Below are 133,460 nucleotides of genomic sequence, written 5' to 3' on the forward strand. Positions count from 1 at the left end.
TATCAGCGCCCTACAGCCCACCCTGCTCTACGACCTGTTTTATTCAACTACACAACAAGCATCTTGCCATACTGAAGATTGTAAACTAGTGGTTGAGAGCATAGAAAGTATAAAGGTTCCCTGAGCTATTAAGTGGAGTGAAGCCTTTTGATACCGTCAGAGTCGCCCTCTGCTGGCTATGAGAGAGAATGCTGGTTTTAGGGTTTCAGAAGAACTGAAAGGAGTTCATGTTTCAGACCAGCTATGAATTGATTGGCCCCTGAGTGACCCCGCTTGACTCCTTCAATCCATCATAACATGAAATCCTGAAAACCAGCTCACTGATTCATGTGCTTGAATGACGCCATCATAACTTTGCAGTGTTTTCATCTTTTTTCCTCAGCAAAGTAGAGCCTCATTAGAAGGTGTGTGTGTGTGTGTGTGTGTGTGTGTGTGTGTGTGTGTGTGTGTGTGTTTTTTCTTCCAGGAGGATTCTCATGCCATCCCACAGACCGGGTCCTTGAAGACATCACTGGCTACATGCAGCAGGAAAAGTGAGCATATTCCTTTCATGCATTCCCGTAGTTTCTTTAAATAAAAAAAGTCTCCAAATAGGAGCCCCGATTTGACTTAAAGTTGAAGTGTGACATAAACAGCAGCAGGAGCTGCAGCAGCTGGCTCAAAATGTCAATACCTCCAATTCCATTCCAGCTCCTGAAAGAAACTTTTTCAATACCGCTTGAAACCTATTTTTTTTAAATGAATATGATGTCAGGTTAAATGCTGGCTACGATTGGCAGCTGCTTGACATTTTACTACAGTTTCATAACATGGAAGTACCAAAATGTGGTTTAATTAAGATTTTTTTATTTCTTTAGTTTGATGTACAGACCAATTTTCCATTTAAAGCAGTTTTACAACATAAAAAATTAAGATTTAAGTTTAAGGATTTAGGAGATTTAATCCTCAGATATGGAAATGTACTCGTGAATAAAGAGATGTCTCGGAGAATCGACGTTCGATACCAAGCTCAATCACTGCTGGTGGTCTCTACTAAAAAGTCATGGCCACTTTCCCATGAACCCCTCTGTCTGAATGAACACACACACACACACACACACACACACACACACACACACACACACACACACACACACACACACACACCAAAGTAAGTCACTTTTGAGGTATTTACATTGACCTACATTTATATGTCAAACATAAACACAAAGTCAACAAAAAATTCCCTAAAAGTCTGGTTTGTGTTCTGTCTGTCTCTCTCTCTCTCTCTCTTTCTCGCTCTTTTTCTCTCTTTCTCTCTCTCTCTAGTTTGTCTTGAGGACCAGTTCAAAGTTCAGAAATAGCAAGAAAACCTCAAAACATGGGTTCTTAAACTTTTCTCTACTTTAAGTGTTCTCAGGAAAAAACATCCCTCTGGGACCGTCACTCACTGAAGAGGAAATCCTCCTAAACTCTTAAGGTCGCTCTCCCACACACACACACACACACACACACACACACACACACACACACACATATACATGCACACACAGAGTTACAGCCCAGGAGACAGGTGATGCTGATCGGACACAAATAGTACAAAACCCTTGAGGTAAAACCAGGGTGGTAAAACCTTTCAGCAGGCCCGAGAAAAGCATGCCGAGGCCAGAGAGTACACCTGCACTCAGAGGAGACAAACAAACCCGCTCAGCAGCTGCTTAAACACACACACACACACACACACACACACACACGCGCACGCAAAAAGTCTGACCTCTTATTTATAACCTCAGCCACACAGCGGAGAAGACACAGCCGCACAGACGGACAGTAACAGCTGGTTACCGGAGTGAAGATTTCAGGTCACACAGGAGGAGGAGGAGGAGGAGGAGGACCATTAACAAACCTGATGGGCTGATCATCACTTCTATCAAGTGAAGTCACAGGCATTGATGTACAGCTGGATAGACACATGGTGGTTTAACTGCAGGTTTTCTAGAGTTCGTCTCTATCTAAACCATCATCTCCAGCTAAGCTGTAAAACAAGGTGACAGGAAGGACTGAGTTCACTCGTGATCTCAGTCCACAAGACGCAACCAGTTCATACTGAAATGGTGTCAAATGCGATAAACGACCCAGTATTCACACGGTCGGAGGGTTGGAACACTGGCAAAAATCTCTGCTTGCAAGGAAATGAAGTGGAAACAAACGATATCAAATATCTCGCCTGCATCTCACTGAACAGATGATCTTCAGTCTGGCTCATGTTTACTCAGAAGGTTGAGAATCAGGCCCAGTCGTTGTGCTACATACGGCTAGCCTAGCGTGCCACGACATCGCTGTTAAATTTTATGTAGATTAACAGAATATCTGCATGGATTTATGTACATGAATGTGCTCATGCGATGTTTAAACCTGACAAAAGATTTGCCAAGATTATGATCCCCTCAGACTGGTGGGGGCGGGGCTAATCCAGTTTGGGGCCCAACATCGTTTTTTTTTTTTTTACCACAGGCCCCGAAATCCCTGGCTACACTCCTGAGTGTGATGTCTCTCATGTGACGTGAAATAAATGAAACACTACAGCACTGCTTGGTACTTCAGACTAGAAGAGGAATCTACCAGCAGTGCTGATTTCATTTTGGTCTATTAGCAGATATCATGTCCTTCCACTGGTGAACTGAACGTCTCTGGATGATTGCGCTGTTTAAATTGAGCACGAGTGGCGAAATAAACACCGAAATGTGCGAATTCGTACCGGTCATCGAATCATCAAGTTCTTCCGAACTGTCTGAAGTCAGCACGTGACATTATCCAAACTTTAAACTGAAGTTAAGTTGAAATCCCGAGCAAACCGAGTTGCCCCACTTTGTCACCATCCTGCGACAAGTCAATCAAACACAGCTGTGCCAACTTTCAACACACACTTCAACGCCGCTCCAACATTTACTCTGACATTCAGTCCATCATTCGGTACCGGACTCGAGGACCGGGTTCTCTACCTTGTGCGCGGCTCCTCATGTCCGGGAACATGCCGGAGACGCCGAGCTCGGACTGTCGGTCCATTTGGGGGCGAAGGCTTGAGGATCTCCTCTCCTGTGGGGTCCTGCTGTGCGTGTCAGCCGTGTAGCATCCTGCTGGTGCCGCTGAGTCTCCTGTCTGATCCATGGGGCAGCGGGAACGCGCAGCGCGCGCGCGCGCACGCTGACTGAGCAAGGAGAACCAAAGCAGAACGTCCATATTTGATTATTAGATACAAACAGTGGTGTTAAGGAACTTTAACCGTGTGTTGAACCGAAGTTAAATGGCGTCTGCTGGCTACTTGAGTATTTTCATTTAAGGTAACTTTGTGCTTTTATTCTGCCACATTTCTGAGAATTATTGTTCTTTTTATTACACTACATTTGTCTTGACTTCAACGAATATTAGATATCAGTAAAATACCAATGAAACAAACAAACAAAAAATCTTTCGAAAAAATTGTCAGTCTGTTTTTTCTCATTATACTGAAATACTGAGTCTGTTTTAATGTGTTGGTACTTTCATCACTTCTGACACACACACACACACACACACACACACACACACACACACACTGGTACCAGTTTCCTATGGCTTCTTATATGAACATCCCACACCCACACTACGGTACAGATGATGCTTCACATGACTCTGCTGCTGACATCACCACTTCCTTTCTCATGGGAACCAGGAAGTGCTGCTTTTTCTAAAAGAAAAGGGTACAGAGGAATTTTCCTTCTCCAATAACGGGGTTCTGTCACTTGACTAGAATGTCAGAATGATATGTGAAACATTCATGCACAGAAATGTAAGTAAGACAATGGATGTTTGTGTTTAATGGAACAGGAGTGATTTTGGAGATGCATCAGTCACCTTCATTGCTCTCAACACGTCGTCCTCTCACATGACAACAATCTCTGCACCGTTTACTGACCTCTGCAGCAAATCAATGTTTCTCTTGCACTCATCTCCAAAAAAATGACAGAGAGAGGAAGCCATGTTTTAAATTGAGTGATTAAACACGCACACGCACACACACACACACGTGACATCACTGTGATGTGTGTGTTTGCAGCGTGGGTGACTCAGTGGGAGTCATTTTGTTCTCTATTGCATTTCTGCTCTACAGAATCATCAGATCGCCGCCCTTTGAGCTGCCCTCATCATTTCTGGCAACGTTCCCTTTCTTTACAGTTTGAGAATTCATTTCCTGTTCGGGTCAGAGTTTGTAAAAGCAACCAGGCGAGCTCAGCATGAATGCAGCTCCCCGTCAGACGCTGGTCAAACCACAGTTAGGAGACTCACATGGGAGCAATGATAATAGAATAGAGATGTTCATGCAAATAGTCATGAACAAATTACCTCACTCGTTATGGAGATATTGTGGGATAAAATACATCTTTTTCAGGTCACATTTGTGCTGAGGAAATTGTGTTTACCAAAAAAAAGTATTGTGTTATAGGGAAGGAACAACTTAAAGAAGACTTGAAAAAGGGTCAATGTGAAAGATTTTACTGTCTGTAAATGACCTTTAATGGAAGGTTTCTTGTATATGTATGATTTTAGTTAATTATTTGTCTTTTCTTGAGATAAAATGAGACTCAGAAGGGCTTTGACGCTGTTACTTGCGTTTGCTCTGAAATCTACAGTGTTTAATGTTTATCCATCCATCCATCCATTTTCTTCCACTTATTCCTGTTAAGGGTCATGGGGGGGGGGGCTGGAGCCTATCCCAGCAGCTTTCAGGTGAGAGGCGGGGTCCACCCTGGACAGGTCGCCAGTCCATCACAGGACCAACACATAGAGACAGACAACCATTCACACTCACAGTCACACCTACGGTCAATTTAGAGTATCAATCAGCCTCGTCCCCTCTTGATGTCTTTGGACTGTGGGAGGAAGCTGGAGTACCAGAGAGAACCCACACAGGAACAGGGAGAACATGGAGACTCCACAGGGGTGGGCAATCATGTGCCATGGAGAGCTGTGTGTATGCAGGTTTTCCTTCCAACCAAACACTTTAACAGGTGATTCCACTGACACAACTTCAGCCACAGAAGAGTGTTCACCCCTGCTCCACACAGAAAGATCCTGTGCTCGAGCTGGGACTCGAACCCGGTACCTTCCTGCTGTGAAGCGACATTGCTGACCACTGCACCACCGTGCCGCCCAGTTAGTAGATCGTTATGTTAATATTTTACTTTCTCTAAATGAATGTGTACATTGTACCCATTTCCTCTCTTTCAGGTAAGTTTTTATATCAGCCCGTATTGGGTATCAACCTCTCCTGCACAATGATTTATTTCTATTAATTTCTTTCTGTACATCTATTTCTTTTGCCCTGTTTTTTGTTTTTTGTTTTTTTTTAGTACTGCAAATCAGTACAACTCAACTATTAAACTCAACTTCCCATCAATCATCATTCATAACATCCAAATAAGATCCAAGGACAAACTTCTTTCAACAAGTTTATTGGACTTCTTACTACAACACAATGATTCACATTCAGTACAGCATAGTGATGAGTCTATTTATACAGGGTTTCTGCACGGTGATCCACATAATCATGTCGACGCTACAGTATAGGCATACATAAATAAATAAAACAAATATCTTAGATGTCTCTCAGCAGAGTTAGCATGTACCTTTCCTTTGCATTTTACTATGTTGTGGTACACTCTTTTACTTACAAGATTAACAATAAATAGCACATTATTTAGGATATGTTGAAATCAGACAGTGGGATAGCGGATGACAATATAGTACACTTGTCCCCTCCTTCTAACTGATTAAATGGGATTTTTTTTTTTTGGGTGGGGGGGGGGGGGGTCTGCTTGGACATAAACTGTAAGGAGCAGCTGAGGGGTAATCCTTAGACTGACCTGGTTGATTATCATTTTATGAGGAAGACTATGATACCCACGATGACTGTGACAGTGAAGGTGAAGCCCTGAGATGTTGTTGATGCCGAGACCGAGCGGTGCTGTCATGGTCGAGGAGGATAAAACCTCTCCATCTAAATTATAGATGGAGCAAGTCTAGTCTGGTGAATTAATACACTGAATGAAAGACCTACGCCTCATTGAAGTACAAATCTAGAATATGAAGAGAGACTAAACCGCTTTTGTTTGATAAATATTTCATTTTCTTTGGAGGACAAACCTTTTTAACAACCAAATTGATGCAACATTGTTCTGCATGGTTCCTTTAAGAGCTCTTCACCCTCTCATCTCTCGCCTCAGACGTGCAGATGTCTTCTCTCCTGATTGGACGGTCAGGAGTTCTAGGAGAAGAACAACAGCGCGGCCTGACAAAAAGAAAACAGTTCCTTACAAACCTCCCAGTCTGCTGGCTGATCAGCTGAGACTCTCTCACTATTGCCACCAAATGCCATGTCGTTTTGTAAATAATGGACAAACGGGCAAAGATAAGTCATCTGACATAGAAAAAAAAAGCTTCTTTTTTTTATGTCACGTCTCCATCTGTTCCAGAGGTGGAGATATAAAGGTTACGGTGGACAGTGACAATTGTTAGATTATTTACAATAATGCAAAAGGATTTTCCAGGATTCTTTTTTTTTGGGGGGGGGGGGGGTTAAATCAGTTAAATGCTTAATCACCAAACATCTGTACACTCTCAAAAGGTTCTGCGATTCTTGCAGAGGTCAACAGTGTTTAACGCTGCTCTGATCCAAATGTATGAGGAGCTAAACCTGTATGAATGGACGTCGAGAGAAACGTGCTCACATCGCTGATAGTCTCAACCTTCTCTAACATCAGCTCTTATTTAGCATTTGAAGGGTTAATATTTCATGATAGCTCTATAATAAGTAGTTTGAGAGGTAGTGGTTACAAATATATGCACATCTGCTCTTTTTTTTAAGGCTCGGACTCACGATGTGGGTGCGGGGGCGGGGCCACACTGAATGGTTGTGGGCAGCAACACCTGAAACCAACAATGGCATCACACTGCTGCAACGTCACTCGACCAAAAATGCTTTCCCTAATTGACTTCCCTGACATTTTTTTTTTTTTTTTTGCATCCTCTTCTATATTGAAACTAGACTCGGTACGTAGTTTATGCCACTTTAAAAACAGCAACTCAGACTTGACATCTACTTAAAGACAGAAAGCACTGATACCAGAAGCAAGATGGAGGGAAACCAGCTCTCTTTGACATCTGTCAAAGTCGATCAGACAGTTCACTCGCAGCATACCACTTTCTGACTGGCATCATGACACATGCAAAAGATTTGAAAGCTAACCCGCTAAGTGACATGCATGCAGAGTGAGGGTCTTCTGTTACAAGCTGGTGTTACACACTTATACTCTTATTTATGACAGAGAAAAAGGTCATGTCTGCCTACAGTATGTCATCCACATGATGCCCTTAAGAAGATGTGAACAGGGGAAAGGTGGAGGCTGTGCATTCACACAAACAGTTGCTGGTCAGAACCTCTACTAGAGTATACAGCACTATTATTTACAACGGGTGTTTGTATGTGTGTGTGTGTGTGTGTGTGCGCACGCACGCGCGCTAAGGAATCAAGAATGGAGGCAGTCCTGTTTCAATCCAATCACCTCAGAAGCAAAAATCTGCTGATAATCTGATGACAAATTGATTGGCTGAGGGATCAATGAATTGATTAATTGACGTCCTATTTTACAAAAATGAATTCTGATTTAAGTTGTTTCCTGCAAGTGACTGAATCGAAGGACGCTGCACCCCAAACCTGAAGGGGTCACTGTCTGAGAGGGAGGGGCTTTTATCTAGTTCGCGGACTACAGGGCTACAGATCTTCATCTTCATCAAAGCAGTGGAGGGAGGGACAGACAGGCTGCATGCAGTTGGGGGGGGGGGGTGTCCTCAGACAGGTACAGTGTTTGGTCATCTCCTGCCATGAGACACAGACATGATAAAAGGAAGTCATTATTTGGAGAAAGTAAGTTTCATTATTTCTTTTGACATGCTATCATGTATAACCAAAAAAGCTCATATCAACCAAGTAAAAAAAAACATTATTTAGAGTGTAACAGTGTTTATTTGTTGCCTTTGATCTACAAATGCTAAACTATTAACTGGGTTTAAAAGTAATGTGTGATAAATCCACCAGAGGGTGTTTATGAAGGTGCAATACCAGCAGGGGGCGATAAAACAAACACTGAGATGCTAAAACATGTGGCCGCCTGGGCTTGTGTCCCAGTGCTTGCACCTCTACACTATATGGCTGCATGTGAAGGTCCAAAAATATCCATCTAAGGGTTTGTGTGTTGAATTCAAAGAACAAAATTATCTTAAGGTGGTTTTGCTAAGAGATGCTACTGAGGACATAAGTGTTGGTTACCGTGGTATTAACTTGCAGCCGTCTCCTGCTGAACGATGTAGTGCCTGTTTGAATCGTCCACCTCGCTGCCACAGTGAACATCACTCCTGGTAACGCAGACGGACAAACCTCACGCTCAGCACGATACATACTGACGTTCAAGTCCAATCAGTTCTATCAATAGAGCGTCGAACTACAGCAAAACGTTTCTGCACACTCTTTAATTTGACTTAGTTAAGATCTAAGCTCCATCTGCCTTGACCACCAGGGGTGAAACGACCACCGGCGTCTCAACATGGTATGCAGTTCAACTGTAAGAGACATCCTCACCTGTTGTCATTGATGTCTCTTGTGTCACTGATGCTGTTACCTGTTGGAGAGCAAACGAGGGGGAACAATAATGCTTCTCTAATATCGTGGCCATCATGATCATGTCCTGATATCCCAAATATGTAAATATCTAAAGGTCAAGATCAAGCGCTTCAGCTCACCGTTGTCAATGTTGAGTGGGTAGGACTCCAGTATGTCTCCGTTATACCTGCCTGCTCTGTAGCCCAATGCTGTGGACACTCTGAATAAAAAAAAAAAACACCAGCACAGAATTAGACTACAAAAATCTACTATCTTCTCTAAATATCTGACTCAACTGAAGGATTTCAACACACGTGTTGCTCTGGACAGAATTGGGGTTGCAGTTGACGCTGGCCGAGTTCTGTTGTGTCACGTTGCTCTGGAAAAGGGCGTTGCTGTAGGTGTTGGCCTGTTCGGTGGCCCGGATGTAGGCGTAGAATGGGTTGGTGGGGGAGCAGACGGACAGCTGCTTCGGCCTCACCGGCTTGGCTGTTGGGGTGATGAAACAGGGTGCAACTGTACTTCAACTGCACATGAAAGTGATTTGGTATTCTCCACTAACCGTACGAGCTCTAAAGCAGTACCAATCTGTGCAGCATGAGGACGTCTCATGGCGTTCTTTGCCCTCATGGCATCTTTGATGCGATCGACCTCCTGCTGGTAGCGACGGCGGTCCATCATGGCACCCTCTTTGGCATCTCTCAGTGCAGTCTCCAGGGCCTTAACTCTCTCAGCAGTAGACCGAAGACGTTTCTCCAGCTTTGGAAGCTCACAACGCAGATCTGCATTGTCACGAACCAGCTAGAGGAAGACAGAGAGATGAAACACTGGGTTACTGAAATACATAAAACACATAATACTACTTGAACCAAAACTTGCTATTCGCCTCCAGAAATTTACTGTAAATGTACAGTACTGCACAATTCACGTGATTATTCATGGATTTTAAAAACACCATATTATCTTTTCTGTTGTTAAAGTTGTAAATCGATCTTGTTTCTCACATGCACCCACTGAGCTGCTGGTCCTGACGGCTGATCCGTCCCGAGTCTTCCTCACCTGTTTGTGAACCTTTGTAAGTTGGTCCAGGTTATTCTCAAGAAAGGAAATCTTCTGCTTCTGGGTGCAAGACCCCCCGCTATCATCAGGTTCCATTTCGGAACTCTGTAGAAGAGATGAAGGGGAAGAATACAGAGATCAGACGACTGTAATCAACATCTGGCTTTCAAACAATCCACATGATACCGACTAAATCTCTCAGATCAGATTCTTCTGCCTTTATAAATCCATAAAGAACTATTTTCTTACTTTTTTAACCCGCGACGTGAGGTCTTGAACGAACAGCTTGCGCAGGTTGTGGAGGGTCTGGAGTTCGCGGGCCTGGGAGGGGGGACGGACAGATAAAGAGGTGAGGAAGACAACCTTGGATACAATATCATACACCATTTACACGAGAGACTGCGTGAGGAGAAAGAGGTACTCACGACGGTCTCCTCCAGACCCTTCAGGTCCTGTTTGGTCTGTTCATGGCGCTCATGCAGGAATCTGACACAAACGACAAAAACATCATCATAAATAACGTGGAATAGTCTGTTCCAAGGGTCTCAAACTGATCCAGTAAAGGGCCGTGTGGCTGCAGGTTTTCATTCCAACCCAGCAAAAGCGACACCTGATCCAACAAATGAGCTGTGAGGACACAGCTTAATTGATTTAAGTAGAATCAGGTGTTGCTTTTGCTGGGTTGGAATGAAAACCTGCAGCCACACGGCCCTTTACTGGATCAGTTTGAGACCCCTGGTCTATTCATTATGGTTTGATGCTGGCTGGTAGGTTTTGAGCGCCCTCTGCTGGGTACTGAACTGCATTAAGTCTATCTACACATTGAAATAATCATTAAAATCATCAATAGCGTCTAAGATGCAGTTCAGTACATGGAAAACACTTACGAGAGCTCCTCCAGGCGCTCACTCTTGGTGCTGTCTTGACTCTTCAGACGCTCAAAGTCAGACCGAATCTGAGCCAGCTCCAGCTCCAGCTTGGAGTTGTGACTGGGAACATTCAGGAGAAAAAGATACTTGTTAAATGCATTCATGTAAAGGAATCACAAGAACCCCGCTGTCTACGAGGTAGATGAAGAAATAACTGAAGACATCAGAGTTACGGACTCAGTGAGTTCGTCAATGATCCTCTGCTTCTCGTTAATCTCATCCCGCAGGCGGGCCAGCTGCTTGTGATGGAGGCCGCGGTGAGACTCCCCCTGCTGGCGAGGAACCTTCTCGATGGAAAAACAACACATCTGGTTTCTGCTCTGAGATGGGGTTTTTTTCCCCTGTATTTTTCAGCCAATAAACGAACTCCAAAAGATTAGAAAATGATCACTCTGAGGTTTCTCACCTTGACGTTCCCATCCTCAATCTCACCCTTCTCTGCATCCTTCTCCTCAAGCAGAGAGTTTTCTAGTGGAAAGAGCAAAGAGGGATTACACATCAGTAATAATCAAACTTGATTTCACCCATAAAATCTCTTAATTCAACGATCATACGCACACGTGTGTGTGTGGTGTGTGTTACCTTGGTCTTGCAGCTTAGCCAGTTCCTCGCTCAAAGAGTCGTGACTTTCCTCCAGCAGCCTCTTCTTCTGCTCCACACTCTGCATGTACTCAGTCAGAGAACGAATCTTGGCCTCGTGCTGCACATTCGTAAAAGCAAAGCCACGTGAAGGTTTTTTTTTGTAATGATTTAAAACACCAATGTGAGGGATTAAAGACTCCTCCCTTCCACCCTCACCTGAGAGATGAGGAGCTGGCAGGAGGAGAGCTCCCTCCCGGTCTCCTCCATCTTACGGTGGCACTCCAGCTGCATGTTCTCCAGCTGGCGGCAGCGCTTCACCATGCTCTTCACCTCCGACTTGATCTTACTGATGTAGAGGCGAGCCACAGTGAACTCCTCCTCGATGGCCCCACTGATCTCCACTGGCTGATGAATGGAGGGAAAGAAAAACATTTCAACAGAGCAGCACAGGCAGGAAATCTGTTCTATCATCTAAGATTCTCTCTCCTCACACTTCGGTGGAACTCACCAGCTTGATTTCTCCGTTGCCCACAATGGTGCTGAACTCGCTGAGGTCCCTCATCAGCCCATTGAGGACGTCAGCGATACGCTTCCTCTGCTGACCGCTCACTTCCTGCATACGAGAGAGCTCCGCCTCCAGCTCCATCAGACTTGCCTGGTACAGAGAAAAAGAGAGGGAGGGTAAGGCATAAAGGAGCACAGATGAAGGGTTATTGGTGCCACCAAAATGTGACGGTCCATCCGTGTTGGCTGGTTGCTTAGAAATACAGAACAAGAAAGGACATACAAAGGAATTTCACAACAAACACACATACAGGGACAGAAAGGAGCTTAAGCTTAGTTTGAAATCAAGAGGCTTCAGCACCCGTGTCTTCATTCTGATGTAGCAGGTGCTTGTCTCTGTCCCAGCACCTTCACAGTTCTCACCATTACTAACTCACCATTTTCTGAGCCAGCTGGTCAGCCAGGAGCTGGTTCTGCAGGCCTTTCTCCTCCACCTCCTGGCTCTTTTGGTCATAGTTGATAGCCAACTCCTCCAGAGCCTGTAGCACCTCCTTCACTTCAGCTTTGGCACAGTCGCTCTCCACCTGCAACCTGCCGAGTTCAGCCTGGACTTTGTCCCCGTCACCGCGGGACGAGGCCAGGAGCTGGAGGAAGGTGAATGAAATCTTCAATTCAACAGTCTTCTGGGTCAGTCCTCTCTGAGTGTCTGAAGGTCTACTGAGATACAGCAGAATGTGTAGGAGTCGTGTGTGTTCACCTCATCCTGGTCCAACATCTGCTGCTTCAGCTTCTCCACCAGCTGGCACTGCAGATTGATCTCATCATCCTGCATGATCGAGAATAACGTCAACAAACGGATCTAAACTAAACAGTTTCTATTAAATCACTAATTCAGCCTGTAAAAAGTGTGCAACACTCGTGAGACACTGAAACTAACTAAAATATTTTTACTCCGCGCCATAGAGGAGGCGTTGGAAGTCACCTTGTCGTCCAGCTGCTTGTACAGTTTGCGGATCTCTTCCTCATACTTCTGACGCTCCTCCTCAGAAATGCGGACCACAATGGAGGAGGTGTCATTGTCCAAGATGGGGCGCTCCTCTATGGACTCGAATCGGGTCACATTCTCCGGCTGGGTCCTCTCTGTCTCCGGCACGTTCTCGCCTGCGATGACAGGACAAAAAAATTCCAGGACAACATTGTTTATGATGTCAGCAGCACAGAAAGCATTGTAGTTGGTTTTGGAGGTGTCGAGTTGCAGGATAAAAAGGTTCTAATGTGTCACCGTTTCTCCAGCGGTTGAGCTCAGCCTCCAGCTTCTGGATGGTGTCCTTCAGGGTCTTGTTCTTCTCCTTTTCCTTCTCGTACTTCCTCTTCCACTGTTCCGCCGTCAGCTCCAGGTTGATGGAAGCCGTGTTTCTGATAGTCTTGGCACTGCGGCAGACATAGCGAAGAGATTAAACAATTTAAAAGAGCTTAATTTAAATTTCTCCTGAGAAGTTTGCTTATTTTTGGACAAAATCATATGTAAAGAAATTGTTTTTGGAGTCAAAGAGAGAGATGAATTCCTTCCTGGTATAAGAATATCACATCCAATATAAATATGTAATAAGAGCAATAAAGTCACGCGTTAGTTAGCATCTGCATCTGCTTTGCATGTATTTTAATAGGCCACCCCCAAAAATAGATGATTGCCCTGCTTTTGAGAGGTAAATATATTCAGAAAAGGCTGTTAACACTTCAACTGCTACTGAACGGCTACCGTTGTCCAAACATCAGAGTCGACTTGGTCTCGGCATCGTTGTAGCTGGAGGGAGAGCAGCAGATAAACATGGTGGTCCGACAGTTCCCGCCCAGAGAGTCCTGCAAGATGCGGGTCATTTTGCTGTCACGATACGGCACGTGGCTTTTCTGAGAGAAGACGGAAGAGGGGATGAGAGGGAGGTGAGTCAGAAAGGGAACAGTTAGAGGGAAGAAGAGAGAAGAAAAATTAAAAGGGAGGTGAGGAAAGGATGAAAAGTTGAGCCAAAGTAAAGTTCTTCCACATGAGGTTTTCAGACCAGCTGAAAATCCCAAATTCCCCAGTGTTTCTCTGAGTGTAAAAGTGGAAAAAATACACTACATATCAGCCTCTTGTACACCAAATAACAAGTTTTGACTGCAAAAGTATAAACTAAAGTTGACTTCAAACATTCTGCATGAGAGTCAAAAAAGATCTATCATTTTCGAGGGAGAGTTGAGCGAAAATGGCTCACCGTGCCCTCGGCTAAGGCGGAGATAACGTTTCCCAGAGCGGAAAGAGACTTGTTGATGTTTTTAGCCTCATCCAGGACGGCACCTGCAGCTCCAGTTTTGCTGACCTAAAACACACAGGTGAGTAATGATGAGTTGAAACAAAAACTCCCGTACCAAGTCATCGCTCAGGTGCGTCTCCCACCTTCTCGCTACCAGCCAGATCCACCAAGTAGAGTTTTCCACACAGCTTCTGCTCGGTCTCCACGTGCTCCTGCTTGATGTTGATCAGGAAGATGCTGTGGCTGCGGGAGCTGTGCTCATTCATGTCTGCACAGAGGCACAAACACACCAGATTTTATTGGGTTTATTACTACGGGAGCCAGAATGAAAAGAACATGGAGAAACCCCGTGATGCAAACATGAGCGTAAACTTGCATCTACAGGACTTAAGGTGATGTCACATGAATGCATGGGAACAGATTCTTCTTTTTTTTTTTTGAATTCACCAAGAATTGTGGCCAAGTGATTTCCTGATAACAAAAGGCTTTTATCTAAATGTCTCTTGCAGAAAGTTCAGGTTTCCCTGGGATGTTATCTGAGGGCTCAGCTCGGCGCTCCATTAGTGAGCTATCAGCACGCCGTTCTGCTGCACGGTGAGTCAGCAGGCATCGACCAGGAAAGGAAAGAGAACAACGCACAGCCCTGAGAACAGCTTTCAGCAGATCTCATCCGCCGCTGCTTCAATTATCTTGATTTACACAACTGGAACGTTTAGCACTTTAATTGTTGCACTCTATTACTGCTGAAAAGCCTTGTAATATCTCTCCTCTAACAACCACACCGTCTTTTATTATAAGCGATTCTTTTTTGTCATATTTATCTCGTTTGTTTTCCAATTAAGATGAAACACCCTCCACTAATGCATAATCTATAAAAACCAAAGACCGCACAGTCCTGGTTGTTTCCCAGCCGCGCCAGCAGAAATGAACATCTATCAGAATTTAACATTCAACAGAGGAACCGGCTCGTCTGCCAAAGATCCTCCGCCGGAATCGGTGGGTGCAGGCGGTGTTTTGATCAGACTGCTCAGAAATGAATCACACCCAACATGGGTGTTTTTTTTTATATAGCATTCATATTTACAGACATGATGCAGAATCCTCATCGCAATAACTGGCGTCAGCCCCTCTGTCCTGGTGCAGTCTCTGCTCACCAAATACACCTTATTTGTTAGAAACCTTTTGATTTTTTTTGTCTTAGCACACGTAAAGCTTTTCTCTAGAATTCATTTGAAGGACTGTTAGCCAGCGATCAGCTCGCTAGACCTACTGTACATCATCTGTTTGGGGAAATCAGCTCCTCATCATTAAACGCCACTGAAACAAACAAATTATGCAAACGTTTTGTAATTTGGAGGTTCTGCTGGTTGGCGTCTTCGTTTATCTGTCTCATGGAATAATGATGAATTCCTAATATATATATATATATATATATATATATATATATATATATATATATATATATATGTTCATTTGCGGTGGATATTTTAGGTGTTTGTAATTGTTTATGTAGCATCCTTTTCTTTTTTTGCTCAGGTCACTATTGCCCTCAAAAAAACATACAAAACGGATGAATTATTACCCTCCTATTTCAAAAGAGCAGTGATTTGGTAATAATGGGTCTTATTTAAAGGGTATTTCTCAAACTCAGAGGGCCGAGGAGGTCTTTTTTTAATTTCATTCTTCCACCATTTTAACATATTCTAGCCCCTCCAGTTGATTCGTTTCAATTCTCTTGACAGCGTCAGTCAAATGAATGTTCTTGAAATCTCTCCTGCAGCACACAAGATTATAAAGTCAATCACAGAGTAGAAAAGGGTGAAAACTGAGGAACGAGGACGAGCCAAAAACACTGACGCACTAAAAGAACTGACTCTACACTGTTGAGAGTGATAATTTATCACATTGAAGCGGTCTTAGCGGGGTTTTTTCTTTTTTTTTTTCAACACCGATCCCGAAGCTCATCTTACTTCAGCACCGTGAGTCAGCACAGGACTCACAGTACGTGGATATGCAGCACCGCTGAGCCCTCGCAGGACTTTTACTTGCACGCTTGCCCTCTCGAGTCTAGAAACTGCAGTGTTGGAGCTCATAGTGAGGTATTATTACTTAATCACAGAGAAACAAAGAGAAGAGCAGAAGGTAAAGGTTAGCTGGGTTTTATTTCCAGGTTTTTAGATGTTTTTAACTTCGATTCATGTTCGAGAGACTGTTGCCAACTTGAAACCAGGTTCTTGTACGAGGGAGGATGAATAGAGGAGCTGTTTCTGTTTGTAGCGCTGACTTCTAGAGATAGTGGCTCCAGGCAGAGACAAGGTTCTTGCTCTCTCTGAACCCACTGAACTCCATCTAACAATATCTTGTTTATTTTTCCTGAGACTGAATGAAGCTTGAAACTTACAGTGGACTTTAACACGAAGACTACATAAGAAGACACAATCATAAGCTGATATGAGCTCAGCCGTCAATTCAAGCGTCAGTAAAGGAGTCGTGAGGAGAAAAGGGGGCTCTTCAGAGTTCGATATGGAGGGACAGCAGAGAGACCACTGAATATGTTCGTTAACTCCTCAAATTATAACTATTCTGTTACGAAGACTCACTGGTGACAGCAACATGGCGGTTAGCTTTGCCCTCGTCTATCACATCCATGACCTCATCGGGGCTGGAGACAAAACGCTCAGTGCATCCCTGAGGTGAGGAGAGAGAGAGAGAGAGAGAGAGAGAGAGAGAGAGAGAGAGAGAGAGAGAGAGAGAGAGAGAGAGAGAGAGATTTAACATCACAGGTCTGGTGGCACACAGATTATGAACAATTATCTATTAGAAAAAAGAACAAACCTTTACATATGGCACCCTGTTCTTGTCCTCATGGACCGACAGGTTGGTCTTTGTCACTAAAAATGGAGAGTAAATGCAAGTAAATACTAAGAAAGCAGCTGAAGTTGAACTTATTTTTGTTTTTTTGGTCTTTACAGTCCGGAAAAAAACAGTTTCATCCAAATCACTAACACTGACCGTCTAGCAGGTCACGGATTTTGTCCATGTAGATTTCAAAGTATGACACCTTTTGGAGAGGAAGGAACCAAGGTTAGAAAACCAAACCAACATCACATCAATAAATCCTGAACTCGCTCAACTCAGCAGACACCTTGATGTGGAATTCCAGGTTTTCATCCATGGCAAAGATGTGGTTGAAGATGTCCTCGGCGATGCGAGGGATGATGCCCATCTGGTGAGGGTCATGCAGCTTACCCTGAAACAGCCAGGTCGTCCTGTTTAACACCTACTTTTGCGTCAACGAGTTCCTCGAAAATGCATTAAAATTAACATCAAATCAAATCAACAAATGGAACAATGTGAGTTAGGAGCACAGTTTTTGTCGAATTGGAAAATAATACAATTTAAGATTAAAAAAGGGTCATTAGAGGAAACTTGGAAGATTGAAAGTACAGAAGACACGAGAGAGGAAGAAGTGGTGAAACTGCGGGGTGCGATTGTCTTCTTCATGTATCTATTCTGCACTCTGCAATATGACAAAGCATTCACATCAATCAGGAAATGCAAAATGCACCTAAACATTATTTGATTACTGGTTTGTAAAAAACACTTTCTCTTCACACTCTTACAGGTGAGTCGAGTGTGTGTCGTACACGAGGCAGCTGCTACTGATACTGTACCTCCATGGTGTGCGTCTTGCCGGAGGAGGTTTGTCCGTACGCGAAGATCGTGCCATTGTATCCACACAGCACATCTGAGAGGCAAACAGAGCACCGACTGAGACAACAGCACCTTCATGTCACTCACGTCAGCTTGGTTCATTCGTACCTTTGACTATCTGCTTGGCGCAGGTGTTGTACACCTGCTCCTGGGTGGTGTTGGTGGGAAACACTCGATCAAACACGTAGGACTTCCCCTGTGCGGGACCAGAAACAAACACCGGTCAGCAACAGAGACGACTCACCTCATTCTACAGAACCTGTATATCACCGCGACCCCGCCACAGGCGGGTGACGTCATGGCTGTGAGGCGAAACGGTGATGCAATGACTCATCCTGCACAACATGAAACAATAAGATTGTCTCACACTCGTCGGTGTTGAACGTTGACACGTCAACTCGTCCAAGAAACACGCACTTACGTCGCGGCTGTGAGGCGCGTCTGTCGGTTTCACATGGAAACAGGCAACCATTGTTAACAGCAACGCAAGATTTCTGTATTTTGAGATTCTGCAGCCGAGCGCAAACTAATTGACAAACTTCTCTGAGACACGCGTTGATGAATGAACGAACACATTCAAATCTTCCGAGATCCATACAAAAAACTGACATCAAATCATAAAAAACCAGTAAACATGATTTAATATTCAAAAGCGTTTCATCAACGCTCCAGCACCGCAGGGACCGGCACTAACGAGAACCAGACCAGCTTTTTACCACGACCGTATAGTGAGTGGATGATGTCATCAATAGATTCACTGACTCCCTTTCTGAAGCCTTGGATTTGGGTCATTGCCATCTCATTGTAGTTGTTTTGAGACTGTAAAAGACCATAATTGGAGGAGACGATGGAGCACCTCTATCCCGACTTATACGACTTCACCAGCCCGACTCCCCTGAAGAAGCTCCATCGTCTATTTTACTCGAAATGGGAGAATTATTTACAACGTCAACATCACGCTGTACTGAAAACGGCTTTAAATTCGCTATCGAGACCAAGAAGTCATTCGGAAAATATTCCCAAACTGACTTCTTGTGCCCCCTGGTGGCCATTAAGAGCAACGATCACAGGAGCCGTCTGCGGGGAACAAGAAGCACTCGGGTTTTGGTTTGTCGTTGCGGGTCACACCGACCAATCGAGTCTGAGTGAGTGGGAGAGGCAGAATGCTGAGAATGAGTCTCCAGATCCATCTGCTATCACCTGGCCACCATTTCATTAGGATTCGACTCCAGTTCTGTTCTTACGTCTCACGTTACCAGTCAGAGGCTGCATCACCATCAAACTGCACCAAAAGCCCCCAAAATTTTGGTTGCGCAACCGCTCCTGCATGGTCATTAATCTCGTCATGCAACTTTCTGAAAGACAAGCACATTTCATTACTTTCAAAATGGTCAAGATGCATCACCCAGCACTATGAACAGAAAACTGTAGCGTCTGTGAAAGCTCTGTCTTTCTCTTCTATGTTTCTAAGCAACATCATCACAAATATCTGCAGCCATTTTACTGCAGGCTGGAATTTGGTTTTGGTCCATTTCTCATTAGGAGCGGGACACTAAAAGCCCAGGTATGTAAAGAAGATGTGTCTTTTCAAAATAAACCTCGAAAAATATCAAATCTTGTGACACGGCGATGAGCTACTCAGCCCCTGACGAGCCCCCTGAATGTCACCATACCAGCCAGCACAGAGGCCACACAACCAGGAGAGCTGCCAGAACACCAGCCGGACTAAGTGACTAAACCTTATTACCAAATGGACTCATCAGCAGCTTGCTACCCTCATGTCAGAGAGAGAGAGAGAGAGAGAGAGAGAGAGAGAGAGAGAGAGAGAGAGAGAGAGAGAGAGAGAGAGAGAGAGAGAGAGAGAGGATGCACATAAAAATGGAGATATGGGCTGGGAGAAGAGAAACAATAAAGCATAAATAGAGAAACGTTTGAGGGAGACAGGTGGAGCCAGAGGGAGGAGAAAGCGGGTCAGTCAGTGACGCACTGGCAGGATGATTATTGATCATCTTTGGAGACAAATAGAAAGATTGTTATACTGTCCAGCTCAACACGGGGCGTGTGTGTGTGTGTGTGTGTGTGTGTGTGTGTGTGTGTGTGTGTGTGTGTGTGTGTATGGGGGGGGGGGTCCGTTATGGCTGGAGGAAGGTTTAATGATTCCTCCCCTCTTTAATCTGGGTCAGTTGATGAGAAGAGAACCAAAAACTGACAAGTCCTCTTCTTGAAGCGATACGTAAACATAAGATGCTAATCGAACGAAACAAGAGCAGCTGTTTGAACTGATTTTAAACTCTTTTTTTTTTGCAGCAGCAAATTAACAGTTCAATCAAACCTTGTTTATATCTGACATGTAGTGTCCATATGTGGACATGAAATGTCCATATATGGACATATATGCGACCGCAAATCGTTATATAAAGGATCGAGTGACAAATGTGTCATGTATTTTAATATTTTCACAACTTTAAAGAAGATTATTCCAGGAATCAGCATCTGTTTTGCTTCAAAACCAATTAATTCGACCGTCTACCCAGGATAAATGAATGAGTCCATGAGACTGGAAGGAAAAAAAAACAACAACCCATTGGTTTCTTTTTAGCGCTGAAGTTTGTTATGTGTGTGAATCAGAATTCTTCCTGACTGTGGAACACGGGCCTTCACGTACAGCACCATTACTGATGATGGTGCTGAAGGCCTAACATGAACAGACCTCCATCAGCTGATGCAGGGGGGCCTCCCTGCGCATCCCACCACACTGTCATGTACATTAGAGCAAATGCATATTACTTGAGGGGAAATGAGAGACATGGCCTCCCTGCAAACCCAAACAGATGGGTCCAGCTGATGATTAATGGATGAAGGGGCCTGCACACACAACAAAGCGTCTCCCTTCACTCACCCCCACGGCGACGGTATCATCTCCTTGGAATTTAGGGAGAAACAGGTCCCCGCGTAAGATCTCGGACTGGTTGAGAGGACGAAAGCGACACAGCACTTTAATGTTGCACTCCGCTGGGACATCGGCCATTGCGCAGACTGGAGGAAGGATGCTGCTTTCTGCGGGGAGGAGAGATGCTGCTGAAGCGGCTGGATGCTGATCCGGGACTGAACCGACCGTCAGAATCAACGAGGAGGAATGCGGTGAAGCTTCGTCCTTCTTCGAGGGAGGACTGCGGAGATGCTGGCCGGATTTATTTGGACGATATCAGAGATGATGCGCAGCTGGATGGTGTTTCTGTGTCGCAGTGAGGCGGGCGGCTGTATTAGATGTCAAATCGTAAAACGATCCCCTACATCATTAAAACAACCGACTCAGATGTTGCTCTGGTAGATTTTCTCGACGGCGTCGATCTCTTTTTCTCGCTATGTTCAGGGCTGGTTGAAGGTGAGATGCTTGCTGGAAGGGCAGTGAGGTAAAGTCGCTGCTTATCGGCCTGCTTCGTTCTCCACAGCGTCCTCTATCGGCGGGTTGACGAAGGGCGTGGTCTGCATTCTCTTTTTAAGTGGTACCCACCTCAGCATCCTCCTCACCGGTAGTCCAGCCTCATCCAGCGGCGTCACATCCAACCAAAAGCGGCGGAGGATCTCTAGACGGTTGTCCCCGTGAAGAAGCTGCCAAACCGCTGACGCAGTGACTAATCACCCCCCTCCCACAATGCATGACTAGGGTTCTGGTAAAGAAGAGCATTATGGGAAGGCGGAGGGAGGGTGTGTGTGTGTGTGTGGGGGGAGATTATTGATTCAAGGAAGATTTCAAACCTCACCTTGAACACCAAAGCAGGAATGATACAGCAGAACTTTTAACACCTTAAAAGGTGCATTTCTTTTCTAGCAAGTTCTCTTTGATTACTTGAACGTTGTATCAGACATTTTTAATCTGAGAAACTAGATCACATGGGAAGTAAAGGTTAAAGATCACCAACTCTTCACTCATTGCATTTATTCAACTGTGCTCTCCTAGGAAGCTTTTGCAGTTGTAAAATAATCTTTTTAAGTGTTTTGTCAACAATGTAATTCTCTTGTTCATTACTATCTTGTGTGAGTACTGAATATATATTAATGGCATCTTATTCAGAACAGAAATGAACACAAGGTACATTTTCTGTAAATAGTTTAATATTAAATAAAAAAGACTCCCATATAAAAAAGAAAGCTACAGTCCACAATTTAATCGTCTTGGTTTTTTTTAACATAAGTATTGAAAGCAAGGGGTAGAATGAGAAAAATACTCAATTACAATTCCCAGAAAAAATTCACAATTCATCGTTTTCTCTCGTCTCTTTCTCTAACCATATAAAATCAAAATAAAACACATTAGCTGTACATATGTACAAATCTCCACGTGTAGAAATTGCATAATCTGCTTTCTTTTTCACTTTTCTTTATTATTTTTTTATCATTTTTATTTATTTTTTATTTTTTTAAATACAGCTAGAGATGCCAGTACTCTTGGGGTGGGGCAGTGTGTGGAGGAGAGCTCAAACAGTGATGTGAGGAGATGGGGGGCGGGGGGGGGGGGGGCGACATTACTCCACAGCAACATACAGACTCAACAGATCCACTTAAGACATTGTTGCTCTCTGCGTTTAAAGTTTTCTTGTCACTCGCTCAACCAAACAAAGGACGTACTGCCTGAGAACTTAGGGTTTTTGCGAATGGGTGGGGTGGGGGTGGGGGTGGGGTGGAGTGGAGTGGAGGGGGGGGGGGGTTATAAAATTGGGGTGGGTGTTATGTCAACAAATAACAAAAATAGTCTCCATTACACCACAGCTACAAATAAAGCATGTGAAATTATGTGGGCTGCAACATATTAAAAGATGCGTGACATCATTGTTGGTTGCAAACATCAAAAACAGATTTTCAATTTATTCATTTGAATTTTCCTGACCTGTCAGGACTCCATCCCCACTTCTGACATGAATCAAAAGAACTTATTTTCAAATAAAAGATTTCACAGTTCTTGAAGTTATTAGTGATGTACTAACTATCTAACAGGAGGTGGAATCATGACGGTCTTTGTCCTTAAAATGTGGTCAGAGGTTGATGCAAAGTGGCTTAAGGAGTCTCAGAAACCTGCAAATTATTTTCATGTGTTAAATTAAGGTTCTTTGATACTATGAAAGAAACAAAACCCCTGATCTGCTCGTATTCTCTCGGCACCTTCTGAAAACATCAGGGGTGATTTACAACCGCCGGGTCTCTGCAAAGACTGCTTTTTCTTCCTAACAGACAGGGTCTCATTCATGAATATACAATAAATTCAGCTACACCACAGTCAAACAGTGAGGGGCTCAGCAATAGCACTGTTGTCCTACACACACTCAAACATAATAAAAAGACACACATACCCACGCGCACACACACGTTCCACAGAGAGCATCGTTCAAGTAGATGGGCTTTATCCTGACTCACAGTAACACACTGATGAGAAGAAAACAGTACTCGTATTTTTTGAGTTTTCTCATGATATAAATCTAACACCGACCATAATGAACAGATCTCCGATCACATCAACTAGACCTAAGAGAAAACCTCCGAGCAGAAGTTTCTCTTCCATTTTTTTTTCAATTTTTTTTTTTTATAAATTAATTTCTCAGACTAGATCTCTCCTATTTATTGTCATAGTGGTTGCCATAACAATGGTTGACATGACAACAGCATAATATTAGTGCAGTTGAATTTGAAAAAAACAAATTGGTTTTGACAGAGGTGATGGTGGTGGAGAATTGGGGCGGGGGAAGAGAGGCCTTCAATTGGTGAACAGCTCTGACTGACAGCTCCCTCAACCAATCACTGCCTCTGAGACCTCGCACCTCGTCTCCTCCTGCCACGGACTGACCTCTCAGGCTTCAGCAGAGCTGTCTGGAACAAGAGAGGGAGACAGAGAGAAATTACAGTCTAATCAGCTGCATCTCCTTCCTAACAGCCCATAGATAGCGGAACTGCACAATCACTCCCAGATGAACTACACAGCGTTTGCTGTTCCAAATTTTCCAGAGTTGAACTAAAACTCGCTGCTTCTTGGATTCAAAGTTCATTATGGACCTTAGAAGTGACACGTGAGAAGACAATTGCATCACAAGATTTAGATTTGATACGGAATTATCCAATCAGCTGACGTTTACACAGTCAAGAATAATATGAAAAGCTGCCACTTAGTAAACCAATGAAAACATGATGACCAATAGTTCCCAACCAACATAATGATGTTGTACAGTTGAACGCTGCATTTAAGGTCATGAATAAGACATCAGCATCTGCTGTATTCCTCCGCACTAGTGAATATGTTTACGTCATGTTAGGAAAAGTTGATTTATTGTGTTGGTCTGACTAAAACTGTGCTTATGGAAACACATAATAACACAAAACTTCAGACTGAAATCATCAATTCAGGATTGATTCATCCTGGTTTAGGCCTCAGCATGTTCCATCACTGATTGGGTCTTACCGTAGCCTTGGTTTCCTCAAGTGCGGTAGCATCCATGTCTCTGAAATCTTCCAACACATTCTGTAGCCTAAATTTAAAAAAAAAAGGAAAACAAGCAGCAGATAGTAAATAATACATCTAAAAGCAACCAACGAGATTGCAGTGTAAATGGATTTGTGCAGATAGACAATGCCTTGTTTAATCAGGTCTGAGAAATGAACTAGCTCACGTTTGTTTCCTCTTCCTTCCTCGTCTGGCTCCGCCCACTGGTCCTGCTTGATCCTTGGGAGTTACAATCAGAAAGCACAGTGAAGAAGGATGCCAACCAAAATGCTTTATCCCTTCATTCATGCTCAGCTGAACGTGGGGCAGAAATTTAAGAAACAAAAATTCATCAAACTATTCAACATCTAAGCACAGAATACATGTCTCACAATATATCCCATTACTATCATAATTATTGTTACATATTAACTATTCATTATATGATAAATGTGTTCACGTCTCAGGAAGATGGGTAACTCATACTCTGTCAATCAAACTTAGTAGCAGTTATTCATCACACAGGACATCCAGACACTCACCCTTCCCTGTTCGCTATGCAGCACTGTCCCAGAGGTCTCCTCACTGGGCCTTCCACTGCAACCATCCCTGGGACTGAGATAACCTGCCTGTGGAAGAAGTCCCTGCCTCTGCACCCCAGCCTCCACATAGGGGCAAACAGCTGCAGCCTGCCCAGTACAGTCAGTCTTAGCCTCCTCCAAGTATATGGGTGGCAGAGGAGGCTCCGGATGAGTATGTCCTTCTACCATGACTGGTTTTCTTTGTAGAGGTGATGTAGCCCCATCCTCGGTGGGTTTGGGCGTCCCCTGGGCTGGGGAATGGGCTGCTGCTTCCAGGCTGAGTCGTGATAAATCGGGGTTGCGCAGGGAACAGGCCCGCCTTGGACTGAGGGAAACCGGGGAACTTGCCTGGGGCAGAGTTGAGGCTGGGGTGGACAGAGAATGGTGCTCCACAGGGAAAGAAACCGGTGGTAAGGCACAGAAGGGTGAAGTCGGGTCAGATGGCCCTGAGTGGGCCCCATCTTCCTGCTCTTTAGCACTGATTTGAAGAAAGGAGGTATAAATTGTGTCCATGAAAGAAGTGTAGGGATCGATAACAGCTCTGCCATCTGATCCTCGCTGTGGGGGTGGGGTGGGTTCTTGAGCAGGAGCTGGAGCAGGACTGGGGACCCCTTCAGGAGAGATCTGATTGGCTGGAATGTCTTCCTGGTGGGTGGGGCTTCTTGTTTCCTGCAATGAGACTGGTTTCTCTTCTTCAGGGGACGGTGAAAGGTTTAGCTTGAGGGGAAAAAATTAAAAGAGTTGAGGTAATCAATCCAACAAAAAGCAAATTATTAAAATGTTGTAGTTTATAAATAGATTCCCTTTACTTCAAAACACCAAAACAACATACTCACATACGTATAAAACAACAACTTGAGCTGTGATCTAAATAAAACTATCCACTATGATAGTAGTAAGTTATCTACCTGTATGTTATTGATCAAATTGATGGCTCCATCAGGACCCTGGAGAAGTGGCATGCCCAAAGTTGAGGTCTGGACTGGGGGTAGGAGGATGGAACCTGCCCCAATACCTACCATGTTATGGAGGCCTGTGATGCCAGAAAGATCTCCTATAAAGAAACATTTGGCATATGGATTTTAATATTGGCTTGTTGAAATATGCACTTAAATGATTGTAGGAAGAATGTTTAACATCATGTAAAACACTTAACTCAGCTGTAAGTTACTGAGGCTGAGCACAACTCACCTAATACCGCAGGGTTAAGCAAGGTAGGAAGTAAGTGTTGGAGGATTGGGTTGTCTTTGCCTTGGAGAGAAAGGGGGATGAGGGTGTCGACGCCAGCATCAGTAGGTACCTGTGGAGTATTATATTAGTAAAAATGTGGAATTAGAAAGTAACTGGGTGCAGGGCTTGTCTTGTATTTTGTATTCACACATAAGGCAGACTGTAACAACTCAATGAAATCATGAAGATTGGGTGACTCTTATTTGGAATTAATTGTGGGAAAAAACGGTTTCAGTAGTGAAGGAAAGTTGTGCATTTTTATGGAATTCAGCAACTACTGGAGAGGGAAACTACAGAGATGGAAATCAGCTCATAGGTGTTTCTAGGAAAACTATGAGCTCACAAGAAAGAGATAAAGGAGTAGGGGAGCCTACCTGAGCTTGGTTATGTTGGGATTGGTGTGTAGGAGCTAATTGGGTGTGGGGAGGTGGGTGGAGCTCAGCTGAATTCAGAGCAGCCGTGAGCAGGGCAGGGCTGAGGGGCAAGAAGGTTGCAGGGTGAGGAGGAAGAGCAGCAGGAAGGAGAAGGGACTGCAGTGCTTGAATAGAGCCCTCAGCACCCGGATGGAGGGGGAGTAGGCCTTGGGAGACCTCCAAGAGCCCTGGGCCATGTAGGGTTGCTGGATCCAAGAGGCCAGAGGTCTTATCCAGGGTTAGACCCTCCAAGGTGGTGGGGATCTGCTGTGTTTGCTGGAGAGGAACTTCTAAGCTGACTTGGTTCAATTGACTCAGCCCAGGAAGGGGTAACAAAGGTGCCTGCTGTTGCCCGAGCAACAAGGAGGCCAAAAGAAGAGTCTGAAGGTTAGGTTTTTCTGTGAGCCCCAAATCAGCTTCCTGTCCAGTAGTCGAGGTTGAGACTGGAGGTGGAATTGGGTTCAGAAGGCCCAGAAGGTTCAGAGGTAACTCCCCTTGCACACCACTCAACAAGGGCAACAGGGGAAAGAGAGGGTTGTTCATTTGATGTTGCTTCTGATGCTGATCCTGGTTTTGCTGTTGTGTCTCTTGTTGTATCAGTAACTGCTGTGGTTCTGACTGCTGCTGATCTGCAGGATTCTGTGGTGGTGGCTGTGGTGTAACATTGGCAGGAGGTATCTGTGCATGTTGCCCACCCAACCACAGCCCTCCTAAGTGTAATGAAGCCAGGACTGTAGGGTCCAGGAGGGATGGTAGACCTCCTGTAGATGAAAGCAGCTGAAGGAGCTGCTCTTGGTTCATGAAGGGGAAGGCCTCTGCCAGAGGTAAGGGAGCGGTTGAGTCAGTCACAGATGATGGTGTAGGAGGACTCTGATTATCCCCAAGATGAGAGGAGACAGCGGGCTCAGGGCTGGTGGCTACTACAGGTTTTGTCACAGTGGAGAACTTCATGTCCATACACCCAGGCTCCTCTGGCCCTGTCAAGAAAGGGATACATGAATCCTTGACCCCGAGTTCATTTCAACTTCCAAAATCAGTACAACTATACAAATTGTATTACTGAAGTTATAAAATGATACAGAGTGATATATCGTTACACCCTTGGTTAATATGCATTCAAAAACATTAGTTTCATCTGTAAGGCTAAAAGTACTACCCTTCCAAACAAACATTGATGAAAATATTCTCACCTGCAGTGGGATTTCCTTGGGAAGACATCCCAACATCAGCTGTATGGTCAGAGGAGCTGCCCTCCTCCTGGGGCACAGTGGAGGATGCGGCAAGTAGGGCCAAAACATGGTTGCTAAGATCAAGAGGCTTTGGAGAGGTGGATACCGCCATTGAAATACCGCCTTGAGAATGACTCAAGTCTCCTGATGTACACAAGCTGTTACTGCCAATCTCTGTTGCCACAGTGTCCTGTGGGGAAGCTTCCCGTAAAGGTGCCGGGGAAACGGAGTTGACTGCAGGAATGTGGTTCTCACTTGGTTGATGCTTGTCTAACAGAGTTGGGGACCCACACTGAGTTGCGCTGCTGCTATTGTGTAAAGCTAAATTTGTGTTGGGCAGCACAGAGGAAGCAGGAGAATGTCTCTGTAGAGGACTTGATTTAGCAGACTGAGACTGCACTGATTTAACTTGAGAGGAGGAAGAGGAGGGAAGAGAAAGCGTCTGTGGTACCAAAGGAAGAGGATTAGTGTTATTGGTTCGGCACGGTGACAGAGTCTGTGGGTGGTTGACATTAGAGTGAGGGCTAGGAGATGAGGGCGAGAGTCTTGGGCTTTGTTTATTAGTGTGTCCACTTCCTTCGACAGACAAAGATCCAGGCTGAGGTGAAGCTGAGTTGGAGGCAGAGGCTGTTGCCTGAGCATTCTGTACACTGAGCAAATGTAACAGAGCAGACAGAGGCTGGGTTGGCGGATCCAAACCAAGCGGTGTAGGTGTCAGACCTGTAGTGACATCCAGACCCTCGCCTTGTCGAGGAGGTCTGGAAAGATGTGCTGTCTGTCGTGGGATAGGGAGCCTGGGCATTTGCCCCGGGAGCAGATGATGATGGTTTTCTAACATTACAGCATTCTGGTTCTGCACATCTGAGGTAGAGGAGGAGTGTGGGGAGGAGAGGAAGGCAGAGGAGGATAGGTTGATAACAGTAGCAGAAACAGCATCTCCTGGTGGGGTCTTCCTTGGCCCATTAGCCAGCTGCTGTGTGTCTCTTATCATGCTGAGCACTGTGGGAGATCGCCGTTGCCTCTTCCTGTGTGATGCATTGCGCTCTGCTGTGGGGGGCAGGTGGGGCAGGGTGGAAGCCAGGGACTGGGCAAGAGAGTGGGATGAAGGAAAGAGGACAGAGGAGGCTGCTGCAAGGGAGGGGTGGTGAGGCCTAGTGGAAGCAATGGAGGAGGGAAGGTGGCTGTTAAGTAAAGTGCTGTTCGTTACCTTTGTTGACTGTTTTTGCTGTGCCTCTGTCATGACCTCCACAGATGAGGCCAAGCACACTTGGTTGCTGGCCACATTTGAGCTCTGGCCCTGGGTTACCTGGTTTGCCAACTGAGCCTTTGCAGCCGCAGAAAGTAGACTGCTTGCAGGAAAAGAAGCTGGGTGTGGCAGCTTGCCCTGGTGGCTGTGGTGGTTCAGAAATGGCCCCAGAGGCACACTAGAGGGCCCTGCCGAGTTCAGTCCAAAACCTGGTGGTCCTGTGCTGGGAGTTGGACTCAATGTACTTTTTGAGGGTTTATGGGAGAGAGTATGAGGGTTGCTACTGCTTTGGTTGGTCAGTAAGGAGGGGTTTGTAGGAATTAGGAGGTGGTGGTTATTAGTGCTGTTGTTGCCGGAGTTCTTAAACTGCTCCAAGATGTCTTCCAGCTTATATTTGGGGAAGTGGGGGCTAGGGTTAGGGGAGCCACCAGGGAGAGGGGAGTGTGGAGAGGAAGAGGAGGACTTCCTCCTCTGAGGCAATTTACTTCCCATCAGTCCTTCTAAAGCTGCTGATGCAGTTGAGCCACCTCCCTGCTCAGAGAGAGGGGAGGGAGAAGCTGAAGGGGGGCGGGACCGCTGATGAGGAGACACACAGTTAATGTTATGGAAAGAAGGAGAGAGAGAAGGAGAGAGAGAGAGAGGAGAGCCTCCAACAATGACACTATGAGGATGATGAGTGTGAGTCTGTACTCTTCCTCCTCCTCCTCCTCCTCCTCCCATGATCATGGGTGAGGGAGGAGGTGAAGAAAGGGGCCTTAGCCTTGGGGAACCAGGAGTCTCTGGGGTTTTGGGTGTTCTTTGACCTTGACTGACACTCTGAGTTGTGGGGGTGCGAGGTGACCTCTGGGCAACGCTGTAAGTTGGGAATGAGGAGCAGGATGAAGAGGTGGAGGACATGGGGAGAGGAGGGGAAGGATGGTGAAGCCTTCTCAAAGCATCTAGGGGATGATGAGAGGTTGTTCCCGTGTGTAGACCCGGGGAAGATCCATTGTAAGGGTAAATAAACTGGTGGGGGGATTTGGGGCTGGGGCAGGGGTTTGGGTGGATGTTGTGAGGTCGAGCTGGAACTGGATGGAGTTTGGGGTGGTAAACGCCACGGTCCTCCTCTTCCCGCTCAACAAGTGCCCTCTTTGGATTGCGGCTGTCCACTCCACTGCTCACCTCTGGAAATAGACACAAATACATTTATTAAATTGTTACTTCCATGTGAGTAAATACAGGCTAGGGTGGACAACAACTAATCTTAACCAAAATAATAAAGACAGAACAGGGAGGGCTAATGAGCCAAATATATTTTGGGACTGAGGTTTACTGGAGGTCTAACCTTAACAGCCTCTCAAACTTGAATGCATGAGATTTGATCATGTAAGTTTGAGAAAATTTCTGTTTTTTATCTGTGGGACTTGTGAGATAGAGGACTGCACTGGGAGCAAAAAACAAGGCAAATCTCAAGGAAGTGGTTGGTTATATTTTTGTTGTATTTGGGTGGGAGTGGGCTGACAAAACACATGTGGGTCTCACAAAGGGGCATATGGGGATGGAGTCACCAATTGAAGTTGAAAAGAAGATAAAAGTAGGCATTTACAGAGCCTAAGGAAGGCAGGACACATTGGACTATGTATTATTCAAGTTAAAAACTAACTGTCATACATCCGGTTTAGGGCTGCTGTGCTGAGGAGCAGGCATGTTATAGTTTGTTTGTTTGTTTTTTTCCTCAAATCAAAGTGTTTGTGGATTACTGATCATACAGCTGGATAAAGAAGACATGGATTATACCAGACAACGCGCTGGTAAACTGGATGCAGTTTGTGAATGGATAATTTTGAACAATTTTCTGACGTCTGGCGTCACAAAGAGATAATGCAGGAGAGTAAAACATCTCTATGAGCTCAAGACACCTATTTGTGAGTACTTGAAAGGCAAAATATAGTTTTTGATTGTGGTATAACTTTAACACACACACACACACACACAAATTATGCATCTACCCTGGTCAGAAAAATGATACAATATCAATGGAGTGCTATTACTGTGTGGATGTGAACATTGTTTTTCACAGGTGCAGGCAGAGAGTAACAGTCAGAAATTCACTGGGAGCAGATGTGAGCTCTATCAATAAAATCAGTCCAGTCGTTCTCTGCACATGGTTACTACCGGGTTCACAGTTCAGTGACTGTTTTAGAGGTAAAAAAAACAAAACACAAATTTTGTTACAATCTAACAGACAGAATGTGGACACACCATTCATGTCAAGAGTTATGTCAGACGTTCCAGCATATGCTGATCAATATGTTAAAAAAAATATAGAATATAGAATTTGGTAAAGAGAGACCAGTATGTCTACAGTAGTTTCTCAGTATTTCAGCTTTTACCTGGGTGATGAAGGTGGGCAAAGGGCAGCTGGGAGGCCTGCATACTTCGACACAGAGCAGCCATTGCCACCACTTTCCTCCGATGGTTACACAGTTTGGTCATGTCCTGCTCTGCCTTGCCTAGAGGCTGGTTGTGCTGTTCCACCTTCACTCCCACAGTGAAGTTGAAAACCTGCAGAAAAATAGAATTAGACAGAGCCCAGAGGAAACTCGATGAAGCACAGGTCTTCACTCAAATAACTATAGCTGGTCCAACTTCTGCCATTTTTCCATTCCTTTGCAGCAGCTTGACTTGACTTGGCTTTGGTATCAGAGTGTCTTTTTCCACTGCAATTTCAGTACCAACTTGGTGTGGCTGTTCATCATAGAAACAGCACACTCCTGTTTCTCAGTATATCACTCTACCTGGAAATATGTGTATGTGAAATCAGCCACACATCCTGCCTCTGATGCGCCCTCATTCAATCAGAGGGACTGCTTAACACTTGACGTTTTAAAAAGGAAGTTTGATGGGTGAACAGAATTCATTTCTTATACAAGCTTCATCAAGATCGAGTCATTGTTTCTCTCTGTGTGAAAGCTCATGTTCACTGCAATGATTTAACAAAGCAAAACTACAGGACAACTAAAATGATAAGTACTAATAAACCTAAAAACAGATGATTGTGATTTCTTAATGTGATGGTGAATGTTTATAATAATGTAAATCTTGAGTGAGAGGCATGATAATAAAATCTGACATCACTTTGTTAACACACAATCTGCATCCCCCGTTTCCCCCAAATTTTCACGTCGGTTCTGGTTGGTTGGTGTTTGGTACCAAACACTTTCCTGTTAAGCTGGGTTTTTATAAATCTCAAAGTTTGCTTTGCTAAAGTCGGCCTTCTTCTGAGCATATGCCACTTCTCAAAAAGATCTGCAGATGTGGAGTTTGGAGTCCAATAAAACATCACTTTTAAGTTTCGGTAATTAAAACATTACACACAATCGTCAAAAAATCTCATCATGAACAGATTAGCACAATTCTCTTGCAGACTTCTCTGTGACATGATGAGGACAGGGGCTGCAGTTTTGGTCATGATACTGCCTGCATAAAAACAGCAGGATATACTGAGTTTGAAAGAAATTTGACGTGAAACAGCTGGCCAGTCAATTACATCATCCAAAACTGGATGTCACCCCATATCAACAGTCATTCTGGCATTATCCCTACCCACTCTGAAACTCAAAGACAGGAGAAGCACTCAACAATGTGTTGTCCCTTTCATTCAGCTTAGGCACAATGAAAAAAGGTTTTTAAAAAAATCAATTATTTCTTTTTCTGTGCCAATGCATTAATCAATCATTTGGGGTCATCGTGTTTCTCCAAACTGAATCGGTCAACTACACTATGACCGATTAATGGTAGTGGCAAACAGGATGCATTTTCAGATTGACAGGTTTTACCTTGTGAATGACGAGTGGACACTCCAGACCACATTTGCAGGTGCCATCAGTCAACAGATAGGTCTTGACCTCGTCCAGAGAGGATAGGGCAGCGCCGTTAGGACTGCAGGGACAAAACAGCAACAAAAACATGAATAACTTAAAAGCTAACTGGGTAGGACCAAAACAAAAATACACTGAAAGCAGAGAGACATTCTTAAGTTGCACCTTAAAACACTCTATATTCTAAATATTAAGATTTGAGGATTTGAATCACTATATTTTCATATGGTGGTATACTAACAGTCCTTCTTGCAGAGATTGTTAAAAAAAAAAAAAAAAAATTCCAGCCAAGGCATTTTTAACAGAAACATGTCGAATACCTATGAACAAAAACAACTTGAAAATAAATAAATAAATCTCTTAGATGAGGGAAATCAGGGAGATCTTAATTGAAAACAGGTTCATTTTGTAACACATTCCCCAAGCCTTCAGCATCAGAACGGATCCTGCTGCCAATACGATCAGGACTATTTTCATGGGTAAAAGTTACAGTTGGTGCCAGATAAAAGTGGGAGCTCCTATTCTAAAGCATTGCGTGCGTACTGAATCTCTTCACACCATTTAAACAGATTTCCAGTCAGAACTTAGCAAGTCTGTTAAATTGGAAACCAAACCATCAGATATCAGAGTCACTTGCCCAAGTGTGCACATATACTTTCCTTTCTTACTCACTTTCCAAACCCATTTACAATGAAATGCTACACTGCAGGCTGTTGGACATGAAACAGTCCTAATTCTTGCATGTAAAGATTGAAACACAGACAATGTGTTTAAAAACATCTTGTGACATAACGTGGATGTGTGTCTAGATTTGGACTCCCTAGCTTTCATTTCTCATTGTCTAATTCAGCAAACGCATGTTTTGCCTGCAGCAAAGAGCCGACACACAATTAAAGAAATGAAACAAAACTTAGTTAGTGATTAAAACTATTAGCAGGCGTTTTTTTTTCTAACTCAAACTGAATTTGAGATGTTCAGGGGCTACTGCTACTCAAGTATGCTGGTCAGTACATTAGAAAAGTAAATTGTACAGAACAGAGTTTAAAGCGAGGAACACTTCTGTGACTGAATGTGATCAGAGGTACAGAAAAATAATGGAGCGAACCAATGGGGGTTCATAAAAGATAAATTAGCTCAATTTCCATTTGAAAATACTCAAAATATGCTCATATACAGCTATGGTGATCAAGAGGATCATGACTGCACCATAACTTTGTTCAAAATTTGACATGGGTGTAGTGAGGGGTCATGTGGAACGGTCTGATCTGAAGTCCTTACCCATCGGCAATGCACAGCGACAAATGCAAATCCAAGCAAGGAGTGAATTTCACTAACGTCAACTCCCTTGACCGCAGTCACACACCCTGACAAGTTTTAGAGAGATAAGGCCTACAAATCTGTTTATTAATTAATAAGTGTCCTCACATTGACTTGAAGGAGACCAATGGCTGAAAAAAAAGCATCAACTCTTTTGTTGAAAACCATTGTCTAGTAATTACATAAAAATAAATGTAAACAATGACGAACATAGTGAGCTTTCAGATTGTCTTACAAATGTCCAGTCATTTCATATGTGGAATAATGTGCTTAATGTTGTAAAGGCTTTGCAAAATTAGTAAGAAAGATCATTCATCTCAAACAACCCAGGAAGGGAATTGTTACAGTGCTGCAAAACTTTGAGCCACGCGATGGGAATACCGCTTCAGTTTTGGTAAGAGTAACAGTACTGTCTGAAATATCCATGCCTACTTGTACCACACAGTTATACACAGAATGCTGAGCTATTTCTTATTTAAATGGCATACTTTCGTAGAATTGCTCCTGACTTTTAGCTACTTGCAAAAAATGGTTGTCCAAAAGAAAAGCAACTTTCAGTGAGTCATGTCTTCTGTTCTGAGATTACCAAAGAAAACAAGGCAAAAAATATATTTATGACATAATAATTCATTTCTGTGGTCAATTAAATACCCTTTTTCAACAATTCCCTTTCAATCGCTGATTAATGTCCATAAGCTTTATGTTCAGCCGAATCACCGTACCTGACATAAATCACCTGCCCACCATCCACTCTCCTCTGCCAGCCGATGGGGACGTGTATTGCAGTGGTGTGGACCCCATCCTTGTCCCCACTGACAGTCTCACTGCCTCCCATCATTTTGTAGCTGCAGCCTGCCAGCACCTTAAAAAATACAGGATGCAGTGAAGTATAAAGACATGTGTTCTTCAAATAATAATTCAAGATAGCAAGGGTTTCCTTTAACTATTTTAAATGATCCTTTTGGTTCAATTCAACATTTTTCAGTATCTGAATACTGTATTTGATTGTCAAAAGATTTAAAAAGATACATTAAATATGAATGTTATTTTAGAATGAATCTACAAGGTTTCACACCATACATGCTTACCAGAAATACAAAGTACTTCAGAGTAATTCAATGTATTTCATTGCCCAAAGTCAGCACATGCTCCCAACTCAACTTGTTCTGCATCAAGTATGTACAGATGCATGTATCAGTGTAGCTTTGTTGTACCCGAGTCACTAAATAAGTAAATACACACATGCATAAATGGATGAACTAATGTCTCTGCAGTGAGGTCTTAAGGATATCAATGTTCTAATTAAAGCAACTCACATGCCAAATGTGAGGCTCACATTTATCTGATACCTAAACACACAATTTCAATGTCAAAAATAAAATACAACATAATTTAATGGAGAATGCATAGAAAGTGTGCTGTTTATTACATGCTTTGCATCCCCCCATGTCGGTTCATTGACACTTTACTATCCAGTCGTCCTCCACTCACTGTAAAATACTCTTTGTCATTAAGATGCACTGCTTTTTAAAATTCAAGCCTCTGCAGAATGACTTTGAAATATCCTAATGCATAACAACAATGTTTAGGCTCACTGTAAAGTAATTAAATCATAATAAGTGAAGCATCCTAAGCATACCTTGTCATCTTTGGGAAGCCAGGATCTATTTTGGCTAAAGTATCCACTGTCCAATGTACATGCTGGTGGGTTAGAAGCACACAGACTGCCAGTAAAAACTGACTTGATGTCCAAACACCTGGACTGTCCCAGCCACAAGGCCTCAACTCAGAGGATGATTCCTGCAGATTTATGTGTTCAGTTCACATCAGAGTAGTGAAGATGGAGAGCCTGCGAAGAAATGTGGAGGCGGATTATGTAATGTGACATGGGAAAACTGGAACACAGAACTCACGAAATAGAACGTTTGTCGCCGACGAGGTGGCTCAAAACGCATTTCGAACACATGTTCAGGTGCATTCTTCAAAGAAAGAAAAAATAAAACTTCACTTCAGCACAAGCTGCGGCTACTTTGAGGTGGGAGGGTGTGTTTGAACAGGCCCGTGGTTTAACGTTCCTGGATGTTCAGCTTCAAGACAAGCGGACTTTACAACTTACGAGCAGCAGAGCTGGCACTGCTAAAGGGCCTTGGAAAAAAAACGATTAAATTCACCGTTGAGATTAAATACGACCTTTATGTGCAAGCGTGCAGCCATGGCACAAAATCTTACAAACTACACGACATTCACGGCACGCTAACAGCTAAGCTAGTAGCTAAGCTAGCAACCTATCCTACTTTGTACTATGTTGTCGTGACAGCTGTCAGGCACACAATACACTCCGATGCACAACTCTTATATTAGCTACGACAACATGAAACGAGACACGCACAGTATTATTTCTCAAAATAAAATGTATGAATTGGGTCGCCAGCTCACACTTGCTTGTTGACAGGCATTAGCTAACGTCAACGTTAGCAGCAGAACGCATCAACCTTTCTTTGCGTCCAGCTCCCTGTGTTGGCGAAGTTTTGGAGTCTTTTCTGGCTCGCGGGAGAATCAAGAGTTAGCTGTCTAGCTAACGGACGAACCAGAGAATGTTTTGAACGGTTGAAACTGACGATACATTAACAATAAAAACAAGAAATAAATCACCCGAACGTTCATACATTAGAACGACCAGTTCTCAGCGTCTACACTATGTCTGCCAGCTCGATTTAAAAACAAAGGGTAATAACGCTTCATTTTACTGCGCCTTAGATCTCAGTGGCTAGCGCTACCAGCTATGCTAACAGGGCTAACTGACTGCAATTTACTTGATTCTGGAGTGTCCCAACAAGAGTGGAGGATGTCCCGCTCCCGGGGCACAGTTATCCAGTCGTTGCTTTGGTCCCTGTTATGCTAAATCTTCTTGCGTTCAAATATATTCCGACAACCATAACGCCCCATGTAATCCCAAATACACAGTTGTCCTGTATTTTTTTTTCTTACAGATTCCGAGCAAAAAAAAATAATGGAGTTTTGTATCGCGCGTGCGCACTCGGTGGTCAGGGAGTATTGTACCCGACATGCAACGGGACCTTTGTAGTGTTTCAGACACACATCAGTGCGGAGTACCAGGGTAGAGGACATGACTCTAACACAATTAGAACATGTATGCAGCAAATGATGACGTAGCGCATTGATAAGGGACAGCTCAGATAACACAATGTCACAACAACAGTAAAGCATCTCCAGCTATTTGGACATGTTTTTAGATATGTTTTTACATTGTGTATAAAATATTTGAATTGTGTAAATGAAAGGGTAAGTGCGTGTTTGGAATGATACATGCCAAGGAACAATCAGTCATTTTCATTGAACCAGGCAACTTCGCAAAGTAGATAACTGCTCTAGAGGCCCGGACCCTCAAGGGCAGAACTTAAGTGCAATATAAACTTAAATAAACAAGGGCTAGTTCCCAAAAACATTTGTGGGACACCTTTATACTCATCACACCAGACGATAGAACATCTGCACAGTCCAGTGTCAGCAATTATCTACTCTTGTTTCAGGTTATAAAACAGACATGTTGATATCGACAGTACTTACCTTATAATGCAAAGCCCTCTGTATATTCTCTCAAATATAAATTTCTAATCACCAAAACAGGAAACGCGTCACATTTTCTTATCAGTTCTGTGAAAATCTTTTTTGTTGTTCAGTCAAAAATCTTAGAAAACCAACATGTCTAATAAACTTATACCTGTAGTATGTTAACTCATGCTTAGATCATTAATATTTGGAGCCTTGGATTTCTCCCTGTTTTACAGATGCAGAAGAATTCACTTCTTGATGGTGAATATTCGACTAATGTCATGTCTTCGACCATGATTTTCTTCTGAAAATATGATCGTGCCACAAAGCCAAAAGAAACAGTAAGATTGGGGTTTGAATTCTTGCCTTTTTTAAATTTTTTTTTTAAATTATGGGTCACAGAAATATTAATCAAAGTATAGCTTTTTCGGCTATTGATCACAGGAAAGTCCTTAAAGTCCCCCAAATAACAAGATGTGGCGTGAAGTGGCGCTCCTGAAATGTAAAGGATTGCCAGTTTCTGCTTGGTCTCCAAGGGATAAAGGGACAATGTCTTTGAATAAGATGGATCAAGGGGAAAGAAGTGTGTGATGAAGACACAGGGAGAGCTAGTATCTGATTTCTCCTCGTCATCTGTCCTCAGTCCGGGTCCCCAGCTGTCCCAAACTGTCAGCTTGACACATGAGTGCTCAGCTTGGCATGCACATGAACACTTACACAAACATAGTTCATGAATATAGACATACACTCACACTCTGAGCCTGAAATCAATTTGGAAATCACCTGAATGGACGATAGGGGAATAGATAAAGAGGCCGGAGCATTTTTACACGATCCAGAGAGTCTGAGGTGAAGAGGCAGGCTGGTCAACTGGTTAGTTGGGAGTCTGATCCAGCCAGTCTGACCTTCCAGCGCTCCAGTCACAACCAGCAGGTGAAGGACTCATTCACAGCCAGATTTACCACCAGATCTCCTCAGCGATCTGTGGGGGATTGTGACAACAGGTATGTTCCAGTCTTAAGTTTGCAATTTGGTTTGTTTTTCTTGTCAAATGTGGCTGCACGACATGTCGAAAAGTCTTGAAGTAGGTTAGTTTGTAAATTTAACTTCAGTGGGTTTGTTTCATGAACTTTTGTAAACACATGATGAATAAATTCCATTCTGAGAATGTTTGAAAGGGTTTAGATGAACTCACAATTTTCCATAATATTGCTCCTCAATTCCTGCATCCACATTTAGATGCGATGAGATTTGGTTTCACCAACCTAGAATAGTTTGGGTCAAGCACACAAGTGCACTGCTTGAAAATTCTAGATCATGTTTGTATATTGTGAATCGCATCAGAGTTCTACTGAAGGTGCAACATTGATATGTTTTCCTGTTATTATTTCTCTATATTTTGATCATTATTGTTATATATATATATATATATATATATATATATATATATATATATATATATACACACACACACACACACACACAATTTTTTTTTTCAAATCTATGTTGGCTACTAAAAAAAAAATCAACTTGTCTCTATTGTAACTGCATGAGATGTAGCGCTAAATATCACCTCATTTGCCAGCTTGTTCAACTTCACTGGCTTGTGTTACCAACATCAAACCTAAGAGAAGTTCAGTTGTTTTAAATTCCCCACATATCACCTAAATATGTATTTTTTCTGAACCATGTGAATTCCTAAGCTCATGAGACACAATCTCATGATTATAAATGTATCCCTGCACTATGAACATGCATTGATGGTTGCAAAAGTCTATATAATTATCTTCATCTGAAAATTAATACAACAAAATATCTTTGTAGGTGGGGCAGTGCTTTTATTGTCCACCTTAGACCATGGAACTGTGAGTATAACTTCTGGAATCTGGAACCTCTGATGTCTACATAAATATTTGACATTTTATTAAGTCAAGCTTTTACAGAGAGGGAAATGCAGATTATAGCAAGAAAATCAAACCATAAAAAAATAAATAGCGCTACCGTTAGTCCTTGAATGTACCTCTTCATCATCATTGAAAGTCTAAAATCAAACTGTCTGCAGTATCTTTACATGTGCAGTCATGATCAAGTAGTCTGTTGCAGGTTAGAGTTGTAAATAATCATCTCTAAAATATAGTGTGCAGAAGTGCAATTTGATACCTGTAGAGGTTGACAATCACACAATTCCAAATAACTTCACCTTTGTGTGTGTGTGTGTGTGTATCAGGGAGGATGACAAAGACTCTGTGGATATCCATGACAACCCTCCGGCCCCTGACAATGTAGTGAGGGAGGACGGAGATACTGTGAGTGACAGGAGCATGTCAACCCCCCCACTGTTAGCAGGGCCAGTCCCGAGCAGTTTAAAATAGCCACCAGCTGGGACAGGAACGCAGCGCAGCGTCGATTGGAAAAATATGAACCCTGACTGAAGTGTTTGTCTTTAATACAATGATTGATGATGAAAAAACACTGGTTAATTACTGTAGGCTTGATTAAAAGAAGTTGCACAAGCAAATGTAAGTACAACATCATATATTCTCAATAACTCTGAAGCTAAAATACACTCCATATACATATATCACATTTATTTACCAGGTACTATTCAAGTTAACATAAATGAGAAAAAAGCAAAGTATATAGGTTACATACATTAAAAAAAAATCAATAAATATTAATTTAAATTCAAAGTTACACGGATGGGGTTTTCATCAATAACTTTCAATGAAAATGACTGACCTGATCATTGTTCTGTTGTAACAATATTTAATAGAACAAATTCTAAATATGAAAACACACTAAGAAATTTGTGTCTTGAAAGAGGGGCTGGTGAAACTGTACTCAGTACTTCTGTACAAATCGGTGCATTTGGTATATAAACTGTGTAATAATTCATATTCATATAAATTATATGCCCAGATTTGAAATGTTTTGGCAAATCATGAGCATGAATTTGTTAACAGTGTCCATATCCATTAATGTCTACATTTAAACTACCATGGATACTTTTCTTTGGACAAGGATGGTGACTGAATCTGTTAAATTCAATTTTAGGGTAGATTTTAAGTGTAATTGCGTTGTTGTGTTCAGTATTTTATGTTTCACAATTCATTTAAAGATAGCAAATGGTCATGGATTAAACTAACCCAGTACTTGTAGCTGGGTTAGGGTCAGGGTTAGGGTCATATGCAGGGATTTGGACATGGACTTCATGCAAAATTACATGATTGATTACAAATAGTTAAAAAAGGAATTAAGAATTTTTACTTGTCCTGTCCTTCCTGATGACTATGTCACAGACTGGTATTTTAAATTATTTAATACGTTTTTTTCCCTTATTCACTCAAATTCACATGGATCAAATTTACATGATGAAATCCTTCCATTAACTCCTCATTAGGAAACACTGCTCCTTGTGGTTAATGAATGACTGAGGTGTCATCCATGTCCACAGGTCTATTTCATATATGAGGAGGAGGTGGAGGTAGAGGAGAAGGAAGAACCTCCCCCGGAGCCGGTCATCCTAGTCAATGACAAACCCCACAAGTTCAAGGACCATTACTGCAAGAAACCCAAGTTCTGTGACGTCTGCGCTCGCATGATCGTCTGTGTGTATCGGAAATTATGTCACACATCAAGAACAATCCACTGCTGTGCTCTATAAATATAGAACCAATATTCTTCTGTCTTTCTGTCTGAGGGCGCCCCCTGCTGTTTGTTTTCTGATGTTTCAGTGAATAACAAGTTTGCTCTACGGTGTAAAAACTGCAAGACCAACATCCACCATTCATGTCAGTCCTATGTTGAGTTCCAGAGATGCTTTGGCAAAATTGTGAGTCCTGCTCTTTTCGTTATAAAGCACTGCCAATGGAGGTTATCTCTTAAGAATCAACAATATAAACATAGTTCAGCAGGCCACTATGCAGTCAACACATTACTATACTTCTGATCTTTATTTTTTACTGTAACTACTGGTTTCCTGTAGCCGCCTGGCTTCAGAAGGGCCTACAGCTCCCCTCTGTACGGCAGCGACCAACCTGATCCAAGTAAGTCCAAGGACTGACAAATGATATCCATCTCAAACTTTGTTGTCTGTATAAAGACTAAAAGTTCATGACTTATTTATCTGATCATGAACCAGACAACCCAAACCGGAATGACCCTGTGTTTGACACTCTGCGGGTTGGCGTCATCATGGCAAATAAGGAGCGCAAAAAGAATGAAAATGACAAGAAAAATGTGAGTACATACAAAAAAACACATTTAATCAAACTATGACACTTTTAGCAATCAAAATCCTCATTCCTTTCGCTCATTTCATTCAGACACCAGCAAACTCTAAAGTTTTTATAATGACTTTTTCTTTTCAAGATGCTGATGATGGAGGAGGAGGAGGAAGAAGAGAATCAACAGCCAAAAGAGAATGAAGAGGGAGAAGGTACAAAGAAGACTCACGATTGCTCAGCTAGTTGTGATCATGACTATTTATTGAAAATATTTCATTACAAATTTATGATGAAAAGTTGCACATTTAACAAGAAACTTACCGAGTCAGAAACATGAAGACAAAATTTAATGACTGAGTTAATGGAGTCAGAGCCATCATGGATTTGTTGATAATTGATGTTTATCCAGGGAAGCCTGATGAAAAGAAGGAGAAAGGAGGTGAAAAAGCAGATGAAAAGGTAAGAATACTTTCAACAGTTCAATTTACACTTATGATTATGATTCTATGGGCATGTTTTTATTATAAATCAGTGGTCATATACAGTAGCTCTTTGCTTTTTTGTGGACAGAGCAAGGGGACCTTCTCCCAGTCCCACTATTACCTGGCTCTGTACCGCTTCAAGGCCATAGAGAAAGATGACCTTGACTTCCAGTATGTCAAATATCAATTCATTTAATCATCTAGATTTGTGACTGTTAAACAAAATTACAGTGATAAAGATCTTAATCTGGTCTGTGTTTGTGCATTAGCCCTGGTGACCGGATCACAGTCCTGGATGACTCCAATGAGGAGTGGTGGAGGGTCAGTTTCAGCTTACAGTTTGCACCCATTTACTGAGTTCCTGCTGAGGATGAACTTAAAGTCTGTTTGCAGGGAAAGATGGGGGAGAAGACAGGTTATTTCCCCACCAACTACCTCATAAAAGTGCGTGCGTCTGAAAGGGTTTTCAAGGTGACACGCTCATTTGTTGGGAACAGAGAGATGGGACAGATTACCCTGAAAAAAGATCAGGTACTTATGTGTTAAGAGTATCACTGATCATGCAAAATTAACAATTCTGTTTTGTTTATGCATTTTGGTCAGTTATTACATTACCAACTATTATTCCCATTTGGTGAAAGATATCACATTATTGGCAGTTATATATGATCACTAGGGCTGTGGAGGCCTTTGTGAGAGAATATAAAGACAATATTAAAATATCACAATGTAATGTCGTCACTGTTTTCAGATTGTGGTGAAGAAAGGAGATGAAAAAGGTGGCTACTTGAAGGTCAGCACTGGACGCAAGCTGGGCTACTTCCCCGCTGATCTGCTGGAGGAGATCACTGTGACATAGAAGCCTGGATCTGCAAAAGAGAAACAACCTGCAACTAAATATTAACAAACAGAAGGCACTGAGCCTCCTGAGCTGGAATCCAGTTTTGTATATTTTTACACTCAAAATCTCTGGATTCATTCTTATTTGTGCATAAAATCTGTACATTGATCATGAAAATGGGGTGTACCAGATAAATTATTTAGCAATGATGAAAAAGTATGCAAAATCTTATTACATGACAAATTTTGTATTCCATCCATCCAATTTCTTGTGCTTACTTTGTGAAGAGTCGCAGGGAGCTGGAGCCTATCCCAGCAGCTCTGAGGCAAATGGTAGGGCATTGGGCCAACACATATCTCCACACCAACCATTCACACTCACAGTCATACCTACGGTAAATTATAAAGTGTTCAATTAGCCTAGTCCCCTCTTGATGTCTTTGGACGGTGGGGGGAGGCCTGAGTACCTGGAGAGAACCCACACAGGCACAAGGAGAACACGCAAACTCCACACAGAAAGATCCCGCGCTCAAGCCAGGACTCAAACCCGGAACCTTCTTGCTGTGAGACGACAGCAATAACTACTGCACCACCGTGCTGCCCCAAATTTTGTATACATTCAAAAATGTCATGACTTAATGTTTTTCAACTAAACCATTTAATACCTTCAAACTGTCAAAGAACAAAATTCGAAAAGAACAAGACCATAATTTGGCATGTTTATAAAACTGTGTAATCCTGAAAAATAAATAAATAAATAAAGAGAATAAAACCACTGTTAAGAAAGTGATTGTAAATGCGTGAACAGATATTTTGCAAAGACTAGATGAATTTTTGAGGTATTTATATGCCAATCAAATCAGACAATGAAATACAGGTTGCAGCAGAGGCTACTGGCACTTTAAAACGGTTTCACAGACGTCCAACAGCCGGGACATGGCAGGTGCTGTATCATGACCACCACCTTGCTGCCAGCCAATGGGCTTGAACAAGTCATTATGTCAAGTGTCAGTTTATATTTATCACACTAATCACAACACTGTTGTAATGAAAAGAGACATTTAACATTCTGGACGCGAACAAGTGACGTGGCTACGACAGATGCTGTCAGTATGAACAGTTATTCAAGAGTAACCTGGATATGTTGCAAGTTTCCATTTCTTATGGTTGGTGATGAGTGTGTCTGTGTGTGTGTGAGTATGAGTGAGTGCATGCAAATACTTAGAGTTAAACCAAATCAGAAAAAAACATTAAAGATTTACCAAAAACCCACATTGACCAAATGGATATATTTTAAGATTTTGCCATGAGAAGAGAGAAACAGACCTGCAACTTGAAATATGGAAAACTCATACAATGTCCGCTCAACTAGTGATAATTGCTGTACAACATTATTGAGAGCCCTGCTTACGTGCAGCATTGAAAAATTGAGTGAAACTCTTTTTCATCTTCTATACAGTACCATTCAAAAGAAAAAATGGTCAAGGTCACATTTTATTTAAAAACCAGAAAAAACATTTGCTAATAACTTGAAAGCACCTGAAGCCTATCGCCAACACACCACTGTCACTCACGACTGGGAACACAGTCACTCATTTACTCCGCCGCAGCCATCGAAATCACAGCCGACAAAGCTTTACTAATACCTTACCGGCTCAAAGCATTAGGGACGTCAGCAAAAGTGACCACTACTCTCAGCACAAATTACCTCATAATTAGATCATAAATTTATTGTTTCTCTTCATGATAGGTAAGACCAAAGCAGAGCTTTGGAATTAGTTACCCAATGGTTCAGTAATGGTAAGGGTCTTGTGGTACAACCACGAATGAGCATAACAAAACCCAGAAAAAGACAACTAAAACATGACAGATTGGCCTCTACCATCAAACAAGTCCTTTCATAGGGGTTATTATTGCTGTTCAACATTGTTGAAAGCCCCGCATGAGCAGGGCATCAAAAATTGACTAAAACTCTTTTCGATCCTCTCCACGGAAATCTTTAGTAAAAGGCGAAAGATTTGTTCGATCTGAAGGGAATCAAGAGTACTGTCTGGTGGTGGTGACAGCACCTCAAGCCCATCGCCACCACACCACTGTCACTCACGACTGGGAAAACAGTCACTCATTTCCTCCACCGCAGCCATCGAAATCAAAGCCGACGAAGCTTTGCTAATACCTTACAGGCTAGAAGCACTAGGGACGTCAGGAAAAGTGACCACCCCTCTCAGCACAAATTACCTCATAATTAGACCATAAAGTTTTTTTCTCTTCATGATAGGTTAGACCAAAGCAGAGCTTTGGAATTAGTTACCCAATGATTCAGTTATGGTCAGGATCATGTGGTACAACCACAAATGAGCATAACAACACTCAGACAAACATTACTCAGACATAACATCATGGCCTCTGCCAACATATTATTCTTCTCAGAGAGAGTTCTCATTGCTGTTCAACATTGTAGCCAGCCCCACATGAGCAGGGCATCAAAAAATTGAGTATAACTCTTATTGATCCTCTCCACGGAAATCTTTAGTAAAAGGCGAAAGATTTATTCAAGCTGAAGGGAACCAAGAGTACTGCCTGGTGGTGGTGACAGCACCTCAGCCCTATCGCCACCACACCACTGTCACTCACGACTGGGAACACAGTCACTCATTTACTCTACCCCAGCCGACGAAGCTTTGCTAATACCTTACCGGCTCAAAGCATTAGGGACGTCAGCAAAAGTGACCACCCCTCTCAGCAAATATTACCTCGTAATTAGATCATAAATTTGTTGTTTCTCTTCATGATAGGTTAGACAAAAGCAGAGCTTTGGAATTAGTTCCCCAATGGTTCAGTAATGGTAAGGGTCTTGTGGTACAACCACAAATGAGCATAACAAAACCCAGAAAAAGACAACTAAAACATGACAGATTGGCCTCCGCCATCAAACAAGTCCTTTCATAGGTGTTATTATTGCTGTTCAACATTGTTGAAAGCCCCGCATGAGCAGGAAATCAAAAAAATTGATTAAAACTCTTTTCGATCCTCTCCACGGAAATCTTTAGTAAAAGGCGAAAGATTTGTTCGATCTGAAGGGAATCAAGAGTACTGTCTGGTGGTGGTGACAGCACCTCAAGCCAATCGCCACCACACCACTGTCACTCACGACTGGGAAAACAGTCACTCATTTCCTCCACCGCAGCCATCGAAATCAAAGCCGACGAAGCTTTGCTAATACCTTACCGGCTCGAAGCACTAGGGACATCAGGAAAAGTGACCACCCCTCTCAGCACAAATGACCTCATAATTAGACCATAAAGTTTTTTTCTCTTCATGATAGGTTAGACCAAAGCAGAGCTTTGGAATTAGTTACCCAATGATTCAGTTATGGTCAGGGTCATGTGGTACAACCACGAATGAGCATAACAACACTCAGACAAACATTACTCAGACATAACATGGCCTCTGCCAACATATTATTCTTCTCAGAGAGAGTTCTCATTGCTGTTCAACATTGTAGCCAGCCCCGCATGAGCAAGGCATCAAAAAATTGAGTATAACTCTTATTGATCCTCTCCACGAAAACTTTAGTAAAAGGCGAAAGATTTATTCGAGCTGAAGGGAATCAAGAGTACTGCCTGGTGGTGGTGACAGCACCTCCCGCCTATCGCCACCACACCACTGTCACTCACGACTGGGAACACAGTCACTCATTTACTCCACCGCAGCAAACGAAGCTTTGCTAATACCTTACCGGCTCAAAGCATTAGGGACGTCAGCAAAAGTGACCACCCCTCTCAGCAAATATTACCTCGTAATTAGATCATAAATTTGTTGTTTCTCTTCATGATAGGTTAGACAAAAGCAGAGCTTTGGAATTAGTTCCCCAATGGTTCAGTAATGGTAAGGGTCTTGTGGTACAACCACAAATGAGCATAACAAAACCCAGAAAAAGACAACTAAAACATGACAGATTGGCCTCCGCCATCAAACAAGTCCTTTCATAGGTGTTATTATTGCTGTTCAACATTGTTGAAAGCCCCGCATGAGCAGGGAATCAAAAAAATCGATTAAAACTCTTTTCGATCCTCTCCACGTAAATCTTTAGTAAAAGGCGAAAGATGTGTTCGATCTGAAGGGAATCAAGAGTACTGTCTGGTGGTGGTGACAGCACCTCAAGCCCATCACCACCACACCACTGTCACTCACGACTGGGAAAACAGTCACTCATTTCCTCCACCGCAGCCATCGAAATCAAAGCCGACGAAGCTTTGCTAATACCTTACCGGCTCGAAGCACTAGGGACATCAGGAAAAGTGACCACCCCTCTCAGCACAAATGACCTCATAATTAGACCATAAAGTTTTTTTCTCTTCATGATAGGTTAGACCAAAGCAGAGCTTTGGAATTAGTTACCCAATGATTCAGTTATGGTCAGGGTCATGTGGTACAACCACGAATGAGCATAACAACACTCAAACAAACATTACTCAAACATAACATGGCCTCTGCCAACATATCATTCTTCTCAGAGAGAGTTCTCATTGCTGTTCAACATTGTAGCCAGCCCTACATGAGCAGGGCATCAAAAAATTGAGTATAACTCTTATTGATCCTCTCCACGGAAATCTTTAGTAAAAGGCGAAAGATTTATTCGAGCTGAAGGGAATCAAGAGTACTGTCTGGTGGTGGTGACAGAACCTCACGCCTATCGCCACCACACCACTGTCACTCACGACTGGGAACACAGTCACTCATTTACTCCACCGCAGCCGACGAAACTTTGCTAATACCTTACCGGCTCAAAGCATTAGGGACGTCAGCAAAAGTGACCACCCCTCTCAGCACAAATGACCTCATAATTAGACCATAAAGTTTTTTTCTCTTCATGATAGGTTAGACCAAAGCAGAGCTTTGAAATTAGTTACCCAATGATTCAGTTATGGTCAGGGTCATGTGGTAAAATCACAAATGAGTAGAACAACACTCAGACAAACATTACTCAGACATAACATCATGGCCTCTGCCAACATATTATTCTTCTCTGAGAGAGTTCTCATTGCTTTTCAACATTGTAGCCAGCCCCGCATGAGCAGGGCATCAAAAAATTGAGTATAACTCTTATTGATCCTCTCCACGGAAATCTTTAGTAAAAGGCGAAAGATTTATTCGAGCTGAAGGGAACCAAGAGTACTGTCTGGGGGTGGTGACAGCACCTCAAGCCTATCGCCACCACACCACTGTCACTCACGACTGGGAACACAGTCACTCATTTACTCCACCCCAGCCGACGAAGCTTTGCTAATACCTTACCGGCTCAAAGCATTAGGGACGTCAGCAAAAGTGACCACCCCTCTCAGCAAATATTACCTCGTAATTAGATCATAAATTTGTTGTTTCTCTTCATGATAGGTTAGACAAAAGCAGAGCTTTGGAATTAGTTCCCCAATGGTTCAGTAATGGTAAGGGTCTTGTGGTACAACCACAAATGAGCATAACAAAACCCAGAAAAAGACAACTAAAACATGACAGATTGGCCTCCGCCATCAAACAAGTCCTTTCATAGGTGTTATTATTGCTGTTCAACATTGTTGAAAGCCCCGCATGAGCAGGGAATCAAAAAAATCGATTAAAACTCTTTTCGATCCTCTCCACGTAAATCTTTAGTAAAAGGCGAAAGATGTGTTCGATCTGAAGGGAATCAAGAGTACTGTCTGGTGGTGGTGACAGCACCTCAAGCCCATCGCCACCACACCACTGTCACTCACGACTGGGAAAACAGTCACTCATTTCCTCCACCGCAGCCATCGAAATCAAAGCCGACGAAGCTTTGCTAATACCTTACCGGCTCGAAGCACTAGGGACATCAGGAAAAGTGACCACCCCTCTCAGCACAAATGACCTCATAATTAGACCATAAAGTTTTTTTCTCTTCATGATAGGTTAGACCAAAGCAGAGCTTTGGAATTAGTTACCCAATGATTCAGTTATGGTCAGGGTCATGTGGTACAACCACGAATGAGCATAACAAAACTCAGACAAACATTACTCAGACATAACTTGGCGTCTGCCAACATATTATTCTTCTCAGAGAGAGTTCTCATTGCTGTTCAACATTGTAGCCAGCCCCGCATGAGCAGGGCATCAAAAAACTTGAGTATAACTCTTATTGATCCTCTCCACGGAAATCTTTAGTAAAAGGCGAAAGATTTATTCGAGCTGAAGGGAACCAAGAGTACTGCCTGGTGGTGGTGACAGCACCTCACGCCTATCGCCACCACACCACTGTCACTCACGACTGGGAACACAGTCACTCATTTACTCCACCCCAGCCGACGAAGCTTTGCTAATACCTTACCGGCTCAAAGCATTAGGGACGTCAGCAAAAGTGACCACCCCTCTCAGCAAATATTACCTCGTAATTAGATCATAAATTTGTTGTTTCTCTTCATGATAGGTTAGACAAAAGCAGAGCTTTGGAATTAGTTCCCCAATGGTTCAGTAATGGTAAGGGTCTTGTGGTACAACCACAAATGAGCATAACAAAACCCAGAAAAAGACAACTAAAACATGACAAATTGGCCTCCGCCATCAAACAAGTCCTTTCATAGGTGTTTTAGTGCTTTCCAACATTGTTGAAAGCCCCGCATGAGCAGGGAATCAAAAAAAATTGATTAAAACTCTTTTCGATCCTCTCCACGGATATCTTTAGTAAAAGGCGAAAGATTTGTTCGATCTGAAGGGAATCAAGAGTACTGTCTGGTGGTGGTGACAGCACCTCAAGCCCATCGCCACCACACCACTGTCACTCACGACTGGGAAAACAGTCACTCATTTCCTCCACCGCAGCCATCGAAATCAAAGCCGACGAAGCTTTGCTAATACCTTACCGGCTCGAAGCACTAGGGACGTCAGCAAAAGTGACCACCCCTCTCAGCACAAATTACCTCATAATTAGACCATAAAGTTTTTTTCTCTTCATGATAGGTTAGACCAAAGCAGAGCTTTGGAATTAGTTACCCAATGATTCAGTTATGGTCAGGGTCATGTGGTACAACCACGAATGAGCATAACAACACTCAGACAAACATTACTCAGACATAACATCATGGCCTCTGCCAACATATTATTCTTCTCAGAGAGAGTTCTCATTGCTGTTCAACATTGTAGCCAGCCCCGCATGAGCAGGGCATCAAAAATTGAGTATAACTCTTATTGATCCTCTCCACGGAAATCTTTAGTAAAAGGCGAAAGATTTATTCGAGCTGAAGGGAATCAAGAGTACTGCCTGGTGGTGGTGACAGCACCTCCCGCCTATCACCACCACACCACTGTCACTCACGACTGGGAACACAGTCACTCATTTACTCCACCGCAGCCGACGAAGCTTTGCTAATACCTTACCGGCTCAAAGCATTAGGGACGTCAGCAAAAGTGACCACCCCTCTCAGCAAATATTACCTCGTAATTAGATCATAAATTTGTTGTTTCTCTTCATGATAGGTTAGACAAAAGCAGAGCTTTGGAATTAGTTCCCCAATGGTTCAGTAATGGTAAGGGTCTTGTGGTACAACCACAAATGAGCATAACAAAACCCAGAAAAAGACAACTAAAACATGACAGATTGGCCTCCGCCATCAAACAAGTCCTAGGTGTTATTATTGCTTTCCAACATTGTTGAAAGCCCAGCATGAGCAGGGAATCAAAAAAAAATGATTAAAACTCTTTTCGGTCCTCTCCACGGAAATCTTTAGTATAAGGCGAAAGATTTGTTCGATCTGAAGGGAATCAAGAGTACTGTCTGGTGGTGGTGACAGCACCTCAAGCCCATCGCCACCACACCACTGTCACTCACGACTGGGAAAACAGTCACTCATTTCCTCCACCGCAGCCATCGAAATCAAAGCCGACGAAGCTTTGCTAATACCTTACCGGCTCGAAGCACTAGGGACGTCAGCAAAAGTGACCACCCCTCTAAGCACAAATTACCTCATAATTAGACCATAAAGTTTTTTTCTCTTCATGATAGGTTAGACCAAAGCAGAGCTTTGGAATTAGTTACCCAATGATTCAGTTATGGTCAGGGTCATGTGGTACAACCACGAATGAGCATAACAACACTCAGACAAACATTACTCAGACATAACATCATGGCCTCTGCCAACTTATTATTCTTCTCAGATAGAGTTCTCATTGCTGTTCAACATTTTAGCCAGCCCTACATGAGCAGGGCATCAAAAAATTGAGTATAACTCTTACTGATCCTCTCCACGGAAATCTTTAGTAAAAGGCGAAAGATTTATTCGAGCTGAAGGGAATCAAGAGTACTGTCTGGTGGTGGTGACAGAACCTCACGCCTATCGCCACCACACCACTGTCACTCACGACTGGGAACACAGTCACTCATTTACTCCATCGCAGCCGACGAAACTTTGCTAATACCTTACCGGCTCAAAGCATTAGGGACGTCAGCAAAAGTGACCACCCCTCTCAGCACAAATGACCTCATAATTAGACCATAAAGTTTTTTTCTCTTCATGATAGGTTAGACCAAAGCAGAGCTTTGAAATTAGTTACCCAATGATTCAGTTATGGTCAGGGTCATGTGGTAAAATCACAAATGAGCAGAACAACACTCAGACAAACATTACTCAGACATAACATCATGGCCTCTGCCAACATATTATTCTTCTCTGAGAGAGTTCTCATTGCTTTTCAACATTGTAGCCAGCCCCGCATGAGCAGGGCATCAAAAAATTGAGTATAACTCTTATTGATCCTCTCCACGGAAATCTTTAGTAAAAGGCGAAAGATTTATTCGAGCTGAAGGGAACCAAGAGAACAGCCTGGTGGTGGTGACAGCACCTCAAGCCTATCGCCACCACACCACTGTCACTCACGACTGGGAAAACAGTCACTCATTTCCTCCACCGCAGCCATCGAAATCAAAGTCGACGAAGCTTTGCTAATACCTTACCGGCTCGAAGCACTAGGGACGTCAGGAAAAGTGACCACCCCTCTCAGCACAAATGACCTCATAATTAGACCATAAAGTTTTTTTCTCTTCATGATAGGTTTGACCAAAGCAGAGCTTTGGAATTAGTTACCCAATGATTCAGTTATGGTCAGGGTCATGTGGTACAACCACGAATGAGCATAACAACACTCAGACAAACATTACTCAGACATAACATCATGGCCTCTGCCAACATATTATTCTTCTCAGATAGAGTTCTCATTGCTGTTCAACATTGTAGCCAGCCCTACATGAGCAGGGCATCAAAAAAGTGAGTATAACTCTTACTGATCCTCTCCACGGAAATCTTTAGTAAAAGGCGAAAGATTTATTCGAGCTGAAGGGAATCAAGAGTACTGTCTGGTGGTGGTGACAGAACCTCACGCCTATCGCCACCACACCACTGTCACTCACGACTGGGAACACAGTCACTCATTTACTCCACCGCAGCCGACGAAACTTTGCTAATACCTTACCGGCTCAAAGCATTAGGGACGTCAGCAAAAGTGACCACCCCTCTCAGCACAAATGACCTCATAATTAGACCATAAAGTTTTTTTCTCTTCATGATAGGTTAGACCAAAGCAGAGCTTTGAAATTAGTTACCCAATGATTCAGTTATGGTCAGGGTCATGTGGTAAAATCACAAATGAGCAGAACAACACTCAGACAAACATTACTCAGACATAACATCATGGCCTCTGCCAACATATTATTCTTCTCTGAGAGAGTTCTCATTGCTTTTCAACATTGTAGCCAGCCCTACATGAACAGGGCATCAAAAAATTGAGTATAACTCTTATTGATCCTCTCCGCGGAAATCTTTAGTAAAAGGCGAAAGATTTATTCGAGCTGAAGGGAGCCAAGAGTACTGCCTGGTGGTGGTGACAGCACCTCAAGCCTATCGCCACCACACCACTGTCACTCACGACTGGGAACACAGTCACTCATTTACTCCACCGCAGCCGACGAAGCTTTGCTAATACCTTACCGGCTCAAAGCATTAGGGACGTCAGCAAAAGTGACCACCCCTCTCAGCAAATATTACCTCGTAATTAGATCATAAATTTGTTGTTTCTCTTCATGATAGGTTAGACCAAAGCAGAGCTTTGAAATTAGTTACCCAATGATTCAGTTATGGTCAGGGTCATGTGGTAAAATCACAAATGAGCAGAACAACACTCAGACAAACATTACTCAGACATAACATCATGGCCTCTGCCAACATAGTATTCTTCTCTGAGAGAGTTCTCATTGCTTTTCAACATTGTAGCCAGCCCCGCATGAGCAGGGCATCAAAAAATTGAGTATAACTCTTATTGATCCTCTCCACGGAAATCTTTAGTAAAAGGCGAAAGATTTATTCGAGCTGAAGGGAACCAAGAGTACTGCCTGGTGGTGGTGACAGCACCTCAAGCCTATCGCCACAACACCACTGTCACTCACGACTGGGAACACAGTCACTCATTTACTCCACCCCAGCCGACGAAGCTTTGCTAATACCTTACCGGCTCAAAGCATTAGGGACGTCAGCAAAAGTGACCACCCCTCTCAGCAAATATTACCTCGTAATTAGATCATAAATTTGTTGTTTCTCTTCATGATAGGTTAGACAAAAGCAGAGCTTTGGAATTAGTTCCCCAATGGTTCAGTAATGGTAAGGGTCTTGTGGTACAACCACAAATGAGCATAACAAAACCCAGAAAAAGAAAACTAAAACATGACAGATTGGCCTCCGCCATCAAACAAGCCCTTTCATAGGTGTTATTATTGCTGTTCAACATTGTTGAAAGCCCCGCATGAGCAGGGAATCAAAAAAATTGATTAAAACTCTTTTCGATCCTCTCCACGGAAATCTTTAGTAAAAGGCGAAAGATTTGTTCGATCTGAAGGGAATCAAGAGTACTGTCTGGTGGTGGTGACAGCACCTCAAGCCCATCGCCACCACACCACTGTCACTCACGACTGGGAAAACAGTCACTCATTTCCTCCACCGCAGCCATCGAAATCAAAGCCGACGAAGCTTTGCTAATACCTTACCGGCTCGAAGCACTAGGGACATCAGGAAAAGTGACCACCCCTCTCAGCACAAATTACCTCATAATTAGACCATAAAGTTTTTTTCTCTTCATGATAGGTTAGACCAAAGCAGAGCTTTGGAATTAGTTACCCAATGATTCAGTTATGGTCAGGGTCATGTGGTACAACCACGAATGAGCATAACAACACTCAGACAAACATTACTCAGACATAACATGGCCTCTGCCAACATATTATTCTTCTCAGAGAGAGTTCTCATTGCTGTTCAACATTGTAGCCAGCCCCGCATGAGCAGGGCATCAAAAAATTGAGTATAACTCTTACTGATCCTCTCCACGGAAATCTTTAGTAAAAGGCGAAAGATTTATTCGAGCTGAAGGGAACCAAGAGTACTGCCTGGTGGTGGTGACAGCACCTCACGCCTATCGCCACCACACCACTGTCACTCACGACTGGGAACACAGTCACTCATTTACTCCACCCCAGCCGACGAAGCTTTGCTAATACCTTACCGGCTCAAAGCATTAGGGACATCAGCAAAAGTGACCACCCCTCTCAGCAAATATTACCTCGTAATTAGATCATAAATTTGTTGTTTCTCTTCATGATAGGTTAGACAAAAGCAGAGCTTTGGAATTAGTTCCCCAATGGTTCAGTAATGGTAAGGGTCTTGTGGTACAACCACAAATGAGCATAACAAAACCCAGAAAAAGACAACTAAAACATGACAGATTGGCCTCCGCCATCAAACAAGTCCTTTCATAGGTGTTATTATTGCTTTCCAACATTGTTGAAAGCCCAGCATGAGCAGGGAATCAAAAAAAAATGATTAAAACTCTTTTCGGTCCTCTCCACGGAAATCTTTAGTATAAGGCGAAAGATTTGTTCGATCTGAAGGGAATCAAGAGTACTGTCTGGTGGTGGTGACAGCACCTCAAGCCCATCGCCACCACACCACTGTCACTCACGACTGGGAAAACAGTCACTCATTTCCTCCACCGCAGCCATCGAAATCAAAGCCGACGAAGCTTTGCTAATACCTTACCGGCTCGAAGCACTAGGGACGTCAGCAAAAGTGACCACCCCTCTAAGCACAAATTACCTCATAATTAGACCATAAAGTTTTTTTCTCTTCATGATAGGTTAGACCAAAGCAGAGCTTTGGAATTAGTTACCCAATGATTCAGTTATGGTCAGGGTCATGTGGTACAACCACGAATGAGCATAACAACACTCAGACAAACATTACTCAGACATAACATCATGGCCTCTGCCAACATATTATTCTTCTCTGAGAGAGTTCTCATTGCTGTTCAACATTGTAGCCAGCCCCGCATGAGCAGGGCATCAAAAATTGAGTATAACTCTTACTGATCCTCTCCACGGAAATCTTTAGTAAAAGGCGAAAGATTTATTCGAGCTGAAGGGAATCAAGAGTACTGCCTGGTGGTGGTGACAGCACTTCACGCCTATCGCCACCACACCACTGTCACTCACGACTGGGAACACAGTCACTCATTTACTCCACCGTAGCCGACGAAGCTTTGCTAATACCTTACCGGCTCAAAGCATTAGGGACGTCAGCAAAAGTGACCACCCCTCTCAGCAAATATTACCTCGTAATTACATCATAAATTTGTTGTTTCTCTTCATGATAGGTTAGACCAAAGCAGAGCTTTGGAATTAGTTCCCCAATGGTTCAGTAATGGTAAGGGTCTTGTGGTACAACCACAGATGAGCATAACAAAACCCAGAAAAAGACAACTAAAACATGACAGATTGGCCTCCGCCATCAAACAAGTCCTTTCATAGGTGTTATTATTGCTGTTCAACATTGTTGAAAGCCCCGCATGAGCAGGGAATCAAAAAAATTGATTAAAACTCTTTTCGATCCTCTCCACGGAAATCTTTAGTAAAAGGCGAAAGATTTGTTCGATCTGAAGGGAATCAAGAGTACTGTCTGGTGGTGGTGACAGCACCTCAAGCCCATCGCCACCACACCACTGTCACTCACGACTGGGAAAACAGTCACTCATTTCCTCCACCGCAGCCATCGAAATCAAAGCCGACGAAGCTTTGCTAATACCTTACCGGCTCGAAGCACTAGGGACATCAGGAAAAGTGACCACCCCTCTCAGCACAAATTACCTCATAATTAGACCATAAAGTTTTTTTCTCTTCATGATAGGTTAGACCAAAGCAGAGCTTTGGAATTAGTTACCCAATGATTCAGTTATGGTCAGGGTCATGTGGTACAACCACGAATGAGCATAACAACACTCAGACAAACATTACTCAGACATAACATCATGGCCTCTGCCAACATATTATTCTTCTCAGAGAGAGTTCTCATTGCTGTTCAACATTGTAGCCAGCCCCGCATGAGAAGGGCATCAAAAAAATTGAGTATAACTCTTACTGATCCTCTCCACGGAAGTCTTTAGTAAAAGGCAAAAGATTTATACGAGCTGAAGGGAATCAAGAGTACTGCCTGGTGGTGGTGACAGCACCTCAAGCCTATCGCCACCACACCACTGTCACTCACGACTGGGAACACAGTCACTCATTTACTCCACCGCAGCCGACGAAGCTTTGCTAATACCTTACCGGCTCAAAGCATTAGGGACGTCAGCAAAAGTGACCACCCCTCTCAGCAAATATTACCTCGTAATTAGATCATAAATTTGTTGTTTCTCTTCATGATAGGTTAGACCAAAGCAGAGCTTTGGAATTAGTTCCCCAATGGTTCAGTAATGGTAAGGGTCTTGTGGTACAACCACAAATGAGCATAACAGAACCCAGAAAAAGACAACTAAAACATGACAGATTGGCCTCCGCCATCAAACAAGTCCTTTCACAGGTGTTATTATTGCTGTTCAACATTGTTGAAAGCCCCGCATGAGCAGGGAATCAAAAAAATTGATTAAAACTCTTTTCGATCCTCTCCACGGAAATCTTTAGTAAAAGGCGAAAGATTTGTTCGGTCTGAAGGGAATCAAGAGTACTGTCTGGTGGTGGTGACAGCACCTCAAGCCCATCGCCACCACACCACTGTCACTCACGACTGGGAAAATAGTCACTCATTTCCTCCACCGCAGCCATCGAAATCAAAGCCGACGAAGCTTTGCTAATACCTTACCGGCTCGAAGCACTAGGGACGTCAGGAAAAGTGACCACCCCTCTCAGCACAAATGACCTCATAATTAGACCATAAAGTTTTTTTCTCTTCATGATAGGTTAGACCAAAGCAGAGCTTTGGAATTAGTTACCCAATGATTCAGTTATGGTCAGGGTCATGTGGTACAACCACGAATGAGCATAACAACACTCAGACAAACATTACTCAGACATAACATCATGGCCTCTGCCAACATATTATTCTTCTCAGAGAGAGTTCTCATTGCTGTTCAACATTGTAGCCAGCCCCGCATGAGCAGGGCATCAAAAAATTGAGTATAACTCTTACTGATCCTCTCCACGGAAATCTTTAGTAAAAGGCGAAAGATTTATTCGAGCTGAAGGGAATCAAGAGTACTGCCTGGTGGTGGTGACAGCACCTCACGCCTATCGCCACCACACCACTGTCACTCACGACTGGGAACACAGTCACTCATTTACTCGACCCCAGCCGACGAAGCTTTGCTAATACCTTACCGGCTCAAAGCATTAGGGACGTCAGCAAAAGTGACCACCCCTCTCAGCAAATATTACCTCGTAATTACATCATAAATTTGTTGTTTCTCTTCATGATAGGTTAGACCAAAGCAGAGCTTTGGAATTAGTTCCCCAATGGTTCAGTAATGGTAAGGGTCTTGTGGTACAACCACAGATTAGCATAACAAAACCCAGAAAAAGACAACTAAAACATGACAGATTGGCCTCCGCCATCAAACAAGTCCTTTCATAGGTGTTATTATTGCTGTTCAACATTGTTGAAAGCCACGCATGAGCAGGGAATCAAAAAAATTGATTAAAACTCTTTTCGATCCTCTCCACGGAAATCTTTAGTAAAAGGCGAAAGATTTGTTCGATCTGAAGGGAATCAAGAGTACTGTCTGGTGGTGGTGACAGCACCTCAAGCCCATCGCCACCACACCACTGTCACTCACGACTGGGAAAACAGTCACTCATTTCCTCCACCGCAGCCATCGAAATCAAAGCCGACGAAGCTTTGCTAATACCTTACCGGCTAGAAGCACTAGGGACGTCAGGAAAAGTGACCACCCCTCTCAGCACAAATGATCTCATAATTAGACCATAAAGTTTTTTTCTCTTCATGATAGGTTAGACCAAAGCAGAGCTTTGGAATTAGTTACCCAATGATTCAGTTATGGTCAGGGTCATGTGGTACAACCACGAATGAGCATAACAACACTCAGACAAACATTACTCAGACATAACATCATGGCCTCTGCCAACATATTATTCTTCTCAGAGAGAGTTCTCATTGCTGTTCAACATTGTAGCCAGCCCCGCATGAGCAGGGCATCAAAAATTGAGTATAACTCTTACTGATCCTCTCCACGGAAATCTTTAGTAAAAGGCGAAAGATTTATTCGAGCTGAAGGGAATCAAGAGTACTGCCTGGTGGTGGTGACAGCACCTCACCCCTATCGCCACCACACCACTGTCACTCACGACTGGGAACACAGTCACTCATTTACTCCACCGCAGCAAACGAAGCTTTGCTAATACCTTACCGGCTCAAAGCATTAGGGACGTCAGCAAAAGAGACCACCCCTCTCAGCACATATAACCTCGTAATTAGATCATAAATTTGTTGTTTCTCTTCATGATAGGTTAGACCAAAGCAGAGCTTTGGAATTAGTTCCCCAATGGTTCAGTAATGGTAAGGGTCTTGTGGTACAACCACAAATGAGCATAACAAAACCCAGAAAAAGACAACTAAAACATGACAGATTGGCCTCTGCCATCAAACAAGTCCTTTCATAGGTGTTATTATTGCTGTTCAACATTGTTGAAAGCCCCGCATGTGCAGGGAATCAAAAAAATTGATTAAAACTCTTTTCAATCCTCTCCACGGAAATCTTTAGTAAAAGGCGAAAGATTTGTATGATCTGAAGGGAATCAAGAGTACTGTCTGGTGGTGGTGACAGCACCTCAAGCCCATCGCCACCACACCACTGTCACTCACGACTGGGAACACAGTCACTCATTTACTCCACCTCAGCCATCAAAATGAAAGCCGACAAAGCTTTCTAATACCTTACGGGCTCGAAGCATTAAGGACGTAAGCAAAAGTGACCACCCCTCTTTCAGAAATTACCTCATAATTGGATAATAAATTTGTTGTTTCTTTTCATGATAGGTTAGACCAAAGCAGAGCTTTGGAATTAGTTCTCCAATGATTCAGTAATGGTCAGGGTCTTGTGATACAACTACGAATGAGCAAAGCAACACCCAGAAAACACAACTAAGACATGACAGATTGGCCAATGCCATCAAACAAGTCCTGTCATAGGAGTTATTATTGCTGTTCAACATTGTTGAAAGCCCCGCATGAGCAGGGAATCAAAAAAATTGATTAAAACTCTTTTCGATCCTCTCCACGGAAATCTTTAGTAAAAGGCGAAAGATTTGTTCGATCTGAAGGGAATCAAGAGTACTTACTGGTGTTGGTGACAGCACCTCAAGCCCATCGCCACCACACCACTGTCACTCACGACTGGGAAAACAGTCACTCATTTCCTCCACCGCAGCCATCGAAATCAAAGTCGACGAAGCTTTGCTAATACCTTACCGGCTCAAAGCACTAGGGACGTCAGGAAAAGTGACCACCCCTCTCAGCAAATATTACCTCGTAATTAGATCATAAATTTGTTGTTTCTCTTCATGATAGGTTAGACAAAAGCAGAGCTTTGGAATTAGTTCCCCAATGGTTCAGTAATGGTAAGGATCTTGTGGTACAACCACAGATGAGCATAACAAAACCCAGAAAAAGACAACTAAAACATGACAGATTGGCCTCCGCCATCAAACAAGTCATTTCATAGGTGTTATTATTGCTGTTCAACATTGTTGAAAGCCCCGCATGAGCAGGGAATCAAAAAAATTGATTAAAACTCTTTTCGATCCACTCCACGGAAATCTTTAGTAAAAGGCGAAAGATTTGTTCGATCTGAAGGGAATCAAGAGTACTGTCTGGTGGTGGTGACAGCACCTCAAGCCCATCGCCACCACACCACTGTCACTCACGACTGGGAAAACAGTCACTCATTTCCTCCACCGCAGCCATCGAAATCAAAGCCGACGAAGCTTTGCTAATACCTTACCGGCTCGAAGCACTAGGGACATCAGGAAAAGTGACCACCCCTCTCAGCACAAATTACCTCATAATTAGACCATAAAGTTTTTTTCTCTTCATGATAGGTTAGACCAAAGCAGAGCTTTGGAATTAGTTACCCAATGATTCAGTTATGGTCAGGGTCATGTGGTACAACCACGAATGAGCATAACAACACTCAGACAAACATTACTCAGACATAACATGGCCTCTGCCAACATATTATTCTTCTCAGAGAGAGTTCTCATTGCTGTTCAACATTGTAGCCAGCCCCGCATGAGCAGGGCATCAAAAAATTGAGTATAACTCTTACTGATCCTCTCCACGGAAATCTTTAGTAAAAGGCGAAAGATTTATTCGAGCTGAAGGGAATCAAGAGTACTGCCTGGTGGTGGTGACAGCACCTCACGCCTATCGCCACCACACCACTGTCACTCACGACTGGGAACACAGTCACTCATTTACTCCACCCCAGCCGACGAAGCTTTGCTAATACCTTACCGGCTCAAAGCATTAGGGACATCAGCAAAAGTGACCACCCCTCTCAGCAAATATTACCTCGTAATTAGATCATAAATTTGTTGTTTCTCTTCATGATAGGTTAGACAAAAGCAGAGCTTTGGAATTAGTTCCCCAATGGTTCAGTAATGGTAAGGGTCTTGTGGTACAACCACAAATGAGCATAACAAAACCCAGAAAAAGACAACTAAAACATGACAGATTGGCCTCCGCCATCAAACAAGTCCTTTCATAGGTGTTATTATTGCTTTCCAACATTGTTGAAAGCCCAGCATGAGCAGGGAATCAAAAAAATTGATTAAAACTCTTTTCGGTCCTCTCCACGGAAATCTTTAGTAAAAGGCGAAAGATTTGTTCGATCTGAAGGGAATCAAGAGTACTGTCTGGTGGTGGTGACAGCACCTCAAGCCCATCGCCACCACACCACTGTCACTCACGACTGGGAAAACAGTCACTCATTTCCTCCACCGCAGCCATCGAAATCAAAGCCGACGAAGCTTTGCTAATACCTTACCGGCTCGAAGCACTAGGGACGTCAGCAAAAGTGACCACCCCTCTCAGCACAAATTACCTCATAATTAGACCATAAAGTTTTTTTCTCTTCATGATAGGTTAGACCAAAGCAGAGCTTTGGAATTAGTTACCCAATGATTCAGTTATGGTCAGGGTCATGTGGTACAACCACGAATGAGCATAACAACACTCAGACAAACATTACTCAGACATAACATCATGGCCTCTGCCAACATATTATTCTTCTCTGAGAGAGTTCTCATTACTGTTCAACATTGTAGCCAGCCCCGCATGAGCAGGGCATCAAAAATTGAGAATAACTCTTATTGATCCTCTCCACGGAAATCTTTAGTAAAAGGCGAAAGATTTATTCGAGCTGAAGGGAATCAAGAGTACTGCCTGGTGGTGGTGACAGCACTTCACGCCTATCGCCACCACACCACTGTCACTCACGACTGGGAACACAGTCACTCATTTACTCCACCGTAGCCGACGAAGCTTTGCTAATACCTTACCGGCTCAAAGCATTAGGGACGTCAGCAAAAGTGACCACCCCTCTCAGCAAATATTACCTCGTAATTACATCATAAATTTGTTGTTTCTCTTCATGATAGGTTAGACCAAAGCAGAGCTTTGGAATTAGTTCCCCAATGGTTCAGTAATGGTAAGGGTCTTGTGGTACAACCACAGATGAGCATAACAAAACCCAGAAAAAGACAACTAAAACATGACAGATTGGCCTCCGCCATCAAACAAGTCCTTTCATAGGTGTTATTATTGCTGTTCAACATTGTTGAAAGCCCCGCATGAGCAGGGAATCAAAAAAATTGATTAAAACTCTTTTCGATCCTCTCCACGGAAATCTTTAGTAAAAGGCGAAAGATTTGTTCGATCTGAAGGGAATCAAGAGTACTGTCTGGTGGTGGTGACAGCACCTCAAGCCCATCGCCACCACACCACTGTCACTCACGACTGGGAAAACAGTCACTCATTTCCTCCACCGCAGCCATCGAAATCAAAGCCGACGAAGCTTTGCTAATACCTTACCGGCTCGAAGCACTAGGGACATCAGGAAAAGTGACCACCCCTCTCAGCACAAATTACCTCATAATTAGACCATAAAGTTTTTTTCTCTTCATGATAGGTTAGACCAAAGCAGAGCTTTGGAATTAGTTACCCAATGATTCAGTTATGGTCAGGGTCATGTGGTACAACCACGAATGAGCATAACAACACTCAGACAAACATTACTCAGACATAACATCATGGCCTCTGCCAACATATTATTCTTCTCAGAGAGAGTTCTCATTGCTGTTCAACATTGTAGCCAGCCCCGCATGAGAAGGGCGTCAAAAAAATTGAGTATAACTCTTACTGATCCTCTCCACGGAAGTCTTTAGTAAAAGGCAAAAGATTTATACGAGCTGAAGGGAATCAAGAGTACTGCCTGGTGGTGGTGACAGCACCTCAAGCCTATCGCCACCACACCACTGTCACTCACGACTGGGAACACAGTCACTCATTTACTCCACCGCAGCCGACGAAGCTTTGCTAATACCTTACCGGCTCAAAGCATTAGGGACGTCAGCAAAAGTGACCACCCCTCTCAGCAAATATTACCTCGTAATTAGATCATAAATTTGTTGTTTCTCTTCATGATAGGTTAGACCAAAGCAGAGCTTTGGAATTAGTTCCCCAATGGTTCAGTAATGGTAAGGGTCTTGTGGTACAACCACAAATGAGCATAACAGAACCCAGAAAAAGACAACTAAAACATGACAGATTGGCCTCCGCCATCAAACAAGTCCTTTCACAGGTGTTATTATTGCTGTTCAACATTGTTGAAAGCCCCGCATGAGCAGGGAATCAAAAAAATTGATTAAAACTCTTTTCGATCCTCTCCACGGAAATCTTTAGTAAAAGGCGAAAGATTTGTTCGGTCTGAAGGGAATCAAGAGTACTGTCTGGTGGTGGTGACAGCACCTCAAGCCCATCGCCACCACACCACTGTCACTCACGACTGGGAAAATAGTCACTCATTTCCTCCACCGCAGCCATCGAAATCAAAGCCGACGAAGCTTTGCTAATACCTTACCGGCTCGAAGCACTAGGGACGTCAGGAAAAGTGACCACCCCTCTCAGCACAAATGACCTCATAATTAGACCATAAAGTTTTTTTCTCTTCATGATAGGTTAGACCAAAGCAGAGCTTTGGAATTAGTTACCCAATGATTCAGTTATGGTCAGGGTCATGTGGTACAACCACGAATGAGCATAACAACACTCAGACAAACATTACTCAGACATAACATCATGGCCTCTGCCAACATATTATTCTTCTCAGAGAGAGTTCTCATTGCTGTTCAACATTGTAGCCAGCCCCGCATGAGCAGGGCATCAAAAAATTGAGTATAACTCTTACTGATCCTCTCCACGGAAATCTTTAGTAAAAGGCGAAAGATTTATTCGAGCTGAAGGGAATCAAGAGTACTGCCTGGTGGTGGTGACAGCACCTCACGCCTATCGCCACCACACCACTGTCACTCACGACTGGGAACACAGTCACTCATTTACTCGACCCCAGCCGACGAAGCTTTGCTAATACCTTACCGGCTCAAAGCATTAGGGACGTCAGCAAAAGTGACCACCCCTCTCAGCAAATATTACCTCGTAATTACATCATAAATTTGTTGTTTCTCTTCATGATAGGTTAGACCAAAGCAGAGCTTTGGAATTAGTTCCCCAATGGTTCAGAAATGGTAAGGGTCTTGTGGTACAACCACGAATGAGCATAACAAAACCCAGAAAAAGACAACTAAAACATGACAGATTGGCCTCCGCCATCAAACAAGTCCTTTCATAGGTGTTATTATTGCTGTTCAACATTGTTGAAAGCCCCGCATGAGCAGGGAATCAAAAAAATTGATTAAAACTCTTTTCGATCCTCTCCACGGAAATCTTTAGTAAAAGGCGAAAGATTTGTTCGATCTGAAGGGAATCAAGAGTACTTACTGGTGTTGGTGACAGCACCTCAAGCCCATCGCCACCACACCACTGTCACTCACGACTGGGAAAACAGTCACTCATTTCCTCCACCGCAGCCATCGAAATCAAAGTCGACGAAGCTTTGCTAATACCTTACCGGCTCGAAGCACTAGGGACGTCAGGAAAAGTGACCACCCCTCTCAGCACAAATTACCTCATAATTAGACCATAAAGTTTTTTTCTCTTCATGATAGGTTAGACCAAAGCAGAGCTTTGGAATTAGTTACCCAATGATTCAGTTATGGTCAGGGTCATGTGGTACAACCACGAATGAGCATAACAACACTCAGACAAACATTACTCAGACATAACATCATGGCCTCTGCCAACATATTATTCTTCTCTGAGAGAGTTCTCATTGCTGTTCAACATTGTAGCTAGCCCCGCATGAGCAGGGCATCAAAAATTGAGTAAAACTCTTTTCGATCCTCTCCACGGAAATCTTTAGTAAAAGGCGAAAGATTTATTCGAGCTGAAGGGAATCAAGAGTACTGCCTGGTGGTGGTGACAGCACTTCACGCCTATCGCCACCACACCACTGTCACTCACGACTGGGAACACAGTCACTCATTTACTCCACCGCAGCCGACGAAGCTTTGCTAATACCTTACCGGCTCAAAGCATTAGGGACGTCAGCAAAAGTGACCACCCCTCTCAGCAAATATTACCTCGTAATTACATCATAAATTTGTTGTTTCTCTTCATGATAGGTTAGACCAAAGCAGAGCTTTGGAATTAGTTCCCCAATGGTTCAGTAATGGTAAGGGTCTTGTGGTACAACCACAGATGAGCATAACAAAACCCAGAAAAAGACAACTAAAACATGACAGATTGGCCTCCGCCATCAAACAAGTCCTTTCATAGGTGTTATTATTGCTGTTCAACATTGTTGAAAGCCCCGCATGAGCAGGGAATCAAAAAAATTGATTAAAACTCTTTTCGATCCTCTCCACGGAAATCTTTAGTAAAAGGCGAAAGATTTGTTCGATCTGAAGGGAATCAAGAGTACTGTCTGGTGGTGGTGACAGCACCTCAAGCCCATCGCCACCACACCACTGTCACTCACGACTGGGAAAACAGTCACTCATTTCCTCCACCGCAGCCATCGAAATCAAAGCCGACGAAGCTTTGCTAATACCTTACCGGCTAGAAGCACTAGGGACGTCAGGAAAAGTGACCACCCCTCTCAGCACAAATGACCTCATAATTAGACCATAAAGTTTTTTTCTCTTCATGATAGGTTAGACCAAAGCAGAGCTTTGGAATTAGTTACCCAATGATTCAGTTATGGTCAGGGTCACGTGGTACAACCAGGAATCAGCATAACAACACTCAGACAAACATTACTCAGACATAACATCATGGCCTCTGCCAACATATTATTCTTCTCAGAGAGAGTTCTCATTGCTGTTCAACATTGTAGCCAGCCCCGCATGAGCAGGGCATCAAAAAATTGAGTATAACTCTTATTGATCCTCTCCACGGAAATCTTTAGTAAAAGGCGAAAGATTTATTCGAGCTGAAGGGAATCAAGAGTACTGCCTGGTGGTGGTGACAGCACCTCACGCCTATCGCCACCACACCACTGTCACTCACGACTGGGAACACAGTCACTCATTTACTCCACCGCAGCAAACGAAGCTTTGCTAATACCTTACCGGCTCAAAGCATTAGGGACGTCAGCAAAAGAGACCACCCCTCTCAGCACATATTACCTCGTAATTAGATCATAAATTTGTTGTTTCTCTTCATGATAGGTTAGACCAAAGCAGAGCTTTGGAATTAGTTCCCCAATGGTTCAGTAATGGTAAGGGTCTTGTGGTACAACCACAAATGAGCATAACAAAACCCAGAAAAAGACAACTAAAACATGACAGATTGGCCTCTGCCATCAAACAAGTCCTTTCATAGGTGTTATTATTGCTGTTCAACATTGTTGAAAGCCCCGCATGTGCAGGGAATCAAAAAAATTGATTAAAACTCTTTTCAATCCTCTCCACGGAAATCTTTAGTAAAAGGCGAAAGATGTGTTCGATCTGAAGGGAATCAAGAGTACTGTCTGGTGGTGGTGACAGCACCTCAAGCCCATCGCCACCACACCACTGTCACTCACGACTGGGAACACAGTCACTCATTTACTCCACCTCAGCCATCAAAATGACAGCCGACAAAGCTTTCTAATACCTTACGGGCTCGAAGCATTAAGGACGTAAGCAAAAGTGACCACCCCTCTTTCAGAAATTACCTCATAATTGGATAATAAATTTGTTGTTTCTTTTCATGATAGGTTAGACCAAAGCAGAGCTTTGGAATTAGTTCTCCAATGATTCAGTAATGGTCAGGGTCTTGTGATACAACTACGAATGAGCAAAGCAACACCCAGAAAACACAACTAAGACATGACAGATTGGCCCATGCCATCAAACAAGTCCTGTCATAGGAGTTATTATTGCTGTTCAACATCATTGAAAGCCCCGCGTGAGGAAGGCATCAAAAAATTGAGTAGAACTCGTTTTGATCCACGACACGGAAATCTTTTGTAAAAGGCGAAAAATTTCTAAGATCTGAAGGGAATCTAGAGTACTGCCTAGTGGTGGTGACAGCACCTCAAGCCCATCGCCACCACACCACTGTCACTCACGACTGGGAACACAGTCACTCATTTCCTCCACCGCAGCCATCGAAATCAAAGCCGACGAAGCTTTGCTAATACCTTACCGGCTCGAAGCACTAGGGACGTCAGGAAAAGTGACCACCCCTCTCAGCACAAATGACCTCATAATTAGACCATAAAGTTTTTTCCTCTTCATGATAGGTTAGACCAAAGCAGAGCTTTGGAATTAGTTACCCAATGATTCAGTTATGGTCAGGGTCATGTGGTACAACCACGAATGAGCATAACAACACTCAGGCAAACGTTACTCAGACATAACATCATGGCCTCTGCCAACATATTATTCTTCTCAGAGAGAGTTCTCATTACTGTTCAACATTGAAGCCAGCCCCGCATGAGCAGGGCATCAAAAAATTGATTAAAACTCTTTTTAATCCTCCCCACGGAAATCTTTAGTAAAAGGCGAAAGATTTATACGATCTGAAGAGAATCAAGAGTACTGGTTGGGAGAAGTGACTGCACCTCAAGCCTATTTCCACCACACCATTGTCACTCACGACTGGGAGCACAGTCCCACTTCTATTTCAACACTGATAAATCCACACAAGAGACAAGCAATCTATCATTTACTGATACTATACCAAACTAATCAAAATCACAGTGCAGTTTAAAAGCTGGAGGATTATTTGCTTTGCTTGGCCTGTGCACTCTAAGCATTGTGGGACACTAGAAAGTGACCACGCCCCCTTTTGAGAAATTCCCCCAAATTAAAAATTAAGTTGTTTCATTCATTGTTTCGGAAATAGGTTGACCAAATGCAGAAACTTTTAATTATTCATATCTCTATTCATCAGTATCATGTGTTGTACTACTTTAATGTAAAAGGACATTCTGAGAAAAGTTTAAAGTGTATTCTATCGACTTTTCAATCTCAGTCAAGGCACTTACTCCATCAGTTAATGTTCAACAATGTTGAGACAACAGTTAACTTTTCCCACATGAAACAAGTTCATATATTTGCAGTTCCCACCTCAGTTACAGCTCAAGTAAATTTAAGTACATACTCGTTTGATGTATTTAACTTTGACCATACAGTCATTCACTAAGCATTGTGGGAAAACACAACCACGCGTCCTTGGCGTTGTGGCGCTGTTATTTCAGCAAAACAGGGAAAATCTGCACCAAAATCAATTCTGCGCTGTTTCTCCTATTTTTGTAGTGTTATACCGTTACGCAAAGTAGTATAGCCCCCCCCACTGTGAATTGAACAATGAGCACTACAGCGTGACAGTAACCATGACTAATGCATTATATTAAAATTTACAAAGGTAGGAAGCCCCACATAAGCAGGGCATCAAAAAATTAGGTAAAGCTCTTATTGTTCCTCTCCACGGAAATCTTTAGTAAAAGGCGAAAGATTTATACGATCTGAAGAGAAACAAGAGTGTACTGATGATCAACGCCAGAACAGCCCTTGTCTTTCTCCAGCAGAGCACCCTGAGCGGCGGTTACAATAAACGCAGCCGATCTGAAGAAATCAAATAAATTTAACAATTGATAGGAAGACCCTCTGAAAACTGCACCACATCGAAGGAAGTGATCATTCCAACGTCGAAACCCGGCATATTTAATCGCTCCATTCCTGACGCTGAGGATTGTGGGTAACGTAAAACAGCAACCACGCCTCCATTTAAAGAAATGTCAACAGCATTTTAAACTATAACTTGTCGTGCGCCAAAAAGACGAGGTGGATCCGCTGTTTAATTTGAATTTGAACTGGTTCACCTTCAACGACTGTCGGTCCCCCGTTCATGTGTTTTAAACACATGTGCTCTGAGCATGCGCACAACTGCGCAGAGTCGATACATTTTCTCAGGTCAGGACTGGACTCCAACTGAGCCTATGGTAGAAATGTCGTTGAATATAATTATGAGTTATCAGCAAATAGCTAGAATTTAAAGCCAATGGCACCCGTGAGCCCAACGTGTCACAACAATGGAGTTCGAAGTTAAACCAAATAAATTTATATTCTAGCTGAGAATTCTTCACATATGAAGAGAAATGGTTCACACGGGCTATCCTTAATAGCACGGTTAACACGAGAACAATTAACGTATTTCTACTTCATGACAAAACATTCATGTAAATAATACTTTCCACACGAAAAAAAACAAAAAAAATATATAAAATTGTAGTCACTTAATGCAACGTATTCCCTCAAGGACAGGCCCCAACATGGCCACCGCTCACCGTAGAGCTTGGGTCGACAATTTCTCAAATTTGTGCTACGCCACACACAATACTTAGAAATAAGGAAAAAAATTCATCAATAAATGTATTAATATATTAAATAATTCAAAAACTAATACGACCACGAATTAGTCTTCTGTCATTGCCGTATTAATTGTATCTTAATTTAGGCCCGAATTAGCTTCCCGTACTCCTCATGTCATCTACCAATACTACCATTACTTGTTACTCGACGAAAATACTTAGAACAGTAACTAACTTTTTAATGCGCGTGATGTTATTTACTTACTTCATTTATTATTCTTCGCCGTCGCCATTCAGAAAGATGGCCGCCGTGACCGACGAACGTTCGACTTCGCTTTTCGCCGACGAGCAGGTAAACGTTCCAACAGACGGCGCTGTGCTCCTGTTTCGCCGCCTGCTGTTTTAGCGGTAATTGGTTTGGTTACCACTATTTAATTTGTAAGTATTACCGTTAATTATTACCCATCTTACAGAAAAAAATTCACCAGCATTCGTAATTAATAGAACAGTACTGTAAGAAAAATGGTCGACAAGCTGCCTCAACGTTTAGTGACCCAAACAAATATGGCGGCGGGATTTTCACCTGTCCATCCAAAATGTGAAAAAAGGGTTGACACATTTTCAGTTTTTATAGTTTTTTTTCTCAAAAGAAATGTCACTGAGCACAGTGCATATTGACACCATATTTAGTATTTCAAAAAAATAATAAAAGAAGCATGTTAATGCTGACAGGCATTTCTATGGGCATGTTAGCCGACGATATTCACGTGAAGCTGCTTGCATGGTTGTTAATTGAAGTGATTTCTTTTTTTGAAATTCCACTGATGAACTGAAGCAGTGACACAATTCTACCACAGTTGTCAGTAATTCTTGTATTTCCTGGAGAGAGCCCTAGTCATATTGTCAGCCTCCCCGTGGCTAAAGTATGCAGGGACAGAGAGGACGGCTGTCAAACTGTAGCCGCCCCACAGCTCCCTTCCTCGGGTTGACGAGTGATAATAAGGGCCGGCCAGGTGGAGAAAACGAGCAAGGAGAATTGTGTTGTGTGTATGTATGGGCGCCAATATGAGCTTTTGCAGATTAATAAAGGGCGACACCATTTCTATTTCCAACGTTGCCAAGAAGCCTGCAACAAATTCGAATTATGCTCCCTTGATTACATTAATTATTGCAAACGAGCCTGATTTACCCCGAGGCCGTGATATTTACATTGATGGTCAAGTCAAGTTGTGGAGTTTCTGTGTGTGTGTTGGGGGGGGTTGACAATATTTAAAGGAAATATGTATGGAGAGAGAGAGAGGGACCCGCACAGACAGAGAGAGGGGGGAGAGAGAGGGAGAGAAGGAGTACAACCGAGGCAAGTGTTCACTTCAATTCTGTGGGATTTGGAGTCTCACTGCAGCATGTCCTCCCTACTTCTGCAGGCTGTAACTCAGTAAAACTCTTCGGATTAAGTCGGACTGTAGATGGGTCCTGGTGACTGCAAAATGAAGGCGCTGTGTTTGAACTTTGCCATCACTTGTCTGTGGCTTCTCCCTTCAGCGGTGAGTAAGACAGGTTCCTGATAAGCAGATTTATCGATATGCACTGCTACTTTGTGAAGCGAATTAGCTGATTCTTTGTTAAGTGTTTGTAAAGGAAGTCATCCCAAAATCCCCACTGCTCTGGTTTTGCCACTGTTCATCATATTGCAGCATTGTTGCACAATCAAGCAGTTTTTCTTCCTGTGTCAACTGGATTTGTGTTCATTTATTCATTCCGTGTGGAGACTCAGGCAATGTAAATAATTTCTAAAGATATTTCTCACCTTAGACAATCATACAGGGTTTACAATTTGAGATTAGCCAGATTGATGATTGATATGGGATGCTTAAAATCAGTGTTTTAGTTGTTCATCGTTTATCGTCTTTAATCCTTCATAGTTATGATTTTAATCATATTTCTTAACATCATGAAATGACAGCCTTTGTTTTTAAAAAGTTGTCATACCCAAGTGCTTAAAAGACTGTCACATTGAGTTTTTGTCTTTGTTTTTGATGATTTATTTGTTAAGCCAAATTGTGACACATTTGAGGATGTTTTTAGCCAATGGGGAGAGTGTTTCCTCCGTTCCTAAAATACAGTCACTGCTCTGAGGCTTCTCAGGGTTTTTCCTGCCTCTGCAGGTGTTTTTTTTTTCATAGGTGTTGTGCTTGCACCCACCTCAGCGCTTGCTGCTGCTCAGTTGCAGTCACTGTGGTGGCATCTTGACACCGAGTCAGTGACATGGCTGTCACACAGTGGGCTCTAATTAGGGTTGGTGAGAGCTGCACATCGCTGGAGATTTGGGCTCAATAGGCACAGCTGGAGTGCTTTTGATTACAGGAGAAGGCAGAGCATGGAACACAGGGCTGGGCTGGTTAGAGGTGATGTGAATACCACTTGTTGGTGAGAAATAATGATATCTGGGGAGCTGTTTATTCAGACATGGGGGAGAATAAGGATAAACCTCCATCTAGACATTTTGGTGAAAATCACCTCACACGTCTTTCTTCTGCAGAAGCAGAATGTTTGACTTGTCCCCTGCACCACTTAAAAATAAAGGAGTTTTTGATGAGAGAAAGTGAAGTCTGACACCTGGCTTCACCCGATCAGCACGGTGGCCTGTGAACGTCGAGCCTTTTATTGTCAGAATTTAAGGACCGCATCTGTACACTTACATTCAAACATTTCAACTGTAGAGACAGAGCTGCGCTGGGAGACTCGTCACGTAAGCACCATCCCTAATGACTGGGTGTCTTCACATTTGTGCGTTTTAATGGACACAAGATAGGGTTGCTGCCCGATTTATAATAAGCTGCTTCGTGAGTGTGAACTTGCAGTTCATTCTCACTCTTTTATATTCTTTACACATATTTCAACAGAGAGGGACTGTCACGTGGAATTACTTTTTTTTTTTCAGTATGTGATGATGCATTCTGTCTGATTTGTGAAGCAAACTAATTACCACTATGACAAAAACACCTTCTTCTTGCCCTAATCAGCTGGTCAGGTTAATATTCCAACACATGCCATAGTCTGAACAAGTATATTACATACTTGTATTACATCACATTGTTTTATATAGAACAGTTAAAACTTGTCAAGTCATCATCTTCACTTGCTACAAATAATCTGCCCGCTTCCATTCACACGTCCTGCCTATATTCACTGAGAGTGATGTAATGAGATACTTTGTAGCGGGTTTTTTTTCTTGCAAAAGTGACCACAACAGTAAATGCAAAGACGATGCAGTGAGTGAATAAAACATGAACTGCTCTTCCTTTCAAATAATAACCTGACAAGGTGAATCCGAGTGACGGCTTAATCCTTCACTAATTTTAAGCACATAATCCAAATCAATTTAAGGAAGGAGAGTGAGGTATTTAAGAGAGATGAAATGGCGGAGAAAGGTTCAAGGGAGATTTGGAGCTTTTCAAGACAGCTGAGACGTATTTGGAACAGAAGGAGCTCAGCGTGAAAACGGCGCTGCAGATGTTTGCTACTACACTATACACTTCAGTTATTTGATTGTTTCTTTACCGTCTCTGTGTGTGACTTGTTCCTCTCACTCTCAAGTGTATTGATTAACAGGTTAATACAGTCTAAAATTAAAGTGGAAGCCCGCAGAGGCACGTCAGCATTAGCGGAGAGTGTGAAGGAGGACGGCCATATTGAAATATGTGAATAGCAGCATTAATGTGACTGTGTGCGTGCTACAAGTCCTTGCCGGAAGGAGATGACCTATTGATCACAGCCAATTACAAAGGCACGTTAATGTATAATTATTTTAATCGATTATCTGCTTCCATTTAAGTTGGCTTCGCACTGAAGCTGTCCTTCATCCGATGAAGCCTTCATCTCTCTTTCACACGTGTCATACTCACACAAATCCTGTCATCACTATGTTTGGAGATGACCGTTGAGTGACAAATCTGCATGAATTGTGGGTTTATTCTAACGCGGGTACCATTTTAGCGTAGAATCGTGTTGCCAGGGAACTAGATGTAAATCCATGAAACCCTTGAGAAGAAGAAGAGAAATCTGAAATAAAAGTAACACCAAAACATGTATTTATGGAAATTTGAAGACGTCTATACAAGTTGAAGCAAGACAAGCCATGAAAGTAAAATAAAAATGCAAAAAATCTGGGTTGACATGATAAAACAGTTTTTCCTGTAGGGTGGCAATCAATTTGAAGAGACGTTCTTGTCATTTTTTTCTGTTTGATTCTCCACAGGTCCAGGAAACGGCTAAAACCACTGATGTTCAGAGCCAACAATGGAGGGAAGATGGAGGAAGTGAAGATGTGGCTGGAGCTGCACTCAAGGTGAAACACATCTCCAAGGACTTACAGATCATCTCCACCAAACACAAAACGCCTGCTCACAGCTCACTGGGCCCTTATGGTTGGCCTCAGAATGTCTCCCGGGCCCAGGACCAGTACCGGTACAGCCCCCCCTCCAAATCCAAACCTCATGTAAAAACCTCCCCAAAGGCCAAGAAGATCTTGGGGTGGGGCGACTTTTACTTCAACGTGAAAACCGTGAAGTTCAGCCTCCTGGTGACGGGAAAGATCGTGGACCACATCAATGGCACTTTCAGCGTCTACTTCCGCCACAACTCATCCCGTCTGGGGAACATATCTGTCAGCATCGTCCCACCTTCCAAAACTGTCGGGTGGGATGTTCTGGATCCTGGAGAGCAAAGCATTGACTCCAAGAATTCAGTTCTGCTTCCAGATCTGACGTCTCATTTTCAGAGCCCCCCTCAGGCCACCAGTTCCGGTCCTCCAGACCAACAGCAGCAGGATATGATGATGGTGACTGAACTCAACTGCCGAATCGAGTACCAAAGAACCAACAGGTCCAAGAAGACAAAGCCCTGTATGTATGACCCGGGTCAGACCTGCTACTCAGAGAACACCCAGTCCCAGGCAGCCTGGATCTGTGCCAAACCCTTTAAGGTCATATGCATTTTCATCGCTTTCACCGGTACCGACTACAGGCTGGTGCAGAAAGTTTGTCCGGACCGCAACTTTCAGATGGATCAGAACCAGCAGCACTTTGGATGATGGACTGAAAAATGGAACACTGACTTGTCACGCATCCTTCAGATTCATCTGCTCTCATAACTGTTTTTATATGCCATTAAAAACACATTTTCATGTCAGTTAGTGCAGTCAAACGTGTGTGCTGGTACTACAATCATCAACAGAATCTTACTGTGTGGTGTTTTATTATTTCCTTTTGTGAATATGCATTAATAGATGTGGAAAATGTGATTTCTTAGCTTATTAACGAAACAAAATAAACACATCTTAGGGCTAAAATCTTTTGATTAATTTCCTGTTTGTGTTCAGTAGACTAGACTGATTAGATATTTCTGAAGAACTGACGGAGCAAGGTGATCATTTACTGCACTCGTCTCTTAAAGCAGTGACGCATGCCCTTGGCTCCCTTCCAGTCCTCATGTTCACCTTTTGCACCTGGAGAGGTTTTGTTTTCACTGCTCTCAGCTTGTCACCGACATGATTTCTTTGTCCTTGCGGCAAACATTCCGGGTGAGTACAGTTCTATATATATATAAATATATTTATATTTTTTTCCCACTGTGTTAAAATACCTCTCCTCCTGTTCCTAATACAACTAATGCATTCATGTTCCTAATTCATTCCCTCGCCAGGTCGCCCCAGGTCACATTAGCCCTGATGAAAATGTCTTGTTTGAAGACTTGTACAGTGTTGTTTTGCATTTTTCAGTCTAGTTGTTTTTCTGTGTTGATCTGAGGTCGTCACAGGAGAAACGGCTGCTACTTTTTAGCCCCAGAATGTTTTTGATGTTGAAGGAGAGTTGACTGTACAGCTGCATTTATATAAGACTTAATATAGTTTGGAAAACATAATGAACCCAGAAGATGAAAGGAGACTTGCCTTATATTTATGCTGGAACAATAATCTGGCTGTTTGGCCAAAGTAGCACGCGGTTACGTAACTATCATGCAGCTACGAGCTGACTACAACAAACAGGTCTCTTACGCTTACCATTACACTTTTCATGTGTAAAGATTTCCATAACCGCTCCACTGAAGAACATGTTTTGTGTCTTCACTGCCTTTTATTTAATGGATTGTTTAGAACATCAAAAGACACATTATTCCAACTCCCTTGTTTCCAGCCCCCCCGGTATAAAGTTTTATATTATGGAGTGATGAAAGTGTTTTTGCACTGGCTCACTCTTCATAACACTTTCAAAAGACACCAAAGCAGCAATCTCGGACAACAACAACAACAAAAGAGCCCTTCAGAAAGTTTGTGCTGTGTGCAGACAGTTTAAAGCAGAAGAGAAGGTTGCATCAGATCCTGCGACTTGTCTCCTCATTAAGGTTTTAACAGCGTGATAAATTCTGCATCATCTCTCTGAGGTCTGCCCGAGCGGTATTTACAGCAGTGACAGGGATCAGTTTTACAGCCAACTCTTGAGTGGACATCAATGTTGACTTGAGTTATTCCTGCGTGTTCAGTCCCTCTTCCCCAGGGGTCCGGGATGGTTGGGTCAAGAGCAGCGGTCGTGCAGGCGAGCCCTCAGCAACAGCGGTTGTGTGTGGACGGGACAGGAGAGCTTGGCACAGGACGACCCAGAGATGTGGAGCCTCCTGCAGCAGGAGAAGGACCGGCAGTGTCGGGGACTGGAGCTCATTGCGTCAGAGGTGAGACCTAAATATCCCAGATGGGAGAAACCACTTTGTTACATTTTCAGTACTATTCATGAAACGGAATGTTGTTTTTCGGTGTGTTACTAACTAAAATCTTTCAGATGTTATTATGTCAGTGTTTACACAAATTAGAATTTGTTGAATATATATATATATATATATATATATATATTTATATATATTTATATATATTTATATTTATATATATTCATTAGATAAACAGGTAGTTCATTTTTTTAATCTGGAATTTTATGTCTCTCTGGCATTAAATTGATTAGCAGTGCCAGCTGGTTAACCTGTATTTGTTTAAAGAAGTAAATTTAAAAAGAAGTACATTTTAGGGCGGGTGAATAGAAGAAAAGAAATGTAAAATGTAAATGAGGAGTTAAGGTTTTAAAAGGCATTCTTATTGACTTACATGTTAAATTGCTGAATGGTGATTTGTGATATGATTGTAGTTATCAAATTGAAGACCAGCTTTCATCCACTTTTGGTCATATAATGAAAGAACTACAAATCATACTTTGCACTCGAGTCAATGTATTTCCCACCGCTAAAACTAAGAGATGAAAGACTGAAAGGTAGAGGGACAGAACTGAAGTAAATCAAACTACACTGGAGAGTCACTAGTACCGGTAGTTGTTATGCATTCTGGTTTTAATGCTGTTTGGAACTCTCTTTTTTTTTTTTTTTGAAAGATAATGTATCGATATAACTGCTCTTCTACATCTAAAAGATATTTTTCAAGCTATTACAAACGCGTCATACCAACATTCAGAGCCAGACTGAATGTGACCTGTGGTAACCACCCGTCATCTGGATCAATTGTGACTTGAATGTTTGTTCAGTCGTGTCCTGCTGAGCTTGTGTGTGAAGTTACTGCTAGGAAAACAGATGTGTCCTGATATGACACACCTTTGCAGAATCAGTGTGTAACTGTTGGTAAATGAGGTTGTGGGAGAATATGTGTCGTGGTTTGTTTTTTTTAAATCAACAAATATGTAAAAATAATTTGCCTGAAAAGTCAAAGTTCTTCTGCGCGTAGGATGTTCAGTTCATGTGCAGCAGCTCCTATTATAAATATAGAAAACGGTCTCTTCAAGCGGCGCAACCACGCATCACCAGAGTTTTAGCGGCTTCCATTTGATTGTTTTCTTCAGAGTTTCCTCCTCTTTCTCATTGCTGAGAGGAAATTATGGGAAACGACGTGAGCCTACATTGTTCTGTTCTCCAGCAATTATAAACCAACAGCAGTGTCAGCCACAGTGACATCTGAAAGGTTTTCCTGGTGCTGTCAGTCAGACACCTCTGCAGGCAGACTCCCAGTGGAGAACCCCCGTGTTTTCTTCAGGAACACTTTCAAATGATCCCATTAGGTTCCTTCACTGATGTCTGCCATTGATCCTCACATGTGCAGGAGGGGCGTGAGTGTTTGGAGATAATGTTTTGAAAAGTAATATCGGGAGTTTTAGGTCCCACGGGGGAATAGATTTAATCCCACTAGACTGAGTGCTTGATGCCTGAACAGTGACAGGTGCAGTATAATGACAAGACAATGGAGGCTGAGGAGGACACAGCCAGAAAAGTAGGAGGGAAAAAAATCTCCAGCTAGAGTCTCTCCAGAGTTTAGCTGTAAATACACTGGATTTACGAGTGGGTTTCCTCCACAATCATCCCATAATTTGACTGGAGTGTCTGATATACATGAATATTCCTAACTGGATTCCATTTCGGAGCATCAGTCTTTTTTTGAGATTTATGCAACAGTATTCTAAGCAACCTTTTTTTATAGCTTAAGGAACCTGCATATCAGATGTATGACTCAAGCTTTAGCTGCGCTGTGCTAAAAAAATGCATAGGTGCTCAGCCTCGCTTCTCCAGGTGAATAAAGCTATATTTGGATGGTGAAAATCTTCTGAACGTATATTATAAAAAATAAAGTGTGTGTGCCTGTGCGTGTGCGTGTGTGTGTGTGTGTGTGTGTGTGTGTGTGTGTGTGTGTGTGTGTGTGTGCGTGCGTGTGTGTGCACGCGCATCATGACACGGTTTGCGCTTGGCCTGTCAGAACTTCTGCAGCCGTGCAGCGCTCGAGGCTCAGGGCTCGTGTCTGAACAACAAGTACTCTGAAGGATACCCGGGACAAAGGTAAATTAAAGTCTTTAAACCTTTTATCTCTGATCACAAAACTTTAAAAGATTGTTAGAAGCTGGATTTTACAAATGTGTGATTCTGTATGTGTATGAAGTATGTGTAGGCACATGCATATTTTTATTTTTTCACTGAAATTTCTAGTTTTTTATTTAATTGATGCCTTTGAACATTTTCAGGTACTACGGAGGTGCAGAGATTGTAGACCAGATTGAGATCCTGTGTCAGAAACGAGCACTATCCATCTTTGGTCTGGACCCAAATGTGTGGGGTGTTAATGTGCAGCCCTACTCTGGATCTCCTGCTAACTTTGCAGCCTACACTTCTGTACTGAAGCCTCACGATCGCATCATGGGCCTGGATCTGCCTGATGGAGGACAGTGAGTTTAAAACGTTCCAAATCCAGTTCAAATTAAAGTTTTAACGTGAACTGCAACCGTTAAAGTGTGGGAATGTAAAAAAAAAGAGGTGGTGGGGGGGGGGGGGGTTGAAGTTGGAAGAAGTCCGCTTCATGGAATGCTGTTCCACTTTTCAGCCTTACCCACGGTTACATGACAGACACCAAGAGAATCTCAGCCACCTCCATCTACTTTGAATCAATGCCCTACAAACTGGATGTGAGTAAGACTGGGGAACGTCAATACAGGCGCGAACCGCATGTGGTGATTGTGTTTTCTTCTGTGGCGATGAAGAGAGTGTCGTCCAACATGTTATGTTTGAGCGGGGTGTGACTCGTCCCTCTGTCCCTGTCCTCCTCTCTCATCAAAGCCTAAAACAGGTCTGATAGATTATGACCAGCTGGAGAAGACGGCTCGCCTCTTCAGACCCCGACTGATCATAGCTGGAACCAGCGCCTACGCCCGCACCATTGACTACTCTCGCATGAAGAAGGTACCGCTAGTGACAGGAATTTTAATTACCATGAAAAAAGCCTTTTTACCAAGTCTTTCATGCAATAAAAAATAGGAAGCACAAGGGCTAAAGAGTGTGAGACTGTGTGTTTCAGCTGTGTGTGGAGCTGAACGCCTACCTCCTGGCTGACATGGCTCATATCAGCGGCCTGGTGGCAGCAGGAGCTGTCCCATCTCCTTTTCAGCATGCTGACCTGGTCACCTCCACGACCCACAAGTCTCTGCGCGGTGCAAGGTGAGGGCCTGGATGCTGCTTGTGAGCGGTGATGTCATGGTCAGGTCAGGTAATTAGAACGGTGTGAGGTTTTTTGTGTGTTGTGCACAGTATACGCTTCCACGTTCCTCTCGCCACTCTGCAGGGCCGGTCTGATCTTCTTCCGCAAAGGTGTGCGGTCTGTTGATAAGAAAGGTCGGGAGGTGACCTATGATCTCCAGGACAGGGTGAACTTTGCTGTCTTCCCTTCGCTTCAGGGAGGACCTCACAACCATGCCATCGCTGGAGTGGCTGTAGCTCTCAGACAGGTCAACATATCAGGGTGTTACCTCTTTTTAGCAAAAAAAGAAGCAAAACCCTTTGTTTTGTGAGGTGCATTTAAAAGACAGGTCTTGTCCTGTGTAGTGTCCTGACGGTCTTTCCTTCCCACCCCATCAGGCTTCCACTCCCATGTTCAAACAGTACATCACTCAAGTGATGCTGAATGCCAAGACCATGGCTGCTGCTCTGCTGAAGAAGGGCTACACTCTGGTGTCAGGTATCGCAGGAAATGACCAAAACTAGCATATATTCTTGTGTTTTCCTGACAATTATGCAGTAAGATGTTAATGCGTTAATGGCTTCATTAGGTTGGAGTGGACTGTGAAGAACAATACCAACAACGCTCTCTCTCTCTCTCTCTCTCTCTCTCTCTTTGTCTCTCGCTCTCTTCCTCCTCCCAGGTGGAACAGACAACCACCTGGTGCTGGTTGATCTTCGACCTCGCGGGATGGATGGAGCTCGAGCTGAGAGGGTCCTGGAGCTTGTGTCCATCACAGCCAATAAGAACACCTGCCCTGGAGACAAGAGCGCCCTCACTCCTGGAGGACTCCGACTCGGTGCTCAGATTAGCAAAAAAGCAGAATGTGTTGGCTGACTGATTATTCTTTTATAAAGAGCTGCAGGGATGGAGGTTGTTTGGGCAGAATCTGTCAGCTAGTCAGCTCGTCTACCTGGATGACATCAGTCTCCTTTCTTCCCTCTTTGTGTGTGTCGCTGTGATGTGTCTCTGCTTGCCTCTGTCTGTGTGCGCACTTCTCTGAGTGTCCATCAGCCTGTCCTAATCCGCCTCAATGTCAGCCAGGGCTGAAATGATATATCACATCAATGTATATCACCATCTCTAATTTAAACTCATCTCTGAGCCACAAGACCTCCTCATCGTCTTCATCGACAGCAATCACCTCAATATTGTCCTCTCCTTTTTGTTTTTATTCTAACTTGTCTTTTATCCGTCCTTCATTTTCCCAGGAACTCCCGCTCTAACCTCCCGACGGTTCAAGGAGGCAGACTTCAAAGAAGTTGTGGACTTTATCGATGAAGGGATTCAGATCGCACTGGATGTGAAGAAGAAGACAGGTAATATGCTCTCTGCTGACTCTTATCTTAATCTCAAGGTTATATTTTTGCAAATATAACTTTTCAAACACAGCTTTTTAAGTACAACATGAATACTTTTACATCCCTGGAAGGTCTCTAAAAAAAAAAAAACGAAAAAAAAAAACGCAACTGAAACCTGTGGCTTTGCTTTACTTTCCCTACAGGAAACCTGGCCAGCTTCAAGTCCTTCCTCCTGGAGGATCCGGAGACAGTGCGGCGCATTGCAGAACTCCGCCAGCGGGTGGAGCTATTTGCCAGGCCCTTCCCCATGCCAGGATTCACTGACCATTAACACCCTGCTGTGCCACACAACAGGCAGAGGTGCTGAACCTGCAGCTCAGCAGTAGCATTTCGAATCATCATTTTTGGATGATGATGTTCTCTCATCTTCAGGTCAAACCTGTTGATTGGTTGTTTCTGCTTTTAAAGAAATGCAAAATTGCACAAAAGAAGCAGTTGCGTAACTTCTAGTGGCGTCATTTCAGTGGAGAACACAAACCATGAAAATGGTACATAATTTAAAAGTATTTAGGACTTAGGAGGTCTAATTTAACATTTAACCATTTGAAAAAAGACAAAATGGTTTTATTACACAATTATTTTCCTAACTCGTAGCGTCATTATTGTCATTTAAGTTAAAAAAGTGTCACTACAGTTTGGGATACAGTTGTGTTAATCTGTTACAGTGACGACGTATACAAGCATGACTATTTAGGAATCATGTTTGACCTTAAAGGCTGACTTTGATGAAGTTGATGATGATGAGTTCCACTGAGATGGAAGATTTCCAATAGTGAGTGACGGTAATAATCATCATCACTCCACAGACTGTTGTTTGTTGTCCTGAGCTCAGAGGGAGAGTAAGTGCTGTCAGGTATTTGGCTTTTTATTTCTAAGTCCCTTTAAGAGCCCTTATTAGTGCCAGGCTTTGTTGCAGGGCCGGGGAAAGTAAATACTTTACACCCAGTGACCTGGAACTCTCTAAATAACAGTTCTTAGCAGCAGCACATTTTAAAGCGAACTTCTGAATCTGCTCTTAAGGGTTTGGGATACAAGATCGATTTGTTCCGTCTTTGCAACTGCAATAAAAACGGATCTGATTTTGTGATATTTCATATGTTGTCTGCTGGTGTGACTCCGCCGTGACTGAATACCTCGAGCTCTGGGAGACATGAACATGACAGGGAGGAAGATGATTAGCGCTGAGAGTCGAGGGAAGGAGGAGGCTCTTCACAGTGTATAAACACTGAGCCGGGTTAAGCTACTGGCATTTCCTCTGTTGGGTTCCTCTCGCTGTCAACATCTGGGAGATGTCCAGCTAAAGAAACTGAAAATCGATCCACAGCAAATGAAGACGGAGTGTTGACTTTGGTTCCAGTTTGAATAAATTTGTCCTAGTTTCCATTAAAATTGTATTTGTATGAATAATCATAACCAGACTGAACCATACAAGTAATTAAGACTTTGATGCGGCTTCTATGTCCTTGCACCTTTGCATTAATACCATGTTTGTGTCTTTATGTCACTCTCTCTTGCAGGGATTACATAATGCAAACAAACAGATGACATTTCATGAATTATGTAAGAAAAGACTCCTTCACTGTCCTCGCAAACAAAGTTGCACAAATTCAAACCAACGCGCCCCCCCCCCCCCCCCCCCCCCGTTGTTGCAGTCACATCACACAATACAATGAGACCAGGCTTCAACTGTATTTCACTTCAGAGTAAAATTCTCAACTCTATTGCTATTTTATTGTGACTTTTTGTTTTGTTTTGTTTTTGGTTTCCTCTGAGACACAAAGTCCTTCATGGAGCAGAGCTCAGTACCAAGAGCCTATTGGAGCGTTTAATATTTATTTGGGAGGAGAAATGAATGAACCTTTGTTTGGTGTCCGGTTGCTTTCCCTTTTTTTCTTTTTCTTTTTTTTTTGGCTGAAGGTTACAGTTTCTGCCAGAGGAATGTGTCCCATCCATAGAGACTGGACAGCTGAATCACAGGTCAAAGGTCAGGGAAGTTTTCAGTTCTGTCGTCAGAAAACACACAAAAACATGCAGAGACACACGTCCACAGAGACACACAAGCAGCATCACAGGACAAAAAATGTTTCATCCGCTTCAAGTCTGTGTCTCTTTCTCATGACCTGACAGTTGCATGCGAATATTGAGGCTTTTAAAAATCCTTCAGCGAGATCGTTCTAGCTTTGTGTTCTTGGGTTCTGAGTCAATAATCTTTTCTGTAAGCGGAACTGGTGTTTTTGATGTTAACTACTCTTTCTTTTCCTTTTTTGTTGCATTTGGGGAGAAAATTGGTGATAAAAACATGACAACACTCCACTAAACTTGAATCAGACACTTTATTGTTTGACAAAATAATCATGTAGTGGGCCAGCATGGCTCAGAGGTAGAGTGGCCGTCTAGCAACTGAAGGGTCGCTGGTTCGATCCTCACTTCCCTGGTGACCATGTCAAAGTACCCTTGAGCAAGATAAGGAACCCCTAATTGCTCCTGATGGACTGGTGACCCATCCAGGGTGAACCCCGCCTCTCACCCAATGCCTGCTGGGATAGTCCCCCAACCCCCGTGACCCTTAATGTATAAGCGGTATAGAAAATGGATGGAAATTCATGTACATTAATGTATTTTCATTCATGACTTCAGCTTCTTTAACTTCTAAATCTAAAATCATGTGCAGGAATGAAGAGATGGTATCATCAACCTGTGTCAAATGATAGAATATGGAAGTTATAAAAGCTTAACATGTCGCATAAAGGGGAGGATGCTTTTCAGGCGCAGAAGATCACAATCGGTTGGCTTTTAGCCTTCGAAACCTTTTAGATACAGGGACATGTGATGTGTCTCCGCATGAGTAGAACTACTACATATTTGTCTTTTTCAGTGTTGAGATCCACCCTCTGCAAGCTCTTTGCATGCATCTCAGGGACATTATGTATCCTGACCGAGGATCCGTGTCACCCTGCAGCGAGGACATCAAGAGAGGAGGGGGTAGGGAGTCTGACCCTGTGACAGGAGGCCAGCGGCTGCATCAGAAATCAGGTCCTTCCTTTTTAAGACTCTTGTAGTCTTGTTCGATGGCCACAAACTGAAGAAGAAGAAGAGGGGGGTTATAGTGTGAAGACATTATTTCTGTCTTGAACCTGAAAATGGGTTGAACTGCAGTTTCTGAACTCTGATGCGTGCTTCATTACCTTGTACTGGTACGTGGGGTCCAGCTTGTTCCATGGCTCCGGGTTATTGGTCTTGTTCCAGCTAAACACACAAACATAATTGGAAAAAAAAACTATCATATATCCATCAAATATCTCCAGGAATTTGAGCAAGAACAGTAATATTCATTCTCAGTGAATTTGAGCCAAAATGTTGAGGGTCAACACGCAGTCGTTCCTGTAAGCCCGCTGCGCCGCCATCAGGACACGCTTTCCAATAGTTTCATCAAGCGTGTTAACAGTCACTGCTGCATATAAATGATGAAAGATCCACAAACAGAGCAGACAGCACCATCCTGTGAGCTCATGTTACAATCGCTCTGCTGCTTTTGCGGGAGTGTAAATCAGCAGTTTTGGTAGCAGCAGGAGGAGAGGAAACTGAAGCAAGTGACATTTTGAGGGGAAGATGAAAGCCAGCAGCGATTCTTGTCGTCAGTAAGAACCATAAAACAAATCCCTGCTTAATTAGAGTGTACAGTGAGTCATCTATTGTCCATATGACTGGTTAGAAGGTCCAAAAATCTGCGATTTAGGAGGGAATTTTAACATAAAAAGTGGACAAATCTCCTGTTGCAAAACTTCAAGGGTCAGATTATGCAACCTTCCCACTTTCATATTTCAATTTTGGTGATGTATTTACCAACATCAGCATGTATTTATGTTTAAAAAAAAAGAATCCCCTAGGTTAAAGCTTTACAGGCCACAAATCTAGCCCTTCTCTCAGAAACAGGATGTTTTTGCTCCTGACGCACCTTTGAAAAACTCTGCATTTGTTGGAAAAGTCACTCCCCCTCACCATAAAGGGAGTTGGACTCCTCAGGCACTCTGACATGAAAGCACCATTCCAGTAACCATTCCGATGAAGCCCCTTGTGATGCTTTAAGGGGCATCAAACCTGACCGAAGGGGCTTCAAATCTGACGGACCACAAGCAATGCAGGGATTTTTTTCATAATATGGTCCCTTGTAAGATGAAAGATATGGACCACCAAATGATGCGACTTTTGCCGAGCAAGTCATGTTGTCAGTAAACGCCTCCAGATGCCCAGTATTGCGACTTTAAATTATATTCTTCCTGCATATCATCAGAGGTCTCGGACAAATATCAAGGTCCTTACATGACGTGGGGTCCTTTGGCCAGACGGAGCAGATACAGAGTTGCTCCACCCATTCCCAAACAGATGAAGAAGAACTGGGGGATGAGCTAAAGGGACAGAGAGAGAGAGAGAAGCTCAAGAGATTAGGTTATGTCGAAGTTAATTCTAAATTTATAAATATAAAGAGAGTTGGTTTGTCCATCCAGGCTTGTGTTCAAATAAAGGCCAAAGGGTGCTGGAGCTGATAAATACCTGGTCTGCTCCAGGGTCTTTCGGCATAGGAGTGAATGCTGATTGCAGACATGATTAGTAGGAGCTACGGGGTTTTGGGCAGTGGGAAAGGGGCTTTTGCAACATCCTGAGGGATGCTATTCTTGCTAATTTGACAGAATAAAGTTCCAAAGGAAAGTTGGGCATACGTCAAAAATATTCCGACGGTTTGAATCTCGTGACTCTTGACACACTCTGATCTAAAGACAATTTGAAAAGCTGTGATGCAGCACTTTAAGAGTTCCTGGACTAATGCTCCACGGTCTTACTGTCCAGACTCACAGTGTATTTAAATCTTCCCCCACAGATTACAGCCACCAAACCGGCGCTGGTCTGAGCAGCTGACCTGCTGCAGCTCCCAGGATTAACTGCACGTCGGCTTTCGCTCCGTCAGGAACACAAACCAAACTCACTACTTGTTCAATATGCAAGTGGGGACAAAAACCAACGACTGGTAACACAGCTTTTGTGTGCGCAAGTTTTCTCGACGTCGTGAGGACTTCCATCTTGTCGGCACGTTGTAGGGACTCGCCTTCCTTTGGGTGGAATAAATCGTTCAAACTCAGGGTGAAAACTAGACGGGCAAATAAAACAAGCGTCGACTTGTTGTCTCTTGAATGCATTTATTCATTGGCTCTTATTTGTTAATTCTTTATTATTGATTTGTATCATTTGGTCTTATATTTAACACAAAAAAGAAAAATGTTAAAAGGATTATATTCGATTAAATTAAACTAGTGAATTATTTTGGGCTACGCTTCCTGGTCATTCCCTGATGCGCATCTTGAGTTCATAAATAAAAAAATGTTCTAAGAAAAACTCCACCAAGGTGATATGATGACTCGCTATCAGTCTCCATTTTTACAGCCTCTCTGTGCCTCTGCCTCTGTCTGTCCGCTCTTGGACTTGAATTTCTCTCTCTGCCTCACAAAGTTTGCGACTCGAACAGCTTGTCTATCCGTTTCACTGTCTTGTGTAATTTGATCAAGGAGGCTCTGAGAGTCTCTCAGGGATTTGCTCCCCGCAGCTTCCCTCTGTCGCTGTCTCTCTCTCTCTCTCTCTCTGTCTCTCTCTCTCTCTCTCTCTCTGTCTCTCTCTCTCTCTCTCTCTCTACATCTGTCTGTCAGGAAGATAGACTGTATCAATGAGCTCTGGTCGAGTCTCACAGGGATTTCCTCCCTGCAGTTTCCCTCTCTCGCTCCTGTCTCCAGGGAGGACGATGACAAGAGGGAGAAACTCTGTCACTCTGCTCTCTGACAGCGCAGCAGCTTGAATAATCCCGTCCCCCGTAGGGACAACTCCCATTTTTACTTCACTTATTCTCTAAATGATTTTAGTCAGTTTTGATTTAGGAGATTTGTAAAGGTCAAGGTTTTAAAGTTTTATGCCTCTCACAGGTTGGCTTGTTTTATCAAATGAGCTACAGCGTGGCGTTAAATCACTTAGGGAATTAGATCGGACAAAATTAGATGTCCGATCTTCTACTGCGACGGAGTAGAAGAGAGGAGTGGAAGCTCAGAGGTGCAGCTTTTTAAGAGCAAGGTTTTCAAAGAGACCTGCAGTAAATTATTAGTGATGTCACAGATTAATCGCCTTTTAGACCAAATAAGCTTCCCTCAAATTAGACCATATTGTGTAATTCTTTTATTTATCCCACTTACAATAGCATTCTAATTCAAAATATTTTTTTAAAATTCATAAAAAACAGTGGCAGGATTGGAGATGGAACTTTCGACAGCCAACCAAAATGTATTGTGATGTTGAATAAAACACTGGCTTATGGTTTAACATTTCCTAAATCAGAAATGAACTTTTTCCTTTCTCTTCTTTCTTTTTTTGAAATAATATTTGAAAAAGAAAAGGTAAACAGATAGGACGTGTGTTGTTTTAGTCTGGTGAGATTTGCACGCTCAAACTTTTCTGGATATAATAACAAGTTCTAGCCATGGAAATCAAAGTAGAGAAAGTAAGAAAAGATCAATGGATTCAAAGTACTTACGCCCGGGTGCTTCTTAGCATGTTCAACCGCTGTCCGAAATATCATCTCTACTTTTAAAACAATGTGGGGTCAGGCCAGACTGCAGAATCAATATTTCAGTCGTGTCATCAACAACAGAGAGGTTTGCAGAGGCACAGTTAGCATCCAGACCTGTTGCAGTCTGCATGAAAGGGGGAGGAAGAGAGGGAGGGAGGAGGGGGAGGAGAAACAGGGCATTTACACACACACTTCTTCTCCTTTGTTTAGCTGATTATTGCTCTCAGCGCTGTGGGATTTTTAATTTAACAACAATATTTCGGCCTTGTAAATATCAAGGCCAGAAACTTTTATGTCAGGATGAAGATTTTTGAATGAACTCCTGCAAAGAGCTGAGGAGCTTTGCTCCATCATTTCCATCCGTGACTTTGAAGAATTTTTTATTTTTTTTGTAGTTCCTTTGGGAGTAGGCTGAAGGAAATGGAAAGGCATACAAACAATGTGTCCTTTTAACAGCCCTCGGGGAATATCTCTGGGTACGGACCCCTTCTTTTACCGAGTTACAATAACAGTGTCAAACGACAGCGTATGCAAACACAATTCAGCTGAGAGGAACGAAAAGGAATGGAGGACCACAATTAAACCCTGGGGACTGATTCTCCTGTGTGTGCATGCGTGTTTGTGTGTGTGTGTGTGTGTGTGTGTGTGTGTGTGTGTGTGTGTGTGTGTGTGTGTGTGTGTTTGCGTGATGTGGTATTTCAATTATTACAGCACTAATGACAAACTGTATAAAGTTAGCGCATTGCAAAAGTCAAAGAATGAGGCTAAAGAATAAATACAAAATATATAATATGTTCCATGATGAATCCATGTGACTTCCTCTTTAAAAGCTCTCAAAAATCAGTAATTCGTTGTTAACAACCGATTATTTTTGAATGATCCTGGTAACCAGAGAGACCTTCCACAACAGAATTAGGGACCACAGTCATTGCTTCCACCCTGCAAGGACACACCAGGGCCAAACTGCATCTACAATGAATATATAACAACAAATCAACGGTAAAAATGTTTTTTTCAATAATCAACCAAACTTATACTGACTAAAATTATCAGCTTTAACAAGCAAACATTAAATGGTGAGGCTGCTGCAAAGTAAGAACCTTTAATGAGGTCGGTGTGCGCGAGGGAAACGGCTATCCAGAGGCCTGTCTCCGGATAATAACGCTGTATGATAATCATCTTAACAAAAACACACATCTTCCTGTCTAGGTTAGGGGGGGGGGGGGGTGTTATAAACTGCCATGAAAAAAGAAAACTGCAGCTACAAAGAGGAATTCATTGTAAAAGAGTTCAGCCGAGACGTCTGCAAATAGAAATGACATGTAGAGGAAGACGAAGCTGAGGATCCTCCAACCTGTCAAAGCAGCGCGCGCGCGTGTGTCTTTTTCCCGCCATTATACGCCAATGCTCTATATAAAAAATATCTTCCATTGGCTAAAAGTTTAATTGTCATTTACAAAAGATTTCAATCATCTCTGTTGTGACCTTTTTAAAAAAAAAGAAAAGAAAAAGAAAAACAATAAAATCTCCTCAAACTGATCCTGCAATTTTCCCACAACTTTTTCAATGACAGACAGCATTTTCTATCGTGCTGTCCAAAGTGTCCCAGATGGACATGCCATTCCTCTCAGGGTCATTCGGCTCACAGTGCTGATGTTGTTACTGCTGAACGGCAGCTTCAGATCCAGAAAATCTAACTCTTAAGTCAATAAATCAGTATTTGAAATGAATATGTACACGTGTAACAATTCCAGCGGCTCTTTAAGAAAGATGGTCTTTGTGATGTGGATCATATCAGTTTGTGTCTCACAGTGTGTGCGTGACTGTTGACGTCCAGATGGAGCCTGTGTTGTGACAGAGCTCTCATTCCCCCCTCCAGGAATTAAAAATGACCAAAACTAATCAAAGGACACACACATTCTCATGACACTCAGACCAGTTTACTTAAGACTGATAATAATTCACAACACGGCTCTCAACTCAATAAATGGAAATCTAACATGAAATGTGCCCAAATCAGTCGACTTAACACAAATCCAGGATCAAAAGCTGCGAATGAAATGACAGACGAGGAAACATAAAGGGGAAGCGAAAACAGCAGAACTGATGAGGAGTGAAAGAAGCAGCGCTAAAACACAACCGCGCTAATGAGACAACAAGCAACAGGTGGTCAAACATGAGCGCAGACAGGAAGCTGATTGGGTAAGAGACAACAGGAACAAGGCTGGACTGATGAGGGCTGATTGACTGATGGGACACACAAGTCTCACATGAGGCGGAACTGCAAAATAAAGACCGAACCAGGAGAGATTCACTGAAAAGGAAGCCTTTGTGGAGCCTTTTAAAAAAGAAGAATTCTAGAGTGTGTAAACAAAGAGAGGCTTCCCCAAGGCACAAACACATCACAGGACTCCTTTAACCTTCCCGTCATGATTTTATTACCCATATGACACACGTGTATGTAAGTTCAAATAAACACATCAGAAAGTATGAGGCCCTGACACCTAAGAGCTCCCAGCCACCACAGTCACGGAGGGTGAAGCTTGAATGTGCTGAGGGTGCCAGAAGAAATCTTTGGTACGATGTTAGAGTGCATAATTCAGAAACCACGAATATAAGAGTCCAGTGTTTCAGAACTCCATCCAACAGCTCTGTAGAGATTCTGCAACAATTTCCACAAAAAAATGTCAAGGGCGGAAAAAGTTTAGTTTGCCTGTAACAAAGTTAGTTTGACTTCAGCCTGACAGGTGCAGCGTAACCATGCCAACCAACCGGCTATTTTAAACTCTACTGTAACTGAAAATGTCATGGTTGAGGCAAAAAAAAGTATGTGTGTGTGTGTGTGTGTGTGTGTGTGTGTGTGTGTGTGTGTGTGTGTGTGTGTGTGTGTGTGTCATAAGGTACAAAACTACTATTAGAATATGTGACATGAGGTGTTTTAAAAGACAGAAATCAAATGAAATTAAATGATTCAACCCACTAAATCACTGTTCATGTCAAACTGCCAACTCTTGCGTGTTTTTCCTCCCCACAAAAACAAAACCCAGAAGAGTGTGTGTGTGTGTGTGTGTGTGTGTGTGTGTGTGTGTGAGAGAGAGAGAGAGAGAGAGAGATGATCAGCCCCAGTGTGCTGTACCTGCTGACCTGGAAGACAGCAGCTCACATTTAATCCTCCTAATTGGACGATGGACAACACTACAACACAAACATTACACTGCAGCGCACGCTTGCTTCAAAATACACACAACCTGAGTGATGAAGCGACAGTGTCCCTCGTGCTGTTCGCTGGAGTTTTCGTTTAGAAATCCATTTAATGATGACGTTTATTGGCCCTAACAGCATATTTGACTTGTACATGTCTGGTGCTGTAATGCTGGGAATGCATGTGTGAATAAAGTCACATCACATTTGCTCTGTACTGGCAAGCAGTCATGAATCCTGAAGGAGTCAGAGGAACCAGAACATTTTTTCACCCCTAACATTAAAATAAATATCTGTGTGCCTTCAAATGTGATTCACCTGCTGATGGCGTGTGGAAAAAGTGAGGCAATAATGGCGTCCACATTTGCCAAAAACTGTGGTGTCAGGAAACAAACTATTGGGAAATCCTTGCAGAAACGAAGTGTATAGCCTCAGAAATTAATCCCGTTTAGTCAATTTGACACGTCGAACATGGCCTTGTTTTCCCCTTTTAATCCCTCTTGTTATGTTTGAGCCAAACACCCGTCAGTCTGTGTTTGTGTGTGAGTGTGCGCGTGTGTGTGTGTGAGTGCGCGCGCGCGTGTGTGCCTTGCTTGAGGAGAAACAGAACAAGCTGGCTGAAGCTTTGAAGCTTGAGCGCTGTGGCACAGATTCACATCGCATAATACTATTAGAAGTCTGCTGGGTTCTTAATGTAGAACATCAAGGAAACAGAACACAACTGCAAAAAAAACACACACACAAAAAAAACAAACAAAAAAACCTGACAACTTTCAGACAGATTTCGACGGTGTGGCCGAGGTCAGAGGTCAGATTAGAAATGGAACAGTCGGTAGTATGGTTGCAATCGAAGCTTCCATGAACGGTCAGTTTGCCCAAACTTTTCCCCTGAATACATTATGTTGTAGAAATGCAACACGATCCCAAGTTCACTTGATCGAATTTAATTTAAACTCAAACTTATCAAATAATAATTTCACAATTTGGGGGCGGGGGCACTAAAATCTATTTTTCACGTGTAGGTAACGACAGCAATAAGAGCCAGAACAACACACATATACAAATATAACAGAAGAAAATAAGAGTTTAACTTTAGGACCAACTGCAATATCACAGTGACTGCCAACTTGGCAGCACATGCTCACATCAGAGGGAGAGAATAATGTGTCGTGTGATTGCGGAGGTTTTGTTTATGACCTCCACAAAAGACTGAACATACAGTAACGTAGGGGGTCTTCTGTCTCCTTCCTTGTCTCGGCGTTTATCCAGGCTGAGCTGCTAGTGCAGCGGTCTGGGATCCAATCCAGCCCAGCACCCTTTACGATCTGGTCTGTCTTTACTATCACAACCGTTTTTTTTATCATGCACTTTTACTTATGTGAGAACAACATGAGTCGATAATATTTTCGCCGTTCAAATCTTGCCATGAAATTGAAGGAGCGCAATCTGTGTTCAAAAGTTGTGTCATTCTGCCAGAAACCCGCTGTGTATTACTGTTTTTCTTACTTTTCGGTGTTTCTTTTAGCATTATAGTCCGTGACATTGACAGGGCCTATGACAGGCTGTGGTTTGAAATTTTATACAGTACAACTCAGCAGACAACATGTTTAAAAAGCCGAACAATTAGACTGCATCCAACCGTCACGGTAAGATCATTTCATGTGTAATTAAAGGCTACCTCAGCTCCTGTCACTCTCTCACCCCTTCTCTGTCTTGCTCTCTATTCTCCTGCTGTCAAAGTTATGACATCCGTCTTGGTATCTGAGAAGAAACTATCACTTGTCTCACTGTCACTGCCTGTTAGCAAACCTTCCTCGTGTGAAAGATGAGCTGGCCTATAGCCCTGCCATTGTGTGTGTGTGTGTGTGTGTGTGTGTGTGTAGATATATTCAGGAACAGAAGAGGCCTTGACTGCGCGATAAGGGAATCAGACGACACATCAACCTGACATTCCACAGAGACTCATGGACTTCACAGATCATGAGTCAACCCGACCTTTATGATCACTAAAGGCTGCATTTGCGCATCAAATGTCACTCCATATCGTGTGTTTTCTGTATTTAGGGAAAAAACACATATGGAACAACTTTTAAAATGTGGTGTGACTGCAGAAAATAATCTCATAGTCAGAGTGAATGTGTACAGTTGGTGTATAACGTATAATTCCTCTAGTACTTGACATGGAATAATAGAAAATATCACACTTTTAATCAACAGTTTTTTCTTTTTAAACTGCATTACTGTGCCGCCCTACCAGTAAATAGACTTTTTTCATTTCAATTCATAAATTTTATTTAACATTTCACAAAATCACAAAAAAATCACAACCAATGGATTTTTTGGAACCTTTGGGTTTTAATTGTCGAATATGTTTCTACATTACATTAAGAAGTATCTGTGGATATTCTAAGTCATCCAGGTCATGGTAAGTCTCAAAAAAGCATAAAAAATGGCAACTGGACTAATCTTGTGTGAGTAGAAGACGTTTCGCCTCTCATCCAAGAGGCTTCTTCAGTTCTGAATCCTGGTGGGGAATATCAGCTTCATATCTACCAGGAGGGTGGTGGCAAAAAACGAAAAACAACTGGTCGTACGACCCGAAACCAATGACTCATCAGGTGTTAATTGGAGTCGTTGGCCTGGCGACCAACCCAAAGCCAATGACTCGTCAGGTGTTAGTGAGAGTCGTTGGCCTGGCTGGGCTGTCGTTACCTCTCAGGAGGGTCGTTGGGGTCACCTGGCTGCAGGTGAGAACGACGGCTGCTCCTCCTTGGGAGGGATCTAAGCACAGCATTGTAAGTGGAGACAAGTGAAGTCTGAGGCCTCCTCCTCTATTCAAAGATGGCCATTCTAGTTTGACATGAATGGCTTCCTTCACACTTCTCTCAAACCACCTGTCTTCTCTGGCTAGAACGCGTACCTTGTGGTCATCAAAGGAGTGCCCCTTCTCCTTGAGATGGAGGTGGACCCCTGAGTCCTGGCCTGTGGTGGTGGCCCTTCTGTGTTGTGCCATGCGTTTGTGTAGTGGCTGTTTAGTTTCCCCAATGTCCAAGTCAGAGCATTCCTCATTGCACTGCACTGCGTACACTGCGTTGCTTTGTTTCTCCCTCGGAATTTTGTCCTTGGGATGCACAAGCTTCTGCCTCAGAGTGTTGCTGGACTTGAAATGTACTGGGATCTAGTGGGTGTGAAAGATCCTCCTGAGTTTCTCTGAGACTCCTGCCACATAGGGGATGACAATATTGTTTCTCTTCCCGTGGCCCTCGTCTTTCTTATCTCCCCTGGGCTTTCTAGCTGTTTTGATAAAAGCCCAGTTAGGATAACCACAGGTTTGAAGAGCAGAGTGAATATGTTTGTGTTCCCTTTGTTTCCCATTGGCCTCAGATGGGATGTTCTGCGCTCTGTGTTTTAGACCCTCAGTTTGTGTTCCAGCGGGTGGTGTGAATCAAACAGGAGGTACTGATCCGTGTGGGTGGGTTTCCTGTAGACACCAATGTTGAGTTCCCCATTAGTTTCAATGCTTACTATGCAATCTAGAAACGCCAAGCAGTTGTCTTTGACATCCAGTTTACAAGAGAGGATGTCAAAGACAACTGCTTGGCGTTTCTAGATTGCATAGTAAGCATTCAGGGGATGGACCACAGCAGTCGCTGGGCGGAGGAGAATGAGCTGCTCATTAAGGCACTGGGTGTTTCACTGAGGTATGTGAGGCAACTGTAATTTAGCCAACTATTTAAGCTCACTGATTAAGACAATGCTGAAACCCCCCAAAAAAAGTATTGACCAAACCATGCGCTCGTGCAACCAACTGATAAAGTTGGTAGGACCAGCAGTCGCCGAGGAAAAGTTAGTCTGGAGCTCTGTCAATGTTAGAAACCTGTTTTAAAGAAGAGGACCCTGACCACCTGTCAAGGTCCATTACAGTCCAGCCATGTGGCCTCATGATGCTTTATGAAGCAGCGCGCTCAGCGTTGAGGCACAGGTGAGACTTAGATTTTTTTATGTTATGCACTTTTTTTTTATCTGTTTATTAGTTTTGTTATTTAAAACAGGACGTAAAAGGAGTTGAGGGAAGCTATGCACTTTTTTTCATCTGTTTGAGTTTTATGTTATGCACTTTCTTTCTCGACTCACACAGACACAGAGACCTGACCAACTGAGATCTACATAAATGGCCATTTCTACCATGAAGATGTTGTCTGTTACGAGTTCACTATGACCGTGCTCAGGCTGTCTGTGCAGTCACGTTCAATGCTAATGAAGCACTTTAAACGTTAAATCAAAGCATTTTGCTTTTTCATATAAAAATAGATACATTTCTATGCATCTTAGGAGTTTTGGGGATGTCCCTTTTTTTTCGCCTGCGCGGCTTCAGGTGCGAGGGGAGGGCGTCCCTTATTTCTATTTCTGAAAGGTGGCAACCCAAATATCACCTGACACTATAACCCCTGATCAGATTATGAGCAATAATCATTGTGGATACAACCTATTTGAAGAGCATTTTTCCTCCTCAACAGAACATAATACACTTGATTTTTAACATTTTAATTTGTATGATTTGTATCATGGTCTGAATGTGAATATTCCTTAAATGACGTGCTTGACTTGCTGATTGATAAATATTAGATGCTATATGAACGTAGCAGCTCCTTAGATGATACTTAAACCCTTTTAAGAACACTTTACCTGATTATTAATGAGATTTTTCAGATATTGTTCTCAACGTGATTGTGGTGAGGGAAGACATCAGTTTCCACCGCCGCGATGACGTTAAGTTTTGTTTTTGTGACATCTAGTGGTGCACCACTGAACTGCAATACTAAATCACAGGTTGAGTGCGTCAAGCATATACAGACGGACATTTTCGCCCTCCTGTTGTCTGTCCATGGAGATACTTCAGTTGTGATATTTCTGACCTTCTGTCACACGGGAGCACTGTTCTGTCCCCCACAGTCATGTGACAGAAAAAGAAGGAGGAGCTAAGATAAGAGGGAAATGAGGAGGAAAGAATCCAACCTCTAAACCAAGCAACTGTTTCTATCAGAGAATTTTCATTTTAATACAAACAACATTTCTATTTAAATATTAATTCATAAAAAATATCAGATGTTCTCACTGAAACTTTGTAGAGAATTGATATAATAATTATTCAATATGAACAATTGTAATACTTCCAAACGTTACAAGAGACAGGAGAAAAGTGTTCAGGTGGTAACCATGGGAACAGCAACAGCAGCAGTAGAACAAGAGGGGGTCAGAGGGGATGTAACCATTGTGACGGCTGAAGCAGGTCCCGTTGATGCCGGTGTGGTAACGGAGGACTCAGCGGGGCGAGCAGGGGCCGCTTTGGCGATCTTCATGGGAATGAAGACATTAGAGGCGCAGTGCTCGCTGAGGTACTCGCCTCCTTTCTCCTCGTAGTCCTGCTTACTGATCCAGCCCTCTGCCCCTCCTCCACCACTAGGAGGATGCTCCAGGGCCCAGTCTCTCGCCCCGTACCAGGCGTCCAGGGCTGGCCGTGACGCCATGGTGACCTGGGGAAGAGAGATGTTACCAGTGGATTCGTAATGAAACACAGGTTCAGCGTGCTCACCTCGGACAACACACGTCATATTTAAGAGTGATGTGGGAAATGGGATGGAGAGAATATTAGGAGCACCTCGTGGTACTGTTCAACACGATCCTTCGTGTGCTGGAAGCCAGCAGAAACCTGACATTTATCATTATAATCCCTCTCGTTTGAAGGAACATAATCATCAAGCTTAACTCGAGCCGCCACTTCCACTTTAATGAGCTCTACTTGAGCTGCTTAGAATAACCGGAGTATAACAAGGATGTCAGTGGTACCTTGAAGTGAGACTGGAAAGGCCTCATGGCCAGCAGCTCCCTCTCCACTCTCTCCTTCATCCCCGGGTACTGCATATTGCCTCCTGTCAGAAACATGTTGCTCACCAGCGCCTCCTGCTGCTCCGGAGTGTACCTGAATGCAGCATTACACACGAGTTGACGTGAAGATTTGCTGGGGTAAAAACCAAATTATAGTTTGTTTAACTGTGTGGCAGAACACCTGGACTATGTCATTACCTGGCCAGCACATACTGAAGTGTCTCCATCAGTCCCATCTGGTCCTCTCCAGTCAGTGAGGGTTGGAAGAGGATCTCTGGACACCGAAGACGCTCTGTCCCCACAAACAGCTGGTGGTACTCGGCCATGTTGAAGGCCGGCTGCACAGAGTAATTTGTTAGTGATGTTAAAGTGTCCCCATGAACAGAGCCCTGGAGTGGCCACAGAAAGAGAGAAAATATTCCCGGCCACAAGATAAAACCAGTTCCTGAAATAAATTAATTCACAGACGCAAGATGGAACTTGTTCACTCACTTTAATTCATTCCTGGCCATGAAATACAACTTTTCCCCCACAATTTTATTAATTTGTCTCTCCAAGGTAATAAACTGATTAATTTGAGGGATCTCACAGCCACAAATGAATTAAACTAAGATAACATGTTATTTCTTGTGGTGACAAATTACTTCCATTGAGGGAACATGTTTTATTCTGTGTCCTCAAAATAGCCAAACAGAGGGAACAAGTTGTATCTTGTAGCCTCAAAACTACTGAGGTGAGGGGAACAAGTTATAGCTCATGGCTATGAATTGAGTAAATTGAGGGAAAATTATACATCTTGTGGCCTAAATGTTATGATGGAATAAATTCATTAAACTGAAGGAACAAGTTATATCTTGATTACACAATCTCTCTCTCTCTCTCTCTGGTACTACAGGACAACCAGTGTTATGACAGACTAACACAACAAACTAGCAGATAATTGCCTGCATGTCCTTCCTGAGCCTCTACATCTCGCTCTACACCTCTACCTGGACCACATTAGCAGGTTTTTCTGGCAGTGTCTCTTCGGGGAAATCAGAATCCATCAGTGCCACTCCGTCTGCCTCGTCCATGGGCTGCTCCAGCTCAGACACCTGGCAGAGACGACAGAAGAGCCTCAGGCTTTGTGTCAGCCGCTACAGAAAAGAAGGACTGAACCATGCTGGGCCTTGCAGCACATCCACACTAATGACAGCTGGGTCTAATTACTGATGGCCGCAGCTCAGGTGGGTTAAGCTGCTGTCATTTCTTTTCTTCTTCCAGGTTAATGTGGGGAACTGTTTCTATGTGCAATACAGATTAACGTTTTTACACAACCTAAACGTTTTAAAACAGAGGTCAGTACTTCCCTTCATGAAAATTAAATGGTTTCTTATAAACTGTTAAAACAAAAAGCAAAAAAAAAAAAAAAAAAAAAAAAGAGGCCAAATGAGGGAAATGCTTGCCAGATACCTCTCTTCAAAATATGGACAAACCAATTTTAAACGATTCTACAAACGTCCTTCACCACCCACCTCCATCTTTCCCTCTCCTCCGTCACTGTGCAGCAGTTTCTGCCGGCCCTGCTCCACAGCCAGCTGCAGTTTGTTGATGTACGACTGCAGTTCTTCAGCTGAGTCCATGTTGAGCTCCACCAGGCTCTTGTGAAACTGATCCAGCATGCCGTCCTCCAGCAGTTCCTGCACACACACACACACACACACACACACACACACACACACACACACACACACACACACACACACACACAGGTCCATCAGTGAATTTACATGTAAGCTAATAAGGACACGTTTCAGTTGAGCTGATTTGCTTGAAACAGTTAATGTTTTTATGCCTCTCTCAGTGGGTAACATTTATAAGTCGATTTTTTTATTCTTTGGCTGCTTCATTTCCAATCTAAAAGCAACAACATACGCTAATTACTTTAAATTAACTTCATCAAAGTCATATTGCTGGTGCCAGGACCTGCCACAGGAAGACTTCCCCTTTAGTGCCTGTTTTTGCGCCGTAATAATTTGGATCTCCCACCTGAAGCGTGCAACGCTTGACGGCACAATGTCCCACACCACCAACGGCGGTTCAACTTAGACCGTCAGCATAATGAATGATGTCACACCAGTAAAAAATGTTTCTCCCAATCAAAAAAAAAAAAAAAGGACCTCGTGGATGAAGATCTTCATTTCAATAAGTTGCTTCAACACCATGAATCCCACCTGTTCTAAATGAATTCACGTTCCTGATTAAAGCACATCGGCATAATCGAGGAAATGCAATCATAAACACTGGGGATTCCTGTAAAGTCTCTTGAATCTCTTGCAAGTTGCTTTAAGTCTGTAACGCACAATTAGAGATGCTTGAGTCCATGACACAATGGCTTCCTCACCTGTACCGCTATAAGTCTGTCGAGCCTCTCCTGGTCCTGCTGCAGCTTCTCTTCCCGACGGCGTGCATTGATCTCCTGGAGCCGTCGCAGCTGCTGAGCTCGTCTCTCTTGCCTCTCCTCTACGCTCACACAACCGCCTGGCACCTTGCCGGAGAAGGGGAGTTGCATACGATGAACCTCCCGTTCATAAAACTCTGGGCTGCGCCACTTTTCCAGCTCTGTAGAAAATAGCACAGAGAAGTGGCTAAGGTTGGAGGAAAGGAAGCATACCTCTCCTTGAGAGAAAAGTTCCTTCAGTCTGCCATACTTCACCTTCCTGATAATCCACGGCGGTGTAACTGTGTTCATGCAGCAGTTCCTCCATACGGCTGAGTGTGATGGCAGCGAGGTGACCTGGGTATTTCAGCTGGAGGAGGCGCTGCAGATACGATGCTGCCTGGCTTCCTGCCACATTCACACGCTTACAGTTTGCTGCATCCAACCTTCAGTGAAACAGATATCACAATTAGATTGTGATGAAAGAAACTCATGCCTGCCTTTGTGATGGAGGGAAGAAAACACAGGGAATAAAAAAATGAAGTGAGGCCAGTATAACTCGGCGTGTGGATCCTCACCTGCCGTTGATAACAGGCAGGATGTGCGAGCAGTGGAATCCTGAGGACAGAACGATCCCCGTCTGTGGCTGCCGTGGGTTCCTTTGAGTGTTGTTGTGATAGAAACTGTACAAGCCGTCAATTCCATAAGAAACGAACGGGACGCCGTAGCATTCAAACAGCAACTCTGACATCATCTGACGACAGTGCAGAGGGTTGCATGGCGCCTCTGTCAGCACGATGGGGTGGTCCACGCTTCCCTGGAGCAGGTCGGGGAACAGAATATAGACTGATGAGGTGAGCATCATCATGAGACATAAAAAGATCTAATGCTTAAAAGTTCCTGTGTAATATAAATAAAAGCCACATGTCACCACTAAAAGATACAAAATGCATTCTCCAAAATTAATGTGATGCAACTGATAGCTGGGTGCTCCCCTATAAATTCACCGGGGGCAGCAAAGTTAGAGATTGTAGGTTCCTTGTGGATTATTTCTGTATGAATTGTTGGGGTGGCCCTACACAAGCACACAGACAACAGTGAAACACACAAAGCAAATATGAAAGTTTTTATTGTACACGCAGGCTTCTACTGTTAGAATTTTTGTTGTTTTCAAACATCAATGAGTTAAAATGATCAGGAAGCCACATTGACTGATGTGTTTCTCCTGACTAGATTCATTGATATCAAATTATTCAATAAATCATGCAACCAAACCTTGAGTTTAAAGTTATTATTCTATTTCCCGAAACACTGAGGCGTTTACGTGCAACGCTTTTAAACCCAGTGGGTTTTTTTTTCCCAAAATGGCAGCGACAGACATCAACACAACTGTTATGTTAGAGGTTGTAAAACCAAAAAACTTATTTAAACCTAATCTTTACGTTATCAGCCCCTCCCTGGTACTAAGCTGCTGAGAATGGCGACCCATCCTCTCAGTGCGTCGCTCCAGCGGCACCCACCTCCGAGGCGATGCCCAGATGAGTAAACACGTAGTCGTATATCAGCTCCTGGATCTCGAAGTTGACCACAACGTTTCGGTCGAACTGGCTCTTCAGCAGCCACCGCAGAGGCTCCAAATTCGGGATGTCATTACCGATCTGGGTCTCCCCGCGCGCGGCTCCTCTGCTACGCGCGGCCACCGACCTGAAGAGCAGCCGCGGAGGAGCAAAGTCGTCCGCCGGCGTCGCCCAGTCCGCCCGGGTCTGAAAGGAACCGTTATCTATCACTATGGGGGCCGGTGTGGAGGTGGCGGGGGGCTCAAAAATTGGGTCGGGAGATGTTTTGATGTCCTGAAATGAGAAAATTTGGCAAACCGGTTCTCGCTTGGCTGCCATTTTGAAATGGTGTCACCGGAAAATACAGACGGGTGAAAACTCCGTGTGTAAGTTGAAGAGTTCCTCACTGTTCTTAATCACTGATTTCGACTTAGAGACTCCGAAACTGCGCGGCAGATAGCACAATTTGACATTAGTAATACAAAAAAGAATTATTCAAATACTTGAAAATAAAAGGTGACTTTTTTATACCCCAGTATTGCAAACTCCATTAATGGCAAAGTCATAGCAACTCTTTTTACTAATACTTGACTTTTCGATGAAATGCAACGTAAAAATGTTTCCTACAATAGAGGTACATAATACCAATAGAGCCTTTTAGCATCTATTCCACTTTTCTTTGCATTTGGGTGAAAAATACCATCTAAACCACCAGAGGTCGCAGTCGTCCCTGTGTCAGCGCCGACCCTTGTGGAATGAATCACGATTTTTTGAAGATTCTCGGCTGCTAAGGGTGTATTAAGTCATACACGAACATGAAATGAAATTATTGCATTTGTTTTAAATTTCCAACTGACGCTATCATATAAGTATCCTAAATTTATTCACAGTCGTTCTCTATTTGTGTGAACTGACAGAAATCTTACGTCTTACACAATACAACATACGTGAACATGTGTATTCGAAGCATCTTGTTTATCTAATCTATTCAAAGACACATTTTTATTTCCCGTTTAATGTACACTGTTCCAATCACCTATTTGTTTGGATTTCAAAATGTGAATATCGCAAATGCTGATTTGGCATTAAACCTAATTAACCCCACACAGAATCTGCTCATATTTGAGAAGTTAGGCGATGTGTATGAGAACTTAAACAAAACCAGGGAAAAGATGCAGCCATTTTTAAGCTGTATTGAAACCATGCAACCAGACATTTTCCCTGAGGCCTTGATTTCCCTGATTTCGCTTGGTCTGCCCTCCTGTTACTCTCAGCTGACCGAGTGAAGCCTCAGCTGGTAATGTGGGACACCTGCACCACAGCTACACTGCGCCACATTGCCGCGTCAGACCAGTCATTGTTTAGAGAGCTCACGCTCTGTGATTGTGCTTGGAAGCGCACATCCTGAAATGCAATAGCAATTTTTTATACTGATGTACAGTGTACAGCAGCCTGGCACAGTTTACTCATGCTAATGCTTAGTTGAGTGTGTGGAGTGTGTGTGTGTGTGTGTGTGTGTGTGTGTGTGTGTGTGTGTGTGTTCGGTGGTATTTAGCTGTGTGTCTGAGTTTCAGCAGCATTATGCAAAAAACTATGGTGCTGATTTTTACCAAATGTGGTGGAAAGGTGTAGAATGGACCAAGGAAGGAACCAGAAAGGTACTCATCCTCCCAGTAGGACCGGATCCTGTTGAAATTTGATCAGAAACACTTTAAGAACCAGGTGATGAGTAAGTATGAAGACTGTGAGTTTTCATTGAATGCTGGCCATTTTTTGTACATCTCCACAGAAAATGAAGTGCTGTTGTAACTGGACTCCAAAGGGTCCGATCTTTTTTTAAACTTCACATGGTTGTTGAGAGTCCTTGCCTGAGTACATCCGCAACCTGACTATAAGTCATAGTCATACCGCCTCCTAGTGGTTACAGGAATGATGATGAATATATGGATAATGATGATGCCAGACTCACGGTGCTTGTTGTACTCTGGGCTTGTTGGGTCTTGGTGGAGGTATGTGCTCCCTGAGTGCCCTCTTGTTTGGTTTTCCCTTGATTTGTAATGTGACACAAATTGCGAATTTGGCAGCAGTGCAAATCTGTCATATCAAATCAAAATTTCAAGATCATGTGAGTCATAGACCGTGGATGTCATTCATGAGATGTTCTTATGCATCATTTTAGTCCTGCATACACAAGGACATTTTAACCCTAAATTTTGTCTTTTGGACAAGAATCAAATCCTGATATTTGTTTCTTCTTGCTCCTGACATCTCTTTTGTTACCTACCAAAAAAAAAAAAAAATCTTGTTGAACAACAAATGTGTGTGTAAGAACATTCCTTATATTTACAATATACTTGTGTGGTCATGTAAAAGGATTTATTATGCTTATTATGTGATATTTCATTTATGATATTGTAATAGTGATAATATTCCAGGCCACAATGATGTCAATTTAACATCAGAGGAAGTGTTTTAATACTGGGATTGGATTTATTTCCTGGATAGCACAGACATTTGGGAGCTGAAGATGAAGAGGATGAAGGAAGTAAAGTGTGTGTTATGTGTGTGTGTGTGTGTGGGGGGGGGGGGGTTACTGTATGAAGCGTGATGGTGTGTCACTGAAGCACGAGCACAGTTCACTGCTCAGGCACAAAGCTCTAAGTGACCGCCGTCCCCTCCTCCTGATGCTAATAAGCAGATCTGGGTCAACCTCAAACACACATGCACACACAAATACACATGGTTACATACTCACTGTTAAGATGTATACACACACACACACACACACACACACACACACAAATACACGGTGACAAACCCCTACAAATACACCCCCATCTATTTCTATCCTCTCAAACACACACACACACATACGGGTGTCCTTTGCTCCTAGGAGGCAAGTCTTGACATTGCCACTGTGGGTGCACGGTGCTCGCAGCTCTCTGCTTGTTGTGCTTGTCATCGAAGCAGCGGTGATGAGGCGCAGGGGAACTAATAGGCTACAAGCTCTTTGGGACTGCCACGCACGATGCCAAGCAGCCTCCATTTTGTGGAAGCACAAAAGGACAGTTAGTTCCCACTGAAAGGAATGAGATGGAGAGCTTACGGAGAACTATGATGTCCTCATTTAATCATTTAAAAAAAAAACTTTCTTGTCTTTTATTTACTGTAATTTTCATTTTATATTAGAAATGCAATTATTGGGTTATGTATCTACTTTATTGGTAAACCTTTATATAGAATTTTTTTTTATTGCTATTATCTCAATTTCCATATTGTAATGTGAGCTAATATCCCCTGTGTTGTGCTTTTTGTTATTTGATGCTTGTGCTTCACTGTGCTGAATGATGTGTTTGCAGTTTGACAGAGAAAAGGTCTCTATATCTGGAACACGTTTGTGACAGATTTAGATTTCAAATGGTACAGCCTTTCCTTATTTTTCCTTTCTTTCTTTCTTTCTTTACTATAGCAATAAATATTAAACAATAAAAATTAGGCTGGCAGAAAAAAATGACATCACATGATCAAAATTCCAGTGAAAATGCAATCACTGATACTCACGGGATTCATAAATGCTTGGAAATGTGTCAGTAAATTTGCCACCAATAATAATAATAAGAAGAAGAAGAGCAGTAAGAAGGAGCAGCTGGTTATCCAATCATGATCCACGGGTGTTACACAAGTGCAACATGGAACGCGCAACATTTAATTCAAAAACACATAGAATGAACTTTTCAGTGAAATGTTTCCTCTCTACAAGTCTTTTAAAATGTAAGATTCGGATGTAAGATTCTGGGTTCAAAGAGGGGTGAGTTGAGCAATAATCATTTTAGTTTCGCTTTTCAGTGGGAGAAAGGAGCATATCAGACACATCGCCATTCAGATCGCTATATTTTTACGTAATGAGTGAACCTTGTCTCAAGGCTACCTCGGCGTGGGTCACATGTCATAGGGATGATGACAAATGCAACTCTTCACTCGTGAGTTCAACCCGTGAACGTTCCCTCGCCGTCTCTGTTTTGTCAGACAGGAAAAGGCTGTGATTTCTCAGCGACTGCATGCTGTTTTTGCAGGATGTTCTGAGGGGGAAAACATCTGTCAGCAACGATTATCCATGTGATTATGAATCACAGCATTCTGGGATCATTTCCATTTTGTTGTCATGACGACACTGAACTTTCTTTTGTAAACATTGGTGTACATACCGAAATCAGGAGACCTTTACTGTTTAAGTGTGTGTGTGTGTGTTTTTGTATACAGAGCAGACAGAAAGAAAGCGCAGGTTTACGTAACCACTGTGACTCAAGCACCTCTGATACATCAGTGCTAAGCTGCAGACGACCCCTCCCTCAACACTCTGTGACTGCTTCCACACCCTGTAACATCTCCACACACACACACACACACACACACACACACACACACACACACACACACACACACACACACACACACACCTCCCTCTCTCTGAGACACATGCACTGATGCACTGTAACCTCCATCTCTTTGTCTTTCTCTCTCTCCTTCTCCCTCCCTCACACAAACACACTCTCTCGCCCCCCACACAGACTCTGTCACTCCAGCTCTCTTCAGTCTTTGGCCCTGTGAGCCAGCAGATCTTTTTGGGCCATAGAGTGATTAATGTGTTTGTGCACCTGTCACTACTCGTGCATCCGTGTGAGTGAGTGTGTGTGTGTGTGTGTGTGTGTGTGTGTGTGTGTGTGTACTTGCGCATTCATACATGTGTGAAAGCATGAGTAAGAAGAGCAAAAATAACAATGCATTTAATTAAATGTGCTGGTGTATATTAAATTGCTGGATGGACAAGAGAGCGTGCATTCGCCATCTTAGAAGCAAGCCATTAAAACCTGTTACCTGCCTTGGTTACTCTAACCCTGGTCTCCCCTATTACCTACAGACGCGCCTTACTTTCTGAGCTAAATAATTAAATGACTTCATTAGAACACATTCCTCTGCGGTTACAGGTTGTGTTACGACTAGAACGCGACTAACAGACGCTGTAGTAAACACAGGAGTGACTTTTGAAATGGTACAGGAACATAGTCATTATTATTATTATTATTATTATTATTATTATTATTATTATTATTATTATTATTATTATTATTATTATTATTATTATTGTGCCGTTATCCTGCAACAGCGAGCCAAAATGGCGGTTTTGAAAAGGACCTGCGAGGCCTCATTGAAAAAGGCCTGGGTGTTCTCACTTTCTCTTATTAGGAAGCCTGTGGTCTGGAGGGAGATGAGTAAAAATATCTTTTAACGATTAAAAAGAAAAATAAACGTCTCACTGATGTAGCCTGGACAGAGGCTTTCACGTCTGTGTATTTCACCTTTTTTATTTTGTTGCTTCACTCATACTCGTCAGAATAAAGGTTTAGTATCGGCATTACTAGTTTAATTGTACCGTGACCAAGGCTTTCAACACACACACACACACACACACACACACACACACACACACACACACACACACACACACACACATCTAAACCTGTGCGGAGAAAATCTCTTTTTCTCCAAAATATCAACATACATCCACCCGGTCCAATTACTGTGGCCATGGCAACTATCGGAGATTATTGCTCCCACTGCATGGCTGTTAGACGGAGCTGTAAGCCCCTCGGTATCTCAGGCCTACACACTCTCTCTCTCTCTCTCTCTCTCTCTCTCTCTCTCTCTCTCTCTCTCACACACACACACGCACACACACACACACACACACACTGCTTCTCGCAACCACGCTCTCATCGAGTTGAATTAATCCTTCTCTTTGTAGCTGTAGAAGCTAAATTGGTCGCCACAGCAACCAATCTTAAAGCACTTTCAAAGAAAAAAAAGGGGTGCTGACTGAAAATCCATTTTGTGACGAGGAGGTGACTTAGAAATACACACATCATATTGAACACAATGGAGTCAGAATTTCAGGGCTGCTGTCATAATATTTCTATCGAATGTTTCTGCATAGTTCATTTTTCGCATCGTTTTTCGGATTTCTACTTAAAGATGGCAAATTCGGGAGGAATATTGGGGGGGGTATGCATGTATTTTTATTTAATTCTTTTTATTTGTACTGTGCGTGCGCATGTGTACTTGTGTGTGTGTGTGTGTGTGCGTGCGTGCGTGTGTGACATTTGCAGCCGATCCTGTCGCAACGCCCGCGGTTTGCGCATGTGATGGTGGGGGGAGGGAGAACCGCCTCAAGGACTCTGCCTATACCTCCTCACACACGCACATACCCACAGACACGGATGACACACACCCACTAACAAACACTGTGTGCGCCTGAACACAAATAGCAGCTGGCAAAACAGCCCAAGCCGAGCATGAAAATATGCAGAACTTTCTCTGTCCTCTGGCTCCTGTCTAAATTTAGCCCCCCCCCCCGCCCCCCCCCCCGCCCCCCATCCATGTCCAAGCTTTTGTCTTGCAGTTCTGCTCGTAAAGTCTTGTCTCCTCCATGATAGATTCACTAATACAAGGCAAATAACAAACGAAAGGCGGCGAGAGCAGCGTTTCAGTCCTCCTGTCTCTGTGTTCCTGCGTGCGGGAAGGGAGGAAGAAAAAGTGACACTTTAGCTCAGCGGTGTCACAGCAGATTAGACGAGGTGCCTCGTGTATTCCCGAGGATTAGAGCTGAGGTGGAGAGGAAATCACTCTCATCCTGAGATGTTTCCTCTCTGCAGATCTTTTAGGCGATTATTCGACAACAAAAAACAACCTCCCCACAACCAACAGAGTCCAAGATGTGTTAAATGACCCCCTTTTAAATCTGCGAAATTGAAAACAAAAATTATAACCATCGAGCTCTCGTGATCTAATCTCGTGTTTAAGGAGCTGTCCGTGGTGCTGCTGTCGGATCTGCATTGTGGCCATCACAGCAGCAACGAGTTGCATCCTCCCACCGCCTGATGAGCGAGCTCGTCTGGAGGCAGGCTGTTGAATAAACCCTCCGCCGCCGCCGCCGTCCACGGCTACCGTGCAACTACTTCGAGTTCACCGTTGTTCACATTTTTCTAAATGTTTGTAATGAACGAACGGAAACGTGAAATAAGAAAATCGAAATATCATCTGGTGACAAATGTGCATTGTATAAAAAGGGTAAATACTAATATATTTTGATTTCTAAAATAAGGATACCGAAGGAAAATAAGGCCTTCTGATTTTCCTCTGTGTGTGTGTGTGTGTGTATGTGTGTGTGTATGTGAGTTAGCCTGTGTGACTGAGCTATCAAACGCAGATCAAGACGAGCGTGCTGCTATCATCATTTAACAAATTTATCAGCTTCAAATACAATTTTTTTTCGTACACGAAAAAAACCAAACCCGTTCAAATACGTCTTGATTCGTGAATGTCTCTTTCTTCTCTTTCAGCCACAGCAAATCATTGCAAATCATTTTAAATATTAAAAAAAATGGATCATTCCCCATTCGGTTTAGCTGTATTTACATAAACCGGTGCAAACAAAACGGCTTGTTTATTTGTCATTGACGTGCGTGACGTCACGTTTGTCGAGCAGTCGCCACTTTGACGGAATGTCAGGGAACAGGTGAAACGTTTGAAGTTTCCTCACTCATTCACCTATGATGCAAATGTATTGTCGTCATCGTTAAGTCATCTCTCTCTCTCTCTCTCTCTCTCTCTCCCTCTCTCTCTTTCTCGCGCGCGCGCGTGTGCCGTTACCCTGGCACTCTCTGCGGACACGTGCACGCTCCCCTCTCTCCCTGTCCTCGTGCGACGCAGTCCCATATTCCTGCGCGGCCATCAACAGGGACACCCCCACCCCCTCTTTCTCTCTCTCTCTCTCTCTCTCTCTCTCTCTCTCCGCCCACCACTCCGACAGACTCAATTGATTGGGAAAAAAAATAATAATTCTGAATTTTGCTTTTTTTTTTCAAACTACAGATGAGGAAATAATTTTGGTGTTTGTTTCTGGGAACTTTTCCGTTGATGAATGAGTTGTTGTTGTTGTTTTTTTTTGATGGAATAATATGGATGATCAAATCAAGAAAAGCGGCTGAGGATTTTTGAAGGGTCTGGCGGCCGTGAGGAGGCTTTTTGCTTTACTTTGCGACGACACAGAGGAGGCAACAGGCATGAGTTTCCTGTAGCGGCATCGGAAGAATCGTCATCTCTGCTTTCCACGGGGTTCTGTCGCTGCAGCCGTTGAAAAACGTCCTTTGATTCGAGGGGGGAAATAAAATAAAATAGAAGATGGCTCACCTAATACGACACAAGCTGACCAACAAGCTGACCAACGCGGCCCACACGGTGACCAACAAATCTCAGGCCAAGGTCAGCGGGGTGTTCGCCCGCCTGGGCTTCCAGGCCGCCACGGATGAGGAGGGTTTGGGTTTTGCGGAGTGTGATGACTTGGACTATGACTACAGGCAAGGGATGCAGATGGATGTCCTTCAGGGGGACGAGGAAGGGGGACACGTGGAGGGAGGAGAAGGGGAGCTGGAGGGAGACAGCCACTACCAGAGAGACGGTACCGGTCGGAAGGGCTCGTCCCTGAGGACGGGAGGCTCCCTGGATGAGGACAAACCCAAAATCACGTCCTGGGAGGCAGGATGGAACGTCACCAACGCCATCCAGGTAGACCGAGACACCTCTGATGAATGTGAATGAAAAAAAGGCTACATCAGGCCAAAAGTCACCTTCAGGGTTTCCATTTCAGATCAAGACAGGGAGAAAATGGAAATGCTAGCAGTGACACAGTCAAAGATATTAAAAAAAAAAAGTAGCTGAATGAAAAAAAAGTCACGAATTGCAAAAATTCAGCTGTTTTAATAGGAATAACAGCGAGCTCATTTAAATGTTTTATTCGTGGTTCATGAGAAAACTCACTTCAGCCATTTGGGTTTAGAGTTTATTTATTCAAATCTGTTTATCAGCGGAGCAGCAGGCAGGGCCTGGTCCCCGCTGATAGCCTGGAGGAGGAGCGGCCCCCACGTGCTTATCACCGTCTCCATCAAATTGAAGTTTCAAAAGGAAATAAAAATATACATAAATATATATTTGAATTGAATTTATTTAACGCCTTCATTTGATTCACCGGTTTTTTTTCCCCCAAGGGACGAAATGATTGTAGAATCTGGATGTTAGAAACTCTAAATGATCGTTGTCCCATTCTGCGTCATTTTAATGTGTAAACTAGAGTTTGTTCTTTTACTGATATTATGTAAGCCGCGGCCTGTGAGAGCCGGTCCCTGCATGCCTGGCCTGGCTCGGCCTGTCACTGCGATGTGGGCCTCGTCCATTACCACTCAACTGCGCCTCTCTGTCCGCAGGGCATGTTCGTCCTCGGCCTGCCCTACGCCATCCTCCACGGCGGCTACCTCGGCCTCTTCCTCATTATCTTCGCCGCGGTCGTGTGCTGCTACACCGGAAAAATCCTCATCGCGTGTCTGTATGAAGACAACGAAGACGGCATCAAGGTACGCGTGAGGGATTCCTACGTGGACATAGCCAACGCCTGCTGCGCGCCGCGCTTTCCTGCGCTGGGCGGCCACGTGGTCAACGTGGCTCAGATCATCGAGCTGGTCATGACCTGTATCCTCTACGTCGTGGTCAGCGGTAACCTGATGTACAACAGTTTCCCGGGTTTCCCCGTCTCCCAGAAAGCATGGTCGGTGGTGGCAACAGCTGCGCTCCTGCCATGCGCGTTCCTGAAGAACCTGAAGGCCGTATCCAAGTTCAGCTTCCTCTGCACTGTGGCGCACTTCGTCATCAACGTCCTGGTGATTGCGTATTGCCTCTCCAGGGCGCGTGAGTGGGCCTGGGAGAAGGTCAAGTTTTATATAGATGTGAAGAAATTCCCCATTTCTATCGGCATCATCGTGTTCAGCTACACCTCCCAGATCTTCCTCCCCTCCCTGGAGGGGAACATGCAGAAGCCCAGCGAGTTCCACTGCATGATGGATTGGACTCACATTTCTGCCTGCGTCCTCAAGGGCCTCTTCGCCCTGGTGGCCTACTTGACATGGGCAGACGCCACTAAAGAGGTCATCACGGATAACCTGCCGTCAACCATCCGGGCTGTGGTGAACATCTTCCTGGTCTCCAAGGCGCTATTATCTTACCCACTGCCCTTCTTTGCTGCAGTTGAGGTTCTGGAGAAATCCTTGTTCCAGGATGGTGGAAGGGCCCTCTTCCCTGACTGCTATGGACCTGGTGGACAGTTAAAATCATGGGGTCTGGGCCTTCGAGTCGCTCTGGTCGTCTTCACCTTGCTCATGGCTGTGTTTGTCCCCCATTTTGCCCTCCTTATGGGTTTAACTGGGAGCCTCACTGGTGCTGGCCTCTGCTTCCTTTTGCCAAGTCTCTTCCACCTGAAGCTCCAGTGGAGGAATCTCCTCTGGCACCAGGTGTTCTTTGACGTAGCCATTTTTGTAATCGGGGGCATTTGTGCCATATCTGGCTTCATACACTCGATTGAAGGACTCATAGAAGCGTTCAGATACAACCTCCACGACTGAGAGCTTCAGAGATGACCTTTAGCGAACGGCGATGTCCTGAAATGCCACGCTCCGACATGGCTGTGATGGTGCAGACCCTATCAGCTCATTGAGGAGGATTATTTGTGTGAAATGTACATCTTTTTATTTTTTTGCCTTCGTGATAATGTGCAATAACGAACTCTACAACCATTGTGTCAAGTAATCATTCCAGAAAACAGGTTTTATTAACTGGACAGAGGGGACACCAAATAGGTGGGGTGGCAGGGGTGGGGGTGGGGGTGGGGGCTCTTCTCCATACAGAGTCATCAGAGATCCAGTAAAAATGTCCGCCGTATGGATCTAACTATGAGTGTGTACGTGTTTATAACTGGGGAATGCGAAATATGTGAAAAACAATGGAGTGACTATGTTATTACTGGTAATTCAAGCTGCTAGATATATCATTAATCCCACTTCAGAGAAAATAGAAAAACAAAGCACCCATCAGATCAGATGGAGCCATGACTAATGTGTAGATGTTGAAATATGTTTCTTTTTTTTTTTTGTGTTTTGTTCATCCGTCAAGTCGACCTCGTGGGCCTCATTTGTTTTCTCGGTGTTTCAAGTGTCAATTCTGGATGAAGTGAAGTGCAAGAAAGTGGGTCCTTAACTGTGCTCTATGAAAACATGTCTGTCTGATAATATGATCCTACTCCTATTGAACTTGTTAGTTGTGACTTAATGGAACTAAATCATGGTGTGTGAGACAAAGAATATTTGTTGAATCAAGAGATAAATAAATCTAATATTTTATGGCTGGTGATTCTAATGTTTCCTTGCACCATGTAGGAAGTGATGGGGGTGGGATTTATCCTTTCACTTTCGGGTTCTGTGGAATTTAAAAATGTTTTGTTGGTCAAAGCTTCCTTTTTTTTTTTTTTTTTTGGAAAAACACCCAAAATACTGTAGTCTTCTTGCAGACGTACGCCTGTACACAACCCCTTAGGGTAGACTTCTCTCTTTTTTGTTGTTGTTGTAAAGTTCACATAGCAAGTAGTCTTTCAGAAATATTTGAGTTTCACTCAACTCACACAATCTGTAAAATTTGGAAGTTGTTTTAATTCCCACCTGCGCAGCCTCTTTTAGAAATATGAAAGCAGTTGTGACAGTTTCTCTAACATACCGGTGTGTGACAGGTTGCACCGCTTTCGTTTCCTTTCATCGAATCCTGATTCCAAAAATGAGAATGTTGTTTGAGGTGTTTGCTTCTGATAAGAAATCAGAACCTGTCACTTTACATTCAGAAATACTGAGGAGGCATAAATATTGGATTTGAGTTCACATAAAGCTATAAATAAGAGTTTGTAATGTTGTGTTGATTTTACACATTGATACACACAGAAAGGAGCAAATTAAAAAAAAAGTTCCTGTTCCATACACCCACCCACCCACACACACACACACACACGCAGTCACGCACACACACACAGTCATGTGCGCGCACACACACTCACACACACACACACACACACACACACACAGTCACGCACACACACAGACCTGGCAACTGTCAGACAAAAGAGAGTTTCACTTCTCAGTGATACAGGAAGCCAAATCTTTACAGCGTGGCAGCAGAGAAGAAGAGAGGACGTGGTTGCGAGGACTCGTCACTTACTCTTGGTCCTGCGGCATTTCAGGTAGGATTCATGACGTCATTTAACAGGATTACTGAGAACACATTAAAAAGCTTGATTATTTCTTTTCGTGAAGGGTTTCTGATGCAAAATGTCCCTGTGATTGTACAGACCTCCGCTCTGTGGGCGGCAACATGCTTCTGTCAGCGGTGGTAGGTCTCCTGCTCATCTCTCGCTCCTGTGGAGAAAACCCAGCAGTACAAGTAGTCCTGACCAACAAAGGACTTCAGTATGGTGAGACCAGTTGGTGGTGGGGGTGGGGGCTGCGGGGAGGGCATACTTATCTATGACATTTAAACACACGTCTATATTATAACGTACCGTGTGTGTCCCAGGAAGGCATGTAGGTGCAGGGCTGGTTCAGGAGAGGCTGGACCTCATCACGTTCCCTGAAATCCACGGCAGTGTCCACATCGGCATCTTTGGCAGCGTAGACTACACCCTAACAGGGTAGGAGAGGGTTTCTTCATTATAAAGTTGTCTTTTCAAGCTTGCGTGAGCTCACAAGTCCACATCCCAGGTTCAGATGAACCTTAATGCAGAGTTGGTTCTTTGACTTAAGTTTTCAGGGAGTCGAACAGTAAATAATTGTGTCGTTTCCCTCTAAATCTGACAACCTGGCATTCACCCTGTCTGCTCCTCTCCCTCTGTGTTCTAGCATCACCATAACCAAGTGTGACTTTCCAGAACCGTCTGTTGAGTTCTATGAGGATGTGACAGGACTCAAGATATCCATCTCAGGCCTCAATGTTGCTCTCTCGGGAGAGTGGAGGACACACTATGGGATCATGTGAGTGGAAGGAATTCCAACTTTGCGGCGTATTTATCAGGGTTTTCTATATCAAAGATCATCAAACCAAATTTTGACAGCTAAGAATCTCAGAAATAAAGTTGTCCTAAATTTACAACACCCACTATCCTCTGAGGAGGTTGAAGTGTATAAATGTTGCACACGCGTACATCCGACACAGAGAAATCTCAATTCAATTTGACTATTGGATTATTTGTATCTTTAAAAAAAAACCAATTAAAGCATTTCTAATAATTTTTCAGACTTTTTTCGATGACCGGAAATCATCTTACGACCACATAAATACGTCTGGTGACCTCCGAAAGGTCCCGACGGCCCACGCCTTTTATTTTTTTGCACAGCATACAAATATTGCAAATCTTAAGATTTAATGAGGAACTGATAATTTCATGGAGACAAAAGGGGATTTTTTTTTCTATTTACTCAGAAAAGGAAGTGCGTCTTGAGCGTAAAGGTGAACCGTGATAAGCAGTTCTTCACATCCAGAGAGAACGACATGATGAATATTGAAATCATTTAGCTGGATTAGCGCCAGTAGAATGACTTCCTGTCCTCTCACCCGGTGTTATCAAACCGTTTGCGTCATATGACTGCAGTTACTTCCCCATCTCGCACATGTAACTGCTCTGGGAATGATGAAGGTGACGGTAACAGCCGGCTGAGGAGTTTACGATGAAGGAAAAAAGGCAGATGTTTATGGACGTAAAGAATAAAGTGACTCTTGATATTATGGTTTGGAGGAGTTCAATCAGAGGTCATGTTGCAGAATTATTGAAGTAATGGAATAATAATAAGGGGCAGCACTGTGGTGCAGTGGTGCACTGTTACCTCACAGCAAGAAGGTTCTGGCTCCAGCACAGGATCTTTCAGTGTGGAGTCTGCATGTTCTCCCTGTTCCTGTGTGGGTTCTCTCTGGTACTCCAGCTTCCTCCCACAGTCCAAAGACATCAAGAGGGGACGAGGCTGATTGATGGACTGGTGACCCATCTAGGGTGAACCCCACCTCTCGCCCGAAGGCTGCAGGGATAGGCTCCAGCCCTCCCATGACCCTTAAAATGGCTAAGCAGAAGAAAATGGATGAATGGAATAATAGTAATAATTATTGTTCAGCTGATTTTGTGTGTGTGCGTGCTTTCAGACATGACGGAGGATCATTTGACATGGCTGTGTTTAACTTGGACTGGATCTTAGCGGTGAAGCTGAGGCAGGATGCTGACGGACACCTGAATGTTACCAGTGTCAGCTGCGACGCTCTGATTGGAAATGTCGACATCGAGTTCTATGGTGGTGCCAGGTAGAGAACAGGAGAACACAGAGAGACAGAAAGGCTTCATACTGATGTTAACATGCAACCTTATTTGAACACAGTTGGATCTTCCAGCCTTTTGTGCACCATTTCAAAGGACATATCTTGAAGGGAATAGAGGCCAATGTGAGTGTATCTCTCGGCACTGATCATCAGTAGTAGTTCAGTGTATCCTGTATGCCTGGCTGAAACCAATGCTAACCAATGGAGGACAATTTTTGTTGTTTGCTTTGTCTGTTTCCCTCACAGATCTGCCACAGTGTAGTGGAGTCAATTGTGGACTTGGACCACCACCTACAGGCTATGAATGGTATTGCAGCAGGCGACATTTTCATAAAGAAGCAAATAAGGAAACCATTTTCCTGAAAGTAAGTCATTCTTTACTCTACAGTTGATTTTCTGTTCAGTTTCCTTTCAGTTTAATGAAGACCTCACTCTTGACCTTCCTCTCATTGCTGTGTCTGTCGTCGAGGCTTCAAATTTAAGTCTGGGCCTGAAGGTAAGCGCTCAGACCAACTGAGAATCAGACTTACTGGTCACTAAGGAAACGACAAATAAGGGCTCAAGCAAGAACATCAGACTTATAACGACGCATGAAAATGATTCACATTTGATCATTCTATTCGAAAGGGAGAGTTCTACAGTGTCAAAACCCACATGGAACCGCCCTTCGTGGCTCAGCCGTTCACCATGGATCGGCAACCGGACTACATGCTGTCGGTGGGACTGTCAGAATTCACAGTAAACTCTGCCTCCTACGGGTGCTTCTCAGCTGGACTGCTGCAAGTCCTCATCGACGATAGCATGGTGAGTTCTCCTAGATGGAGAGAAACCTCAGGGGAAACCCCCCCCCCCCCACAAACCACTTGAGTTGTAATCACCCTTTTCTCTTAACAACGGTTGCGTCCTTAGATCCCCCCAAGCTCTCCGCTGCACCTCAACACCAGCTCCATGGGGCCTTTCGTTCCTCAGGTAAGGTCACCGGATGGATGGTTGGATTTCAACACACATCTAAACTGAGACGCCCACACGGACTGGATTAAGATCAAATAAGCAGTTCTGAAAACGAGTTATTTCCTGAAATGCTTATCTCTTGGTCTCCAGCGTCACCATTCAGTTTAAAATACACCACCTCAGTTTTGCAGAAGTTTGGTCTTTCAACTTAACTAATGAGGAGTGATTTTGGAAATATGTATACTTTTGAAAACTTTACAAGGCCGCTAGAAAAAAAATACGTGAATGCAAAAATGCTGTCTTTTTACATTCTTTTAATAATCCCATAAGATATTTTTAAAATGTGGATGATACACTACTTACAGTCATAATATTACCTTTGTCATGGAAAAAAAAATGTAAGGCCATAGACATTTGCTGTGGTTGTTTTTTTCTCCCTTAATAGTTAATAATGTAACTTGTAATACACAGTTAATAACGATCATAAAAGCAAAATAATGAAGCTTCTTCAGTTGACAGTTCATTGTTTTGTCTTGTATTATATATTGTGGATGGTCTTTTCATATACGAGCTGCTCACTTTCTCACTCAAAAGAAAACCAAACCAAACTATGAATAAAAGTCATTATTTTATGGTTATGCATGAATATATAATTGACCAAATGTAAAAGAGGGAACAATAAATTCATGGCTGTAACGGCGTCATATGACCGTGTGTTACAAACCAGTGTTTTTTTTTTTAATTTTATGTAACAGAATTAAACGAAAGAGGTCTTACGCTCCTTTCTGTCTCCTCTGCAGCTTCCTGAGATGTTTCCAGGCCTGCTGATGACTCTGCGGGTTTATGCAAGAGAGTTCCCAGTGTTCTCCTTCCACTCCGGTGCTGTTAAACTGGGTTTCCCGGGAGCTGTCAAGGCCTCCGCCATCCTACCGAACACTACACAGATCCCACTCTTCAAACTCCACGTGGTGAGTTCTTCTGTTCTGTGGTCCTAATAGAAATAACACACAAAGAAGACGTGCAAGGGCTCTAGAAATGACAACGCGACTGGGGGGGTTCAGTGAAAAGACTGTGGAGGTCAAAGGTCGCTGTCACCTCACATGAGCGTGTTATCTCAGGAAGGCCGGGGGGAAATTTCGAAATAAAACATATGGTAAAAATTGACAAAGTCAAAAGGTCGCACATTAGAGGTGTAGCGATGCAGTATTTCTAAGCGTCTTCTTACCAACACTGTATAAAAGTAGCATGTAGCTGCACAGCACCAGAAAACACTAACAAGACACTCTAATGCGTCGTGTGCGTGTCACCTGTTGCACGGGAGGAAAAATAAAAAACTAGTGTTAAAGGATTTAAGAAATCGCTAGTCAAGAAAATCAACAGACAAACTACTTGGCAGGCGCATTCATGATGAACGCAACGGTTGTCTGGATCCTAATCTGAAACTTTTTCAGGACGTGGACTTGAGCGGTAAAGTGTGGACCGCTGACGGGAGAATGAAGGGCTCGGTAGGCCTGAACAAGTAAGAGCGGCTTCATCATCATTCCCAGGTTCAAGAAGCAGAACTCTGAGTAATGACACCATGTTGTTTCTAACAGTTTTACTCTGACCCTGGAATCCAGTGAAATCGGACCCTTTGAGGTAAATCAGGTTCTATGATAGTCGGTGCACAGCAGCGTCTCGGGTGAATAAGCAGGTTTCTCTCTTTGCAGACTGGCCCACTAGAAAAAGTCGCTAAGTTAGCGATGCAAATGATAGTCTTGACAAAAATGAACGGTGAGTTTTCACGTCTCTTTGATTAGAATCTAAGCTGGAGGTTTCAGATCCCTGTTTATTTGGTTTTGTTTTCACCCTCTAACTGGTAATATCAGAGTCACTGAGCTCCACTGACACGCTCCCGCACATTCCCGTTTCAGAGGAACTGGGTAAAGGTTTCCTTTTACCACGAACGAAAACCTCAAAACTGGTCAACTCTGTTCTCAGTATGGAAGAGGTAAGTTATCGCTCTTATGTCATGTTAAATATAGGGACATTTTTCATTGTGTGTATGTTGTATTTGAGATGATTATTGACTGTTTTTTTGTCCTCCAACAGGGATTTATATCCATTTCATCAGATGTTGAAGTGTTGTTAAGAGAAAAAGACTGGCAATGGGAGTGAACATGGTGGTTCAACGACAGCAGATGTGCACGTTTGTTGAAGTTCTGCTCTGAAACTACGAGTATTTGTTGATGACCAACCCAAAAGTGGAAGCAGCAACGTGTGAGACCAGGAGCAGATGCTTCCTTGCAAAAGATCATCCAGCCTTTTTACACGTACATTAAGGATTATATTTTACATATTGATTGCTTTTGTCAAAATCGGTTTCAAATATTTAATACTGAAGTTGAGTGTCCTGACACCCCTGCCCCCCCCCGCTGAGAACAACCAGTGGATGTACAGAGACAGACACTTCACCGCTACGCTCATGAAACAACGATCTCTTTATTTTTGAAACATTTCAGTGTGCACTCTTTAAATTCTGTTACATGTTAACATTCTTGGAATGTAACACCGGCAAAATAAATATAATCCTATATACAGCCACTGTTCTTAAAATGTTCCCCATAGAAAAACATCACACTTCATCAAAGGAGACGTGTGTGTTAGTTGTGTGTGTGTATATGAGCAACGGGTCAATGCAGCGGAGCATGAACCAGACAACAGGCGGATTTGTGATCAAGGTTTCTGAAAGAGGTTCGGCAGAGCTGGAGGCAGGTTTGAAGAAGGCTGTGGAAGATAAGTGCAGAGCTGCTAAGCGGCGTCTAACAAGATGGCAGCTTCTGGTGCCGTCGCAGAGCTCGTTGCAGTGAGATGGCATGAGCGGTGACGTCCTTTCAACTACATTTTCAGAGCGGAAGAGAGAATATGAGGTCATAAAGCATTGAAAGGGGGAGGTGAACCAAGGTTGACTGTGTAGCACCTGAGAGTCCTCAAGGGATCAGCAACGGTGACGTGTAAAACTATTGATGCAACAGTCTGAAAAACAATCACACAGCCTTAATCAATACTCACGAACACAGCTACAGATAACACCATCCAAAGACAGCCCCAGTAGGTCTGCTGACGATAACGTGTAGGCCACAGTGCTTTGGGGTTTCACATTAGTAGTCACGTCCGTCGGCTTTCGAACATGAACTTAAAGTTCTCTTCTCAATGATGCAGAACGAATCATAGTAGAATTTCTCCAGCAACGCTACTGACGGACGTTCACGACACACAAAGACGACGCGTTGTTCAAAATCCTTCCTGCTTTGCTGAAAATAAGAACATTCGATTTTGTATTCACATTCTGGTTCTGTAAAAGTGTCAAAGATAAGAGAGATATTTGGAAAGTAAAGGCCGTCTGGGAGACACTTATTATTTCTCCTGACTTAATATAACTGGTCAAACCAGACCTGGGCAAGTACCGTCTGTGTTCCAGTGCCATGTAAGACACCCCACGCACAAACCCAGAGACGAGAACTTCCTGTGAGCTGCACCAGGATTTACCGCAAACGAATAAAACAAACAAACCCTCCAGCTCGCAAAATCCACCGGAGGAGAAGCAGAGATCTCACAGGCTGGGAGAGAGAAACCGTCTGCTGCCTCGCCCTCTGATTTCGGTCATTTCTGGAGTGCTTATCAAGGTCAGCCCATGGAGAAACAATGAGTGAAAAGTGACTTTGTTTCAGGTGTTAACAGTGCTCAAGTTGTTCGCAAGGATTTGGGAAACAAGTTGACGTTTGAGAGACTTAGGAGGGGGAGGAAAGAAAAGGGCGTTAATGAGATGATGTGGAGGCACAGTGTGAATTTAAAAAAAAAAGAGCTTAAACATCACAAGACTACATCCCGCGAGCTTCCAGTTGGGTCCAATACAAACTTTTTGTTTGACATCTTTCATCAGCTCACCTGTCACTGCCTGTGGAGGTCAGTATCAATCTCTTAATGACCTGCAGAGGCAGGACGAGCACACAAACAAACAAGGGTAGGACCAAAGGATGGGGCTGTGGTTGTTAGGCTGTGCTGGAAGATGAGGTGAATTCCCCTGCAAAGGGGAGGTAAAAGTCTGAGGTCCATCGATTCATGATGGTAGAAGAAGCCGCGTCAGAAGCTGGAATCATTTGTCTGTAACAGCTGCTGCCATGGGAACACGCATGGTACCACGAGCGGTCGCCGCCAACTCCTCGATTTCGGTGTTTAGTCGTCTGATGACCCACTCCATCGCCTCCCGACCCTGACACACATGAGGGAAACGTGTTCACCACAACAAGCAGCTACAGGCGCAATGAAGGGGGTGATGTACAGGGAGTCAGCCTCACCTTGTTGGCGTTGACGGAGATGGTCTTGGCCATGAGACCCTCGAGGTAGCTGCTCAAACTGATACCTTTCACGCTGATCAGAGCCTCCTGGGTGAGCACGGTCCTGATAGCATACACATGATTAATACAAGAGAGCCAGCAGCGGTGCTTTTCCAGCTATAAAAAGGTCTATCGGGGGCATTTATAGAAGCACTTCAAGTCATTTACTTTTCCGGGTCCTGCGGGTGAGGCTTGTACGTCAACTTCTCGTCCACGGACACCAGGTTAGTGAAGGAGATCTGGATGGACAAAGCAGAGCTGATGTTACAGAGAATTTAACTCTCATCAACAGGCTCTCACAGTGTCACGTCAACAACGCCTACATTCTAACTGCCGCGCAAAAAGAATCCGCACTAGAAGTCACACACACACACACACACACTGAAACACGAGCACGTACAAATATCGAATCTATTTAACACCATAGATGCCAAGAGTTCTCAGCTGCACGTGTTCGACAGACAACACTGGCTCACAAGTATGACAAATACGTGATTAGATTTAGCAAATACCTAAAAAAAAGCAGCTACATCTCATTTAACTTATGTGAATGCTTAGAAGAAATGACACCATCAGAGAAGGTTGACGAAAGGGAAAACAAATAACCAGATGCTAATTCACATTCATTTGTATGCTCGCTTAATGAAAGACAGAAACACCTTTGACATAAATTGGAACAGTGAATGAGCAACGCTACTCACATTTGTAGATTTGAGCTCAAAGATTTTTTCTCTAGGGTCAACTATTGAATGTTCTTGGACGTAAGTGCATGTTCTTGTTACTCCAATGATCTGCAGGAAAAGGAGAAAACATTGTAAATGTGAAAAAATAAAATCAAAATCAAGACTTCCTGGAGCTCAGTCATTTCTGTCATCACCCGACTTACAGATTTGGCCATGGACGGAAGACCCCACTCCGTGCTGAGCAGTCTTTTGCTGTGTAACCGTCCCTCTTTGTCTACACTTCTGTCCAGAACATCCACGCCAAACACACTGGGATTCATGGGGTTGGGGTACTTTTGCATGGCTGCCTTAGTCACCGTCTCCCACGGATGGCTGTTGAAAGCAACACAGATTGAGCTCGTCAAGCAATATGATTTATATTAGTACCCTCATCAAGATTTATTTCAACCAGTGTGTAGTAACCCATCCCTTAGCTATGACAAAAAAGTAACATTAAAGAAATACGGCAAACAAAGAAACCAAATGCACTGGTATATGTGATGAAAAATTGGAAATAAAGCGGTAATTTGAATGTACTTAATTTTTACCACTCTAGGGAGAGAGCGGTTGGGTGAAATTAAACACTACTTTTCTTAAAACACTGAAAAATGCTTTCATATTTCCTCACACAAAGATACACAATATGCCATGACATGTCATTTTCTAATGTAGGAGGAAAAAACTCATTGGTATGTTGATGAGCATTATAAAGTGGAGTACAGTCAAACCAAGCCTGCTGTTTGACAGACTAATAAAAAAAAAGAGTTCAAGAGAAAAGAAACGTCATTTGCTAACTCACAAGCAAGTCTGTCCCTACTGAAATCAGACAGACAGATATATAAGATAGACAGATAGCTAGATAAGAAATGGGTACAGCCCACCCATATTAGCAGGAGCACTCAAAACGACAGCTATTTTCCAGATTATTCGGGAATTAAAAAAAAAATTACTATCACCCAGACAAAGGTTAAAAAATTTAATATGAACAGCTCGCTGCGCCTCCTCCATCGCAGGGCGTCCCGCCGGACAGCCCGTTATGCAACACGGTTGCTGGTGGTTCATTGTACCAGCTTCAGAAACAAACAGCCTCCACATTTATTTGCTTAAATCTTACGACATGCGTAAAATACAAGTATACAATGAGCTATTCAACTACTCGGCTGTAAGCCCCATAGACGACGTTAGCCGTCTATTGCTGGCGGTACAAAGAGAAACCGTAGAGCGCTAGCTAGCTAGCTAGCTACAGAAGTTTACACCTAGTATGTCATACAGGCAGCCTCGACTACAAGGCCTGTAAAAACCTTACAGAAAGTAAATATGTGAGTTACGTCAACAACAACTGGACATGACAGCCTTAATAGGTAGAGTTAATACGAGCGGCAAAAAGATTAAGCTAGTGGTTAAACAAAGTTACCTAACTTAGCTAAGGAGGCCAACGCCAGTCTGAGAGCTGAGGAAGGAGTTAAAACCTGCTTGTTGGCATTTAATTGTGTTACTGAACGGACATCCAGGTGTAAACCATCACAACAGACACACAACCACTCACTTGAAAATGTGCTCCGATGCCCAGATCTTCATTTTAAGAGGTTTGTGTTTTAGGGCGAGGGAGCCGGCGACTAATGACAGCGTGACCGCCGTGAGGGAGGAAGGCGGGGGTGAAGGAGAAAACCTCTAATGCAACTGCAGTAACCAGACTCCCCCAGGTGGCAGAATCAGATACTACACTGTCGGTAGTCCCGCGATACCGTCCGTCAGCGATTTCACACGATATTTCATAACTTTATAATCAACTACATTATTAGCGGTAAGTATCCATTCTGAACTGTGCTGACCAATTATATATAATCCGAAAACACGACAGTACATCTATATTTTGTTTATATTTTGCATTATTTTGTCTCTGTAGATTAAGATAGATTTTTAGAGATCATCTGCTAGAGTATTATTTATTTGTTTTTGTCATTTTGTACACCTAATGCCTATCTGAAAAAAAATGCTGAAAATGCCTTCCAATGCTATGAGACGCTAGGGGGACGCAGCCCAGGGGCGGGACAAAAACCGCCACAGCTGTAAAACATTGCTCTGATTGGCTCTTATCGCTCTGGAAAAAGAATAGCGTACCTCCAATGACGTCATGACGCACGGATACGACCTGTCCTTGAAGCCACAACATCGTCAAGATGGTTGCTTACTGGAGACAGGCAGGCCTCAGGTAAAATATATAAAGAAAAATGTAAATGTTTCCTTTCTGTACATCGTGAGTTTAAGTAGAATTATGTAATATTTCTAAAGAACTTAAAAGGAACAGTTGCTCATTTCATTAAATTGTTTACAAAGCTAATCTATATGACGTTAGCGATTATGCTAACTTCACAGGCAGCTAGCCTTTGAATCTTGCGTTTATTCTGTGGCACTCGAGTGTTAGCCCATAAAGTCATGATATGTTTGTGCAACAAATACATCAGTTATTGCATAAAAAGCCGTTCTGACTGAGATTTCCTGTCAGGTTTTTTTTTTTTAATGATTGCTTGACCTTTAGCATGCGGCTAACAAGCGTTCTCTACTGCAGTTACATCCGCTTCTCTGCTATCTGCGCCGGTGTGGTGCGGGCTGCGATGAAGCCGGCGGTGAAAACCGAGGCATTGAAGGCAGCAGAAGCCAACGTTAAAGTTCTAAAACCCAAAACAGCATGTGAGTTGGTCAAGTACGATTACCATGTACACAGCAAGTTGCAACTCTGGGTAGAAATGAACTCAATGAAATTTAAGCAAAGGAAAGTCTGCAAATTACAAGGAGATGCTCACAAACAATTCATTATGATTCATTCAATCTCAAAGGAGAATTGGTTGTCAGAGTTTTGAAAATGCATTACAATAATATTGTGGGAGGCCTAACAATAGAAATATAAAAGTTTAAACAATTAACATTAATCGTGATGTACTGTTTTTCTGTAAGGTAAAAATACTCAAACAGTTAAAGTGTCAGTTTTATTAAAGTGCAGAATGCCATGTTTGCACATATTTAAAATTGGTTATTCCGTCATAAAATGCCTTTCAAATTGCTTGACAAAGGTGTGTGTGATGAGTAACATGGAGACAAGTGTTTGATTGCACCAGTATTGTGATGTGACATAATAACAGGTTTCCTGTTTAGATTCATCCTAAAATTACAAGTAGTATTTGAAATACTTCTGTATTTATTTATTCTGTATAATAAAAAACTTTGATTACTTTAAATAATGTTTACCCTCTGCTTTGTTTTTCTCTCCAGGATCTGATACTCTTATTGTAGAGCATTTTTTCCTGTAGTGGCAACGTCCTGCAACTCTCCAGTCCTGCACACCATGGATTGTTTAAACCTGGAGCACAGATGGATCACAGCTGGATGATGTGTTCAGGGGACTGGGGACCTGAATGAATTTCTGTCTTTCCCTGTTATTTGTAATGAAAGTTGAATTAAAGGTGGATAATGGTAATTTAATTGGCCTCTTGATTTGAATATATTATAACGGAAGAAGAATCAGACCATGAGACATTTGTTTCTAACAATTTTTATTTGGTATAAATGAATCAGTACATTCTACGTAAGCTTTTTCAGAAACCTGTTATTTCCAGAGGTATGATTGCGTTCATCCATGAGTACATCGAGGTTTGTGGACAGGGTATTTTTAACTCCAAAGTCAAATTTAGACACTATGCCTGTACAAACCTGAATCCAAAATCGTGTAGAAATGCATGCATTGCCCATGAAGGTGAAACTTAGACAAACTTTATATTCATCAGACATAATTCACCTGCAGTTGAGTGTAATTGCTGCCTTTTCCTGGTAAACAGGGTTTGTACAAAGCTGGAAATATTTAAATGTCATGTTTTGAAGATTGCATGAAACTATAGCTACATTATTTCCCTAACAACTCTGTTTTTGCCATGGTGCCTGAGCTCAGGGCAAGTAGATCCAATTAGGTGCAAGTTGTCAGCTGTGAAAGCCCCCAGATGACCTGCTAGGCTCCTGTAGCCTGTATATGGCGTTGGCTGCTGGAGGGAAGACGGTGACAGGCTAAAGGTATTTTTTTTCTAAGTTGATTGCAATTTGAGGGGCCACAGATTGTACGATGTTGCAAAACCTGTGCCTTTGGTCTCCCTGCATTATGTAATATTGAGTTTGCTGGGCTTGATAACTCATGCTAGCTTGTCATGGGCTACTAGGGGCTAGCTCCTAAGACACAATAAATACAGTGATGAGTGTGAAAGATGTCACAGTAGAACCTAAACATGCCTTATTCCTCTAACTTTCCCTGTGTTGTCACAATCAATTACTTCCCCCCGGCTCATGTCACATAAGCGGTGGTCTTGGCCAGTTCTGAAAGGAAGAGATCAGAAAACACCAACTGTCCTGCGTATCATCACTTTTATCAGAAGAGGCTGCTGCTACTCCACAAAACTGCACGTTGCTTTAAATATATTAATCTTTTAGGGGATATTTGTACTATCAGACAATTGAATACTAGCACTATCAGTACTGTGATGTACTTTCAGGTAAGCAGTGACTCACTGATCACTGTGAGAGGAATGTCCTGTTCTATGCATGGAAGTCTTAAGGTTTGGGTCAACAGCGGGGATGGAGAGGGAGTGAATTACAACTCGATCGAGATGCCACATTTGACACAAATCCTAATTAACTTCAGATAAAAAGTAAGTGACTAAAAAGTATCTTTTTGCTAAAAGACATCCGTTTTGAGTGATGGGAGTCTCATAGGTGGGATGTAGAACATCAACTCTAAGTTCCTCCAGTGGTTTACAGGTCCTATGTTCCCTAGCTGTCTTTCTTCTCTCTGGTCATCTTGATCATGGTTTCTGGGGATCTATAGAGGAAGATGAGTTTCTCAAACAGTGTCTCCTCCAGCTCCATCTCCCCAGTCTCCCGCACTACAAAAATGTCTGTGCAGAGCTTCAAGACACGGTCCACACATGGCAGCTCTTCAAACATGATGGACCTGGAGATCCCGTTGAAGAATTCCCTGACAAACTTTCCGATGACCAGCACGACTGACATGTACAGACCCACGATGCTGAGGACAAGACAGAGAGAGAACCATCAATGTACTGGTTTCTGTTCCTGCTGAGTGACACATAAAGAATATTAGAATGAATCTTGTTCGAAGGAAAACTGCTTCTTCATGGGAGTTCAAAGACCCCTTTTTACCTACCCGTGTCCAGCCAGAAATCCCAGACTGGAGGGGCTGACTTTATCACTGACCACCACAATCTCTATGCTCTGGCACTTGAGACTGGAGAAGACCCGAACTGGCAAGCATTCCTCCACCACCCACCACTGGTCTGCCTCTCTCTCTGATGTCCCGTTGACCTTCTGAAGTCTGATTGACAAGGGCCTGAAGAAAGCCAGCGTGTGCAGGTCTGGGCGGTCTGAATGATCTGAGAGACATGGCAGGGATTAAATAAACAACACCAGCGGGACAGAATGTTTCAAAGGTAAAAACCACACTCAAGTTAAATGGATAGTGTATAATGTACATGAGAATGAATTGCAGTACGGTAACTAACAGTAACTGACCCACTTTCATCCTGGTTGCCATTTTGGACTCTGGTCCTTTGGGACCCCTGATGAACTTTGGCAGCAGAGAATCAATGATCCTACAGAACAAGAATAACAATAGTGTAGCACGTCATATCAATTATTACTAGAAAAAGCATTCAGAAAACCTACACAGGAATGCTGCTAAGAAAGAGTATTTTTGGTTTAAATACTGTCACTTATTTAAGTCTTTATGGTATGAGTTCTTCTTGTTTACGACCTTTACCAGCTGTTTTTCACCACCACTCACACAGGTTTGCTGCTGTTGCCTTTGAGCATATGAACTATCCCTTCCTTCAAGGTCTTGTCCTCAAACTTCACAGTGTGTTCTCCCGTCGTCTCAACGTTCATCGAAATGGAGGCATCCCTGAGGAGGAGGAGGAGGAGAGGGAGGGAGAACATTTATTAGGTGTGTCTTACATTTGTTAAGGACTCCTATACATGCTGATTTTTAAAAAATGCAAACAACAGGACAATTGAGAAATGTAAAAAATAGTTTTAAATAATAAATATTATATGCATTTCAGTTGGAGTTATAATGTAAATGGGAACCTAATGAAAATACACAAAATATACTATAACATGAATCCTCAGGAAGTGAATATATGATGATGACTGTTAGGACTTTAGAATGAGGATAAATGAATGACAGTTAGTTAATGCTTAGTTACATATAAAAGTAGAGAATAAACATTATTTGAGTATAATTATTGATTTAGTCATGCTCCTTGTGACCCATATTATAAAGAGGGTAACATGTTCCGCCCTAAGCCCATAACCTCCCCCAAACTCTCCATCATCGTCTTCAACCTGTAAAGTTAACAGGAAAACCATTAGTAAAGGTTTACTAGACATATTAGTTAGCCATTAACTAAACGTTAACTATCTACTGTATGTGCCCATAATGTAAAGTGTGAATTATTATACAGCATTAGTTGGACATATGTAATATAATAATATACGCATCACGCACACACACACACGCACCTGAGCAGTGTCCAACGTAGAGTCATGTGTATGTGTGAGGAGTTGCTGAGTTCCTGTATCATGGCCGCTCGACTGGCTGGGCTGATGCTCCACAGCAGACTGGCATCGCTCTTGATCTTAGCAACCACAATGTCTTTGGCTTCGTAGTTCATGATGAACTGCATAGCAGACTGGGAGAGAGAATAAAGCACGGGCCAAATCACTTTGCTATGTCGCAACATACCCCTGACATCCACTTTGACAAAGTTTACGTTGTGGTTTTCCTCCATGACTAAACAGCACAGCTGTATTGTGTTAAGCCTGTCGATGTGCCTGAATCAAAGTGATGGGTGCTTGATGTGAGGTTCTCACTGGATAGGTCGCATAGATTTTGGTGAGTTGGTTGAATCGGCCCTCTGAGTAGGGGACCAAGTTCTGCTCCTGAGCACTCATGGTGAACAGAGGCTGTGAAAGCACAAGCACTGCAGAGTAAGTAGTGAACTTAAGAAGTAACTTCAGTCTGAAGAATCATCAACAAGAAAGAATCCTTCAAGAAGCCAGCGAGCAACACGCAAACACTAAAACACCATCATATCTTTCCTGACCTCATATCCCGCAATGCTGAGCTGGACGGAGACGTCGACCGGCTGATTGGTCACTCCGGCTGCCGACTGGACCAGTGACATGAAGAGGAGCGGGAACCAGATGATGCTGATGAGGGCGAAGATGATCAGTCCTCCCATCCCATATTTCACTACCTTCTTCTTCTTCTGCCCGGGAAGGTGGGGGTATTTCTGGAAGAATTGCAGCAGTGTAATTATTGTGTGGATGTATAACAGTTGACACAAATAACTGAGAGAATGTTCTGCCATGGTAGACTTGGCGCTACCATAATAGAATAATGAACTGGAAGGCTTATGGTTTGTTTTAAGTTCACGCCAAAATGTTTGTGTATTGTTGAGCATGCACGGATAGAAAAACACATGGATTTCATCATCTGATGCACCTGAAACTTAACTTAAAGTACCCTTTTTTGGGGCAATTTCAGTCAGCATTTGCTTCAAGCTAACAATACAAAGCCCCGAGGCAATGAAAAGAATCCTCTATGATGTCAAGGCACCTATTTGTGAGAGCTTCAAAGACAAAATACAAGTAAACTTAACTGAAAGTATCACTTAAAAAGCAGTAAACCAATAAATATTACGTATCTCAGTTTCAGCGTATGTGTATTCTAGTAATAGCAGTCTGTAAAACTGATGAGTGAGATGATGAAAAAAAGTCACAATCACTTTCTCTGATTCCCTCCAACACTTGAGGATGAATATGTTAGCGTAGATGTCTTCAACACAAATCCAGTTGGACAGAGAGAGAGTGGTGTCTGTCCAAACCCAGTCCATCACTGCCCTCAACTCCGTCAGGAAGGGAACGAGCCGGAACCTGAACGATGAAAAATGAGATGAGAGAAGTGGAGGGGGAAAAAAAAAAAACACTTTTGGAGAAATACATGCATTCCAAAGCTGAAAACCATTTTGTTGTACCCTTGGAATAGGAAGAGATTGAGGTAGTTGTAGTTCTTGGTGAGGAAATTTCCCAGAATGCGGTTTGGGTAGCCGCATTTGATCTGGTACGCAGACAGACCAAAGTAGATGCACTTGACAAAGTACCAAAGCTGAGCAACAAAGTTTCTGTTGAACCTCCTGTGGAGCAGTAAAAGACATTCAGAAAAGGAATTCTGATTATGCAGCCAAATACAATCCAAGTGTGTGGAAATATTTAAAAAATAATTTATTCTTTATTTCTGTTCTCACTGGAAATAATTTTCTCTGTAGTCTTTACTATCACATTTGTTTTTATACATTGTGTTTTGTGTGTATTTAGGTACCTCTGAATAGCCTAACATTTAGGTAAAAGAGAGAAGTACCAGGTGTGCTGCCTCAAACCACAAGTCCAAATGGAAAGTAATAATAATGTCCCTCTTCAGGATGAAAAGATATGAATGAAGGAACTGAATGAAGAGAATAACAAGTTCACAACCTTTCAGTGACCCCAGGGAGGATGAAGAACATCCAGAAGTGTATGCCGAATACCAAGACCACTTGGAAAACACACTTTCCCAGAAGCGACTTCTTCAGGTAGAGGGCTCGGTCCACTATCATGGTACCAAACTGGATGAGCAGCATGACCAGGAAGGCTTCAGGGACCTGGTCCTCGGACAGGGACTCTGTGATGTCAGCTGCTGCAGAGTATTTCTACACACAATCATCAACGTGTGTTTATATATGTGAAGAGACATGAATCATATGTGTTTGATGAGGGTCATGATTCAACTCTTACCCCGAAAGCCCAGTACCCATATATGGTGACAATAAAGTTGACAACATCGATGAGAAACATGAGGGCGTAGACGTCACATACAGGACTGTAATCTGGGTGGATGATGTCATAGAAAAACTGCCTTATGGGTAAATAGATGTGAAGGGCTCTGCGGAAAAATAGAGTAAATGTGGAGGAGAAAACCTTAAGGGGGTACAAGAAAAGTAAAATTCCCTGTTTTTTCTGAAAAATTTTGATTCATTTACTTAGAAAAATTGATTTTGGCCCCGTTCTTCTGATGGAGATGAGTTATATGTTGAGGTCAAGCAAACCGGTACCTGACGGAATTTGGCATGTAACACTATTACCATTCCGTAGCCTTGTTCCTAGCATAGTGATACAAAAATTACAAATTTTGGAATCAAAACATTTATCCTTAAATGGTAAAGAAAACTGTATCGATGCACTGGACTGGCCGCTAGTATGCGCTTCATTTTAGACAACACATCACTCTTAGAAAAACAACTTACACTTCAATGATGGTGGCTTTGGCCTGCAGCATCTTCTCTCTGAGTAGCTGTCTGATCCTCTGCTTCCTGGTCAGTGGCACTCTGCGTTGGTGTCGTCGCTTCTTCCCGCTGCTCTGCTTCTTGGGCTTCACCTCTCCAGTAGAGAAAAAGAGACATTACTGTCACATTTGGTGCCAAACATCATTAGAAACAAAAAGAAACTTAAGCTTATCTTGTTAAAACATTGTCAGTCCAGGACTAGGCCAAATTAAGAGCTTTATTCTGAGCATTCACCGTCAGATTCCCCCGAGTCTCCTCTCTTTCGTCTGCAGAAGATGGAGGTGGTTGAAGACTGCAGTGGAAGAAACTTGAGTCGGCGTGTGGGTTTCCCTTTGCTGCCTGTTTTATCTCCTCCCGTCATCTTGTTTTTGTCCACTTTCTTCTTCAGCTTCTTGAAGAAATCTGGCATCTCAACCTCCTTGTTGTCCCACAGCCCGTGGCACTGTAGTCATGGACACACCTTTTCTTAAGAATTTTGCCAAAATGAATCAACTGGCTGCGCAGGACATGCCTTGTCTTTCATCTTAGGTTACTTTTTGAGGCCCTGTCCACTCCACCTAAGCCTGTGCGTTCATGTGGACGCTTCTAACGCCCTCATCAAGCTAAGGATCAAGCATGAAAATAAAAAAATTTAAAAAAAAATTAGAAATGCAGCCAAACAAGCTTGATGAAACCATGGTGACCACTTCATCTTGTTAAGGGCGAAAGAGGCAATGTGAATCAAAGCTATCACGCTCTCCAACTTAATGAGGAGCGCCCTCTGGTGGTTGCAAGTGTGACATCATACAACAGAGCGGCACTTGTAATGAAGGTCAAGCGTATAAGGGGCTCGTTTCACAATCACCTCCTGCCCTTGTGTGTCCCGGTCCTGTAGTTATTGGCCCCACCTTATATAATTCATCTTTGTTCAGCCTGCATTGTTCCTGCACCAGCCTTCCCTCATGATAGCTTTTTAGTGTATTATTTCTGCTTTGACTTCAACTAGGCCCAGTCCTTCGCCTTTTTTCCGTTTTCAACATTTCCTGATTATTAGGTTAGGCGGGTATTTTTCAAAGAGAACATGATTGTAAAGAGTTATTCTTTTCATGGTTACCTTGAGAATAGATCGGTGGAAGAACAGAGCAAGCAGCTGAATGAGGTCAAAGAGGACGTAGCCGTCTTTCTTCTCCACCCCGATGATGTTGGGCAAGGCGAAAGGCCGCTCCGCGTTGATGCCGCGGTACGCAGAGGTGGTCCACGGGAAGAAACCAAACTGGAAGAAGTACTTTGCTACGACAGTCAGCTGAAAGAAAAAAAGAACGAAGAATTCTGTTTCATTTATCATCTGCAGCTATGAATTACACCAGATTAAGCATGCTGGATATGTGAAGTCATCGTTTAATACCAGACAAATGTTTTCAACTGATAAACAGTCGATATTTTTTTGGTGTGTGACAATTGAATTAAAAAGTCAAAAGACTGTAGATGCACACAAGTTTATTTTATAATTGTAATTAAACATGCGCACTTGAAGATTGTGTAAAACATTGTGCACAACGCCATGAAAACCAACCTCCGTGTAGATAATAGCAGTCATCCAAAAGCGTTTGGTGGGACGAGGCACAGACAGCATGGCCCAGAGGAAAATGAGAATTGGAAGGATGAGGGAGAGGAAAGAAGCCGACACGATGTGGTTGAGGATGATGACAAAGTAACACAGCATCTCGGACTTGGACACCATGGTGTTGTAGAGGGCAAACAGGAGCTTCAGCGGCCTCGGCAATGTCAGGAAGAACTTGTCAGACTCAGAGATCTCATCATTTTCAAATATACTGTGAGAAAGGATGCAGGAAAAACAGAGATGCAGATTAACAAGTTGTGGTGCGATGCAGCAGCTTTTATGAAATACGTGACAAGAATGCTCTACATTTGCGATTACTGACTTGTTGAGCAACAACTCGCTGGCAGTCAGGTTCCTCGTTTCCTGACTCAGAGGTCTGGGAGACTGACTGCGACCAAGACTTTTTTCTTCATCACTTTCCCTTAAACTCAAAGAGGTGCATTCTGGGTAATCGTGGCATTCATCCTCCTCTGTCTGATGCATCTCCTCATCCAGCTCTTCCCTGACGTGCTCACTGTCCTCCTCTCGTTGAGCCTCCTCCTCCTCCTCTTGATCCCTCTCCTCTGCCGTTGGATCACATTTCTTCTCATAGTCCTCCTCGTCTTTTTCAAGTTCTTGTTTTTTAGGGACACTTTCTTCGCCACTTTTGTCAAAAGAGAAACAATGAAAGTATCAGGTATTTACAGTGTAAATCAACTTAAAACTCTATGTACTAATAAAAACAAACCACACCATACTACAAAATGGAGCCACAAACCAAATGATGGAAAGACAAACTGTCACCATTCTGAAAGAACCAGGCTCATTCGAATTGCAGCCAGAGTGCATCCATGCCCGCGTCTTATGCACGTTTGCTACCCTGTGAACCTGACTCAAGACTATCCTCTGCCCCGGCTAATCTATCATCACCACTCAATAAAAATTTATGTGAACTTGTTTTCTAACCATAGATTTCTCCTCACCTTGGTGGGAGTTCATCCATCTCAAAGGAGGTCAAGTCAACATTGGCAGATTTTAAGAGCCTCCTTCTGAGATGGTCTGCAGCAGGCACCTCTGCGGGAGGTTCATCCAGCTCTTCCTGGGTCGGCTGCCGGGAGCCCAGCATCGTCTCATCTGTCATACAGCTGAAAGTTGGAGCAGGGTGAGAGGTAGATAATGAATTGTGTGCATCTGTATGATGGGTCGGTAGTTGTGACCTCAGCCCCGCCCCCCAGCTACACCTACCTGGAAACACTGCTGCACCAGGACACTTTGGAGGCTTGATTCTTCAGCTTGGCGTATGCATGGTGTGAAGAGGAGGGGACTTCAGGTGGTGAGGAGGGAGGAGGAAGGGAGGCTTCCAGATCTTCCAGAGAAGATATTGTGTTCTGACGGGATATCCAGTTTTCATAAAACTGCTTCACACTCTCCTGGCTCACCTCTTTGCCCTACACAGAGAGGGGGTGAGATAA

At 43.1% G+C, this 133,460-nt stretch overlaps 12 protein-coding genes and 45 non-coding genes across 64 annotated transcripts in view; 6 read left to right on the forward strand and 51 right to left on the reverse strand.

Moving 5' to 3' along the window:
• Positions 1-6,583: 6,583 nt before the first annotated feature.
• On the reverse strand, positions 6,584-21,333 carry kif5aa (kinesin family member 5A, a). The gene is made up of 29 exons (XM_086214182.1): positions 20,653-21,333; positions 17,862-17,949; positions 17,714-17,787; positions 17,185-17,289; positions 17,052-17,100; positions 16,875-16,930; positions 16,640-16,727; positions 14,183-14,307; positions 14,001-14,105; positions 13,508-13,656; positions 13,031-13,179; positions 12,731-12,909; positions 12,506-12,574; positions 12,186-12,392; positions 11,753-11,899; positions 11,461-11,649; positions 11,245-11,362; positions 11,069-11,130; positions 10,840-10,946; positions 10,621-10,722; positions 10,159-10,219; positions 9,983-10,054; positions 9,734-9,838; positions 9,259-9,475; positions 8,989-9,163; positions 8,815-8,894; positions 8,654-8,693; positions 8,345-8,430; positions 6,584-7,894 (listed from the first exon to the last, which is right to left on the reverse strand). The coding sequence occupies exons 1-28, from the start codon at positions 20,779-20,781 to the stop codon at positions 8,352-8,354; spliced, it is 3,126 nt and encodes a 1,041-aa protein (XP_086070308.1). The 5' UTR covers positions 20,782-21,333; the 3' UTR covers positions 6,584-7,894; positions 8,345-8,351.
• Positions 21,334-21,758: 425 nt separating this feature from the next.
• Positions 21,759-37,118, reverse strand: mbd6 (methyl-CpG binding domain protein 6). Of its 4 annotated transcripts, none has more exons than XM_086214178.1 (13): positions 36,912-37,118; positions 35,738-35,947; positions 34,821-34,960; positions 32,740-32,842; positions 31,294-31,465; positions 27,637-30,084; positions 26,408-27,423; positions 25,995-26,103; positions 25,712-25,857; positions 24,765-25,520; positions 24,410-24,462; positions 24,202-24,268; positions 21,759-23,615 (listed from the first exon to the last, which is right to left on the reverse strand). In XM_086214178.1, the coding sequence occupies exons 3-13, from the start codon at positions 34,934-34,936 to the stop codon at positions 23,544-23,546; spliced, it is 5,058 nt and encodes a 1,685-aa protein (XP_086070304.1). In that variant the 5' UTR covers positions 34,937-34,960; positions 35,738-35,947; positions 36,912-37,118; the 3' UTR covers positions 21,759-23,543. The 4 variants fall into 4 exon arrangements, with proteins under 4 accessions (XP_086070304.1, XP_086070306.1, XP_086070305.1 ...); XM_086214180.1 differs by lacking the exon at positions 36,912-37,118 and adding an exon at positions 36,765-36,853; XM_086214179.1 differs by lacking the exon at positions 36,912-37,118 and adding an exon at positions 36,535-36,688.
• A 1,320-nt stretch (positions 37,119-38,438) lies between these two features.
• On the forward strand, positions 38,439-43,981 carry stac3 (SH3 and cysteine rich domain 3). The gene is made up of 13 exons (XM_086214188.1): positions 38,439-38,675; positions 39,496-39,536; positions 39,899-39,977; positions 41,126-41,279; positions 41,406-41,503; positions 41,657-41,717; positions 41,813-41,910; positions 42,043-42,109; positions 42,307-42,356; positions 42,468-42,550; positions 42,649-42,700; positions 42,773-42,910; positions 43,131-43,981. Exons 2-13 carry the CDS (start codon positions 39,529-39,531, stop codon positions 43,236-43,238), a joined length of 996 nt encoding a protein of 331 aa, XP_086070314.1. The 5' UTR covers positions 38,439-38,675; positions 39,496-39,528; the 3' UTR covers positions 43,239-43,981.
• A 1,173-nt stretch (positions 43,982-45,154) lies between these two features.
• On the reverse strand, positions 45,155-45,266 carry LOC147256242 (U5 spliceosomal RNA). The gene has a single exon (XR_015117985.1). It is a non-coding gene; the product is annotated as a U5 spliceosomal RNA (small nuclear RNA).
• Positions 45,267-45,682: 416 nt separating this feature from the next.
• Positions 45,683-45,796, reverse strand: LOC147256243 (U5 spliceosomal RNA). Its single transcript, XR_015117990.1, has one exon. It is a non-coding gene; the product is annotated as a U5 spliceosomal RNA (small nuclear RNA).
• Positions 45,797-46,198: 402 nt separating this feature from the next.
• On the reverse strand, positions 46,199-46,313 carry LOC147256244 (U5 spliceosomal RNA). The gene has a single exon (XR_015117983.1). It is a non-coding gene; the product is annotated as a U5 spliceosomal RNA (small nuclear RNA).
• A 413-nt stretch (positions 46,314-46,726) lies between these two features.
• Positions 46,727-46,839, reverse strand: LOC147256245 (U5 spliceosomal RNA). Its single transcript, XR_015118002.1, has one exon. It is a non-coding gene; the product is annotated as a U5 spliceosomal RNA (small nuclear RNA).
• Positions 46,840-47,241: 402 nt separating this feature from the next.
• Positions 47,242-47,356, reverse strand: LOC147256246 (U5 spliceosomal RNA). The gene has a single exon (XR_015118000.1). It is a non-coding gene; the product is annotated as a U5 spliceosomal RNA (small nuclear RNA).
• A 413-nt stretch (positions 47,357-47,769) lies between these two features.
• On the reverse strand, positions 47,770-47,883 carry LOC147256247 (U5 spliceosomal RNA). Its single transcript, XR_015117995.1, has one exon. It is a non-coding gene; the product is annotated as a U5 spliceosomal RNA (small nuclear RNA).
• Positions 47,884-48,284: 401 nt separating this feature from the next.
• On the reverse strand, positions 48,285-48,398 carry LOC147256248 (U5 spliceosomal RNA). Its single transcript, XR_015117965.1, has one exon. It is a non-coding gene; the product is annotated as a U5 spliceosomal RNA (small nuclear RNA).
• Positions 48,399-48,800: 402 nt separating this feature from the next.
• On the reverse strand, positions 48,801-48,915 carry LOC147256249 (U5 spliceosomal RNA). The gene has a single exon (XR_015118001.1). It is a non-coding gene; the product is annotated as a U5 spliceosomal RNA (small nuclear RNA).
• A 413-nt stretch (positions 48,916-49,328) lies between these two features.
• Positions 49,329-49,443, reverse strand: LOC147256250 (U5 spliceosomal RNA). Its single transcript, XR_015117968.1, has one exon. It is a non-coding gene; the product is annotated as a U5 spliceosomal RNA (small nuclear RNA).
• A 402-nt stretch (positions 49,444-49,845) lies between these two features.
• Positions 49,846-49,960, reverse strand: LOC147256251 (U5 spliceosomal RNA). The gene has a single exon (XR_015117994.1). It is a non-coding gene; the product is annotated as a U5 spliceosomal RNA (small nuclear RNA).
• Positions 49,961-50,377: 417 nt separating this feature from the next.
• Positions 50,378-50,489, reverse strand: LOC147256252 (U5 spliceosomal RNA). The gene has a single exon (XR_015117981.1). It is a non-coding gene; the product is annotated as a U5 spliceosomal RNA (small nuclear RNA).
• A 398-nt stretch (positions 50,490-50,887) lies between these two features.
• Positions 50,888-51,002, reverse strand: LOC147256253 (U5 spliceosomal RNA). The gene has a single exon (XR_015118003.1). It is a non-coding gene; the product is annotated as a U5 spliceosomal RNA (small nuclear RNA).
• A 416-nt stretch (positions 51,003-51,418) lies between these two features.
• Positions 51,419-51,532, reverse strand: LOC147256254 (U5 spliceosomal RNA). The gene has a single exon (XR_015117967.1). It is a non-coding gene; the product is annotated as a U5 spliceosomal RNA (small nuclear RNA).
• Positions 51,533-51,933: 401 nt separating this feature from the next.
• Positions 51,934-52,046, reverse strand: LOC147256255 (U5 spliceosomal RNA). The gene has a single exon (XR_015117980.1). It is a non-coding gene; the product is annotated as a U5 spliceosomal RNA (small nuclear RNA).
• A 417-nt stretch (positions 52,047-52,463) lies between these two features.
• LOC147256256 (U5 spliceosomal RNA) lies at positions 52,464-52,577 on the reverse strand. Its single transcript, XR_015117986.1, has one exon. It is a non-coding gene; the product is annotated as a U5 spliceosomal RNA (small nuclear RNA).
• A 401-nt stretch (positions 52,578-52,978) lies between these two features.
• Positions 52,979-53,092, reverse strand: LOC147256257 (U5 spliceosomal RNA). The gene has a single exon (XR_015117996.1). It is a non-coding gene; the product is annotated as a U5 spliceosomal RNA (small nuclear RNA).
• A 403-nt stretch (positions 53,093-53,495) lies between these two features.
• LOC147256258 (U5 spliceosomal RNA) lies at positions 53,496-53,609 on the reverse strand. Its single transcript, XR_015117966.1, has one exon. It is a non-coding gene; the product is annotated as a U5 spliceosomal RNA (small nuclear RNA).
• A 402-nt stretch (positions 53,610-54,011) lies between these two features.
• On the reverse strand, positions 54,012-54,126 carry LOC147256259 (U5 spliceosomal RNA). The gene has a single exon (XR_015117970.1). It is a non-coding gene; the product is annotated as a U5 spliceosomal RNA (small nuclear RNA).
• Positions 54,127-54,539: 413 nt separating this feature from the next.
• LOC147256260 (U5 spliceosomal RNA) lies at positions 54,540-54,653 on the reverse strand. The gene has a single exon (XR_015117977.1). It is a non-coding gene; the product is annotated as a U5 spliceosomal RNA (small nuclear RNA).
• Positions 54,654-55,056: 403 nt separating this feature from the next.
• On the reverse strand, positions 55,057-55,171 carry LOC147256261 (U5 spliceosomal RNA). Its single transcript, XR_015118004.1, has one exon. It is a non-coding gene; the product is annotated as a U5 spliceosomal RNA (small nuclear RNA).
• A 417-nt stretch (positions 55,172-55,588) lies between these two features.
• LOC147256262 (U5 spliceosomal RNA) lies at positions 55,589-55,700 on the reverse strand. Its single transcript, XR_015117988.1, has one exon. It is a non-coding gene; the product is annotated as a U5 spliceosomal RNA (small nuclear RNA).
• A 402-nt stretch (positions 55,701-56,102) lies between these two features.
• LOC147256263 (U5 spliceosomal RNA) lies at positions 56,103-56,217 on the reverse strand. The gene has a single exon (XR_015117971.1). It is a non-coding gene; the product is annotated as a U5 spliceosomal RNA (small nuclear RNA).
• Positions 56,218-56,633: 416 nt separating this feature from the next.
• LOC147256264 (U5 spliceosomal RNA) lies at positions 56,634-56,748 on the reverse strand. Its single transcript, XR_015117998.1, has one exon. It is a non-coding gene; the product is annotated as a U5 spliceosomal RNA (small nuclear RNA).
• Positions 56,749-57,150: 402 nt separating this feature from the next.
• LOC147256265 (U5 spliceosomal RNA) lies at positions 57,151-57,265 on the reverse strand. The gene has a single exon (XR_015117978.1). It is a non-coding gene; the product is annotated as a U5 spliceosomal RNA (small nuclear RNA).
• Positions 57,266-57,681: 416 nt separating this feature from the next.
• Positions 57,682-57,795, reverse strand: LOC147256266 (U5 spliceosomal RNA). Its single transcript, XR_015118006.1, has one exon. It is a non-coding gene; the product is annotated as a U5 spliceosomal RNA (small nuclear RNA).
• Positions 57,796-58,197: 402 nt separating this feature from the next.
• Positions 58,198-58,312, reverse strand: LOC147256267 (U5 spliceosomal RNA). The gene has a single exon (XR_015117992.1). It is a non-coding gene; the product is annotated as a U5 spliceosomal RNA (small nuclear RNA).
• A 417-nt stretch (positions 58,313-58,729) lies between these two features.
• On the reverse strand, positions 58,730-58,841 carry LOC147256268 (U5 spliceosomal RNA). Its single transcript, XR_015117989.1, has one exon. It is a non-coding gene; the product is annotated as a U5 spliceosomal RNA (small nuclear RNA).
• A 402-nt stretch (positions 58,842-59,243) lies between these two features.
• On the reverse strand, positions 59,244-59,358 carry LOC147256269 (U5 spliceosomal RNA). Its single transcript, XR_015117993.1, has one exon. It is a non-coding gene; the product is annotated as a U5 spliceosomal RNA (small nuclear RNA).
• A 414-nt stretch (positions 59,359-59,772) lies between these two features.
• Positions 59,773-59,887, reverse strand: LOC147256270 (U5 spliceosomal RNA). The gene has a single exon (XR_015117972.1). It is a non-coding gene; the product is annotated as a U5 spliceosomal RNA (small nuclear RNA).
• A 417-nt stretch (positions 59,888-60,304) lies between these two features.
• Positions 60,305-60,419, reverse strand: LOC147256271 (U5 spliceosomal RNA). The gene has a single exon (XR_015117969.1). It is a non-coding gene; the product is annotated as a U5 spliceosomal RNA (small nuclear RNA).
• Positions 60,420-60,832: 413 nt separating this feature from the next.
• On the reverse strand, positions 60,833-60,946 carry LOC147256272 (U5 spliceosomal RNA). The gene has a single exon (XR_015117963.1). It is a non-coding gene; the product is annotated as a U5 spliceosomal RNA (small nuclear RNA).
• Positions 60,947-61,348: 402 nt separating this feature from the next.
• LOC147256273 (U5 spliceosomal RNA) lies at positions 61,349-61,463 on the reverse strand. The gene has a single exon (XR_015117991.1). It is a non-coding gene; the product is annotated as a U5 spliceosomal RNA (small nuclear RNA).
• A 417-nt stretch (positions 61,464-61,880) lies between these two features.
• LOC147256274 (U5 spliceosomal RNA) lies at positions 61,881-61,992 on the reverse strand. The gene has a single exon (XR_015117982.1). It is a non-coding gene; the product is annotated as a U5 spliceosomal RNA (small nuclear RNA).
• A 402-nt stretch (positions 61,993-62,394) lies between these two features.
• LOC147256275 (U5 spliceosomal RNA) lies at positions 62,395-62,509 on the reverse strand. Its single transcript, XR_015117974.1, has one exon. It is a non-coding gene; the product is annotated as a U5 spliceosomal RNA (small nuclear RNA).
• A 416-nt stretch (positions 62,510-62,925) lies between these two features.
• Positions 62,926-63,040, reverse strand: LOC147256276 (U5 spliceosomal RNA). The gene has a single exon (XR_015117999.1). It is a non-coding gene; the product is annotated as a U5 spliceosomal RNA (small nuclear RNA).
• A 402-nt stretch (positions 63,041-63,442) lies between these two features.
• LOC147256277 (U5 spliceosomal RNA) lies at positions 63,443-63,557 on the reverse strand. The gene has a single exon (XR_015117979.1). It is a non-coding gene; the product is annotated as a U5 spliceosomal RNA (small nuclear RNA).
• A 416-nt stretch (positions 63,558-63,973) lies between these two features.
• On the reverse strand, positions 63,974-64,087 carry LOC147256278 (U5 spliceosomal RNA). Its single transcript, XR_015117964.1, has one exon. It is a non-coding gene; the product is annotated as a U5 spliceosomal RNA (small nuclear RNA).
• A 402-nt stretch (positions 64,088-64,489) lies between these two features.
• Positions 64,490-64,604, reverse strand: LOC147256279 (U5 spliceosomal RNA). The gene has a single exon (XR_015117975.1). It is a non-coding gene; the product is annotated as a U5 spliceosomal RNA (small nuclear RNA).
• Positions 64,605-65,021: 417 nt separating this feature from the next.
• LOC147256280 (U5 spliceosomal RNA) lies at positions 65,022-65,133 on the reverse strand. Its single transcript, XR_015117987.1, has one exon. It is a non-coding gene; the product is annotated as a U5 spliceosomal RNA (small nuclear RNA).
• A 402-nt stretch (positions 65,134-65,535) lies between these two features.
• Positions 65,536-65,650, reverse strand: LOC147256281 (U5 spliceosomal RNA). Its single transcript, XR_015117976.1, has one exon. It is a non-coding gene; the product is annotated as a U5 spliceosomal RNA (small nuclear RNA).
• Positions 65,651-66,066: 416 nt separating this feature from the next.
• LOC147256282 (U5 spliceosomal RNA) lies at positions 66,067-66,180 on the reverse strand. The gene has a single exon (XR_015117984.1). It is a non-coding gene; the product is annotated as a U5 spliceosomal RNA (small nuclear RNA).
• Positions 66,181-66,582: 402 nt separating this feature from the next.
• LOC147256283 (U5 spliceosomal RNA) lies at positions 66,583-66,697 on the reverse strand. Its single transcript, XR_015117997.1, has one exon. It is a non-coding gene; the product is annotated as a U5 spliceosomal RNA (small nuclear RNA).
• Positions 66,698-67,111: 414 nt separating this feature from the next.
• LOC147256284 (U5 spliceosomal RNA) lies at positions 67,112-67,225 on the reverse strand. Its single transcript, XR_015118005.1, has one exon. It is a non-coding gene; the product is annotated as a U5 spliceosomal RNA (small nuclear RNA).
• A 416-nt stretch (positions 67,226-67,641) lies between these two features.
• Positions 67,642-67,755, reverse strand: LOC147256285 (U5 spliceosomal RNA). Its single transcript, XR_015117973.1, has one exon. It is a non-coding gene; the product is annotated as a U5 spliceosomal RNA (small nuclear RNA).
• Positions 67,756-68,589: 834 nt separating this feature from the next.
• On the reverse strand, positions 68,590-68,702 carry LOC147256286 (U5 spliceosomal RNA). Its single transcript, XR_015117957.1, has one exon. It is a non-coding gene; the product is annotated as a U5 spliceosomal RNA (small nuclear RNA).
• A 191-nt stretch (positions 68,703-68,893) lies between these two features.
• On the forward strand, positions 68,894-74,869 carry LOC147256287 (neurexophilin-2-like). Of its 5 annotated transcripts, none has more exons than XM_086214187.1 (3): positions 68,894-68,912; positions 70,954-71,073; positions 73,788-74,869. In XM_086214187.1, the coding sequence occupies exons 2-3, from the start codon at positions 70,996-70,998 to the stop codon at positions 74,619-74,621; spliced, it is 912 nt and encodes a 303-aa protein (XP_086070313.1). In that variant the 5' UTR covers positions 68,894-68,912; positions 70,954-70,995; the 3' UTR covers positions 74,622-74,869. The 5 variants fall into 5 exon arrangements, with proteins under 5 accessions (XP_086070313.1, XP_086070309.1, XP_086070310.1 ...); XM_086214184.1 differs by lacking the exon at positions 68,894-68,912 and adding an exon at positions 69,514-69,881; XM_086214185.1 differs by lacking the exon at positions 68,894-68,912 and adding an exon at positions 69,877-69,967.
• Positions 74,870-75,004: 135 nt separating this feature from the next.
• On the forward strand, positions 75,005-82,068 carry LOC147256288 (serine hydroxymethyltransferase, mitochondrial-like). Its single transcript, XM_086214189.1, has 12 exons — positions 75,005-75,110; positions 76,070-76,255; positions 78,327-78,406; positions 78,589-78,789; positions 78,945-79,026; positions 79,178-79,300; positions 79,416-79,555; positions 79,680-79,842; positions 79,973-80,072; positions 80,257-80,412; positions 80,825-80,932; positions 81,118-82,068. Exons 1-12 carry the CDS (start codon positions 75,078-75,080, stop codon positions 81,243-81,245), a joined length of 1,500 nt encoding a protein of 499 aa, XP_086070315.1. The 5' UTR covers positions 75,005-75,077; the 3' UTR covers positions 81,246-82,068.
• Positions 82,069-83,288: 1,220 nt separating this feature from the next.
• ndufa4l2a (NDUFA4 mitochondrial complex associated like 2a) lies at positions 83,289-87,714 on the reverse strand. Its single transcript, XM_086214190.1, has 4 exons — positions 87,543-87,714; positions 85,295-85,380; positions 84,160-84,220; positions 83,289-84,053 (listed from the first exon to the last, which is right to left on the reverse strand). The coding sequence occupies exons 1-4, from the start codon at positions 87,585-87,587 to the stop codon at positions 83,997-83,999; spliced, it is 249 nt and encodes an 82-aa protein (XP_086070316.1). The 5' UTR covers positions 87,588-87,714; the 3' UTR covers positions 83,289-83,996.
• A 7,528-nt stretch (positions 87,715-95,242) lies between these two features.
• actr5 (actin related protein 5) lies at positions 95,243-101,008 on the reverse strand. The gene is made up of 9 exons (XM_086212740.1): positions 100,605-101,008; positions 99,663-99,901; positions 99,361-99,530; positions 99,049-99,266; positions 98,180-98,344; positions 97,655-97,759; positions 96,864-97,003; positions 96,627-96,759; positions 95,243-96,313 (listed from the first exon to the last, which is right to left on the reverse strand). The coding sequence occupies exons 1-9, from the start codon at positions 100,977-100,979 to the stop codon at positions 95,984-95,986; spliced, it is 1,875 nt and encodes a 624-aa protein (XP_086068866.1). The 5' UTR covers positions 100,980-101,008; the 3' UTR covers positions 95,243-95,983.
• Positions 101,009-108,391: 7,383 nt separating this feature from the next.
• On the forward strand, positions 108,392-111,929 carry LOC147256291 (vesicular inhibitory amino acid transporter-like). Its single transcript, XM_086212741.1, has 2 exons — positions 108,392-109,262; positions 109,958-111,929. Exons 1-2 carry the CDS (start codon positions 108,879-108,881, stop codon positions 111,143-111,145), a joined length of 1,572 nt encoding a protein of 523 aa, XP_086068867.1. The 5' UTR covers positions 108,392-108,878; the 3' UTR covers positions 111,146-111,929.
• Positions 111,930-112,672: 743 nt separating this feature from the next.
• On the forward strand, positions 112,673-118,456 carry bpifcl (BPI fold containing family C, like). Its single transcript, XM_086214191.1, has 16 exons — positions 112,673-112,803; positions 112,912-113,034; positions 113,136-113,250; positions 113,459-113,590; positions 114,750-114,905; positions 114,980-115,043; positions 115,167-115,227; positions 115,325-115,416; positions 115,548-115,724; positions 115,830-115,889; positions 116,672-116,839; positions 117,323-117,390; positions 117,467-117,509; positions 117,581-117,644; positions 117,785-117,861; positions 117,963-118,456. Exons 2-16 carry the CDS (start codon positions 112,935-112,937, stop codon positions 118,026-118,028), a joined length of 1,443 nt encoding a protein of 480 aa, XP_086070317.1. The 5' UTR covers positions 112,673-112,803; positions 112,912-112,934; the 3' UTR covers positions 118,029-118,456.
• Positions 118,337-122,877, reverse strand: LOC147256293 (PRELI domain containing protein 3B-like). The gene is made up of 6 exons (XM_086214195.1): positions 122,516-122,877; positions 121,134-121,302; positions 120,949-121,038; positions 120,416-120,486; positions 120,209-120,311; positions 118,337-120,123 (listed from the first exon to the last, which is right to left on the reverse strand). Exons 1-6 carry the CDS (start codon positions 122,545-122,547, stop codon positions 120,007-120,009), a joined length of 582 nt encoding a protein of 193 aa, XP_086070321.1. The 5' UTR covers positions 122,548-122,877; the 3' UTR covers positions 118,337-120,006.
• A 184-nt stretch (positions 122,878-123,061) lies between these two features.
• On the forward strand, positions 123,062-124,449 carry atp5f1e (ATP synthase F1 subunit epsilon). Its single transcript, XM_086214196.1, has 3 exons — positions 123,062-123,181; positions 123,539-123,660; positions 124,240-124,449. Coding segments are annotated over exons 1-3 (156 nt in total). The 5' UTR covers positions 123,062-123,149; the 3' UTR covers positions 124,242-124,449.
• Positions 124,450-124,514: 65 nt separating this feature from the next.
• The window catches only part of LOC147256295 (piezo-type mechanosensitive ion channel component 2), a 29,134-nt gene continuing 20,188 nt past the window's right edge, over positions 124,515-133,460 (reverse strand). The window contains exons 39-56 of the mRNA XM_086215008.1: positions 133,234-133,436; positions 132,972-133,133; positions 132,332-132,652; positions 131,962-132,220; positions 131,503-131,691; positions 130,644-130,851; positions 130,371-130,503; positions 129,862-130,009; positions 129,562-129,776; positions 129,066-129,224; positions 128,817-128,964; positions 128,133-128,321; positions 127,900-127,992; positions 127,549-127,718; positions 126,812-126,928; positions 126,541-126,620; positions 126,176-126,401; positions 124,515-126,037 (exon numbers count right to left, since the gene is read on the reverse strand). Coding sequence (XP_086071134.1) covers positions 125,782-126,037; positions 126,176-126,401; positions 126,541-126,620; positions 126,812-126,928; positions 127,549-127,718; positions 127,900-127,992; positions 128,133-128,321; positions 128,817-128,964; positions 129,066-129,224; positions 129,562-129,776; positions 129,862-130,009; positions 130,371-130,503; positions 130,644-130,851; positions 131,503-131,691; positions 131,962-132,220; positions 132,332-132,652; positions 132,972-133,133; positions 133,234-133,436 — 3,276 coding nt within the window. The 3' untranslated portion in view covers positions 124,515-125,781. The remainder of the gene's footprint in view (positions 126,038-126,175; positions 126,402-126,540; positions 126,621-126,811; positions 126,929-127,548; positions 127,719-127,899; positions 127,993-128,132; positions 128,322-128,816; positions 128,965-129,065; positions 129,225-129,561; positions 129,777-129,861; positions 130,010-130,370; positions 130,504-130,643; positions 130,852-131,502; positions 131,692-131,961; positions 132,221-132,331; positions 132,653-132,971; positions 133,134-133,233; positions 133,437-133,460) is intronic.

This window comes from Aulostomus chinensis, chromosome 9 (assembly GCF_037954235.1).
Source record: "Aulostomus chinensis isolate RoL2024-O1b breed Wild chromosome 9, RoL_Achi_v1.0, whole genome shotgun sequence".
NCBI classification, from domain to species: domain Eukaryota; kingdom Metazoa; phylum Chordata; class Actinopteri; order Syngnathiformes; family Aulostomidae; genus Aulostomus; species Aulostomus chinensis.

Coding starts and splice junctions, on each gene's coding strand:
- LOC147256287 (XM_086214183.1), top strand. CDS start 69,702: ATGTCATCTACCAATACTACCATTACTTGTTACTCGACGAAAATACTT. Junction 69,882..73,787: donor CGCTTTTCGCCGACGAGCAG/GTAAACGTTCCA, acceptor GATTCTCCACAG/GTCCAGGAAACGGCTAAAAC.
- kif5aa (XM_086214182.1), bottom strand. CDS start 20,781: ATGGCCGATGTCCCAGCGGAGTGCAACATTAAAGTGCTGTGTCGCTTT. Junction 13,180..13,507: donor ACTCTGATGTTTGGACAACG/GTAGCCGTTCAG, acceptor TGTCTGCCGCAG/TGCCAAGACTATCAGAAACA. Junction 11,650..11,752: donor GCAACGGAGAAATCAAGCTG/GTGAGTTCCACC, acceptor TCCATTCATCAG/CCAGTGGAGATCAGTGGGGC.
- stac3 (XM_086214188.1), top strand. Junction 41,718..41,812: donor CAGCGACCAACCTGATCCAA/GTAAGTCCAAGG, acceptor ATCATGAACCAG/ACAACCCAAACCGGAATGAC. Junction 42,551..42,648: donor AAAGATGACCTTGACTTCCA/GTATGTCAAATA, acceptor TTTGTGCATTAG/CCCTGGTGACCGGATCACAG.
- LOC147256288 (XM_086214189.1), top strand. CDS start 75,078: ATGATTTCTTTGTCCTTGCGGCAAACATTCCGG. Junction 75,111..76,069: donor CCTTGCGGCAAACATTCCGG/GTGAGTACAGTT, acceptor CTGCGTGTTCAG/TCCCTCTTCCCCAGGGGTCC. Junction 76,256..78,326: donor TGGAGCTCATTGCGTCAGAG/GTGAGACCTAAA, acceptor TTGGCCTGTCAG/AACTTCTGCAGCCGTGCAGC.
- LOC147256291 (XM_086212741.1), top strand. CDS start 108,879: ATGGCTCACCTAATACGACACAAGCTGACCAACAAGCTGACCAACGCG. Junction 109,263..109,957: donor ACGTCACCAACGCCATCCAG/GTAGACCGAGAC, acceptor CTCTGTCCGCAG/GGCATGTTCGTCCTCGGCCT.
- atp5f1e (XM_086214196.1), top strand. CDS start 123,150: ATGGTTGCTTACTGGAGACAGGCAGGCCTCAG. Junction 123,182..123,538: donor TGGAGACAGGCAGGCCTCAG/GTAAAATATATA, acceptor TCTCTACTGCAG/TTACATCCGCTTCTCTGCTA.
- actr5 (XM_086212740.1), bottom strand. CDS start 100,979: ATGGCAGCCAAGCGAGAACCGGTTTGCCAAATTTTCTCATTTCAGGAC. Junction 99,531..99,662: donor CTGCCTGTTATCAACGGCAG/GTGAGGATCCAC, acceptor GTTTCACTGAAG/GTTGGATGCAGCAAACTGTA. Junction 98,345..99,048: donor ACAGACTTATAGCGGTACAG/GTGAGGAAGCCA, acceptor GTGTGTGTGCAG/GAACTGCTGGAGGACGGCAT.
- ndufa4l2a (XM_086214190.1), bottom strand. CDS start 87,587: ATGATATTTCGGACAGCGGTTGAACATGCTAAGAAGCACCCGGGC. Junction 85,381..87,542: donor ATGCTAAGAAGCACCCGGGC/GTAAGTACTTTG, acceptor CTGTCCCTTTAG/CTCATCCCCCAGTTCTTCTT. Junction 84,221..85,294: donor GCCAAAGGACCCCACGTCAT/GTAAGGACCTTG, acceptor TTGTGTGTTTAG/CTGGAACAAGACCAATAACC.
- mbd6 (XM_086214178.1), bottom strand. CDS start 34,936: ATGATGGGAGGCAGTGAGACTGTCAGTGGGGACAAGGATGGGGTCCAC. Junction 25,858..25,994: donor GCTTAACCCTGCGGTATTAG/GTGAGTTGTGCT, acceptor GTTTCTTTATAG/GAGATCTTTCTGGCATCACA. Junction 25,521..25,711: donor ATTTGATCAATAACATACAG/GTAGATAACTTA, acceptor TTTCCCCTCAAG/CTAAACCTTTCACCGTCCCC.
- bpifcl (XM_086214191.1), top strand. CDS start 112,935: ATGCTTCTGTCAGCGGTGGTAGGTCTCCTGCTCATCTCTCGCTCCTGT. Junction 113,251..113,458: donor GTAGACTACACCCTAACAGG/GTAGGAGAGGGT, acceptor TCTGTGTTCTAG/CATCACCATAACCAAGTGTG. Junction 113,591..114,749: donor AGGACACACTATGGGATCAT/GTGAGTGGAAGG, acceptor GCGTGCTTTCAG/ACATGACGGAGGATCATTTG.
- LOC147256293 (XM_086214195.1), bottom strand. CDS start 122,547: ATGAAGATCTGGGCATCGGAGCACATTTTCAA. Junction 121,039..121,133: donor TTCCGTCCATGGCCAAATCT/GTAAGTCGGGTG, acceptor CTTTTCCTGCAG/ATCATTGGAGTAACAAGAAC. Junction 120,124..120,208: donor TCTCCGTCAACGCCAACAAG/GTGAGGCTGACT, acceptor CATGTGTGTCAG/GGTCGGGAGGCGATGGAGTG.